The sequence below is a fragment of the Callospermophilus lateralis genome, assembly GCF_048772815.1.
Source record: "Callospermophilus lateralis isolate mCalLat2 chromosome 10 unlocalized genomic scaffold, mCalLat2.hap1 SUPER_10_unloc_1, whole genome shotgun sequence".
Lineage (NCBI taxonomy): Eukaryota > Metazoa > Chordata > Mammalia > Rodentia > Sciuridae > Callospermophilus > Callospermophilus lateralis.
The window spans coordinates 229,738-373,916 of NW_027510151.1; the positions used below are offsets into that span (position 1 = coordinate 229,738).

At 36.6% G+C, this 144,179-nt stretch overlaps 1 protein-coding gene and 2 non-coding genes across 3 annotated transcripts; 2 read left to right on the plus strand and 1 right to left on the minus strand.

Annotated features, from left to right (window-relative positions):
• The first annotated feature begins 30,865 nt into the window (after window positions 1-30,865).
• LOC143387286 (transport and Golgi organization protein 1 homolog) lies at window positions 30,866-69,159 on the plus strand. Its single transcript, XM_077107895.1, has 27 exons — window positions 30,866-30,998; window positions 34,776-34,909; window positions 37,794-37,901; window positions 39,749-42,560; window positions 44,139-44,342; window positions 46,700-46,848; window positions 52,706-52,837; window positions 55,045-55,066; window positions 55,975-56,063; window positions 56,304-56,381; window positions 56,468-56,578; window positions 57,800-57,871; window positions 58,052-58,156; window positions 58,799-58,921; window positions 59,020-59,128; window positions 60,170-60,225; window positions 60,314-60,404; window positions 60,576-60,714; window positions 63,025-63,126; window positions 63,982-64,042; window positions 64,158-64,193; window positions 64,269-64,336; window positions 64,448-64,548; window positions 64,732-64,869; window positions 65,816-65,892; window positions 67,492-67,654; window positions 68,665-69,159. The coding sequence occupies exons 1-27, from the start codon at window positions 30,866-30,868 to the stop codon at window positions 68,976-68,978; spliced, it is 5,727 nt and encodes a 1,908-aa protein (XP_076964010.1). The 3' UTR covers window positions 68,979-69,159.
• On the plus strand, window positions 33,215-33,321 carry LOC143387289 (U6 spliceosomal RNA). The gene has a single exon (XR_013089829.2). It is a non-coding gene; the product is annotated as a U6 spliceosomal RNA (small nuclear RNA).
• LOC143387290 (U6 spliceosomal RNA) lies at window positions 49,841-49,947 on the minus strand. The gene has a single exon (XR_013089830.2). It is a non-coding gene; the product is annotated as a U6 spliceosomal RNA (small nuclear RNA).
• Window positions 69,160-144,179: the final 75,020 nt, after the last annotated feature.

Consider the following 144,179-nt stretch of genomic DNA (forward strand, 5'->3'; position numbering starts at 1 on the left):
CTGTAACATTGATGTGGCTGTGTCCCTTTAGTATACTGTTTTTAAGTCCTTTGGGAATAGACTGAGGAGAGGGATAGCTGGGTCAAATTGTGGTTCCATTCCCAATTTTCCAAGAAGTCTCCATATTACTTTCCATGTTGGCTGCACCAGTTTGCAGTCCCACCAGCAGTGTATGAGTGTATCATTTTTTCCCACATCCTCACCAACACTTATTGTTCTTTGTCTTCACAATAGCTGACATTCTGACTGGAGTGAGATGAAATCTAAGATTCGCTTTATCTTTATGAAAGCATTATTATTATCCTTTTTGTAGCAATGAGGAAACCAAGTCCCAGAGTGTTTGTTTCTCTGTTTCAAGGTTGGTTACCAGACTCTCTTGGTCCAAATTCTGTGCCCTTAAATGATTTACAGCCTCTCTCTGCACAGGAGTTCCAGGATTGAGAGCTGGAAAAGGGAGGGCCAGATGAAGGCTCTGAGAACCCTTAGATGCTCTTCGAAAGACCTCAGTCCTCTCTTCCTTTTATTTCACTCAACACTGCTCTCTGCATTCTGGCTGCCCACAACATTGTGCGCTCGCTCACTCTCGCTCTCTCTCTCTCTCATTAATTACTTAATTAAATCTTAATTAGGTATATATGATAGCAGAACACATTTTGATTCATTGTATATAATTACATTACAACTTTTCATTTCTCTGGTTGTACACAATATAGCGTTGCACCTTATATGCAGTCATACATGCACTTAGGGTAGTGATGTCCATCTCATTCCAACATCTTTCCTTCCCCCATACCCCCACCCTACCCCACCTTCCCCTGTGCCCAAAGTTTCTCCATTTTTCCCATGCTATCCCCTCCATTATGCATCAGCATCCACTCATCAGAGAGAACATTTGGCCTTTAGTTTTTTTGGGATTGGCTTATTTTGCTTAGCATGATATTCTCCAACTTCATCCATTTACCTGCAAATGCCATTATTTTATTTTTTAATGCTGAGTAATATTCAGTTGTGTGTATATACCACACTTTATCCATTCATCTATTGATGGACATCTAGGTTAGTTCCATAGTTCAGCTATTGTGAATTGAGCTGCTGTAAACATTAATGTGGCCACATTACCATAGTATGCCATTTGTAAGTCCTTTGGGTATAAACCAAGAGTGGGATACCTGGTGAAATGGTGGTTCCATTCCAAGTTTTCTAAGGAATCTCCAAACTGCTTTCCAGTTTGGTAGCACCAATGTGCAGTCCCACCAGCAATGTATGAGTGTGTCTTTTCCTCCACATCCTCACCAACACTGTTGTTTGTATTCTTGACAACTGCCATTCTGACTGGCGCGAGATGAAATCTTAGAGTAGTTTTGATTTCCATTTCTCTAGTTGCTAGAGATGTTAAACTTTTTTTATATATTTATTGATCAATTATTTATCATCTTCTGAGAAGTGTCTGTTCAGCTCTTTAGCTCATTTATTGATTGGGTTGTTTGCTTTTTTGAGTTCTGATCCTGGAGATCAATGCTCTATCAGACTTGCATGTGGCAAAAATTCGCTCCCAAAAGGTAGGCTCCCTCTTCACCTTGTTGATTGTTTCTTTTGCTGAGAAGAAGGTTTTTATTTTGAGGCTATTTTCTTGTAATTATGCTATTTTTGCTTCTTTGATCTTCAGCCTGTGGGGCCAGAGAAGAGGCAGGACCAGTCTTTGCTTCTCTGCTGCTTACAGATTTTGATCTATCAATTTACCTGCCGCACCACCACCCCTCAAAAAAATTCTCCCTAGAATTGTGGCTTCCAGAATATCATGTTTTCAGCCTGATCATCATCCACATGTTCTTGAAGCCATGCTTGACCATCCCCTCATCTTTTCCCCTTCCCACTTAGGCACTTTCCCTAAATCCTTATCTTCCTGGTGAAATCAATATAAACATCAGTGATTCTTCCCCAAATCTGATCCCTCCTTTCCATCACCTGCTCTTCATTATTGGTTTTGAATTCCACCTTGTCTGACCCACTCATTCCCTCTATCATATCCTGGACCCTCTCATTATCATTATCTGCCATTGCTATTGTCAATTTTAGGTATCTCACCCTCTCTCAGCCTTTGTCCTTGTTCATTCCTTCTGGAACCCAACTTTTGGGTGTGCCAAGTTTCCATCCTGATAATTTTTGATTGTGTTAAATTTCCATCGCTCCTGACCCACCACCTTGTTCCTTGTTTTTCTCCTTATTCAGCTTTTGCCCATGCCCCACTATTGTAGTCAGTCTCTTGAAGATACCTTCAACTCACTGGACTCTCGTTTCCTTTGTCTTAGTTTCCTTTTAACAATCCAATTCTTCTTTCTGTGGTGAAACCAGCAAAGGCTGGAGAACCTGTGGCTCCACTGGCTGGCGTCACTGAACTCATGACCTCCCCAATGCAGGTGCACGCTGGAGCTGCTCGGCGAAGTTGTTGCCAGTGGCTGAACAATCCACATATCCACTTTCCTCAGAAATGATTTCACGTCTTCACTTCTCTCTTCAAATCCCAAACTCTTCTCCTCCTCTTCTTCTCTAATGATGACGCTGCTTCCTGTTTCATGGAGGAAATAAGTTCAAAGACTCTTCCTCCACAAGCACCCTCCCAGCACCACGGGTGGGCTTATCTCACCTGTGCCCAAATGGGTGCAGCCCACACTCCCACCGAAAACAAGCCCCTCACTTGGTTCTAGATGCGTAGTCTCAGCCACTATGCAAGCTGCTTTTTCCCTGTGTCTGCCTCTACTCTCTCTGCTAGATCATTCCCATCAGCATAAAACTCTGATGGGATGCCTCTCTACAAAAGGAAGCCTCCTCCCTGACCACAGCTGTCAATGCTCTGTTTTTCATTGTTCTTACAGCCAGGCTCCTCACTGCCATTATTTTCTGTTCACTATCCCCCTCTACTTGTAATCTTTTCCCAAAAGAATTTTATTTCCATCACCTGTTGAAACCACCTTTATCAATGCCAACCAGAAGGCTTTTAATGTCTCCCATTGTCATTCCAATGACTTAACTTCTGCCTTCTGAAATTCCAGCATCAAGACTCATCAATGCTAATCAAGGCTCAGCCCCCACCTAACAGCAGCATTTGGGAACCTATCAATTGTGTGTTCCGATGTGTTCCTCACAGTCCTTATCTGTAATTATGAAATTCAAGCTGCTCAGAAAACTGAAATGGTTTTCATAACTCATGACAGCAAAACCAGATCTGAACACCGTAGATTCTTTATTTAACCTACTCAGTGGTGATGCTGATACATAACGACATAGAAAACTACTGTAATTGATAGCAAAGTCAAGCCTCAGACCCTCCTTGGAGGTTTCACATAATATACAGTTTATGCAGCTGAGCACATCCAGCCCCAAGGAATCTAGAAAAACAGTTATGGACCTGGAATAGAAATCTAAGATTACATTCAGGAAGATAAATTTATTTGTAACTAGGCATGTTTTGATCATATATTAGCTTTACAATACAATGTTATTTTATGGGAATGAAAATAAACATTGGCGTTATGTTTATTTATATCAAATAACATCTTTAAGATAGTATATATCTTAATTTTGCATAAAACATGTAATTTCTAGTTATTGTATATAATTTAGGTAGATAATAATAAATAAACTTGTCAGAATCTTCATAAAACACCTGCTTCAAACAGTAATACTTGGAGAATTATTATTTATTAATAAAGGGGAAAATATCTATAGAACTATAATTGAACTTTTGCATAAAAACAAAATAATTTTGTTAAGCATATGATATTATTCAATAAAATATTTTGTTGTCATTTAAGTTTACAGTATAAAATGCAAAATCATAAATGAGAACTTCAGTTGCTCTATTCAACAGGCATATTAATCTAGCTACTTTCCATAGTGCTACAGATATTAGCCCTTTTAAATTGTCAAATTGTCTATATAATAGGAAATACTATAATCTACATTACAGACAATGAAAGCAAGAAAAGAAATCTTGTATATATAGAATATCTTCTTATATGTCTTAGTGAAGCATATGTATGTTTTGCTCCTGTATAAATTTCTCTTATTTATTCATTTATTGTGGCATAAGGGATTGAACCCAGGGTCTTGTGCATGCTAGGCAAATGCTGTACCACTGAAATACACCCCTAACTCCCCAACACATAGGTAGTTTTTAAATTGAGCCTCACTTTGGAAAATCATTTTTTCAAAAGAAGAAAATGAAATTTTATTTTAGAGAGTTAGCCATCTGTAACACAATGTGTTTTTAATTCAGTGATATCAGTTTTTCCATATAAATATTTAAAATAATTTTTGAATTTTTTTGTGACAAGATACTACTATATTTAACTGGAAAGAGAAAAATAAGGTAATACTTTGAAAGCTTCACATAAATTTTACATATAAAATATGGAGTCCCAGGGAGAAAAAGAAATGTTCTAAAAATCATTTTTTCTAAATCACATTTCTTGATTTAAAGTGTCAATGGTAGTAAAGTACTTTCATTATAATAAATGATGCATGTCTCCATATTTATACTTCAGAGGTGTTACATAGTCAATAATGGCAGGTTCAAAATGGTTCCTGGTATAATAACTGCATTAGTTCCACCATTAGGGAAACTGTATAGTGGCATTTTTTACTACATGCAATTAATAATCTTTCTTTTTTTTTTTTGCATTTTAAAGCAATTAACTCTTTCTCCTCACCTCTAAATCATTAGTGTGGTAGATGTGCCAGATGTAGTCACAGTATCTACATTCAACTTCCATTCAACATTCAATAAACATTTACTGAGCACTTATGTGCTAGGCTGGGTTTGGTCCCGGGGATATAAAAATAAAATAATAATTGTTTGCAGGAACTTTGCACTCAAAGCACTCAAAATAAAAATGTAAATACATCACTCTAGTGGTGTTTTCTACCTGCAATAATTGGGCTAAGCACCCACTTGCATATAAAGGTGACATTTAATCCAGAAGTGAGGGACAGTGATCAGAGAATGTGTCTTAGACATGCTGATGCCCCTGGTTAGTCCTGAAGGACAAGTAGGAATAAGATTATTGGGTGTCGTGTTGTCATTACTCTTGTAGGTTTGTTCACAGAGATATGGGCTCTTCTTTACGGTCCTCTGTTTTGGTCAGTAACAGTGAAGGGGGATGAGACCAAGGGATTCTTAAATGAGACACAGGTTACTTCTCAGTGCTGGTATCCCCTGCATCTCAACTGCTCTGTTATGACATTTCTTGTTTTTCAACTAGAGGATTGGGTTTTGGAGAATATGTAATGAAGCAATTCATAATTGTCCTTTGTTAATTCTTTTTTTTTTCATTTAGACATTTTAGTCTGTGTACTGAGCAAGTTTAATATTTCAGTTTGGACTTTCTCTTTGTAATTCCACACATCTCAGCAGAGGTTAGTGGTGGAAGAATAATGTTGGTTTCTAAGTTATAAAGTTTTCCTGTGATGTACATTTTCTTAGTTTTGAAACTGTTTGTAGAGTAACATGCAAAATACAAATGTTAAGTTCTTGAAAATTTATGTGATATCAAATTTTAGGACATAGGACTATTGTAAGATGCAAGAGAGACATTTGGTATTTCAAATATCTTCTTGAATCTATGATATGTTGTAGAATGAGTATGCTAAAACTTATGTGTTTTTAAGGGTTTAACTTGTTATGTATATCAGGATATAACTGGCTAAAATTTAATTTATCATGCATGGGAAGCACTCTGTAAACCTTATGAGGTAATGCATAAGTCAAAGGTATAATTATTACCTAATATTAATATAAACAATGATTATTCCTCAGTAAAATAGGTTGATATAAAGGGAAACATTTTTTACTTGTACTAGTAGATATTAGTAAAAGTGGTGATTCTTATTTCAGCCATGAAAATATCTAGCATTGTTAATATATTATTGATTAATAGTTAATTACTCAGTTGTTTAATTGTATATATGTGGATTTCTTTTTTAACTGTTTTAGGTATATGAAAATATTATATAGGCATCTATAATTTTTAAAATAGAATAAGTGTTCTCTGTAAGATTGTTTTAAATACTGTCAATAAATGCATAGTACAAAAGTAGGTTAATATAATATTAATGCTACCTATCAGGTAATAAAAGAGCCAAACTTGTAGAATTTTAATACACAACAGTTTTAAACACCTTGGAAATTGATTCTGTAATTATGAGACATTGAATAATATATCTGACATGTAACGTCAAACCATGTAGTTCTCAACCACAAATGCAAAACATCTTAAATATTTATGTTGGGAATTAATGGCCACAATGAGTAAAATAATTTACTAAGAATTTTTCTTAAAAATTATTAAAATCTAGACAGGCATGGTGGTGCATGCCCATAATCCCAGTGATTCAAGAGGCTGAGGTAGGACAATCACAAGTTCAAAGACATCCTCAGCAACTTACAAAGACCCTAAGCAACTTAGTGAGACCTTATCTCAAACTATAAAAAAAAAATAGAAAGGGCTAGGGATGTGGCTCAGTGGTTAAGTGCCTCTGGGTTCAATGCCTGGTACCAATTTTTTAAAAAAGATGTATTGAAATCAGTTTTTTTTGAAAATATGGTGAAAAGGTGTCATGATAGAAAACAAAGTAATTTATAAAAATTATATTTATTCCATTCTTCTTAAAGAAAATTTTGAGGGGCTTCATTAGTTTAAAAGATTTTTCAGTTTGTAAATATGAGCCCATTTTTATTACATTGCATGAATTTATCATCTTATTCTAGTTGAAACTCAAATAGCTATTATGTGTTTGATTTTTTTCCATGTGATTTATTCTGATTTTTATTCATTTTTTTAATCCTCAGAATTATATTTGACAGATAACTAGCTTTCTACAGATTTTATTATGAAATATTACTTGTAAAAATTTTTAGGCTTTCTTATAATTGGTGCTGAGGCATATATCTAAAAGTCACATTCCAGAGATGCTTAAAAATTAAAACATTAGTCATGCTTTATGCTTTCCATCCTTAGCTCATAATTTTATAAAACTAAAATTATATTGCCAACCTAAATAAAGTTATTACAAACAGATATCACTTGTTTTAAAATGAGTAATCACGAACAGTTTATAATTATACTGATTATTTTGCTGAATGTCATCATTGAATTTCTGTAACCTCAATATCATGCCAAATTTTGTAAAATAAAAACTTAATTTGTTAGAGGGACTCATTACCTTAAGGCATTCTTTTGGCAAATTGTTTTACATCCTGATCAACCTTCTAGAAAAAGAATATTCACTGTTGTTTTTTTAAATCAAAGACCCCTGAAAACAAAAAGCTCCCCATCTTTGCAAATTAAGAACACACGTTTCACCTAGTGAAAAATGAATGCTTTTTCTCAATGATATCAAAATACAAAAAGGAAGGGGACCCTAAATATTTTCTGAAAAATTATTTATGTATGTATGTATGTATCTATCTATCTATGTATGTATCTATCTACCTACGTATCTATCTATCTATCTATCTGTCTATAATTTAAGGTATATAGAACACTCTGAAATACAGAGTACCATACAAATGCACTTTTGTCAATTTTTTTTTCTTTTGAGTATTGATGAATAGAACTCTTGGGATGCCAAAAAAATTGTCACTTTAAAATGAGGATTAAAAGATTCTTGACAAAAGTCTGAAGATTTTAAAAATTTAAATCTGTGTATCCTTCAATATTGTCCATAAGATTGCTTAAAGTACTATATGTAAAGTTATTCAATACAATACAAAAATGATTTAATATAGAATTAGTACATAGTGGAGAATAACATACCCCAACATGTGTTGTTTTAAGATATAACAATTTTTTAAGAACTACTGAAGTTAGTGCTCTAAATCTCAGATACTGATAAAATAACTTCCCAATTACCTCAATCTGAGTAGGTCTCATCTTGAAATATATGATATTCTAAAAAATTCCAGTAATTATTGTGACTGTTGATGACCACAGTTAACCAGATTATTGAAAATCTACACATGTATTTTTTTTTACTTTTCACTAAATCAATCTGCATAGTTGAAAAAAATAGGACTTTATGATGATGTATGAAAACATCTTTCACATGCTAAATACTGTTTTATCCTGGTAAGCCTGTGTTTTACAGTAACAGTCCTGTGAAATGTTCCTCACTACAGAGTTTTCACTTATGTTTCTGAATCCTAACTTCAGCTGCTTTGGGTGCCATCTCTGCCTGCACAAATTCCAAGTGAGTGCAGGTTGAAGTGTGGCCTTTGAGGAGCTGAACTTGGCCCTGTGTTTGCCTTGCTATAATCCAGTGATGACATTTGAGAAAATCCATTCAAACACATTCATTCAGCAAGTATAATGCACCTGGACTGAATCTTCTAAATCTATGAGGCAAAATACATTCTTTTTTTTTTCTTTAAAAATTTATTACCAGAGCTGGGGTTGTGGCTCAGAGGTAGAGCATTTGCCTAGCATGCGTGAGGCACTAGGTTTGATCCTCAGCTCCACACAAATATAAAATGTGTCCACCTATAACTAAAAAATAAATATTAAAAAATTAATTCTCAGGTATCCCATTATAATGACAGGAAACTAATACATATCCTGCATCTCCAAGAGTCTCTTCTGCAAAACACACATGATTGTTATCCATCCTCTGGTCACTGACTTCAACTCTGAACTCAACTGCTTACTATATGATATTGACCAAGTTAATTACATATATTTGCCTTGGGTTTCCCATCTATAAAATACAAATAATAATATCTATTGCATGGTGTTGCTCTTAGGAATAAATAAGTTCATTAGGATTCAAACTTAAATAACTGCCTGTCACCTAGCACAATACTCTATTATCATTTATAATTATAACCACTTGAGGTCACAATTTTCTATTCACAAGAAAAAAAATCCTTGTTTCTAAGTTGGCAAAGTTCTATACAAGCCAGTCTCTCTACTTCTCATTAAAAGAAAACATATTTGACCTTGAACCATCAAGAACTGAAAAGCAGGAACCAATCCAAGTTAAAGCAAAATGCAGGAATGAACCAGATCCATGACATGAATCATTCATTTATTGAAAATTTAAGATGGCAGCATTTAAAAAGATTTTATGTGACTCCTAAAAGTTCAAAATTCTCTGTAATTTTTTTCCGCCTCTGGTCCAAGACTGGTCAAGCATGAAGTTTCCTGGAAGCTTCTTAGTTTTCTTTTGCCCACACCATTCCACCTCAGTGCCTGGGAATAAGTTAGCATCCAGCCACCATGGTGAGATCCATGTAATACAATAATGCAGCCAGTGGAAAAGTTAAGAACCCATCAAGTCCTGAAGATATTTTCTTATGTTTCAGCATCTATTCGGTAACATTTTGTTATTGAGTGTTATGGGAACCCAAACAATGTTCTAAGTCATGTGCCAAATGCAGTTCAAGTTCCTAAGATGTTATAAGTAATAGTAAATGCATTTACTAAGTTTTTGAAAGTTTTTTATTCTATATAATGTGAAAAAATATTTTTACGATCATTAGATTAGTCAGAGTTTATTTAAGTGCATATTTGTACACAATGTACTGTTTAAGCTAGAAGAATTACTGTAGACTCAGAACATAAATCTCTGAAACTAAACATAGAAGATAATATGGATTTTCCTTTTTAGACTGTCAAAAGGCCTGCACATTTTCTGGTTTTATTTTTCTTCTTCTTCTCCTCCTTCCTTCTTAAAGAAAACCTTCCTTGGTTTTGCTTCAAACTATTATACTTGGTTGTTGACATAGTGTCAACTTGAGTTCGAACTTCATTATTTAGATGGGAATATCCAGAAATCACTTGCAGAGAATTATAATACATGAAAATTAAAACATTCCAGTGATCCTTTGCAAATCTCCTCCAAAGGAACTTTTAGTTATATTTTTAGTAGACATATTGAAGGGGAGTGTCTCTAACATGCTTTTGGTCATCTCTTTATTTGCATTAATATAAGCAAAAATTTCCTATTTTCTAGAATAATAAACAACAACAAAAAAAACCTTCAGGGGTCCAGAGATCTAACAGTCAGATGTATCACTGCCATGCTGGGTACTTTGTGTTGGGGGGCATATATGATACTATTTTTTGACCAAAAATAGTATAATATATGTTATTCTATGTTGCAGATGTTGGGGAACAATCCTGAAGCTATAATACACACCATGAAGGAGTTGGAACATCCTTTGAGGTATTTATAGTCAAGTAAGGAATACAGTATGCAGTGTGTGTGTGTGTGTGTGTGTGTGTGTGTGTGTAGACACATATATACAAATATAATAGAAAGTAACCAATGTGATTCTGCAATCTGTACACATGGTAAAATGGGAGTTCATAACCCACTTTAATCAAATGTATGAGCATTGTAATGTTTTGAACAACCAATAAAAAAAAACAAATATACTAGAAAGTTTTACAGATTACAACTTGAGAGTGTGAATTAGATTAATGGAGACAGGTAGTTAATGTCTGTGCAAGAAGGAAAGAATCGGAGAAAAGGAAAATAAAGTAACATTTATTAGGCAGTGCAGTAACTATGATTTCACATGACTCATCTCATTTATTTTGCATATCGACTCTGCATAGTCAGTATTATTTTTGATATGAGTAGAAAGAGATTTGAACCAAGGTCAGTATATTCCAAAACACCAGATTTTGTGCACTATGATACATTAACTCACCATGCCTCACATTATTAATTTGCTTCCATTTAAATATTTTCCTCTGTATTTTGGAGATTTTCCAGTATGAATGTGCATGCACACATGACATGTATTGTATACTATATTTCCTACTATACTGTGAAGCATGCCAAAGGCAAGGGTAATCTCTCTCATCATAGTATCTATTATAGCTTCAAAAGAGGCAATCTCTTGATGACACAAAATAAAATTGTAATCAAAAAGTTGTAATTGATTTACATTCACAATAAAGTGATTGCAAGTGACTACTACATTTCACTAAATAATTAACAAAAACTATGGAAACCCTCTATCCAACAAAATCTTATGCATAACTCCATACATGAAATTAATAAAGATGGCATTTCTCTGGGGGAAGCAAAATTGCCTCCACCTTGGCAGTGCCTGACTACTCAACAATCTATGATCCACTGCCTGCAGACCCTCTCAACTTCACAACACAGTTTAAGAAAAAAATAGATAAAAATACTTGAGCTTAAAACTTCAATTTCCCAGAGCAATCAACACCCCATTTTTGGCCTCAAATGGAGAGTTTGCAAGAATGATGATGATGATGATGATGATGATGGTGATGATGATAACAACAACAAAATATGACTGGGTTTTTTCTTCAATTGCCTAATAAATACAAGGCACAGTCAGGATTCAATGCCCCAGAGTTGTTCCCAAGGCAATTCCCTAAGCATTTCGATAATGGGGGAAATTTAGTATCTGTATGAATATAAAAATGGGTCAGATGTTTTCCTCATTGAAATATTAGTCTAGAACATGCCATTTCAAGTATAATGAAGCACAGTTGAAATCAGGAAATTAGTTTAATTATAACCCACATTATTATTCTAGTTTGGAGTTTTTCCTGTTCAGAAATCAGAACAGAAAAAAAAATAGGGAAACAGGTTGCTATAGTTTGGATTTAAAATGTCCCTCAAGGGCCCATGTGGTAAATACTGGTCACCAGGGTGGTGGTATTGGGATCCTTTAAGAGGGGGACTCGTGGGAGGTCTTCTGATCACTGGGTGTGTACCCTTAAAGGGCAAAGGTGCTTACCAGTCCCTTTCTCTTTCTCCCTTTCATTTTCTGGCCCTAAGATGATCTGCTTTACTCTGCCATGTGCTTACTGCCATAATGTCCTGCCTCACCACAGCCCCAAAGCAAAAGGGCCAACTGACCATGGACTGAAACCTTCAAAAATGTGAGCCAAAGTATTAACTTTTCTCTTTACAAATTGATTTGTCTCCAGTATTTTTCACAGTGATAGAAAGCTGGCTAACATACAGGAGGAATCAAGGAGAGTTAGTGTACCACCACCAGGCAGTTTAAAAGTAGAGCAGATTGCTCCCATTCTAAGAAATGTTCAAAGAACTGAGTTTCAGAGAAATAAATGATAAATTGGGGCCTCCTTTGGTCTATGTCTCTTTCTGTTTTGGGTAATCTGCAACAGTTTACCCACTGAAGATTTACTCTAAGTAAAGACAATTAGTAGATTTCTGGCCCCCAAATAATTAGCATGTATTTTCACATAGTAGATTTCACAACTCTATCCTTTTGATTCAAATAATTCATCCTGAGCTCAAACACTGAGGTTTCTACATAAAAGAGAATGTTAATGAATCAAAAGAGTAAAAATCCAATTTCAAAAAAAAAAATAATCTAAAGATGGTTATGAACACACAGATGAGTCAACCAAAAAATGCTAACAAATGATCTCAAAATCATTAATAATCAGAAAAATAAAATTAAAACAAAATTATATCACTTTCAGTCAAATACAATGCAATAATTTTCAAAATTTAGGCAGGTTTTATAGTAGGACATCAGAAAGAATTAAATTATCTTCACTTGAGATGAGGAAGGATAGAGCAGATTTTTGAGAAAAATCTAGATTTCTGGTGTTGGCACATTGACTTTGAGGTTCTATTAGATATTCAGGTGGAAAGGTCAAGAAGGTATAACCTTAGTTATACAAGACTGGAGCTTGAGTGACGATTTAGGCAGGGGACATAATTTAACTATTGTCAATGCATAGATGGCATCTAAATCTACGAACCTTGCTTAGATTATCAATGGAATAAGTATGGATAGAAAAGAAAAGAAGATCAAGATTGATCCATGGAGTTCTCCAACAATAATATTAGGAATAAAAAGAGAGCCCAAGCAAAAGAGAAGGAAGATTCAGGGAGTAAAGGATAGATCAGAAAAATGGGGTCTCTGGAAATAAGAAGGGGTGACTGACCATGTCAAATACCACTGATGTCCATGGAATAGAAAGATAAGACTTGGTCCTTGAAAACAGGTTGATGTAAAACAAAATTTTTAAAGTGCAAAGGAAAGGTACTAGAGAATGAGAGTGATCAAATTATGTGTATGAACAAAGATGGCATAATGAATCCATTATGTATAATTATAATGTACCAATAAAAAAGGTTTTTAAACACTCAGTGGAAGAGAATTAGGAGGCTAAAGCATAGGAGCATTATTATCTTTTGCATTTTATTTCTATTATATGTTCACAGACAAGTAGAATGTTTATGAATCAAAAGTTAAACAACAGATTATTAAGTATGTCTGAGGAAGAGTTAGTAAGCCATTGGATACATTTAAAAATCATTACATTGCAACATAGAAATACCGGAAATTAAGAAGAGGGATAAGAATAAACCTAACCAAGTAGGTAAAAGACCTCTTCAATAAAAATCATAAAACACTGAAGGAAGAAGGAAGAAATTAAAGAAGACACTACAAGATGAAAAGACCTCCCATGTTCAGGACTGGGAGAATTAATATTGTTAAAATAGCCATATTACTGAAAGTGATCCACAGATTCAAATTGCAATTATCATCAAAATACCAATATCATTCTTCACAGAACTAGAAAAAAACAATCATAAAATTTCATAGAACCACAAAATACTCCAAATAACCAAAACAATTCTGAGAAAAAAAAAGCAATGCTAGAACTATCACAGTACCTGATTGGAAATATACCACAGAGCCATAGCAACAAAAACAACACAGAATTGGCATATCAGGAACATAATCAACAGAATAAAATAGAGGAACCAAAATAAACTGAAGCAGCAACAGCCATCTGATTCTAGACAAACATGCTCAAAACATATGCTGGAGAAAAAACATTCTTTTCACTAAATGATACTAGAAAAATTGGGTATTTACATGTAGCAGATTGACATGAGGTCTCTCTCTCTCCCATCCTGTACAAAAAATCAGTTCAAAGTGGATCAACTACCTGAAATTCTGAAACTGTTAGAGGAAAATACTTCAAGATATTGGCACAGGCAACAATTTCCTGAATAGGACACCTCACAAAATAAAAGCTAAAATTGACAAATGGTATTACACCAAATTAAAAAGTCTCTGCACAGCCAAGGAAACTATCAACAGACACAACCTACTGAATGGGAAAAAATCTTTTCCAGCTATTCAACTGACATAGGATTAATATCGCTCGAGTAGTGAAGGTCTGGGAATCGTTTCCCTAATGACCCATGCGCGCCTCCATCCCAGCATGAATCAATTTTGGTTTCAAATGTAGGTATACCATTTTCCCTTTACTCTTTTGTGTGTGGTTCTTTTTGCTAAGGCTTATTTCTGAACTCTTAATTAATTACCTGATATATTAGTGAAGCTGCTGCAACCTGACTCTGCTGGAAACCTAATTTCTTCCAACATTGCCATTTAGCATCATCTTCAGTCTTTATAGCAGTCAAACTCTGCTAAGCCTTAAAGAGTCTCATCTGGTACATTCATATAAAAAATGAATTTCCTCCAGGATTTTAGTATTCTCTCTCTAACACACACACATAATCACATTGCACCCACCATACATAACTCAGATATTCTTGTCCACAAAATTTCAACCACTATGATAATCTTGCACTTTGATAATTTTCTCCTTAACTCAGTATGACCACCATCTTACTTGAGCTTCATCTCCCTGTATAAGTGTGTTTTGTGCACCAGGCCTACAGTCATGTCTGAAATTAATACCTGAAAATGTTTAGTTTTTCTAGTTTTATACTCTTTTGTGTCAGGAAAACAAATCCAGTACAGTAGATCTATAACAGTTTCAAGCAAAAGTACTAAATTACTTATATCCTTGCCCATCAATAGTGGTAGAGGCACTTAGGTGAACTTACATAGAAACTGCAACATCTTACATACTCAACAACAATTTCATTGCCCATGGAACCCAAAATTAATTGAAAGACTAAACCCCAAAATGGATATCTGAAAAATAAACTGGTCAAAATTAGTAAGGCAGTAAGACTTAAGTAATCATATATTTTACCAATAGCACTAGCTTAAAAGTATGGGTCTACATTAACTAGAAAAATACAAGTTAATGCCTAGAGTCACAAAAGTTTCTATTACAATCCAATAGGCAGTCTCCAATGATGCTTTAATATTATATGATAGTTGTGAAATGATTACAAACTAATAATGAACATAATCTATTTGCATAATTAAAATGTTCTTCCCTGTATTATCTACAAAGTTTAGATACACTTCAAAATGTCCTGGAAAAGAAATTTCTTAACTCTCATCAAAATGAACTGCCAGGTTTTTTCCTACATTTCACATGACACAGTGTCAAGATTTCTAGTCCTGAATACACACTTTCTATAGGGAAGAGACATTTATCTTGGCAATTAACAGATCATTCATCTCATTTCATACAGCCAATTTTTTTCGTAAGAAAAGAAATGTTTATGTATTTATTCTGCTGACTTTAATCTATAGTCTAATCAGGGATCAACAAACTTTTCCTGAAAAGCGACTGATAATAAATATATTAGACTTTGTAGGCAAGTCTTCATTGCTACTCAAGTGCCAGTGTAGCACAAAAACAGCCTAGACTGTGGGTAAATAATATAAGCTTCTGTGTTCTAATAAAACTTTGTTTACAAAAGCAAGTTTACTACTCAGAAAGCTGAGGCAGGAAGATTACTTGAGCCTAGGAGTTCAGGCCAGCCTGGGAAATATGAAAGAGAGAGAGAGAGAGAGAGAGAGAGAGAGAGAGAGAGAGAGAGAGAGAGAAGAATGAAAAAAAAAAGAAAGAGAAAAAAGGAAAAAAGAGAACAATTTAAAAAAACAGTGTCAGGCTGACAGCTATGATTTGCTCATCACTGTTCCAGAGCATTAATTAATGTTTATGCTCACAACAAATGTTTGGCTACGCTGTGTATATACATACATACATACATGAAAGCAATTTTGTTCTTTATGTTTGCTTTCTTTCATTTTTTCCATTTTTTTTGCTGATACATTATAGTGGTAAATCATGGCAGTATTTGTCATTACATATTTCCACATGCACAATATAACACTACAGTTTGGCCAATATCATTCCCCAGTATTTTCCCTTCACTCCTCCCTCTCCTGGTCCCTTTCCTACACTCTACTGATCTCCTTTTGATTTTCACTTTTCTTTTCCTTTTTCCTCTCTTGCTTTCACATACGAGAGAAAACATATGCTCCCTTGACCTTATGAGTTTAGCTTATTTTGTGTAACAGAATGTTCTCAAGTTTCATCCGTTTTCCAGCAAATGACATAATTCACCTTAATGGCTGAATAAAGCTCCATTGTGTGTATATGCCACATTTTCTTTATTTATTCATCCTTGATAAGCACCTAGTTTGGTTTCATAGTTTGGCAACTGTGAACTGTGCTGCTATAAACATGGGTATGCATGTACTACTCTAGTATTATGACTTTAATACTTTAGGATAAACATTGAGTAGTTGTATAGCTGGGTTATATGGTGGTTTCCTGCCTAGTCTTTTGAGGAACCTCCATACTGATTTCAATAGTGGTTATATTCATTTACAATCCTATCAACAGAGAAAAAAGTGTCCCTTCTTCTCCACATTCTCTCTAGCATTTATTATTGTTCATATTCTTTTTTTAAAGTAGTTGGACACAATACCTTTATTTTTATTTATTTATTTTTAATGTGGTGCTGAGGATCGAACCCAGGGCCTCGCACGTGCTAGACAAGCGATCTGCTGCTCAGCCACAACCCCAGCCCCATATCGTTCGCATTCTTGATGGCTGCTATTCTGATTAGAGTGAGATGAAAGCTCACTGTAGTTTTGATTTGCATTTCCCTAATTGCTAATGATGTTGAACATTTTCATAGATTTGTTGCCCATTTTTTATTTCTTCTTTTGAGAAGTAACTGTTTAATTCATTTGCCCAATTAAGCTAGGTTATGTGACGTTTTGATGTTAAGTTTTTTAAAGTTTCTTATATAGTCTGGATATTAATCCTGTGTCAAAAGAGTAGTTAGCAGGGCTGGGGATGTGGCTCAAGTGGTAGCGCGCTTGCCTGGCATGCATGCAGTCCAGGTTCGATCCTCAGCACCACATACAAACAAAGATGTTGTGTCTGCCAAAAACTAAAAAATAAATATTAAAAAATTCTCTCTCTCATTAAAAAAAAAAAAAGTAGTTAGCAAATATTTTCTCCCATTCCGTAGGTTCTTCCTTCATGTTACTAATTGTTTCCTTTGCTGTGCAGAAGCTTTTTAATTTGATGCCATTCTGTTTATTAACTTTTGTTATTATTTTCTGAGCTTTAGGAGTTCTAATAAGAAAGTCATTGCCTGTACCTATATGCTGGAGTCTCAAACCTATATTCTCTTCCAAGGATTTGCATAGTTTCTGGTCTAATTCCTGGGCTTTTGATCTCTTTCAAGTTTGTACAGGGTCTAGTCTTATTTGTCTACATACGGATAACCAATTTTCCTGGCACCATTTGTTTAAAAGCCTGTCTTTTCTCCCAATATGTTTTGGCACCTTTGTCAAGTATCAGATGACTATGAACTGTGTTGGATCTTTTTCTGTGTCTTCTCTCCTCTCCCATTGGTCTATGTATCTGGTTTTATGTTGGAGCCATGCAATGGTTATTTCAATAGCTTTGTAGTATAATTTGAAGTCAGGTATTGTGATGATGCCTCCAGCTTGCTTTATTGACTTAGAATCGTTTTGGCTATTCTGAATATTTTATTCTTCCAAATGGATTTCAGGACTGTTTTTTCTAGTTCTGGAAAAATGACATTTATTATTATTATTACTATTATTATTATTATTATTATTATTATTATTATTTTAAATATATGTATGACAACAGAATGCATTACAATTCATATTACATATATAGAGCACAGTTTTTCATATCTCTGGTTGTATACAAAGTATGTTCACACCAATTCGTGGGTATTTTGATGGGAATTGCATCAAATCTGTATGTTGCTCATAAAACCAATTTCAAACATATACAATCATATTAGTAGTGATTTTAGTGTCCAAAAAGAGATCTACTAAACAATAATTACTGGGCTGGTTTGGTGACTTGTAGTCCTAACTACTCAGGAGGATTGCTTGAGTCCAGGAGTTGGAGATCAGGTTAGGCAACATAGCAAAACCCCCATCTTAAAAATAATAATAATTACTGATGTCAAAACACATCTCAATCATTATGATGTCACTAACTCTTCAGTGTTTTCCTTGAAATTCTAATATACAATTAGTGAATGTCAATTTAGGGCTAATTGTGCTGTTTTATAGAGGAGAAAGTTGATTATAATGGTAAATGAAATCACCTATCATGAACTGATTTGTGTTTATTTAATTACAATTATCATGCTGATGACTCTACATATTAAGTCTCCACCTATAGTCCCCTAGGTGCTAATTTTAAAAACATGAGTTTTCATTAAAATTAAGAAAATAAACCCCTCCATATGCATTTCAATAATTCAAATTATATCACAGTGCAAAAGAGGGAATAGTCTTGGAAAGGGAAGTAGAAAAATGTAAGATCCCTCTTAGATGTCAGAAAAAATAAATTCAAAAATGTGATTTTTTTTAAAGGTAGTGTTATCTTGAAGTGGAAAACAAAAAGCAAAACACCTTTGAAGCAAAGTCAGTTGTGTTTACAAGGGCCTTTGGGTTTCTTTGATGTTTTAGTGCTTCTGGTTTTTAAAATGTTGATTTGTGGAGGATGGGCACAGGGGAATTGAATCTAGGTGCTTAACCACTGGTCCACATCACCAGCCCTTTTTTACATTTTTTTTATTTTGAGATAGGAAATCCATAATTAATAAAGGCCTTGCTAAATTGCTGAGGGTGACTTTGAACTTAAGATCCTCCTGCCTCAGCCTCCAGAGCCACTGGGATTACAGTGTGCATCATGAAGCCCGGCCTTAAATGTTGATTTTATAATCCTTTCTTTTTAGCTGATAAGAGAAATTACAAAATACAGAATACTTGCAAACTACAAAATATAGGATACTTACAACTAAAGGTGCTTTGTTAAATGATCAGAGTTTAACTTAAGTTTCAAGCAGTGACTCTCAAACTGGGAGAGTGATACTATCTTATCAAGAGAAGTTTAGAAATGCCTGGGGGCATTTTGTTGTTGTTTCACCATGACTGAGGAAACTACTAACATTTTTTGGCCAGGCCCATAGATACTATATAACCTTCAGCTAGAAGGAAGTGTCCAAACCAAAGTACCAATAGAGTTCTATCAAGAAACCCTGATGCAAAAAAGTAATCTACCAAGGTCTCTTCCTTAACTGCAAGGAAAACACAGTTGCAGTTAAGTAAGAGAACAGAGCAGGTGTCGGGTGCAGTGCTGCATGTCTGTAATCCCAGTGGTTCTGGAGGCTGAGGCAGGAGGATCCTGAGTTCAAAGCCAGCCTCAGCAAAAGTAAGGCCCTAAACAATTCAGTGAGACCCTATCTCTAAATAAAATACAAAATAGGGCTGGAGATGTGGCTCAGTGGTCTAGAGCCCTTGAGTTCAATCCTTGTTACCAAAGAAAAATGGGCCACCCAGGTGACTTGTTTGTACCAGTAAGTCTACCTAAAATGAAAAGGGATTTTATGCAGACAAATTGTTTTATTATCCATTTAAATATAATTCTTTATTTCTTTATGTTTGTCAAGAAGTAAATATATTTAAGATAAAAATGAAAAATAATAAAAGAATGACAAGTGTAGGAACATAATGATGACTCACACTTTTTGATTACAGACTTGAGATTCATCTGAAATGACAATGCAATCCCTAGCTATTACAACAGAAATCTTAACCTCTGAGTGAAAAAAAAAGAGGGATGTTGAGATACCTTTAATCATCTTTTTTCACTTCTGCATAAGTACCAAGAAAGGTTGGCCAAAAATATTTTAAAACCTAAAACATACTTTTAAACTTGGCTTTTCTTTAAAATAAGTGCAAATATATGATATGGCCTAGTGTTAATTTACAATCCCTACTTTCTTATGCTGCGACTATCTTTAAATGTGCCCAGTTTGAACTGAGATGTGCCATAAGTCAGATATCAAAGACTTATTATGAAGAGTGTAAAATAACGGTTATATTTTTATTTTGATTACAAGTTAAAAGGATGATATTATGAATATATTGAATTATGTAAAATGTATTATTAAATGAAGCTCATCTGTCTTACTTTTTAAAATATGACTTCTAGAAAATTTAATTTACATGTAGAGTTAATATTATATTTCTATTGGTGGTTCTAAGGGATCAGTGAGAAATAAGAGAAAGATCATGTTCAGATTCTCTATTTCATCATTTGGGTTTGATGTCATTCACTGATCCTCTTATGTATTCCAAACCATTTCAAATTTCATGTGGATTTGGGTAAGACTGAGCTTTCATACTAATCGCAGAGAACTTACTTTCCCATATATGTTTGATCAGTGTCCCCCACTGAGTATAGTCTTCATAATAGTGTTTATGATACTGTTTCTAATTTTATACTGCATGCATCAGTTAAAATCCTGAAGATTCAGGAGGGCTTGCTTTGCTTCAATGTATGCTCTGGTAGACTATATGTTATCCCAAAGAACATATTTTCTCCTCTACTCTCCCTGTCTCCTCCAAGAGGTGCTTGTGATCTTCCAAGCACACTTTGGGAGGATGTTATCAGCCTTACTTTGTTTCAGTGAGAAGAGAACAGTTTCCAGAGTAGGCACTATCTAAAAATGGCTCCTTAGTGATGAAAGCATTTATTGCCAAGACTTTTGTTGCTTCGTCAATTGTCTATATTGGCTATAACAGCCAGGATTTTGCTGTTTAATTATTTAAACCACATAAATGGGCAATCTTTCATATATTATCTCATTTTCTTCTTAAAAAATGAACTATACAATTTTAACTTTGACCCATATTTGTGTAGATGAAATATCTGAGACTCAGAAAAGTTAATGATTTGCCTATAGTCACACAATTAGACTTCTGACTCTTACTACAATCCTATTGGCTATATTCCTTACTTCTGCTGTTGTTCTGGTAAGGAAGTAATTTATATTTCTGAAAACTAAATGGATCAAGCCAAACAGTGCAGGGCTGGGGATGCGGCTCAAGTGGTAGCATGCTCGCCTGGCATGCGTGGGGCCCGGGTTCGATCCTCGGCACCACATACAAACAAAGATGTTGTGTCTGCTGAAAACTAAAAAATAAATATTAAAAAATAGCCAAACAGTGCACTGTGTAAATTGAGATGTATAGGCCACATGTCCCCAATATCTGTTCTGCATTTATTTCAACACACCAAATATTTGACCTCCATGAAAAGAATGCCAAGGTAAATTAGGCAGAACCAGAAACAGGAACTCATATACATGCCATATATTAGTGGCAATTTCAGATGTTTGAGTTTCTTTCTTTGTACAGTTGAAAGTGGAATAATATTTGTCAGGGCTAGACAAACAGTAGATGCTGGCAGAAGACCTTGCCTTGTATATGACTCACTCCCATTAGTACAGTACACTTCGACATGACTTTTTAATTGTGGGGAATGCCTCAGCCCTACTGGTCATGCCCAGCCTAAAACTCCATCTTCCCTGGATTTAAGGACAAGATACTTGTTTAAATTCCACTTAAGTTATATGATCCCTTTACTTAAAGTCTAATATTTTCTGCATTTTTATTCTATTAAGTCTAAATCCTTATGCTTGATTTTCAAGGAATTTCATAATCTGACCTAAGCACACAAATATGTCATCCTTTATAGAATCCTTTCCTCTTAGCAAAATGAGGTGTCTTTACTGTCCTTTAAACATATTTCTTTCTGCTGAGTCTTTCTTATGCTGTTTAATTCACTTGCCTTTTATTCTCTTTTTAGAATCTGAATCCTATGTACTTATCCAGGTCTAACTCAAATCCCAAGACTCATCTCTTACTTTTAACTCTTTAGTGTTTACAATTTGTACCAAAATACATTTTAGAATTTATTTTGTGGCAGGATAGGGCCCTTGCCACCCTCCCACTACACTAACTCTTACCAAAGAGGAAACTGGTGTTACCAAGAAAGACCTGCTTATTTTTTAGGAGTTCCCACTCTTGAGATTATAATGAGGATCTAGAGTCACCTCCACCCTTGGAGATAGGTCCAAGATTGGGGTCCTTAGGCACAGGTGTAAAGGTTGATCCATTGCCTAAACCTCTTACACTGGCACAGTAGATGATGTACACACACACACACACACACACACACACACACGCCAAAACTCAGAAAGGAAGGAAGGGAGGGAGGGAGAGAGGGAGGGAGGGCAAGGAAAGAAGGAAGGAGACCCTTTGAAATCCATTGAGAAATGATATTGTTCTGGTCAACCTGAAAGAAAATGGATATTTGTTGTCATTTTCTGACTTACCATATTGTGACCAAGCATAGTGCTCTTATTTTTATTAATTTTTTACTAAGACCTTTACTAGGATTCACCTGGTTTATAACTTTCTACCTTTAAATATAACTGAATCTGCTGGGAGGTGGTGGCAGAGTCTGTAATCCCAGATATTTAGGAGGCTGAGGCTGGAGGATCGCAAGTTTGAGGTAAACTTGGGGAACTGAGCCAGACTCTGTTTCAAAATAAAAACTAAACTGAGCATGGTGGCACACACCTGTAATCCCAGTGGCTCAGAATGGTGAAACAGGAGAATTGGGAGTTCAAAGCCAACCTTAGCAACTTAATGAGGCCCTGAGTAACTCAGTGGGACCTATCTCTAAATAAAATACAAAAGAGGGCTGGGGATGTGGCTCAGTGGTTGAGTTCCCAAGAGTTCCATCTCTGATAGCAAAAAATAATAATAATAGTAATAATAATAATAATAAATGAATAAATAAAATAAAAAGGGCTGGGGATGTAGCTCAGCAGTAGAGCACCCTTGGATATTTGTACTAGGGAGTACAAAAAAAATTTTTTTCAATGCATATTACTTTTTGTCTAGTTTATTTCATTCAGAATCTCCCTGTTTTTGCGATTATCAATAGTTCTTTATTCTTGCTAAGTATGTTTCCAAAATTTATTATCTATTTTCCTATTGATATACATTGGGGATTTTTTTTTAAGGAAACCAGGTTATATTTATACAGTTGAAAATTATTAAGCAATGAAAATAAGAAGTACATTCACATTCAACAACTTGGATAAATCTTATAAAAATACATATGGAGCTAAAAAAGCCACACACCAAAGAACACATGTGTATGATTACACTGAATAAAGTAACAAAACAGGCAAAACTAATCCTTGTTATTAGAAGTTAAAATAGTGCCTAACTCTGGGGGAGCAGAGGGAATAATTAGGGGAGCAATGAGAGAGGGCTCATGAAGGTGCATTTGATGTCCAATTTCTTGACCTGGGTTAGGGTTTAGTGGATATGTTTACTTTGTGATAATTCATTGTGCTATACGTGATTTTCTTTTGGCTGTTATATTTAATAAAAGAGAAGTTCTATTAACAGTAAAAAAATCAATCTCTACATTCATGGAATAGTTAGTAATCAAATGCCTACTATATGGTTAATATGAGAATAAGGGTTCTGAGGCATGACATGTTCCCACAGTCCAATATTGGGGATTTTTTGACTATTACAAATAAAACCACCATGAATAGTTGTGCACAAGTCTCAGTGTGGATGTATGCTTTTATTTCTCTGGAGTAAATATCTCGACAGATGTGATTTAATTTTTAAAGCAACTGCCAAACAGTTTTCTAACAGTTTGTGCCATTGTTTGTACTACATGTTATTGTCTGCAGTTCTAAGAGAGATACCATAGTCTTCATCTTTGTCAACATTTGTTATGATCAGTCTTAAATTTTGTCCATCCTATTGTGTGTGTAATAACACTGCAGTTTTGATTTACATTTCAAATTATGTTGGATATCCTTTCATGTGCACATTCACCATATTTGTATCTACTTTGGTGAAGAAAAAAATCTTCTGCCCATCCTTTCAAATTGGGTCATTTTTCTTATTAATAAGTTGCAAGAATCATTTGTATATCCTAGATATCATTCTCTTGAGAGATATATGTTTTGCCAATACTTTGTCCTAGTCTGTCAGCTTACCTTTCCATTTCCATAACAATGAATATAGAATAGACAAAGTTTGTTGTTGTTGTTGTTTTTAGTACTGGGGATTGAACTCAGGGGCATACCACCACTGAGCCACATCCCAGTCCTATTTTGTATTTTATTTAGAGACAGGGTCTCACTGAGTTGCTTAGTGCCTCACTTTTGCTGAGGCTGGCTTTGAATTTGCAATCCCCCTGCCTCAGTCTCTTGAGCCACTGGTATTACAGGTATGTACCACCACGCCCAGCATGAGACAAAGTTTTTAAGTCTGATCTATTTCTGAGAGGAGAGAGAGAAAAAAGAGAGCATGAGGCAGAGAGAGTCTCTGCCAAGCAGCTTTTTATATTTTCTTCCAGAAGTTGTAGAGGTTTAGCTGCTACATTTAGGTCTGTAGTCTATCCCTACCAGTAGTGTGTGAGGGCTCCCATTGATCCACATCCTTGCCAACTTATTATTACCTTTTTGATTATAACCATCTTAATAGATGTGAAGTAGTATCTCACTGAGGTTGTACATTTCCCTAATGGTGCTGGGTATCCTTTCATTTGCTTATTGGCTTTTGCTTATTTTCTTTGGAGAAATGTCTATTCTAATTTCTTGCCATTTGTCTTTTCATACTGAACAATAAGAATTGCTTATATATTCTAGGTAGTTATATTCTATCTACATGAATTGTAAATATTTTCTTCTATGATTGTATTTTCACTTTCTTCAATGGTAGCCTTTAAATGTTTTAAATTTGATGAAGTTTATTACTTTATTATTTTTTCTTTTGGTGCTTGGGCCTTTGGTGTCTTAACTACGAAGTCATTGTCTACTCCAAGATTTACTTATGCTTTCTTACATTTGGTTTTGGTTCTTACATATATATGTGTTGTCCATTTTGAGTTCTTACATTTATGTCTGTGGTCCATTTTGAGGTAATTTTTATGTGGGGTAGGGTTTAACTTAATTCTTCTGCATTAAAGACTACATCATTTTGAAATATATTTTCATTTGGAATGCAATTCTAGGATGTCAGTGTTTTTCTCTTTCAGAACTTGAAAATATTGATGTACTGTTTTCTGGTTTGCATGGTTCTTGAATGAATTTTGAGATTTTACTCTCACTCCTTTGCACATAATGGTATCTGTTTTCTGTAGATGCTTTTCAATTTTTTTCTTAGCACTAGTTTTAAGCATTTAGTGTATATTTGTGTCATCTTTATCATTTTTCTTGTTCATTGAGCTTTGTGAATCTGAGTGTTCATCAGATATGGAACATTTTTATTTATTATTTCTTCAAATGTGTTTTTCTCACCTCTTTTAGGAACTACCATAACACATATATTGGACTGGTTGAAGCTGTGCATACTGATGCTCTGTTCAGTTCAGTCTCTTTCTCCGTGTTTCATTTTGGAGAGTCTTTATCACTGCATATTCAGTTTGCTGATATTGACTTCTTCAATGTAGAATTTGCTGTTAATCTCATTCAGTGTAATTTTCACCTTAGCCATTGTTTTATCTGAGTTTGAATTAGATCACTTTTATATCTTCTTTTTTCTCCTTTACATGCTTATGCTTTTCCATAGCATCTTGAACATATGGTATACAACTGTATTAATGTCCTTGTATAATAACTCTATCACAGTGTAATTAATGATCATTTCTATTAATTTTCTTTTCAACATGGGTTATATTTTCCTACCTCTTTGCATGCCTCAGACATTTTTATTGGATTCCAAACATTGTGAATTTACCTTGTTGAGTATTGGATATTTTGTATTCTTTTAAATATTCTTGAGCTGTGTACAGCTTTTTGCTGAACTATCTTGGAAACATATTTTGTATTCTTTTAAATATTCTTGAGCTGTGTACAGCTTTTTTCTGAACTATCTTGGAAACATTTTTATCTTTTTAAGATTCTGCTAGACAGGAGTTACCTTCAATTTTGGGCTAATTTTTGCCTTTTACTGACTATATTACTTGATGCCCTTTTATTATAGATTTTGCATTCCAGCTGGTGATTACAAAAATTGATCTCCATGCCAACAATCACCACCACCTTCCATCCTGTTTCTTTCTGAAGATTCTTTCTCTGGCCTTACATGTGTGCCCATTGTTACTTAACCACAGACTTCAGGGGAACCCTCCATAGATGTCTAGAGAGCTAGTACATGTACACACTCTCTCTCCCTCTGCAGTTCTCTACTCTCTCCTTTACTCTGATCTGTGACTTCTAGCTGCATCGGTCTCTTCAGACTTTAAAATCCATCTCTTCAACTCAGGAGATTTTCTATTTGAGTTTCCCTTCTCTGAATGTGGCCTGAAAAATTCTTTCCAGGGAGTAAATTGGGATAATCCTAGCACTCATCTCTCATGCTTAACTTTGTCTTAGAGGTCACTCTTATGCTGCTTACTATCTAATATCTGAGAACTGTTGTTGTTTGTATTTTGTCCACTTTTTTCCAATGTTTCATATGTGAGGGTAAATCTGTTGCCCCTCTTGGAGAGATTTAGTCCCCCATAATGTTTAACACTATTCTCTGGCACATCATTTACAATAGATGAGGTTCTTCCTGGTAACGGCAGCATTAGGCCTTCTGAATGCTCCTAGGCAAGTGCCTTCACAAGTTTCCAATGGTATATGTTATTATGCTGCCAATTATTTGTTTCAGATATGTTTTTCCTGTCTCATTTAGATTGTACTCTGACATTAGGAACCCTTCATACTTACAATTTTATGTCCCCTCCACCCAAACTGGATACACTTACCTTTAACAATTACTCAACCCTTACCCCGTAAGAATTCCCTTTGAGGTATTAAAGAATAATGCACTTGAGATTATTTATCTCCATGCCAACAATCACCACCACATTCTATCCTGTTACTTTTCTGAAGGTTTTTAACATAACCTTATATTAAACATCAATGCCACATATTTAAATGCTATGAGTAAAAAGTGAATGCTGATTCATCCACTAATTGTATGTATCCTGGTAGAAAGAACTACCACTACCTTATTGTGGCCAGTTGAGAAATTTTCTTCTCATTATCCACCAGACTAGTTAATATGTCTTTAAGGCAATAAGTTTAAAAAATGATACTGATAAATCAAAATATTGAAAACTCTACAAACTAAGCAGCTAGTTCTTCAGTAACTGGAAGCACTAACTATGCATATAAAATTATATCTGATTATGAGTCAAAGTAAATATCAAGAAGATAATATGCAATTAGATCATTTTGCTATTCTGATTTTTCCACCAATGAATTATCATTAATCTCTATTTTATAATAAGAAAAATTCTACAACATACCATATTCTATAATAAGAAAAAATAAGAAAAAATTAAAACTAGTTTTTAAAGATCTGCTTAAATATTCCAGTATCATGTAACAAAACAACTACTCTCCACAACAACTATGGTTTTATTCACCACAAACATTCAGGGGTACATTCCTGGAGTTGAGGATGCATGCTGCTGAGAGGTGGACCTTAAATGCCTTGTTCCCATAGCTTATTTCCTCTCAGTACTATTTATATATGGGGGCTTAATAGTTAATATATGTGTTTAGGTTAATAGTGTAGTATATTTATAATATCATTGGAACCATGAGTTTATCCAACAAATCATTTGTTAACTCTCTCATACATTCTAGGCATTTCCCTAGTCACTGATGTAACAGTATCGAACAAAACAACTAATTTCCTGCTCGTGTTGGAAATTGTGTTTGAGGTTGGGTTGGAGCAGTCAAGTAGATAAACAAATGTAAGGCAAGTAGTAAGAGAAGTCTATAAAGTGGTAAGGCAAGTCTGAAGAGAAAGAAAGGCAGGGTGATGGGCTTGATAGTCATGGCAAGAGGCTCTATTTTGTGTAGGGTGGCCAGGGAAGGCCTTTATCACATGAAATGCAACTGTTACAAAGACATGATAAAGTGAGGGGGTAGTTAGCTAGTCAGATGATTTGGGGAGTTAAGGTTGAGGCAAAGTTGCAAGTGTAAATGCTCCGAAGCAGGGGTGGGCTTGGTGTATTTAAATGGAACTAACAGAGCAAGAGAAGAATGTTAGGAAATGGGGAGAAAAGGATGAGGGGAGTCATATTGATTAAGAGCAGTCCATAATAAGGCAGGGCAGTCCATAATAAAGTCATGGCTTTTTTTCCTTTTTTTATTCCTGATACCAGAGATTGAACCCCCAGAGGCACTTAAACACTGAGCAACACCCACAGTCCTTTTTAAAATATTTTATTTAGAGATAGGGTCTCACTGAGTTGCTTAGGGACTCACTACATTTCTGAGGCTGGCTTTGAACTCAGGATCCTCCTGACAGCCTCCTGAGCTTCTGGGATTACAGATGAGTATGACCAGGCCTGGCTAAAGTCATTGCCTTTTATTTGGAAATGGGAAGCTATAGGAAGATTTTGAACAGAGAGACACAATCAAATTTATATTTAAAAATATCAGTCTAGTTGCCATCAGGACAATAGATATTGGGGAAAATGAGGGCAGAAGCAAGGACAGAAGAAGGCTATGGAAATCATTCAGGTGACTGATGATGTGGGTTTGGCCTGTATATTGGCTTAGCAGATGCAGAGGAGTGGTCAGATTCTGGGCATGTTTCAAATGCTTACTTGGAAAGAAGGAAGTCAGAAAATAAATAAATAAAATACTGTATAATTTATATCAAATTCTAGAAAATGCAAAGAGATGTTTGGAGACAGCTAGAAAAGGTGAGGGGAGGGATTACAAAGAAGGATGAAAGACTCTTTTGATTTTGGTGATAGTCTCATGGGTATATTCATGTCAAAACTTATCAAATTGTACACCTTAAACATTTGCAATTTATTGTAGGTCAACTATATCTCAATAAAATTATAAAAATAAAGACATAATATTGTCTAATGGACTGGAGTTGGAATGTGAGAGAAAAGAGATCAAAGATGGTTTGTAAGTTTTGGGCTTTGAGCACCTGGATAATGGGAATTAAATTGTCATTCTTATTTCTGAGATAGGGAAGACTGAAAGGAGCAGATTTTGAGAGAAAAATGAGTTCAGTTTTCAACATGTTGTTAGAGATGCCTACTAGATACATTTTATAACATAATAAATACATGGTAGAAATGAAATGAAGAATGACTCAGTTTCTCTCTATGATCCACTGGTTCTCCAGAAAGCACAGAAGTACACTGGACCAACGGGGACCTCTCATGGCCCCTGTAGACAAATGTTTGTGCACACCTTTTTTCCATTGTTTTCTTTATTTAACATTATGAACATGGTGGACTACATTCTTTTCTCTAAGTTTTAAAGATTCAGTTAATTTGGGGAAACAACTGATGGGTTCATTGTTGGAGGTTGATGAATAACTTTAGCAGAGACTATAGTAACAAGCCCTTGGTCACAGACAAATGAGAATGGCTCCACCAAGGATGGGAGCATTGCAGACACTCTTCCTTGGGCTGGCTAGCTTGTGCCTTTCCCCCCCTTAACTGTACATATCAGTAATTCAGCTATATTATGATTTAAATCAGATTTTGCTCCTCTTGTCAGAAAGTACAACATTTGCTTGTTAGTTGATGGGTTGTGATGAAAAGGAGTCTACTCCTTGGGTTTGAAACTTAGCTCCATTACTCACTGGATGTGTGACTGCCTCAATTTACTCTAAAATAAGGATTGGAATAGGACCTACTACTACTGTAAGGTACTATTGTTATGAAGATTAAATGAATCGATATGTATAAAACCTTCAGAATAACAACTGGACATAAAGAAAGTGTTCAAGAAATGTTAGCTAATAGCTTTCTTCTCTGACAATCGGTTTTGACAGTTGGTTCCCACTAAGTTGTGGACTTTTTCGGACCAGGACCAGATATCTTGTCTTTTGATTTTCATCCACTCCCACACCATGCTAGGGCTTTGTCCAGCGTCTGGCATGAATGGTAGAACAAAATGAAAGTTAAAAATATGCTGTTGAATTAAATGATTTCTTCCCTTATGGATAAAGATAAGAATCTCAAGATCTTAGCCAGAAGACTACTGTCCATCTCTCTGCCCTCACTTGTCCCCGCCTTAAAAAAAGCAGGCCATAGTCTCCAGTTTACACCCTCACTCACAGTTCCATTCACTTTCACACTTTCCCCTTTCCTAATCAGAGGGATCTTGGGGTAGGGCTTCAAGGAACCTCTAGGAGTTTGAAGGGGAGGGAGCTTGAAACCATAGACTAGCTGTCACAAGTCATGGGTGGGATTTGGTAGTTCAGAAAAGGAGGTACCAGACCAGGAATGGGGGATGGGAGTGATGGTGAAGTGGAGTAGGCTAGTTCAGGATGGACCAGAAATGAGACATTGAGGAAAGCCAGAAAGGACCAGTTGGTGGAGTGGAGGGGGATGGGTGGGTGATGAATGGAATCTCGCGGAGGGTGGCTTGTGAGGGTACAGAAGCAAAGGCAGGTGATTGGACGAGAAAGAGAGTCCTAGTTGCCACGGCAGCAACTAGAGGAGAAGGTCTTCAGTTGAGGAGAAGGTCTCCACTAGAGAAGGACTGGGAGCTCCGGCTCCCTGCGTTCCCCAGTAGAGCCAGTGCATCGACCCCCATATATCCCTGCTGACGTGTCAACCGGGAAAGGCTGAAGCCTTCCCGGGCGCCGCCCCTCCGCGCCTTGCTACCCACCACCCCCTGAGCCCCGACGCCGGCCACAGCCTACTCCACCGTGTCACAGGCTCCCCGAGGTGACCACAACATGACTGTGGCGCCAGGGCTGCTCTTCTGGCTGTTCGTGCTCTGTCCCACCTGGCGAGTGCTGGGCCAACCGGACCCGAGCACAGGCCAGCGCTTCTGGAAGCACAAACTCTGTGCAGACGACGAATGCAGCAGTGAGTGCACACGCGGGCGGGCGGCCCCGGGTCTCCACAGTGGCTCTTTGGGGCTGCATGGGGCTCCAATCCCCCCAGTCCCCAGCCCCGCGGGCTGGGCTAGGGGGTCGCAGGACGACAGGGACGATGGGTGGGGCGTAGGAGTGACAAGAGCCTCGGGACCCTGCGTGTGTCCCCTCCGGCTCTGCTGGCGCTCTGGCCAGCCCGCTCCCGTTGCGGGGGGCTTCGACTCCCACTTGTTGCCAGTGTTTTATTTTTCTCTACTGACTGAGGCAGGGGTTGGGAAACAGGATTCCCCAGGGACAGCTCTCAGTTTATTTCCTTCCAGGATTCGCCTAGGATCTCAGTGGGTGATGGGGTTGCGTGCTGTGCACGCCCGGGGCTCCACACGCTGTAGCAGAGCGCTTTTCTACCCCCGCCACAGGGACCTGGGCCTGTGCGGTATCAGGGCAGATGCTCTCCAGGGCTCGGTGGCCCTAATCCCAGCGGCAGGTTGATGGTAGGGCTACTTGGGAAAGGCTCACTGGCCCCTTTGTCCTTTTGCTGCACTGGGGATTGGGCTGGTTTTGCCTTTTAACAGGGACTAGAGTTTAGGCTTGGGAAGAGCACCAAGTCCAGGCACGCAATGTGTTCTGAGGTCTCGGCCCTGACTCTGCTTCAATCCTGTCATTTCTGTGCATAGAAGCCTCCCTTCATATTTGAGGTAGGGTAGCAGGTGGGCCAGTAATCTTTTGCTTTTGAAAGAGGCCAAGGATCTGCACCAGCCACCTGGGAACTGCAGCCTCTTCTGTGCGCAGGAAGCAGACAGAATTGCTTCCCAGTCCTGGATTGGAGGTGGGTGGTGGGGAGGATGTAGCCATTCAGATTCAGATGAAGAGGTTCCTTGCAATAACAATAATAAAGACTCCAAGATTTTTATAAGCCAATTCAGTTTTAGACTCAGTCGCTAGTGTTGTTGGAACCTCTTTCCTCTATATATTTACTGGCCCAGAAAACTTCTTATGGCCTCCCGCTTGGTTTCTAGTAACCTTGTAACTTGATGACTGTGTTGTCCATAAATTGTAAGCAGTACATATTTTAAAATATTCATGCTAAAAAAGGCCAAGAAGTTTACCATTGAGCTCTTTATGCCTAAATTGGTGTTACCAAAAACAAATTTTATAATTTGAATTGTTTGTTCCACTCCAATAAAGAAAAAAGATGTCTCCAATATATGTTAAGCAGTTCCTAGAGGTAACCCTAAGACTGGAGTAAATAAACACTCAGAAAAGCAAAGCAGCTGCCATGATATTTCCTTTCAGTTTTGGGTGAACAAAATCAGGCTTCCAGCATGGTAGAATGTTTGCTATTCTTTGCTATCAAGCGCTATCCTACGAGGGCTACCTGGACTATCTCATCACTGATGCTTCCTCAGTACTAAGACATGGTGTTGGTAAGGTTCAGTGGGGTAACATAACTTGAGAAATGGCCTGTGTCCAAACAGATGTGACCAAACACAACAGGTGGGTCTGTGTTGTGTTGTAGGAAGTAGTGAGGTGTGTATGTCAGGTGTCCTTGTGTGCCTTCCAAATAAGTGCTCCAAAAAAAAAAAAAAAGAACTAAATAGGTGCTCCATAATATGCATTGTGTTGTCACCTAATATATTACTGATTTGTAAATCCTCTATGACCTAAGGGGGAACAAGAGAAACACTGCCATTTCCACTTGTGATGAGAATTCCCCACCTTAAAGTTGGCCTCTTAATTATATATGAATTAAGATGCTGACAGTTTTGAAAATAGTCCTATTTTAGCTTCAAAGAAACAAGTTACCCTCTCCAAATCTGTGTTTGTTCCTCAGACATATATTTTTATAAAACACACATTCTTGTGTATTTTACTGCTAATTGGCTTTTAGAAAAAGTGTTATTTTCATTTCTTCTTTGTGCTTTTTACATACATCTATTGTCCATTTCATCTTAAATCAGAAACTGTGTATTTGGTCAACCAAAAGAAAAATGTTGCTTCTACCAGTTTCTAGATCAATTGTGATTCTAGTCCTGCATTTTAAGCATGAAGGTATTACCTGACCTTTTCTCATGGTTAAACTTGTTCCTTGTCAGATAGGATACCCACTTTTGATTTTGTTTATTGAAAAAAATACGAATGAGGATTTTTGAAACAATCTTAATGTTGGATATAGTCAACAATATTTGCTCAGAGAAAATACATTTCCTGGTGCTCGCTTCGGCAGCACATATACTAAAATTGGAACGATACAGAGAAGATTAGCATGGCCCCTGCGCAAGGATGACACGCAAATTCGTGAAGCGTTCCATATTTTTAAAGCAGTCTGGAGATTCCTGGGAAAGCTGGGAATGGAACCACCATTTGACCCAGCTATTGCCCTTCTCGGACTATTCCCTGAAGACCTTAAAAGAGCGTATTACAGGGATACTGCCACATCGATGTTCATAGCAGCACAATTTACAATAGCTAGATTGTGGAACCAACCCAGATGCCCTTCAATGGATGAATGGATTAAAAAAATGTGGCATCTATACACCATGGAGTATTACGCAGCACTAAAAAATGACAAAATCTTGGAATTTGCAGGGAAATGGATGGCACTAGAGCAGATTATGCTTAGTGAAGCTAGCCAATCCCTAAAAAACAAATACCAAATGTCATCTTTGATATAATGAGAGCAACTAAGAATAAAGCAGGGAGGAAGACCAGGAAGAAAAGATTAACATTAAACAGAGACATGAGGTGGGAGGGAAAGGGAGAGAAAAGGAGAATTGCATGGAAACGGAGGGAGACCCTCATTGTTATACTAAATTATATATAAGAGGTTGTAAGTGGAATGGGAAAATAAACAAGGTGAGAAATGAATTACAGTAGAAGGGGTAGAGAGAGAAGATGGGAGGGGAGGGGATGGGGGATAGTAGAGGATAGGAAAGGTAGCAGAATACAACAGTTACTATTATGGTATTATGTAAAAATGTGGATGCGTAACCCATGTGATTCTGCAATCTGTACTTGGGGTAAAAAAGGGAGTTCATAACTCACTTGAAGCTAATGAATGCTAATGTATGAAATATGATATGTCAAGAGCTTTGTAGGGTTTTGAACAACCAATAAAAAAATTAAAAAAAAAATAAAAATAAATGAGAAAAAAAAAAAAAAGAAAATACATTTCCTGGTAATTTACCCAGATCCTGAACACAGAGACAGCAACTCTGCTGCAAATGAAATTGACAGTGTTTACGGCTGCATGGTAGCACTTGCAGCCACTTAAAGGTAATGTCTTTTAGCGGTTAGTTCAAGTTAATTAACCCCTTGGGGGTTCCTGGATATTCTTCCCTCTTCCCTCCCTATTACCTCTGCATGAAGCCATACTTAAGCCTGTCCGTGTCTACACTTGGATTTACATATTTGCAAAATGAAGCTTTTTATGATTATGAAACAGAAAAAATTGAGGCCTGAAAGAACCAAGAGTTTCACTGAAACCAGCCATGGTTGGTGGTAGCCACATGGCTTTTTATTTCTCAGCACAGAGAAAAATAGAGAAGCTTCCTTTTTCCCTGTCTAATTGCAGGGAATATTGTATTTTATAGCAATAAAATCTCTAAGAATTTTAGATACTTTGAGCAGGTGAATTAAAAGTGATTCCAGAGAGTACTGGAAAAACTTGATTTTTGTTCATAGTGGGATTCATATTTCCTGATGGGTCAATGTGGATTGTGAATAATCAAGTTCTAATGTTTGGTTTTCTTTTTTCAATGTTCATATACAGTGTTAATGTACCGAGGTGAAGTTCTTGAAGATTTCAGAGGCCCAGATTGTCGTTTTGTGAATTTAAAAAAAGGTGACCCTGTATATGTCTACTATAAACTGGCAGAGGTATCACCAGAACTTTGGGCCGGAAGTGTAAGTAAAAGTTTGACAGGTTTTATATTCTTACTTTTGATGGGTTTTTTCAGCAGTGTAGATTTAAATGACTGATTCCTTGGGGTCTTTGTAGAGTTAACCTGACCTCTCTGCCAGGCCCTGTGCTCCTTAGGCCTGGCACACCATAGAAAGTCAGTAGACTTTCTGAAACAGAACTGAACTGGTTGTGGTTGCTACCCCTCACATCAAGTTCCAGAAGGCTCTACACAGCATAAAGGTTGTCATGGTGAAAACCTGACAATTCTTAGCTTTGCTGCTTCAAAAGGGAAGGATTCATGGACATTAGAGTTAATCCTGTAAATTAAGTCTGAGACAGTAACTCAGGCATGCATATTTAAAGTTGATTTTTTGTGTATTTTACCTAATCATTTGTGCTGTTTTTACTCTAAAAAAGCAGAATATTATGTTAATTATGTGCTTTTTTTTTTCTTTTTTGCGACTTCTGGGTCATCCATTTCCTGCTTTTCCTATAATCTATGCCTGAAGGTTCCCCCAGGGGTTCTACTTCTAGCCAGTTGTATGGATCTTCTGATGAAAGACATGACATTGCTTATATCAAGCTTTGATATTTTAAATGGGGAGATTCACTAGGAGTGACCTCATTGAGAGACTTATGAGTATTGTCCTTTTCATTTAAAAAAATGTGATATGTGGATTGTTTACTTAAAATAGTAGCAAGGGTCTTTGATGACTGTAGGAATGTTCCAGTTTAGAGACATTCCGGGTTGCATCCCTGAAAGTCCTCACCCTAAATAAAATACCACACAGCAGAAAATAAGACAGAAAATAAGAGTAATCCCTATGGGAAAACTAGTTTCATTTTGTTGCCATTTCTGATTCTTAGGGAATGATCTTGAAACTTGGTGCCTTTAGGTACAAACTTTATATTTAGACAGAGTCCCAGTTGCAGTACTCCATATAAAGAACCATCTATTGTTTCTTTCATACCAAATAGGATTCGTAATCTTTAAACTTGGAACTGGTTTTCCATGTATCTAAGTTAAGTGGCATTTTTCATACAGTAGTCATCTTTCTCCCCTTCTTTGAGCTTTTGGATAAATGGGCTTGATTTACATTTTCTCCTGTCACATTGTAGCCTGTTAACTATGTTCATCCCTAGGACTCTTGCCATTCTGGGTGGCAGCACTCATCCTGTCTTCCTGAGGAGCCCTGCTTTCAGCACCTGACCAGAAAGGATCTTTGCCGACTGATGAGTGTTTGGGTGGCACTTTGTTTGCATTGCTCCTGTGGCATTCATTTGTCTTCTTTGCCTTCAGTCAGGTTGTGTTTTATCTTAGCTCCCTATAAAGTGAAAAACTCAGTTAGGAAAGGACCCCTGTCTAATTCATCTTCCTTTTGAATATTTCCTTTCAGGGCAGTGGCACTTAAGTACATTTGTTCTGATAGTAGCTTATGCACAATTTGTTCTCTTGTGGCAGTTCTTTGCTCCCCACCCACAAATCAAATCAGCAGCACCTTGGCAGGGATGATGTATGGAAGCAAAATTAGGTATAAAAATTATTTCCAGTCATGAGCCTCTGTGATTCTGCATCATTTTTTTTTCATATCACAAGAAATGGGATACCACCCAGTGTGTAATTATGGAGCTTTATATAATCTATGGTCTCAATTGACACAGATTAAGAAGAGATAAATGTGTTTCCTTTCTCCATACATCTCTGGTTTTTTTTTCCTTTTCCAAATTTAACCTTAATAGAATTTTCATCAGAAGGGAAAAGTGTATTTCCCCTCAGACTTGCCTCTCATGTCATGAATGTTATACTTAGGAAATTAAAAACTCTTTAGTTTTCAAAATGATTCTCCTTTTGAGTTTTTAGTTTTCATTCTGCAATGTTGTTGGTTTTCTAGAGTCTCAGACTTTATCTGCCAGTGATGAAGCTTTTAATTGCTCCGTCTTATCTAATCTTCATGGCAGTATTCTACCACTAATACTGGCTCTCAGATGGTTTCTAGATATAACAAGAACATTCATGAATGGGGATATTTTAGAGTTAGTGATAAGATGCCTTTTTTAATTTTCTTTTTTGGGCATTTGATTTGCCTATCAGTTTCCTTTAATTATTGGCAAGAATCTTCTGTTCCTTTTAGTCAGTAGTTAGTAATAAGAGTGTCTTTCTCAAGGGGAACTTTATATACCTTTTGTACACTTTATGTAACTTCATATAATTTAGCTGTTGGTGCTGAAAATAAATGGGGTTCTTTTCTGCAGAGGATTTATTTTGGGTGAAACTGAAGCTTGATATGTGGTTTAGTATGCATTATATTGTAATTTTATTTTCTCCCCAAGTACTTGTAAAAGTAGATTTGGAAAAAGCTAGGAAAGCATATACTATCAATACATTTGCTATAGTGGTAATACATTTTAGAGATTTTGTATTGTTTTTACTTATTAATTTTCATGACTGTTGTGTATTGGTTAAGAAAGACATAAATATTGGTTTATGAGCAATGCTACAAAATGTACAGGTAAATTCTTGCTAGAGGCTATTTGGAATTGCATTTATAACCAGCTTTGATTTATATAGTTTTAGCCATATAATATACAATAATCTCCTATGCAGATCTTTTATTTACTTCAGAAGTCTTTACTTTATATGCTCTGTGTTGAGAATTAAGCTAAATGTAAAAAAGAAAACTTCAGTGGTTGGAAATGTTGTTTTAACAGTTCTGTACTTAATTTTTATTTGGAATAATAATCTCAGTGTAATTGTTATAGCAACTTTCTTTCTTGGTTATAGCATATACCTATCTATTATGTGTATATTTCCTGCCACTTCTGAGAATCTCTTATTTATATTCCTTGTACAGAATTTATTTTATATTTGTCTCTTTTGCACTATAGGTTGGCCATATTTTGGCCATATTTGGCATTATTTTTGGACATTTTCCAAAAGATTTCATCAAAGTAGTTCGTGAATATACTAAAAAAGAGCTACAAATTCTAACAAATGTAAGTTATGGATTTCTTCATCTAAATGTAAGTTAAGCAGTTAACTGCTTCTGAAAGTTTTATAATGTGTTCATAACATTTGTGTATCAGATTTTCATTTGAAATCAGACTACCTATAAAAAAAAGTTTGAAAGGCATTCAAGGGTGATTATATTATAATCTGAGAGTTTTCTAATATATTGAAACAGATATTCTTATAGAAGGCTGTTTACTCAACTATAGGGCTTTTCTCTTCTGTTTTATATGTGAAAAATAAATAATTTAATATATTTGTACTTGGCTATTAAATTTAAGAGGTAAATACTTTCATTTTACAGGCAAAAGGAGGTATTCCAACTTGAAAACTACTCATTGGATAGTTATTAGACATTTTAAGTATATTTAGGTTAAATTAATAAACTCTAACTTTTATACTAGGCTAGAAATACGTACTTACAAAGGTTTTCTTATTCTTAGTCATATATGGGATCATAGTCATGTTATAGATTTGGAAAAGGGGACCTGAGCGTTTCAGATGATGTTCAGTCTCAGATCTTTTAAGGCCCCAACTGCTTCCTTTATACAGCATTCCTGTATTGTGCTCTGACTTAAATTGATTTTGTGACTGAAAGGATTTCGTGTTCTAGAATTCTCACTTCAGCTGATAATTTTCTAGAGTTTTAAATTGTGTAGTAATTATGCCCACCAACATTGAAACATCTTTGGGCAGCTCTTTGTAGTGGCTGTAGAATATGCAAGCTGCTAGGCTAGGATAGTTCTTAGATTAGATGGGGTGAATGGATAAAGTTATCCTGTTTGTTGTTGCTGTTCCTAAAATTTCTTCATAATCTCAGGGGCCATAAAATCACTTCTGTTGCTTGTTGGACTTCATTGTTGGTAAAGAGAGTTAGTTCTTGGGATTTAAGCTGTGACAGCAGTTCACTGATTACAGAGAACTCATTTGTTTTGAACTCTGCCTTCTCATTATGTTTCCCATTACATGCATCCCTCATGGCTTAGAAATGCATGTGATGGGGAGAGGAAATCACTCATCCCTACTACATTGAACTGCCTCCCCCACCCCCAGAACCCCCACAGAATATTATGAAGATTTAATTAGGAGATGGAAATTTTTAAAAAAATTTTCATTCATACTATGGCTCCTTTTATATGTCAATTTGCTTACTAGTGGCAAGAAGGAAGACTAGATAAATATATAGATAGTCCTGAGAGAGGTCTTAGTGACTGTAAAATCCTGATGAAGAGGAAGGTGTATAACTTGTTGAATCTTGTTTTCAGTTTGTTCTTGTGGTAATAATAATGTGAGGAGCCTCCTTCATATCATTCTTTATTCCATCAAATGTACTTGTATCTCAGTAAGATACTTTAAAACTGATTCATCTTTCTCAATGCTGCAGGATCTTCCAGCTTCTCCTGAGCAAATGATTAAGAATTAAATTCCTGAAACATAGGTGTAGATATTAAGTGCTGGAGGATCCTATAAGTGATACCTTGCCTTTCCCTACTTATGCTCAGAGCAAATTGAGAGAGACCCAAGAGTCAGGCTGTTGGAGACCAAATTGTCACCATTTTAACTCATTATGCTTTTTAAAGAATATGACCCATGTTAAAAAAAGAAAGAAAGAAAGAAAGAAAGAAAGAAAGAAAGAATAGACTTTCTAACACTGTAGTCTAGAAAAAGACAGATTTACTCAGCCATAGAAGGAGTTAGCCAATGGGGGTTGGAGGAGGGTAATCTGGTTGACCCCAAAGATTCTTTAGAACCAATCCTGAATTTGGGAGCGTGGATGAGTTTGCTTTTGTGACACTTTGTTATTGACACACTAATGTTTTCCTTTTCCTTACAGGAGACAGATTTTGTCTGTTTTGATGGTGGAAGAGATGATTTTGATAATTATAATGTAGAAGAACTTCCAGGATTTTTGGAATTGTATGATTCTGCAAATGAAAATTCTGAGAAAGCTATAGAAAAAGTGGAACAATTTCCTGAAGTCTCCCAGGACATTGAACCTGAACCTAAACCAGTAGTAGCAAACTCAGAGCAAATTGAAAGTGCATTCTCAGAAAATACTATGGATCTTGAGGAACAATTTTTGGCTCAGAAGAACCATCCTCATGCAGATAGTCAAACAGATAATGCTCAGGGTGAACAAACTTCATTTGAACCCTTTGAAGAAATACTACAAGATGAATTGATAGTGCCAGAAAGTGAAAACAACAAAACCAGCAACAGTTCTCAGGTCTCAAACGAACAGAAGACTGATGCTTATACACTTTTGAAAAAAGAAATGACATTAGACTTGAAAACCAAATTTGGCTCTACTGCTGATGTACTTGTGTCTGATGATGAGACGACCAGACTGGTGACTTCATTAGAAGATGATTTTGATGATGAGGAATTGGATGCTGATTATTATGCATTTGATAAGGAAGAAGAGGAGAATGAGGAAAGCTTTGGGGAGCTCCCATTACTAACCTTTATAAGTGAAGAAGGCATGAAATTCCCAGTGGAGTTTGGAGTGGAGAAATATTCAATAAGTGAAGAGCAGAATTCAAATGAAGAAGATAAGGTTGAGGTAACTCTGCCCCCAGGCATCAAGGATGATGATAAAAATATACTGACAACCTTGGAGGATACTTTATTTATTGGCACAGGTGGTGACGAGAAAACAGATATGATGGATTTGGGGAATTCTTATTCAGAAGAAGAAAAAGAAGATGAGGAAGCTTTAGTTCCAGATAGAAAACAGAAGAAACCAAAAGCAGCAACAGATTATATTTATCCTGAAAGTGCAAAATATGGTCTTTTTGTGGAAACCTCTAAGACAGATAATGATGAAGAGCCAAAAGTGGACATCGAACTTCATATTAAAGGAAAAGAGACAGATGTTCAGGAGCCTAAGAAGCACCTGATGCAAGATGTTTCAGAATTAGAGGATGAGAAGATAGAAGGGATGATTGCATATACTTCTCCCCAAAGCAATAAGCTCAGCTCATTGCCAGCTGTTGAAAAGGGCAAGGACACATTAAAATCAGCCTTTGAAAACAAAGAGAATGACCTAAAAGAAGCAGTTATCCATATCTCAAAAGACTCAAAAGAAGTGAATGAAGAACTCTCTTCACCTGGAGAGAAGATTTTGGAAGATAGCTTAGAGAATAAATCTCTACATAAAGCTGTAGGGAGTCTGATGACCCAAGAACAGAGTAAACCACCAGAATCCTTGGGTATTGCAACATTCCTGGGAGATAATCAAAATGATGCATCCAAAGATGGAATGGAGGAGCCAGGTTCAGTAAATACACCAACCCTGCACATAGACTCAGTGGAGCTTCAACCTCAGGAAATTAAAGAGGGACTAGTTCTGAAAACTGAAAATCAATCTGGATTCTCCTCTCCAGATGGAATTGGTTTGTTAAGAGAACGGGAAGAAGAGGTCCCCAGTCCCAGAAAAAATCTTTCTTGGCAACAAGAAAGAGATGTGATTGTTACAGTTAGTCATGTAAATGAGAAGATAGGGCTTTCCAAGGATGAGGGTAAAGAGCAGTCTTCGGCTGAAGAATTGATTCAGCATAAGGCAACACAGGGGACACAGGAAATTAAAAAAACAGAGCAAACTGATGAGGTAGAAGTTCCGGGTCTCCATACCAAAAGGCCAGCAGCAGTAGAGGAGGATTATTATCCCCCTGAAGAGCTACTGAAAGATGAAAATGCTGTAAGTGCAAAACAGTCAAAAGAAAGACATTCTGGGATTCAGAATGTTAACCAGCACGTTCTTGAGAAAGCAGTTTTAGAGACTATCAATCCTGATCCAGAAACCAAAGAAAACAAACAAGAAATGAGTATAATTTGGGAGATTTTTAAGAAAAGTGAAACCACAGCCAAAAGGGTAGACATGATGGACAAGGAACGAGGTGATATGGAAATGGGAAAGGAGGAAAGTCCTCTGGCAGATGAGGAAGCCCAGGGACTCTTTGATGGAAGTGATGAGGAAAACACTCAGACTTCAGGGATAAGTGAAGTATTTCAGGATAAAGATTCTGACGATCTTGAAAAAGACAACCCTAAGGAACATCTGAACACTTCAGGGTCTACAGAAAAGGCTACTGGAAAAGAAATCTCAAAAGAGGACCTTGAGGACATAGGGCATATCACGGATGCAGAAAGCCAGGGTCCTGCTTCTGCAGACCTTGAAGATGATATACTCCCACAGAGTCCACATATAGCCCTAAAGCCAGAGCTTAGCGATCAGGAGGAAGACTTGCCCATAATCCGCAGCTTCTTTACAGAACAAAAGTCCTTGCAACGCTTCCTGAAGTACTTTGATGTCCAAGAACTGGAAGCCATGTTGCAGGAAATGTCATTAAAGCTGAAGTTGGCACAGCAGGAGAGCCTGCCTTATAACGTGGAAAAAGTTCTAGATAAGGTCTTCCGTGCCTCTGAGTCACACATTTTGAGCGTAGCAGAGCAAATGCTTGATAATCGTGTGAATGATATTAGAAACATAGGAATAAAGGAAAGTAACATATTTGAAGAGGCTGCCGTGCTTGATGATATCCAATACTTGATCTATTTTGTGAGGTACAAGCACTCCACAGTGGAGGAGACTGCTCCATTGATAACAGCGCCTCCTCTAGAGGAAATCTGGGCTAAAGCTGAAGGTAAATTCCTGCCTGCGGCTTGAGCTGGAGAAAAGGAGTTGTTCCATCCAGGTGTTTTTGTGTATTATTGTAAAGTTCTATTCAGTTTCCATGTGCCTAAAGGAGAAAGAAGGCTGACTCAGGAGCCCCATATGTTCCTTTATTCATTCTTTTGGACTAGAGCATGAAAGTACATTCCTTATTCTTTTTTTCCTTTAGGACAGTTGGGATTGGTTAGCATGTTCAAAGAGAAATTTTATAAAAAGCTAAAGAGAAAGATATAAATGAGAAACTAATGCACAAAAGTAGACCTGTTAACAGTACATATTTTCTGTTAAAATTATAAAAGGGCTTTATTAAACATAATTTCTTAATCATAAAATATCTGTACTAGATCATGTGGGTGTGGAGTGACTAGCATAACTTTTTTTGTTTTTTTAGAATTTAATCTCTTTTTATGTGGTGCTGAGGATCGAACCCAGTGCCTCACCTGCACTAGGCAAGTGCTCTGTCACTCAATCCTAGCCCTAGAATAACTTTTAATGGATAGCTTGCCTGAATTCCCCTCCCCATCATTTATCTTTTGTGGATACCATGCTATTTCCAGTCTCTTGGGGGAGAGGTCACTTATTCTGGTTTTACTCCACTGGGTTCTAAGGTCCTTGCATTCATATTAATCAAGGATGGAACCAGGATGACAAGCCTTATAATGTAGTGCTTGACACATAGAAGCCTTTCAATTAAATATTCCTCAAACTGACAATGAGCCAATATCCTGATAAAAGCTTTCTGTTTCCTGGTTTCATATTTGATCATCTCTATCCATTGTTTTTCAAAATGAAATATTTCAACTGAGAGTATATGATAAGAATTCCAGAAGGACATAAAGCCATTGGAAAATTTACATCCCAAGAATGCTAATTTTACCTGATAATTTGGGGAAGAAAACAGTTGTACATTTAATCAAAGCAGATATATTTTGGATAAGAATGCAAAGTACAAGTGAATGTTCAGGGTAGAATATGTAAAGAGATAATCTTTGCTCTGGATCTTATTGGTCTATGTCCTGAGCTCAGGAAGGAGATAGGTTCACCTTTTGGTTCCTAGGTTACTTTGAACATATTTGAAAGGCACATTAGCAAGCTAGACTTATGGAATTCCCTTCTCTATACTGGCTTGGTGAGACCAGCACACTTGTAGATGAAAGAGTTACTGTTATTTCTGAGCAGAATAGACATTTCACATTTTTGTTCTGGACCAGAATTCTCTTCTGCACATTTATTCATGTGGGTGTATGTTGGTTTGCCAAGGGAAGGTAAGTTATTGAAGCCTCTATCATAAATGTATTTGTTTATGAAATACTTTGAATTAAAGGCTTCTTTATAAATTTGACTGTATAGTTCAGTCATCCTTTAAATGGGATGAAAACAATTAACCCTCCCGTATCCTTGCCCAGTGTTCTCATGGGCGCATGCCAGGACATGGAGGGCAGTGTTGAGGTATCTGGAGCTGTGTGCTGAGGGGGAGTGCTGATCATTGGGCTTAAGTGGGGGTAGATAGTGTCATCCAGCTGGCTCAATGCATTCTTCTCCCCTGTAGAGATGCAGCCACCCCACGAAGATGATTTTCCTAAAGAGAACACAAATCATCTTAATAGAAATCTTTATGAAGAGCCTCGCCTCCTGAGTCATCATTTAAATATGAACCATCCTAAAGAGCCCAGCCTCTTGAGTCAACCTGTGACTGAGGACATGGGTGTCTTAGAAGTGTCTCAGATCCCAAATACTGAGAAAGCAGACCCAGGTAAAGCTTGCCAATTTTTCTCTACAAAGTAGAGGCATTATCATAATGAAGGCTTTCAAGGATATTTGTTGCCAAAGGTACAAAATAGAGCAGAGAGTGATATAGGTACATGTGAGTTCAAAAAAAAAAATCTCTTAAGTGAGAGAAAATCAAGAATAAAGATGACTAGATATCAAAAATAGGCCAGAGACTATAACTCACCTAAAAGCAAATGTTTAGCTATGACTAGCTTGTGTAAACCATTTACAACTAAAATATTATTCTTCAAAGGCCTTATGCTCTAAAACTGTAATTTTCAACCAGACGAACAGCACCAGAAACTCTGGGGGTGGGACCCACAATCTGTCTTTACCAGGCCTTCCAGGAAAGTCTGGCCTGGTACAAGTTAGCTTGAGAATCACTGTTCATAGTCTCATAAATGCTGTGTTTTTTCCCTTTTCTTCTAAATGGAATGTAATATAGCTCAAGTCCTGTTTTGACTTGCTTCCTGGACATGGTAATTAAACTTTTTCAAATGCAGTCAATCATCCAGATCTTTATACTATATACTTACAGGAAACAGTACAGAACTGCAATCCATTTTAGTCTGACACTTATGAATACTTCATCATAGTACACAGTATCCAGTGGGAGATGAGAAACAATTTTTCAAAAAAATCCCCAATAATGGCATCAACAGCATTCTACTTTTGTGTTGTTCACTCTCATTTTATCAGTAAATTAGATGATGACTAATTGTTTTATTTTATCCATCCAGTATGGTGCTATGAAGCCATAATTACTGTATTTTGTGTTTTTAAAGGTTCTGGTCTGTAAGCATAGCTATAGCATTATCCTGCACCAGTGCAGGGCTTAGCATCACTGATCCTGACCCCACCGCCATCTGCACACACAGAGTGTAGGAGAACTCATAGCAGGGGGGGATTCAGTTAATTTGAGAAGGAATAACATATCAGTTCTCCCATTTTCCAGAAGACATTGCATCCATATATGAACACTACTGACTTATGAACTGTGTTTAACTCCATAAGGTTCTGAAAATGAATTACACACCATTAAGATTTGTTATTTTCATGCTCCAAAACTTTCAAGATTAGGGAAAACTTGGATTACAAAATTAAGCATGAATTATTTCCCTGGCCTTTTAGGTTCCACCACAAAATGATGTCAATCACCTTTATAGGTAAAATCTTCCCAAATGTCATTTAATGTGTCTCAGATGCTGAGATGCTGAGCCAAAGGGCAGACTTCACCAGCAGTCAAATTCATAGACCAATAGTGAATGGAGGGCCTGGGGTTGTAGCTCAGTGGTAGAGTGTTTGTCTAACATGTGAGGCACTGGGATTGATTCTCAGCACTGCATACAAATAAATAAAATAAAGGTCCATCAAAAACTAAAAAAAAAAAAATTTAAAAATTAGGCAAAAGCTTAAAAAAATAGTAGTGAATGGAATCTCAGGGTTGAGAAAGACCTTAGAGGCAACTGGTCCAACTTCCTTTTTTTTTAGAGAGAGAGAGAGGGAGAGAGAGAGAGAGAGAGAGTTTTAATATTTATTTTTTAGTTATCAGCGGACACAACATCTTTTTTTTTTTTTTTTTTAATGTGGTGCTGAAGATCGAACCCTGGCCGCACGGCCAGACGAGTGCTTGAGCCACATCCCCAGCCCAACTGGTCCAACTTATTAATAACTGCATGTTGGACTCCTAGCTGTTTAATCAAACGTACCCCAGGCTCATGTAACTCATACTGAAATTCCACCCCTACAAGCTCTCAGGTCTAACTGGAATTCTACCTCATTCACAGAGCCTCAATGCAGGTCTGTACCCAATTCCCTTTAGTCTCTCTTGGTATTACTGTGTTCTTTTTAAATAGCTGTCATCTGTCCACTCAATAAATAGTTGTTGAGTATCTCTGCCAGGTGCCAGATGCTGTGTTAAGCCTTGGCTCATTCCACCTGTAAATCTGCAAACCAAGACTCCCTCTCTTTCAGCTTTCCTAAAATTTTTAACAAAGTTTCACCAGCACTAAATCCATGTTTGTTGAATGTGACCCTGTCTATATATCTCTGGTTTTAAAAATTTTCCTTTAGTAAATATTGTTCTGATAGCAGTTGTATGGCCATGGAAGTAGTGGAAAGTAGACTGGAGATTGTTCATTTTATAATTGAAGGGTCTGACAGCTCTAATTAGGATTTTGAAGTTTTCTTCTCTGTGTTAATTGTCTTTAGGAGAACCACATATTCCAGGCACTGTGACTCATATATTTAGTGAAACACTCGATGAATATTGAAACTGAAGAGAGACAATTCTTATTCTATAGCATAAAATAAAATAGCCATTTCCCCTTTCAATTTTAGAGCTACTTATAACAGAAGGTACTCCTGTTGATGATGCTGATACAGAAAAACCACTAAAGGAGATAAAGGTGGAAGAGCCAGCAGATGCCACCCTTTTGGACAACGTGCTTTCCTTGTTATATTCATTCTTGCTTTATTTTACTAAGATGGTAAGTTTGACATAGTTTCTTCAATTAGAATGTTGATTATTTATTAGTTTTTAAGTGGCTTCTGGTCATGAAGTGAAGAACTTAAAATGTCTTTATGAAAATGACTCCTGACCCTTTGAGTAGATAGCTCCTAAAACAAAAGCCATAGGGGTGTGGCTTAATGGTACTTAGTTTAGCATATGAGTAAGATTTGCTGTCTACCAAGGCTGGACATTTGTACGCCTGTAAAAACTTGGTTCTTCCCCTCAGAACCTTTCATTCTGGCAGGGAGATAATAGCATTCACTTGAAACACAGTAAGATTATGGCAGAAAGAGAGGTATTTATTTGATGGTAGAACATTATTGTCCATAAATGCATTTATTATGGTTGGAAGGGCGATCAATAAGGTCAGAAAGTAGTAGAGATGTGTTTGAAGCACAGGCAAAGGGTAAACAGGAGTGTGACATGTGGTTTGTTGTTGATTAGACAGGCTGGGGTGGAGGATGGTGGGGGAAGCTGGCAGTCAGAACAAATGTGTTCAGAGAAATGGAAACATGAAGAAAAGGATATTTGGGGAGGCCAGGAGAATGTGAATAGTTGGTGTTGTATAACGTGTGAAGTTGGAGGGGGATGGTCTGTTGGAGAGGCCAGCAAATCTTAAAGGAAGTCATGAGCCAAAGTAGCATTAGACCATTAATAGTGGGGATCCTTAGAAAGTTTTAAGAATGAAAGGAATTAGGTTAGATCTGTTTCTTAGAAAGAGTCACTTAAGGCTGACCTTTCTAAAGAAAATCATGATCCAAACAAGACATTTAATCTGTCTAGAAGCTTATCTAAGCATTTTAGGACTTACCTCCCCCTCATGGTATTTGTTGATGTTGGACTTTTAGAGTTTAATTATAGGAATGAGAAAGCTTTTAGAGCTTGGAGGATAAGATGGTCCTAGGGCTATTGTGACAGTAATCCTTCTCAACTGAAGTTGTTTCCTGTAGGTTGTGTTATTTCAAGACTTGTGTAAGAAAAGTGATGTCGTTGTTTTCCTTGTAAAATGTATAGATTTTGAAGCCAGGAAGATCTGGTTTCAAATCCCAAGGTTATCATTTAGAAGTTTGGGCAAATAACTAAACTTTTCAATATCAGATTTCCCATCTGAAAAATGTAGATAATGCTTACTCCAATCATAAGAATTAAATGATTTGACAAGGTAAAGTGTCTGGTGAGGTGTCTGGCATTTTGTAGGGTTTTACCCCCACGCACCCCCTAATTCTCATGTAGGCAGTCAGAGGTGGTATAAAGACAATGAATACCTGGGGAGGAAAGACCACCAGGGTGGAAAAGATGTGATGGGGAGAAATGAATCATTTTTCAGTTGGCTCCATGTTTGTTCATGGTGGTGGCAGCCACCTGGGTAAGGAGTATGTACAAGCCAGGCAGTTAGAATAATGATATTTCCAGTGATTAAAACCCAGTCTTCCACAGTCATAATTTGATTATCAGAATGAATCAACATCACTTGGAAAGTTTACAGCCTCACAATATGGGAAGGATTTCTTTATTCATATTTTTAGGTATGCACAGAGCCCTCCTCTAGGTCTAGGTCGGGGTACACGAATGTGGTGCAGGTATGGTCAGTGATTTTGTGGTGATAGGTAAGACATTGATGTGAGTGGCAAAGAAGAGGCACAATGTTACGAGACTGATTTGAAAGGAGCCTTCAAAAAGGCATTTTGATGGCCCAGTATGTACAGGACATTGTGCGAGGACTAAAAGAGTCTAACAGGTGTAAGGCATGATTGTGATTTTTGAAAGCCTTAAGAAAAGGACTTAACAAATATATGCAAAAATTATGAACAAGTCAATGTAAAATCTTAAACAAGTAGTATGATATCTGATAGGACTGGAGAGTAATAGGCTCTGATGTGTTTGGGAGATGTGCACCAATCAGATTCATTGATCAATGGAATCTTAGTAGAATCTTAGTGTTAGAAGAAATCTTGGAAGGCTGTTAGTCTAGTTTCTCACTCATTGCTGTAATTTTCTTTACTGTGGCCCTGATGAGTAGTTATGAGGCCTGTACACCAGTATTTCCTAGCATGAGTCACTCTCTTACAAGGCTATATGTTCTTCTGTTGTCTAGTTCATCCTTCTATTGACTCCAAATTTTCCTCCACATGATTTCCTCTATAAAATTGAATTCTTTTCTACATAGAAATCCTTTAAATATTTGAAGTTATATCTTAATTTAAAAGTTATTTTTAGTATTTTTATCATGGAAACTTTTAAATAAGAGCAGAGAGAATAGTAGGGGACTATAGGTAACCATAACACACTGTACATTTCAGAATACTAGAAGAAAAGATTGTGAAAGTTTTACCATAAATGATGTTTGAGGAGGTAGATATATTTAACCTGATTTAAACGTTACATAGTGTATACATGCATCAAAATGTCATGTTACCTACTTCAATAATTATAATGTTTATTTCTATGTACTAATTAAAAAATAAATTTAATTAGAAAAGCTTTAAAGAAAAGCATAGAGAATAGTATAATGAACCCACAGGCCATCACCCAACTTAACAGTAATTCCTTGATAGCCAATATCAGTGAGTTTTTTTTTTAATTTGTTCTAATTGGTTATACATGATAGCAGAATGCATTTTGATTCATTGTACATAAATGGAACAAAACTTTTCCTAGTTGTACTCAACACATGTAGTAGTCCTACATGTACCTCGGGTAATGAGGTTCATCTCATTCCACCATCTTTCCTATCGTTATGCCCTCTCGCCTGTCCTACCTCCCCTTTGCCCAATCAAAGTTCCTCCATTCTTTCCATGCCCCTTGCCACCCACCTCACCCCCATTATGGGTCAGCACCACTTTCAGAGAGAACATACAGCTTTTTGTTTTGCCATAATTTTTTTCTCTTTTAATGCTATAAGTAACATTTCATTTTGTATATGTACCACAGTTTCTTTATCCATTCATCTGTTGAAGGGTTGTTTCCACAAAACTATGGAATGCTTCACAAATGTGGGTGTCATCCTTGCTCAGGGACCATGCTAATTTTTTCTGTATTGTCCTAATTTTAGTATATGTGCTGCCAAAGCAATCACACTCTGAGTTTTAACAAATGTAGATACCCATGTAAAAACTACCATAATCAAGATATAGAACAGTTTTTTCATTAGAAAAGGGGTTTCCTTGGGATCCTTCCCAGTGAGTTCCTTCACCACCTGTTCCAGGCAACCACTGATAACTTTTTTTTTTTAAACTATAGATTCATTTTTCCTACAGTACTATTTCATATATATGCCCCTATAAGTGGACTCATATCTAGGAGTGCAATTGCCTCCTACATTTAATGTATGTTTTTATCTTATGTGATACTGTCAAGCCATGCTAAAAAATGACCACAATCATTTTATACTTCCACCAGCAATTTAGGAGACTTCCACTTGACTTCATCTTCACTAGCATTTGGGCCATTCTAGTGGGTATGTCTTTGTGAGTTTATTTCCTGACAATTAATGATATTGAGTGAACTTTTTTTTTTTTTTTTTGAGATAGGGTCTCACTAACTTGCTTAGGCTCTTGATAAGTTGCCAGATTCAAACTTGGGATCCTCCTACCTCAACCTTCTGAGTTTCTGGGATTACAGACATGTGCCATCATGCCTGGATCAAATACTTCTTCATGAGCTTGTTGACCATACTGTTTTTGTATGTCAACTCTCTCTGGCTAGCTGGAATCCAGACTTCTTCCAGCTCAGTGCCAACTGTGGGATTGGTTAACTAATAGTTTGTTCTTGGTCCTCACAGGTACTGCTTAGAATGTAGCCCCAAACTGAAGACCACCTCCATGCAGATTTCTGGAACTCTTTTTCTTTGTGGCTCCCATCTTTCTGGTAGTTTTCTCTACATGTTTTTGACTGCTTAATCTCCTGGAACTCTGGTCTCTTTCTCCTCAGTGAGACTGTTAGGCCCTATTTGGGTTCCCCTTCCCAAACTGAGGTCTAGAGGGTGCCTCAAGGTAGAATGCTCACCTATTTGTTCTCCTGCTCTTAGGGGTGACAGTTGCATGTCCCTTGTGGCTTTCTATATGAAAAATAGCTCTGGGCATGGTGGCACATGCCTTAATATTCTAGTGGCTCGGGAGGCTGAGAGAGGATCACGAGTTCAAAGCCAGCCTTAGCAAAAGTGAGGTTCTAAGTAACTCAGTGAGACCCTGTCTCTAAATAAAATACAAAATGGGGCTGAGACTGGGGATGTGGCTCAGTGATCAAGTGCTCTTGAGTTCAATCCCTGGTACCAAAAAAAAAAAAAAAAAAAATATATATATATATATATATTCCAACTTTCTGGTTGCTTTCAGTGGGAGAACAAGTCTCATATAAGTTACTATCTATTGATTTCTCCTTTTGTTGGAACTTTTTGCAATAATTGAAAAAAATATGTTTGTGGGACTTCTAGGATATATTGTAGTTTTGGTGAATAAATGACAATCCCCCTGGCACAACAATTTAATCTGTTTTCTCTATTGCCTTTTTTTTTTTTTTTTTTTTTTTGGTGGTGCTGGGGATTGAACCTCGGGCTTTATGCATTCTAGGCAAGTGCTGAGCTAACAACCTCAGCCTCTCTCTGTTGCTTTATATTTCTTGGAAATTGGTAGTCAGGTTTAGGTTCAATTCTGTTTCTTATGAAAACTTAATAGGAAATATTGCATTGACATATGCATGTCCTCTCCTTTGATGTTGACTACTAGTCAACAGTGACATTGGTGAGATTTGCTAATATATTATAGGTTGCAAAATAGCAATGGTCTGAGTTGCTGGGATTTTTCTTTCTTCATTTAAAGGCTGGGATGCCTACACAAATAAAAATTTGATTATTCTTTTTTTTGGGGGGGTACTGGTGATTAAACTCAGGGGCACTTGGCTAGTGAGCCATATCCCCAGCCCTATTTTGTATTTTATTTATATACAGTGTTTCACTGAGTTGCTTAGCAATTCCCTTTTGCTGAGGCTGACTTTGGACTTGCTATCCTCCCTCCTCAGCCTCCCTAGCTACTGGGATTACAAGTGTGTGCCACGGCGCCTGGCTATGATTGATTATTCTTTACACAGATATTTGGTTTGTATAGTTAAGGCAGGAGATAAATATTTGTTTCCTTTTCTTCATTTAAACACTTTTCAGAATAGTAAGGTATTCTTCTAGCTTATCAAATGATACCCAAAGGGTTTTGAAATCTTTTTATTGTTTCATTGTTTTTATTTGTTGCCATAAAATTAATTAGTTCTTTCATATATTTAAGTTTTTGTCTTAAATGAATTTTTTAAATTATAAAAACCAGGTTATCTAAGAGAAAAGAATGATCCAGAGGGATTCTAGCCAGGTGTTAGACAATGTGATGATATAGGGCCTGTTACAAACTGGAAATGTATGCTCAATTTAAAGTATTTAGATTCAGGCTGGGGTTGTGGTTCAGTGGTAGAGCGCTTGCCTAGCATGCATGAGGCACAGGGTTAGGGTTAGGGTTAGGGTTAGGGTTAGATTTAGGGTTATGGTCAGGGTTAGGGTTAAGGTTAGGGGTTCGATCCTTAGCACCATATAAAAACAAAATAATGTGTCCACCTGAAACTAAAGATACATAAATAATTTTTTTAAAAAAGTATTTAGATTCATTATACTTGAAAACACTGCAAGTGAACAAAAAATATGAGACTGCCAGTATCCTTTCTCTTGAAGAAACTATTGGAAAATATTGAGGAGGTGGATTTCTGACGAGGAGGTTGGTTTAGAATTGCCATGATTCTTTGTGACTGTTTTGTTATAAATTTAAGGTTTCCCATTTCTTCTAATTTGTCTGTTTCAGCTGTTTACTATATTGCCTGATGAGTATCAACCTGGGCCTGATTTTTATGGACTACCATGGGAGCCTATAGTTTTCACTGTTTTCTTTGGATTGGTATCCTTTGTCATTTTCTTTTGGAGAACTGTTCTTGTTGTGAGTAAATTAACTTACTTATACCTTAGCACATAAGCACAAGGATTATTTTATATAGTCACTGCCCCCCCACTTTTTTTCCTTTTCAGTTGCTAAAACACAAATTAGTGGTTTAAGTCAAACTAACCTTATAAAATAATTTAGTGTGGGTGCAGTTGGTAGAACTGGTAATTCTTACAGCCATCCTGATCAGTAGTTTCATACATATCAGAAGTCTTAAAAGTCGGATAAAAGATGGGATAGGTTAGATAAATATCCTTTTATGTAGCATATATGTCTAGTAATCTATATTAAAGAAATAACTATTCTTTGAAGATTTTGGTAATGTTTTTCAGTGGAACAGTGTATTAGATTGAAGACTTAGCACAACATAATTCATTTAGGGGTTATTGTATGTTTGCTTAATGGAATAGTAGGCAGATTTATCTATTTCAAAGCTTTGAGGTACAGAAAATGCTCACAATTAAATGTGAAGTGGAAAAAAAAGCAGAAACTAAGATTTAAATGTTGATGAACTGTATGTTAATATAAACACATATAAACAGGGGGAAATGCTACAAAGAAATACAGTAAAATGAGAAAAAGGAGATGAGATAATTTTTCCAGTCTTTTATATATATTTTTCCCAGATTTTATGATTTGATCATATGTTCAGAAAATACCTTTTTATTTGGAAGTATAGATTATGTGTTGTCCAAAAATCCATTAAATGTTTTGTTCATTAAGTCTTTTTTTTTCTGAGCAGAATTAGTCTATCTCTGTGTATGTGTGTACACATATATATAAGCGTATATATATACCCTTATACATACTTATGTTTGTACTGTAGGTCATTCTGTTTCATAGTTATTTAACATAATTGGAAGAAAATTATTTTAGGTAAATTGACTTTGCATATGAAAAGCCTAACAGTTAAAGAGGCCAAGCATTGAATACAAATCTTTTCAAATCTGAGTATTCTTTTTCTAATTTCTTAATTATATCAGACATATCATTGTTAAGATAAGTTTCCTCTCCTTGTACAATTGAGTGTAAAATCTCTTAAAAAGTATTCCCTTCTTAAATAGAAGAATCATTTGCCTGGATTCCTGTGAGGAACAGTTCAATCTCATTGAACTTTTTCTCAGCTAAAAGGAAAAAGGAAATAGAAGGATAAAGAGAAGGAAAAAACATGAAAACACTTTATATTTCTCTCTTGTTTCTCATTTCAAGAACCCCGGGACCTGTTTCTCTTTTCACTAGGTTATGTGGGATCTGGTTTCTAGTTGTTGCTCCTCAGTTTTGGCATTTGACTTTGGAGCTTTAGTCTCTTCCTTAGATGACTGCTTTTATGACACTTCCCATTTTCCTCTGTTGTCATTTTGAGTAAAAGGTTAGCAAGGCTATGACATTAAAGAAATGCCATTTCTTTATGTGTTGGTGTTTTCTGAATGCAATTTCCTATTATGAAGATCCCATGGATGATCCATGGACACATCTGAGTATCCCATCACCATTTATAACATTTGAAAGGACAAGTATATGCTAAGTTACAAAGAAATTTAGTGATGTTTTTTAAAAATTTCTGCTTAGGTTTTATTATCAGGCATTTTATTGCTGTCTTTAGGAAATGATTGTTTTTGTCCTTTCCAGAATATGTTAATTGTCATTTCTCTAGTTGCTTGTGCATTTTCTTCTAGCAGTCTTCCCTTTCAGATTTCTTGCTATATATTTAGTGGTTTGTAGAAATAAGATGATGTAGCCTCTTAGTTTCTAAATTCAGCCAATAGCCAAATTTAAATTGGAGTTCTAAGATGTTTTCTGGTGAGTGAAAGTGGCATATCTTAGTACAAATATTATGCCTTTAATATTGTTTCCTCAGATTCCTTTTGAATAGTCATTGTTTCTGGACTTTATCCTGGTTATTTAGAATTCTCAAGTAAATGATTTTGAGTACACATACACACACACATTCACACACATCTTTACTGTGAAATAAGGTACATATCTTAGTGTTTTTATGTCAGAGCCTATTTATGAAATATCACTACCAATTAAATTTAAAATGCTTGTTAACCTTTACTTATTTTTAATCCTATAAATTTATTATCCTGAACCAGAATGTTATTAAATTCTCACTTGGTTATGATTCTGACTGTTGTTTTAGGAATGCTGTTTCTATTGAGCAGATGTTTGACATCAAATTTAATCTTTTTTCTCTCTTCTAGGTAAAAGATAGAGTATATCAAGGTAAATTTTTAGGTTTCTTAAACTTATATTGTATTGGTGTTTGATGTGTGTTTTATGTATGTTAGAAGTAGATACAGTGACTTTTAATGTCTATTACTTTTTTACCTCCTGAAAATTTTACTATTCCTAGGTTGCTAGCATGGATAATAGAGTAGATGATGATGGTTCCAACTCTGAGATAGGAGATAAAGAGGAGGAACAAATTGTGGATAGGGAGATGATGTTTTAATTTGGGGCAGATTAACTTTGAATATTGATGTAATGCAGATGTATTACATTTGAAGAGTATTTCTATGCTAATGATTTAATCATGCATTAAGTAATTGAGTAGATAATTTAAAGAATGGTAATGTGAATCAGTATGCTTTCATTTCTGTTTTTCTTTGCAAAGAATTAAATGATTCCATTTTCTGAAAAGAAAGTGTTTTGAGAAGGGAGGAATATCAAGCTACAACACTTTAATGTATTTCCCATCTGTGAAATAAGCTTAAATTGAAATATCATTTTGGATGGGAGGGGTACCTGGAATTGAACTCTGGGGCACTCTACTTAGCCACATCCCCAACCCCCTATATTTAGTGATCAAGTCTCACTTGGTAGCTTAGTGTCTCGCTATTGCTGAGGCTGGCTTTGAACTTGGGATCCTTCTAGCTCAGCCTCCTGAGCCACTGGGATTACAGGTGTGCACCACTGCCCCCAGCAAAATATCATTGTTCTTATATTTTTCTTAAATTTTAATTATTTTATACTCTTATTGCTAATAAGCATAGATTGCTTTTTAAAAGCATAATACTTATGCTAAGAAGTATTTCCTCATAGTACCATATAACATGTCTTTGCTTTTAGTAGATTGAGTAATTGAATTTCATTTAGTGATTGTAATAATCTTGTGTATTTCCCCCTTTTAGTCACTGAACAGCAAATTTCCCAAAAGATAAGCAATTTCATGAAAGAAAATGAAGAACTGATACACAAATTTTCAAAGTATGAAGAGAAGGTATAATTATTTTTTTGTTTCTTTCTCCCTTGGTTCTAGCTTGAATCATTTCTACCTGTTTTAATTTAAAAATTGTATTTTAAAATTTTTGTTTCATTATTTCCTACAAATCATCCAAATTCTAAGCAGTCATATGTATTAAGTACTGCTTTCTTCTGGAATGGGTCACTTGTCTGGAAGTAACTTGTATAATAGCACTATAATTTGTGTATCTTAATTCTGAATGCTTTATTTACATAGATGAAGGAATTAAAGAAACAGGTCCAAGAAACCATGAAACAAAATATGATTCTTTCTGATGAAGCAACTAAATATAAGGTAAAAATCCCTTCTTTGGGGGGAATTACATTCTAAACTCAAAAGTAAATGTAATGAGTGAGTAATCTTGACACCTTTTTCCCCAGGATAAAATAAAGCTTCTTGAAAAAGCTAAAGAATTTCTGGATGAGAGAACTAAAACTCTTCATGTTATGTTAGAATCTGAAAGAGAACAGAAAGCTAAGAATCACGACTGGGTGAGAGTTTTGCTGCTAAGTGTTCCTGTAATTTGGCTTTTGAAATATTTTGTAAAATTGGTTAAGTTGAACTTAGTCTAGCTGTTAACTAAAGTAAGATTAGGAGTCAAGGAAGTTGAACCCACTTCTGTGCCCATTTTGTGGAACTTTTAAGTACTGATACAACAAATTATTTTTATGGGCCTAGGAAATATTTTTATTCTCAACCTTGGATAATTTTCATATTGCTTTGCTCTGCCCTTGGAAACATGCATATCAACTAAAAAACTATTGTCCAATTGAACAGTATTTGTTTACTTTTTACTTGAAAGAGTAATGAATTAATCAATTTTCTGTACTTAAAAAAATTTTACTTACATATTTCATTTTCAATTTCTATAAGTTTCTGTAATTACATAAAAGTTGCAAAAGATAGTAGAGAGTGTGTTCTGAAATATCCTACCCTCAAGTAAGCTTGATCACCTAGCTGAGGTAGTATTTATCAGATTTCTCCACTGTAAAAATTCTTTCCAATCCTTTTCATATTATATTCTTTGGAAGTTACCATGCACAGCCCACAGTAAAAGTATGAAGAGTTACGAGCTCAGGATGCAGCTCATGGTAGAGCACTTGCCTAGCATGCATGAGGCCCAGGATTCAATCCCAGGCATTGCAAACAAAGATTGCAGAGTTATGTCCACTTCCTTAAGGAGCGAATATCTTTATAAATTTTGGGGAATTCTTCTGTATGTGAGATTAGTCTATTCTCCCTTAAATTTTAACATTTTTTACTTCAAATAAGAAAATTTTAAAAATGATCTTAGGAAATTTTTTTCTCTATCACTAGAAAAAAAAAATTACTAATTTGAACTGGTTTATTTGAAACAGTAATTAATTAATTTTCTATGCTTTAAAACATTTTATTATTGCATTATGATTTTCTATACTTTGACCTTTTTTTCTGGTTATCTCATAAACAGTAAGGTTGTGGATGCCATGAAATATTTATGACTTCATTTTCCCTCATCTCTTTCAGTTCTTGATTTTTTGCTTAGTCCAAAGCTGGATCCCCTGCATTTACCTGAAATGTAATGGGATGGCTTGACAAATATTTTATTGTGTTTATCTTTTTAGTATATATATGTGTGTACACACACACACACACACACACACAGACACACACACATCAGTATTTCTACTGAAATTCTAATGCATATTTTGTGTTCTGTTTTCACCTGGCAGATAATGGAAAATAAGAAATCTATAGAGAAGCTTGAAGATGTCATTTCAGTGAATACTTCTGAACTTTCAGAGGTAAAGCTGCCAACTCTTGCTAACGGGATATTAATACTACATCTTAGTTTTGTTGCGGACCAAAAATTTGAAGTGTGCTAAAATGTGCAAAAAATGAGAACTATATGATGTCTGGTTTGGGAAAGTATAACTCTGTTTTTTCTTTGGAATTAATTCACTAACTGTAGTGTTTTGCATTAGCTTCAAATTGTCCTCAATGAAGCTAAGCTTCGTGAAGAGAAGGTGAAGTTGGAATGCTGTCAGCTTCAGAAAGAAAATACCATGCTTACGAAGACGAAAGAGCAGGTAAAGAAAATTTGATGTCATACATAATATAAACTAGAGAAGTGAATATCATTATCTTGTATCTTTCTTGGATCTGTTTCTGAGGTAAGAAATATTCATTTAGGACCTTTTCTAGATATGCAAAGTTTAAACATGCTCCCTAAATTGAGTGCATATATATGTTCTCCATCTGTTTTGTATTTTTGGATTATTGCTTTTCTTATCAAATGTCAATCAGTTATTAACTTGCATAGCCCCAAAGAAACTTTTTAAACCAGAAAATTAAGTATTTTATGATCCTCTTTTGAGTAGTTACTGATTCACCGGCCAAGGGAAGATTACATGATAAGGAGTCTAAATTTAGGAGACAGTCATATGTGTCCAGCCATTCCTGCTGGAGGTAAATAATTTGAATTGGCAGCAATTTTCTGGGGAATGCAATAAACAGGGTCAACTTCCTGAGAGCTCTGATGTTCTTACTGCAGCTGTGAGAGTTGGGGCCACTCGGCCCTCTTTCTTAACCAAGGTCTCAACCCCCTCGATTGAGGCAGGCCACCGAGGAGTATGGTTCTCTATTTCTTTGTCTAAGTCTTGTAGTCCTGATGTATCCAGTGCAGAGACCCCTCCCTAACCCACAGGAATTCATGTGTTTTGACTTTTCAGTTGCAGCAGGAACTCAAAGACTGGTGTACATCACACACTGAGCTCAGTGAACACATCAAATCATTTGAGAAGACCCAGAAAGATTTACTTGTAGATCTTAATCACAAAGATGATACTATTAATGTAAGTTTATACTCCAAATACATGTTTCATCTCATGAATTCTCCTGAAATCTTCTGAATTAAAATTGAGAGTCTTCCAAACTTTTGCTTCTTTTCTAGGCTTTGACTAATTATATCACACAGTTGAATCGGTTACAATGTGAATCTGAATCTGAGGATCAAAATAGAGAAGATGAGTCAGATGAATTAACCAACGGAGAGGTAGCAGGTAAGATCAGTCTCAGGGAGGTTGAATCCTTTTTTTGCTTTCCTGTCTTTAATTAAGTATTTATACAGATGCCACTTTTTAGCTGGCTGATTTTCTTCTTAAGCTTCAGGGTTGTAGACACATATCACTGGATCTATAGATATGTCTGTTGCATTGGCAGAGGTGGGTTGTTGGGGTATAATGTAGCAATAAGCATGTGAAGAACACTGACTTTTTCTATCCCATTGAAAACTAGTAAGTACACTGCAGCTACAATAGTCACATCCTATACAATACTTAGAGTATTGAACATTGTACAGTAAGAGAAATTTATTTCTTAACTTATGCAGATGATAGTTGATTTTGATAACTCATCTTCTCTATGGCTCTGTGGTTTTAAGGTCCACAGTCAGTCTTAAGAGTTCGGAGATAGTTGGAACCATAAACTAAGGCTGTGAAAACAGAAGCTAGAGACTATCAGAAAGCTAGAGAGAGGGAGTTTAACAGTGTTTACTGATGAGGAAAATATTTCCAGTTGTTTTCTCCCAAGTTGGATATTGCTTACATAGCAAGTATTTCAAACCACACCTGGTAGTAGATTCACGGAGAAAATAGAGGATTGAATCTTTCTAAATAAGACACTTACTTGCCCAGGTGAAGATAGATCTGAGAGAGAAGAAAAGCTTTTATTTTACAAGAATAGCATAGATAGCATTTTAGTTGTGCAAACTAGAAATTCACCTTTTTTTTTGTTTTGTTTTTAAGACAGACACAGTACTTTTATTTATTTTTATGCTGAGGATCAAACTCAGTGCCTCACACATGCTAGGTGAGCACTCTACCACTGAGCCACAACCCCAGCCTGAAATTCACCTCTCTCTCTTTTTTTTTTTAAATCTAAGCTTGCAATTCTCTTAAAAGTCATTAGTCTAATCAGTTTAGTTATTTAATTGATTTTTTTTCTTCTGGTGTTTGAACACAATCATTATTTAGTTTGGGGAAGTTAGGAGAATATAGAGTTAAAAGTAAGGAAAGAAAAAGCTAAAGTCTTTTGTTTTTTAGGTGATCGGAATGAGAAGATCAAAGATCAAATTAAGCAGATGATGGATGTCTCTCGGGTATAGTTCTTTGTAAGAGTCTCATAGTGCCTGTGAATTCTTCCTGTGCCTCACTTTTAAGAATACCTCTCTTTTCTGCAATTTTTAGACACAAACTACAATATCAGTAGTTGAAGAGGATCTAAAACTTTTACAACTTAAGCTAAGAGCCTCGATGTCCACAAAATATAATCTAGAAGGTGGGTTCTTCTTGAGAAGAAATTCCCATGTTGGAAAGACTTAAAATTTTATTGGAAAGATAAAGAATGGCTTCTTGCTTTCATGCTTCTTACTTTTCTTGGCACTACTCCCTCAAACAAGTTCTTAAGTCCTTGTACACATATAGAGATAAGCTGTTTTATCCTTTACAGACCAAATAAAGAAATTAGAAGGTGACTGCAATTCACTACAGTCTTCTAAAGTTGGACTGGAAGAGGAATGCAAAACTCTAAGGCAGAAAGTGGAGATTTTAAATGAACTCTACCAGAAAAATGAGATGGCACTACAAAAGTAAGATTTTCATTGTTTGTTATTGTTATCACTGTGTGAACTAATAGATAATTTTATCTTTTCTTAAGATTATTTACAATTTCTTCTAGTTGTAATAAGTAGAGATTTGTCTTTTTTCCTTTGTGTTTTGTTTCCTATAAGTTGCATTTTTCTTTCCATTGTCAGTCTTAAGGGTCCTGAGGTAGTTGGAACCGTAAACTAAGGCTGTGAGGACATCATAATCAATTGTCAAATTCATATGAAGGCAGGAAGTGGTAAAATGGTATTAACAGTCACTGATGTGGAAATACCTCTCAAAGTTCTAGACCCTTTCTATGATCCCCCTATTTATTTTAATTACCTTTCATTTTGATCAGTTATGTAATTCTAATGTTTGAACTTATATCTCTAACTCTGGACCTTTAAAAATACTGAGTGATTTGGAATGACATGTTTTAGTAGAATAAAAACTTCAAAAAGGAATAATATTTACTTATTGATGGTACAAGTTTTGGACTTGAATATCTCAGATGTTCACACAAAATGGAACTGTGGCAAGGACCTTAGGAGTTATGATTACAGAAGTACTTGTTTGTAGTATATATTTATATATTAATCTTATTAGTGTGGAGCTAGTTATTTTTTGAAAGTTCATTTGAAGTTTTTAATCCACAAAAATACTTGAATGCGGATAACCCCATTAGCTGGTTTCCTTTTCTGTGGGATTTTTTCTCACAGAATTTTGTTTTATGGAATGCCTGGTCAGTTTTGATTGGCCAACATTGCTGTGATAATTATAGATGAAATTTGAGGACTAAGACGAAGTTATCTTCTTATTGAAAAGTGTTGAGGTTACTTGAGTAGGATTGTCACTTTAAACTTAGTCAGCAATTAAGATAATTCAAAAATGACTTGTCTTTTCAATGTTTCAGTATTGTTCCTTTTGGATTTTTTGCCTGTTCATCACTTAAGTGTGCAGTACTTTCTAATCTACACTCAAAGACTAGGGCTTTTATTAAGGGTTCCTTTATTGGTAGCCTCTTTTTTCCTCTAAGCCCAGGAATTTAATGAAGGCTTCGTTCAGACTCATATCTTTGTGTTATCTTTAATAGGAGAAAAGTACCTTAAAGTGCCAGCCTTACTTGTAATTCTCAGATTCCTTTTTCTAATGGATCTTGGCCACATACATATATCTTCACTGACTTTTTAGCTTGGATCCCTTCAAACACAATTTTATATTCTTATAAAGATGTTTTGATTGTTCTTAGTGCTCTCGGACTAACTCTTTGATAATTGGAAACAAAATTCTCTCTGTCCTTCAAGATTCAGTTTTCTCCATATTCCTTCTTAAGCCAGTGGGTAAAATTATTATATTCATTTAGGCATCATTTATACCTGAAACAGTGAGCTCTTTTATTCTTTAGCATCTTACAAGGTAACTAGTATACTATAGCCACTCATAAAATACTTGCTGAAGAATTAAATGAGAAGCTATATAAGAATATATAATCCCCTTTTTCTATTTGGTATCAGTAATGCTTTTTTACTGTAGTTCTTCTGATATATGGAAAATTAAGTTTCAAGTTAATTATCTTTTGAATTGGAACTATGGCTAAAGTAGTACAAGGATAGCAGAAAATAGTATTTTTTAAATCATTAAATGTGGCTACCTTTATGTCAGTAGATGAACATCTTGAGTTTCATGATCAGAGTTAAAACTTGTCAGTAGATAATACTCTGATAGTGGATCAGTTTGGCTTCTTTTTCTGGTTGATAGACATTATCAAAACTCAGATTTGTCTTTTTGCTTAATTTACAATTATTTTGAAATAGATATCTAAAGTGTGAAAAATGTTCTGTGGTTAATTGCATAGCTAAAAGACATATTCTAGAAGATTTTTTCTTTGACTGACTATATCCTTATTATGGTACCAGTCTTGGATTGAGAAAAGAGTTCCTCCATGACAAAGATATACTTAGTGTCCTACCCATGGCAGAAACGAGAAAAGAATTATCCCCTGCTTTATCCTAATATGTTTAATTATGTTAGGTTGATCAGTCCTGATCTTCCACATTGAAGTAAAGTGAGTTTTTATTATCTTACACACAGGAGACTTGCCCTTGGGGCACATGTTGTTTTCACATTTATTTTATTTACTGGTAAGTAGAGAATTAAGAGGAGAAGTTAGAAAATGTAAGTGATTTGCCAGAGTTTGATTTATGAAATTGCAGGTTTGAATTCCTATTTTATGTGCCTAAGCATTTTATAGAATTGTGGGAAGTGATATTCACAAAGAGAAACTTTTGATTTGATAACTGGCTTTATTTTAGGAAACTGAGTCAAGAAGAATGTGAGAGACTAGAAAAAGAGGAGCAGCTGTCAGCTGCAGATGAAAAGGTGGTTTCCACTGTACAGGAAGTTAAAAATTACAAGTGAGTTCAGTTTCTAAAGGAGGGTGTCAATGTCTAATGAATTAGTGTTAGCTTTCTTTTTAATCTTTTTTTTTACATTATGTAGATAGAAGAAAATAGCATGGAAGTATAAATAACGAGAGGATATGAACACATTCAATTCACACAGGAGAAAAAATAAATTTCAACTTAACAAATGAAAAATGTTAACAAAAATTTACTTGTACCCAATGGGCAAGACCATAGGGAACTTGGTCAATGCAAACAGTTCTGGGGGTTTTGTATGTTGTAGTAATTCTTTAAGAAATCAGTTTGCTGTGTGTTATATCAAGACCCACAAAAGTGTGGCATTTGATAGACCTTGGAAATCTTCTATGGATATAATTTGAAAAAAAAGAAAAAAAGTTTTAAGGAGGAAGATATTTCTAGCAGAATTACTTGAGAACACACTGATGAACAGTTAAGGAAATTATAATTTATCAATTCAGAATTTCTAGCAATTAAATGATAAAGAAGTTATTAGTATTAGGTTTTTATTTTATTTATTCATTTATTTATTTTTGGTGCTTTACTACTAAGCTACATCCTTAGACCTTTTTTTTTACTTTGAGACAGGGTCTCAGTTGCATAGGTTCCCACTTAATTGCTGAGACTGACCTCGAATTTGTGATCCTCCTGCCTCAGCTTCCCAATCATTGGGATTACTGGCATGTGGCATTGCACCTGGTCTGTAGTATTAGTTTTGATCACACTGGATTCATTTAACTATAGAAATGTTTTTTTATGTATGATAAAAGTCTTTAAAAGTATAGCTGATGGAATAAAGTGAAAATGGTCAGAATGTTTCAAATTTTATTCAATTGTTGTAATTCTTAGGCGGAGAATTGAAGAGATGGAAGAAGAATTACAGAAAACCGAGCGCTCATTTAAAAACCAGGTAGTAATTAATACTGTCCTGTAGTTGCAGAATTCTTTGATATCTAATACAGACAATTATAGGCTATTATAATGAGTCCCTAAAAACATTTTTTTTAATGTGTTGTCTTTTTCAGATTGCTATGCATGAGAAGAAAGCTCATGATAGTTGGGTAAGATTTTTCCCCCTTTTCTTTATTTTTTGCATAGCCTACCGCAACTGAATTTGAATATTTTCTCTTTAATAGCTCAAAGCTCGTTCTGCAGAAAGAGCTATAGCTGAAGAGAAAAGGGAAGCTGCTAATTTGAGACAGAAGTATGTGATTTTTGGTATCTTACTGTATGTTTTATAGTGTTTTAAGGTTATGCTAGATATTATCTATGATTGCTGTTTCATAATTCAGCCCATTCTTTCTCAATATTCAAGACTACTGGAAATGACCCAAAAGATGGCAATGCAGCAATATGAACCTGTGATTGTAAAACCAATGCCGGGGAGACCAAATTTACAAAATCCTCCTCAGAGAGGTAGGGGGCACTTTGTAAAAGGAGCTATTTTATTTCTTGGTGCAGAATGTATGTAAATTACTTTTTATTTCTGTGTGTAATGGTTATGAAATAATCTGAATGATTTGCTAAAGCGGGAGGTGTGGGGGTTGGTGTCAGGGAGAAGGCTGCCTTAAAGTAGTAACACGGCATTGTTGTCTTTAGGTCCACTGAGCCATAACGGCTCTTTTGGTCCATCCCCCGTGAGTGGTGGAGAATGTTCCCCTCCACTGACAGCAGAGCCAGCTGGGAGACCTCCTTTTGCTACTCTTAATCAAAGAGATATGCCTAGAAATGGATTTGGTGAGCATTCACATGTTGCTTTATAGTAAACTGCTTCAAGGTTTTGGTTTTTTTTCCCTTTTGAATATTCTAATGAAAACATAGAATTTGGGCCTGTACAATATATAGAAGATAATTTCTTACTTTATCTTAGTGAATGTTTTCTGTAAAATCTGTTCTAGAATAGAAAACATTTTTTTTTTCCTGGAGGTCCCTGTATTGTTCTTTTCTTTTAAATTTTACACTGTGAAGTGTAAACCTTTATCTTTAAATTAAATCTCTATGGTGTTCCTTTCCCAAATATTTTAAAAGTAGCCTTAAACTTTATGTAGCATACATATTTCCAATATGAAATACTGAGTCTTATTTCCAATTCTAAATAGGACTGTAGTCTTGTTAAGATTGGAAGTCAGGTTATACAGACTAAAGAAAAGCCAACCTACACATACCTCAAGTCTATAGCTTAAAGTTTAGGACCAGTACGTTTTAATTTGCTGTTCTATCAACCCAAGGCAGTTCTTTATTTTACTTAAGTCTCTTCATAAATTGTGATTTACGTTTTGGGCAACCCATTTTTTTTTTACATATTTTTAATTGTAGATGGTGTGGTGTTGAGAATCAAACCCAGTGCCTCACACATGCTAGGCAAACACTCTACAACTGAGCTACGACCCCAACCCCTGGGCAACCCATTTTTAATGTTGCTTTCTATTTATTGTTGAACCCTGACCTGTCCACCAGTGGTTTATTTCTTCTGAAAAATACATACAAGGGCTCTGATCTTTCTTTCCCAAAGGTCAATGGATGGACCTTTACCTCGTACTCAATGGTCTTCTGGGGCATCTGGGAAATCTGTTGCCTCTGGTAAAGAGACCAAGTAATTTCAAAGAATCTGTAATTGTGGATGCAGGATTTTTATTCTCTTCATGTTAGAATAAGTCTGAATCCATTCTTTGATCTCTAACAGACCCAGGATGTGGTCCAGCTCACATGAACAGCAGCTCCAGAAGTTCTTCTCCAGCTAAGGTGACGGATGAGGGCAAGGTAAGTTCTGTAGTTACTGTGAATCACGTGGTCGTGCAGGAACATGTTGCTTTCCTACAGTACTTGCTCTTTGCTTTATCCTTCTTTGTGTTCTAGTTGTACTATCCCATTTGTTTTTAAAAAAGCAAACTGTTCCCCAAGAACCTGAGACCCCCTCAGTTTCTACCATTACTTCTTTGACTGAGCATCCAGTTGGAGTAAGTACTTAGAGGTTGAGAACTGAATTGTGTTTTATTCTGTGCATTTCTGGGAAGGATATTCAGAGCATGACACTGATCTTGTTTGCTTTGAACTGCATGCAATATTGAGCTGACTTTTCTCCTTAACTTGGAAATGTGGCTTAAGTGTGTACAACTATAATGAACTACAGAATGTGAAAAGTTATCACTCTAACTTTATATGGTGTTTTGTGTTGAATGTTCTAAGGCAAAGTAAATTCATTAAAAATTATATAATTCATCATTTTTATTTTTGTTTGGAAGAATGCTATTTAAGAATTCCTCCATTTGTGCAAACCCTATTTTGAGTGATTTGAATTAGATTGGTATCAGATTTTCTGAAAATGAAATACTGTTTCAGTGCAAAAATGATAATCTGAAATGACCTCTTGAGCCAGTCCCAAGCAATGGTCTCATTTGTTCACATAAGTGCATTCTCTTGTAACTGTGTTGCTATTATATCTGGTAGGTCTTCTGCAGCTCTATAATAAAATAAATTTTTAATTGTTTAGTTTCAAACCCACTACTCATAGGAAATGATAAATCAATATCTCAAATGGTGTACAGTAAATGAAATTAAATATTAAAGCCTTGTCTTCCTAATTTGTGTATATAACATTGTGTTGGAAAATACTTCTCAAGTTCCAGTGTATACATATTCCAGGAATATACATCTCTGGAGCAATCTAAGGGCAGCTTAGATAAGACCCCCAAACCCCTTTGTAGTAGAAGATTTAAAAGAGAGCAAAGACCCGTTGTTAGAGAGGAGTAGAGGTGGGAAAAGCATGGCTTGGAGGCAAACCTGGGATTGAGATCCTTTAATATGCAGTGTGGCCTTCAACAAATTATGATAATCCATTTGCTTTTGTTCCCTCTTATTTAAAACAAGACAGTCTACTTAAAGATCTCAGAGGTTGAATAATATATGAAAGACTTACTGAAGATACTCTGAATAGTAGCTATTATTACATCGGTAGAGAATGGATTTTTCATTTTATTCTGTTCATTCTTAATATGGAAGTAATGAGCTATTGTGATGAAAGGGAAGTGATGGGGGGGACTCCCTTTGAAATAGGTTGTAGTGAATACAGCATGACATACTGGTCAGAAATCACCTCTGTTAAAAACCTCTGCCAGTCCTTTTGCCTTTCCCTTTCCTGTGCAGATATAATCAGTAACAAACTGCTCCCTCTTGTGGAATCCTAACTTCTGTAAGCTGTCAGTGGGAATACACAGGAGGGGTGGGTAGAGTTTTTATTGCACTGATGGTGTTCTCTGGACAGGTGCCTGTTTTGGGTTTTAGCTTTTATCGGTGTTGGTACTTTGTCTTAATACATAGGAATTTTAAAACTTTTAACTGCTTTCAAATCTTAAATTGCAGGTTAATATGGCTATGAAAGGGCCCCCTCCTTTCTCAGGGGTACCCTTCATGGGCCCCCCTATGGAACCCCCGATGGGACGGCCTCCACCACCTCCCTTTTGGTATGGACCGCCATTTCAGCTCGGTGGGCCTTTTGGGCCTCGACCAATTCCTCCACCATTTGGTATGATTATCTGAACAGTAGTGATTGACTTATAAATCACATTCATCTTTCATTTCTATTGCTTGCTAAAACAGTTGGTTGCTATCTCAGGACTTAACAATGAAAGGATACAGCTGAGTACATTTTAACTTTTCCTCCAGTTTTCTGGGATATATGGGACACTACATAATCTTATACTGAGATAGGCAATAGCTATCTCATAGACAAGGATAAGGGGCTATATAGAGAAAAGCCAGAAATATTACTTCTGCAGATGTTTGTTGAAAATATGTTGATATGCACTGCAATAGATGGAAAGGTGGATGAGACACATGCCATAACTTAACATTTTGTCACAGATATGAAAATCCTATAACATAAAGTTTGTAATCACCCATAATGGAAGCATAAGCAGTAGGTTATAGAATATAGAAAAGGAAAAGTCAAACCCTCCTTACCTTGAGAAAAGTCAGAGGGAAGTGTTAAAGAGGAGGATTTAACAGTGACCTAATAAATGTTGCTGATTTAATTAGGTGGCTGTGGAAGGCCTTTTCCAGGGGGGCATGCACCTTGATTCTGATGGCATGTGTAATGTCCATGCTGAAATACTTCATGAATTTTTAATGGATACAGTAATAAATAGTGGGATTTCCTTTTATCAATTTTTCTTTGATGTAGTAAAGTTCTTATTTCATAATCTATCATCTTGTCATGGTAATATAGTACTTCCAAATATAAATGGAGCTCTTGTGAGATAGAAATAATTCTGCAATTATATAGTAGGGAAAGAAAAAAGATAAGCCTGGAGCTAGGTAGAGCCATGTTTAAATCCTTAATATGTTGCTTCATGGCTGGTTGGCCAGGCTATAACCTAAACTTTTTCCATTTCAGTTTGCCTCATCTGGCAAGTTAGGATGTTCACCAGTTGATGTTCTAGGCTTGGGAGAAATTAAAGACTATATTAACATACTTGAAATTACCCAAGTTTAGAAATTTCTGGGTATTTACATAACTTCCTTTTTATTTTCCAGGTCCTGGTATGCGCCCACCAATAGGCTTCAGAGAATACGCACCAGGTGTTCCACCTGGACAATGGGATTTGCCTTTTGACCCTCGTGATTTTTTTCCAGGACCTGCACCATTTAGACCTTTAGGCTCATTTGGCCCAAGAGAGTACTTCATTCCTGGTGCCCCATTACCACCTCCAACTCATGATCCCCAAGACTATGGGCCACCACCTGCTGCAAAAGACTTAATGTCTTCAGGCTTTAAAGATGAACCTCCACCTACACCCAATTCTCAGAGTAGTGAGGGCTGTTCACAGGCCTTAAAACAGGGCCCATAAAATTAACCTCTGACACTTAGTCAGAAAGTGGACTATGAACTATTCATTGTGTTGAAGGATTATTGGCTTCAAAATATAAAAGTTTATTTTAAATGGTTTATGTTTTTAGAATGAAGCTGCCTTGGCGCAGTATACATTTGGAGCCAAAATATTTTCCCCCTAAATATCCCCCACTTAAACTAGAGTATCCTTTCAACTTTAAAATGTGCAATAAGGAATACCTTTGTTTTAGTTAATGTAGCATATACAATTGCTAAATGATTTAGAATGTCATAATTATGGACATTTCCTGTGGAAATGCTTTAAGAACATGTATTTCCATTATCCTATTTTTAGTGTATTCCAGTTGACAACAGAGAAATGGTGTTTTATAAGCTTGATTTTTCTCTTTAAATATCTGGTCGCAGAGACTGTTATGCTAAAAATGTTTACTCAAAGATCATAAACTTCATTTTCCTTCTTGCTGAAGTTCTTTGTTGTAATATTTCATAAAAAATTGTTTATTAATATCTCCCAAGTGTCTGTTGATTCATTGGATCGTCATGTGACTTTGTGCCATTGGGGAAGCATGTAAACTCACTCTCAGAACTGAAGATGGTGACTTGGCAGCATATTTCCTGTTGCTCACTGTTAAGGAGGCTGGACCTTGGTCAACTGTGGACTTATACAGAGGAATTTCTTTTACTTGTGAGAAGTCTTGTGGCTCTATTTTTGTAGCACATTCATGTACTTTTTTCTAACCACTGTCCATGTGAGAATGGTTTTCTGAGAATGAGTTTACATTAGTAGCAAGAGTTGTTTGACCTGAAGTTCTACTGCTTTTGCCATTATTGCATTATAACAGTAAAATATAGGGTGGTATGTTGTGTCTATAAAAAATAAGGAACTTTCTTTTAAAAAAATGTACACACACACTCTTCTCTTTCCCATACCTTGCCACTGATTTTCAAGGAATATGATAAAAAAATTAGAAAAGTATAATCCTCTGAGAAAGAAAGAATGAAACTCTAAGGCTTATAATGTCTTTAATCAGCAACTATGGGCTGAATTAAATTCTTTTTTTTTACAGATACTCAAATATATTTTATTTAAAAATCAATTAAAGCAAGTCCTGAATCTGTAACTACTGTCTTTAAAACAATGTTTCTAAGAACTAGCTCTCCAGAGCTGTAATTTTAATTACAGCAATTTTAACAGTACATTTTAAGAGGTTTAAGATTTAAATAAAATTATAAAAGCCTGGTACTTTTGTTTACTGCTAGACCATATTCTTCCATTCTTTAAAGTTCTAGAAAGTAATAGGATTGTTGAAACCTAGAACATATCATTGTTCTTTTTATGTCCCCTAAGTATTCTCAAAATAGGGGCAAAAGCTTCAGTGTGAAACAAAATCTCTGTGAAACAAAATCTAAACTACTGAAGATGACTCAGAATCAAAAAGAATTTGAGTCCGTTAGGAAGAATTCAATCTACATAGCCTCCATTTAATATCAGAAGCAGCAGCTATGTGTAAGAGGAAAACCATATAATAGCTTATGCCATTTTTAACCATGTAAAATAAAATTAAAGTCACAAACACCAATTTTGAATGTGTCTTTCAACCTCTACAGTATACAAGGCAATGCTGAAGTTACTATAACTTCTAATTTTAAAATAGCATTTAAATAAAGGTGATGTCAGCTAGAAGATAGATTTTCAAGGAAAGGCAGATTTATTTTTTTATTCAAAGCAACAGTAGTTTTCCCTCTAAAGCCTTTTTTGTATTTATTCTATTAGTAAGCTATAACGTGTTCTACGTAGTTTATCTGAGCAGTTGTGAACCCACCCATAGTTGCCTCTCCTTACATCCATCTGATTGTACCACTTCTGTAGCAAAGCCCAAGGTAGCTGCCCATATACCGGTTGTGAGAGAATACTGTCCCTTGATTCAATTATACTTTTGTATCTCAAAAGTTTTAGAAGTCCTCTCCAGCAAATTGTGTTTGAGTTTAGTTACTAAAATCATTTCATTTGTGAAGCAGTAGTGTTTCAACCTGAAAGTATTACTGCTATAGTTGTAATTATTGTCCAGTGACTCATCCCCTCCCACACTAGAAAGTAAATTTAAACAACTAATTTGTGAGATACAGATTGTTTTGTGTTAATTGCTTCAAGATAAAACCACCTTTTTTGGCGGGGAAGGTTTGGTCATTCAGGTCTGAATTAAAGCTAAGCTAATGACAATGTTCAATTTAAGTTTGTTTAATGCTGATGAAAGACATTCATACAAAGCATCCTCTTTTTTTTTTCCATATAACCCCATTCTTTGGTGGCAGCTGGGGTTGTGGCTCAGTGGTAGAGTACTTGCCTAGCACAGGCAAGGCCCTGGGTTTAATCCTCAGCATCACATAAATAAATAGAGGTTAAAAAAAAGCATTCTTATGTGAAGGATGCTAAATGTTTCTTCATATTAATGATCACTTTGAGGGGCTGGGGTTGCATGTGAGGCACTGGGTTTGATCCTCAGCACCACATATAAATATAAAGGTACTGTGTCCATCTACAACCAAAAAAAAAGGTTTTTTTTTTTTTTTAATTATCACTTTGATATACATGTTTTATAGTCTATGAAAAAAACAGAAAGAACAATGTATCAGTTTTGCTACATTTTAATAGTAGATTTTAAGGGAGCAACTTCAACATCAGTAATATCAAACAAAAAGGTACTGAGTACTCCACAGAGTACAGAGTGCTTCCAAGCACCTTGGAAAGTTTACATGACATGGAGAAGATGAGGCCCTTCTCTTGAGAAGTTTACAGTCTGGAAATTTTGACTACTCAAGAGTTTCAGTTGAGTGAACATTTTATTAAGGCAAATTCTTCATTTCCTAGAACTACTGTAGACTGAACTATTTTTGCACTTGTGAAATTAACCCAATCCAGATGAAAGAAAAGACTAAATTTGGTTGAGAATTCTTTCAGGCTCATATAGTTTTATTAACATTCATCTAGTAAACAATATTGACCTAACAGACAACTGAAAAATTAAAGACTAGATCTCTTGAAGTGCAAGGGCTAAAATAACTGTTATTCGTTTTAAAAAGCAAACAGATGGTATGATTAGGGTTTACACTAGTTTAAAAATAGGCCAAGTATTGCATTCCCTTCATGCATTGTTCATTTAAAATAGTGAATATTAAAATACATGTGTTCTACATGTAACCCACAAAAAAGCTCCTCACAAATCTTTATGTTCTGTGTATCAAATATCCACCTTGTGTACTATGAAAGTTTTATTTATATCTCATCATTAAGTTAAAAGTAATGTAAATGGTGAAATTATAATAGGCTAATGACCTGCATATTTTCATATGAATGTCAATATATCTAAATAGGAAATAAATGGCAGTTGTATCTACCTATATTAAAAAAAATAGAATATCTTTCCATATTTTGCATACTCATCACTTTATAAAGACAAGGTATGCAGGTTTTAAGGTTTCACAATCAGTTGTCAGAAAAACAGCAGTTGTTCCTGCAGTATCTCATTAGCATCTGACTCAATTATTTTTAGATTACATGATTTAAACCCACCCAAAAATTTGTAATTATTCTGAGAGAGATGCTTTTAATGTTAACCCTAGAATCATTAATGTTAACCCTAGAAACAATAGCAATGTGATGTAGAACAACTAATCAACATGACTAAAAATATGCTTACTTTCAGAAAAACAATCTGGTCATCTGGAAAAAAATCACAGCTACAATCTGGGGGGCACGCCCATATAAGATATTGCTCTGGTCAAGGCACACTATTTCTAAGTAGAACTATCAGATGAGGGTGAATTTAGGTCAGCTCTAAGGAACAGCCTATAAGACAGACCATAACTGATCCAATTTCCTTTCAAAGCAATCTGGTACTATCCTACCCAATTCAATTCAAAAGTTTGAAGTTGATTCAAATCAAAAGACCATATTGGAGCAAAAGTGAGCAAATGTGTAAACTCTAGCACATTCTTATTGCTGTATTTTAAATTTTGAAGATGAGCATACCTACCACAGCAGTATTGTTCCAGGAAGCAGGGTAGGAACAGTGGTAAATTAGGAAAAAGACTATTAATTGCACAATTAATAGAAAAGTAAAAACATGTTTCAAAATCTACAATAGACCTTGTATCCAAAGGAGTCATAACAATGAGGTGCTGGACTTTAGTTCTGTGGTACAGCTTTGCCATGGACTCACTGGCCTATAGGTACGGCTCACTTCCTGCCTCCTGAAGGATGAATATGCTACCCAGAGCTATGATGGTTTCTACTGAGTGGTAAAATTCACAGAAATTTCACATTATTCATGTCAGAATCATTCCTTGTGCAAAGTTTGATGTAGATGAAGATAAAGTGGTTTCTTGGTCAATAACTGCAATTTCTTTCTTTTAAAGTCAGTGGGTTTCTTGTATCTGTAACCACAATAGAAAGATGATTGTTTAAAATACTTTAATGATTGATTTACTCCAATGTTACATTCTAGATAAGAGGGACTAAGAAGAAACATGAACTAGTAACCATTAGAACAGTATGAATCCTATATGTATATCACTTACAGTTCTATTACAATTGGCCCAGGTTTAATCTCATCCATCTCCATGAAAGCAAAACACTTGGTGCTGGTAAACCTTTTTTTAGGCTTGTAGTGTTTGAATTCAAAGAAGATAGCTGCACCTAAGGAATTAAAACAAACCACATTAGCCAGAGACCACACATTTCTTATGTGTCACCAGAAGCCTATGATTTTACAAAGTAACGTGTCAAACAGTCTGATGACACAACTGTTGATAACTCACTGTGGCTGTCACTCCAAGCTCTTCTACCATGTCTGAGTGACATTTCTCCATATCATTTAATTCTAAAAAGTACAACAAAATTGTATAGCAAGAATGTAAGTTATGTACACAGGTAGAATCATAAACTATCAAAGAATATAAAATATTAAATACCACAAGAAAAACAGAAGTTACTTAAGTATCAGCAGTACCTATAGAAATGGTTTCAATAAGCACCTATATTAGAATAGAAATTTAAAAGAGTTCCTTTGATATTTTATTTCTCTCCCTCCTGAAACCACCATGCCCAGATTGTCCTTTCCATATTCTTACAAACTAACTGCCAGTTATAGTATCTTTTTACCCAATGCATCTTATTGAAAGAAAAAAAATAATTCCTTAACTGTTAGAAAGTAATCATTAGGTTCCTAAAAGGACTTAAGGTAATTATTAGAGAACCTGCTTCCTTAACTCTGTATTATGAGAAATACTTCCCTGTCAAATAATATTTAACCACATTATTACACAACTAGATAATGCAACTGCTAATTCTCATATTTTAAAAAAAATGTTGATTTGACTTTCTTTAAGTCAATATTCATAACTATGTGACATAAGATCTTGTTTTAAGTACACTATCAAGACAAAACCAGATAAATAGTGTCCTTAAGAAGTCCTTAAGAAGTCAGTAACTGATAATTACAAACCTTTGGTTAATTTTTCAATATGCTTCTGGAGCTCAATGTCCACATTAAAATGAACATATGTATCTTCTTTTCTTGAAGCCACAGTAGTATCTTGCACAGGAGTTAAATCTATGCCATTCAGATCTGGAGAAACAAATAAGTTTCTGCTTATGAGCATTCACATATACAGATGGAAAATCTAGAAACTGCAAAGGTTACAGTTCCCAAAGAGGCATGGAAAGAGCTGAGAGGAGATTCTCAGGCTAAGAGATTCCTATTTGGTGTGAGCAAGTATGTGAGAGTTGTTGAAGTTCATTGGGTATGTGGACAGAAATGAATATAGACTGGATAGGAGACCTCATGAAGGGGACAAGGAAGCCTTTACATGGCCAAGTGGACAAAACTTGATATTCATAGTGAAGTGGTAAAAAGAACAAACGTTTTCCTTAGGGAATAGTCCACAATATTTTTCTATGCAAAAAAAAAAAAAAAAAATCTGGAGTATATAATTTGCCACAATGGACCTCTGCCACCAATTTCTAACTTTGATCAAGTATATGGCTTATTTAGAAAAGCCTTTAAACCTAACCTTATAATTTCCCTGTTAAGAACCAAAAATGGATGAGAACAGCCAACAAAAACCCTTTTGTTAATGAATAATTTTTCATATATATTATCTAAATTTTGGTTATACTGTTTACAACATATGCTGAATCTACAACAACCAGATGGTACGTTATATATAGTTTTAATTTTCTGGGTTTTAAAATCTCAGTTTAATCAAATTCAACATGGACTCATTTAATAACTCCTCAGTGTTTATGTGTTATTCATTTATGTGTCTCAAAAAGCTCAAAAACAATTTAGTACATTTAATAATTAAAAAATATTTACATAAAATATTTCAGTGTAACATATGCAAAGGTAACTTAACATTTACAACATCATTAAATATTTTTGTGTTTTAAGTATACTTTCTGAATGAGTTTGCAGTTTTACAAATGGTCTATCAAACAATGTAAATATTTTCCAGTATACTATATATTTGATAACTGGTAACATCGGAATTTAAAAGTGTACCAGTATTAGTGCTGTGGATTATGTTCTTTAAATAAATCTTTTTCTTTGTGGTCATATTTTTCTTTTAATTAGCACTAATGAACCCATGGATCTGACTTTATTTCTGCAATTGATAAAAGTTCCTCCATTTAATTTCAGCACCGATCTGTTTTTTTGGTGCAAAACTACAGATTAAAATAAGCCATTTGTACTAACTATAGTTATTTCTGCAAAGTGGTATAATTTATTCCTTAATCACATCATCATCCCACGGGATTGCTTTCAGGGCATGGATGTTATGGACGCACCCTACTTCCCTGTCCCCTGATTTTCATCTGCCTCTGTAGGACTCACCTATGTAGATGCCTCAGTAGCACAGGAAGAAGAGGGGCTAAAGCAGGAGAGATGGGAAAATAGGACATGGGGCTTTGTGTAGAAAACTACACACCCATGGAAGGTGAGGAGTGCTATTGTTAATCTACATCCTGAAGGCTGTAGCTGCTGTTAAGGACAATGTGTATGTTTAGTCCGCACATTAGCTGGAATCTGAAGAGCAAAAATCTATACAAACTCAAAAGCAAGTAGGAAATATATTTTGTAAGTCTTTCAGAACTATGTTCTGTTATGATCTCTTCTAGGATTTTGCCTCATTATAGAATGCATTAAAGTAAGTTGTCACATATACAAGACCATCCCCTGTCAAAAACTTTGTCCCATATGAGATAAAACATAATGCAATTTGCCAGTTATTTACCCTTTACACTAACTGTAATATAGGGATCGATGCACTGTCCAGCATCTTTCAGACCAATTTTCTCAATCCTGATAGTAAGTAATGTCATTCCCGGTTCTGATGGCAACCTTGGTAATAAAGTACCTGGCAACAGAGAAACCTCAATAAAAGTTAGCTCCACCAATAATTCAGAGTAAATACTTTGACAAACAGAAGATATAGCCTACCTCTTAAGAACTAGCTAGGCATTATGTATTTTTATTTCCAAAATTCATGAACATCTGATTTATACTTTTTTAGAAAAATATTTAATTTTACACATAATATATCTGCATTTCCCAATCATACAATCACCTTTAAGCAGAAATAATAATTTCTATAATAATAGTGTATACTATGTATAATAAAAGTTTGTTAAAAACATCACTTGAGGAAGCCCAATTATACATAATAGTATAATATGCTCACATAATATTTATATTCCATATGTACTTCTATATTATACTCAGCATCTTAATATGAAGTGGTAGAACAAAGACAAGAAAAGCTTTTAAAATACTTGTTATTCTGTTCTAAAGTCTGAGACATTTAATATCAGAGTTGATCAATACATTCTTTCCTTTAGTTACTCCTAATAAAGAATAATTTACAATTTGATATTTATGTTTTAATTTAACTATATAGTCTAACTTCTATTCTTCATTCTATTTTGTATGATTTATTCTCAGAAATTAGTACTATATAGACTGCCATATAAAAGGGCCATTTGTATAACTGAACATTTTCCCCAAAACCAACTAAAATTTTTAAAACTAAAAACCCACCCAGAACAGCATGACAACATTCACCCACCAAGAACATATGAAGGAAGAAATCAACTGTTCAGTATGTTCCCTTTTTTGAAACTACCAATAGAGAACAGATGCAAATAAGCTGATTTTAATCAAGTATGTATACAGAACCTCAAAATACATTTAACAAAAGGTTTTGTTTGATGTTTTTCAAGTTTCTATTCATCAATGTGTTATGCTACTTTTAATGATGAGTTATTTGAAATACATGAAGCAATCAACACACTATATTTGAAAATACACATTTGATTGATGGCAAATGTGGCTTGAGGAAATTTTGGGAGGTAATGGGAATGTTCTGAACTTGTATAGTGATGACAGATGCAAAACTCTATAGAGGTGTCAAAAATCAATAAATTTTATTCTTACAGAAGGGAAATCTTATGATATACAAATTATACCTCAACAATGCTGTTAAAAATGTATTACTTTCTAATTTAAACAAATATGAAGACAATACAGACAAATGCAAGAATGGGAAGGCCTGGAGGCTGCATTCCACTGTTGCATTAACAAACCTAAATGGGCTCAGGCTGATATCATTAAATATATACATAATACCTTTTATGCATCTTCTTTGATTGACAAATGAGGGTACTTTTCGAAGAGGGGCTTGTACCTGGACATCTGAGATGAACTTCAGAGAGCTAAGAAACACCTCTGAAATTTTATGAAAAATGTGAATATGTATACATTTATATTTATATACATACATATTCACGTGTATGTATATCATATACGAATTTTTCTGCAGAAAAGTTTATTCTATTATGTAGTACATGGCTGTATAAATATGCTACAGTTTATGTACAAATTCTTGTGTTGATAGATATTTGAATTACTTCAAGTGTTTGGATATAGTTAACAAGACTATTATAAATACTCTTCTGAACATCTTCTGGTGCCCATAAGCACCCATTTCTGAAACAGAGGAATCACTAAGTCACCTGGCATGTTACCTCCATATCTACTATGTAACGACAATCCATTTCCCAAGGTGGTTGTGCCAATTTTTATTCCTAGCCCAAGTGCAGTAGTGTTCCCATTGCTCCACATCCTCACTAGGTACTGTTTTCTCAGATTCATGTTAGCCAATTTTGGTATAAAGAGTTCAATCATTTTAATTTGCATTCCTCTGAAGATTAATAAGGTGAGCACCTTTTTGAATAAATCAAATAAATGATTTTCTCTTTTCTGAAGTGTGTTCAAATATTTTGCTCGATTTTTTATTGAGATGTCTATCTTATTGAGCTGTAGGAGGTCTCTATTATTTTGCTGGACAAATGTTTTACAAATAGCTTCTTAGTAGTTTTCTTTTATAAAGACTTTTTGTTGAAGTAGAGCATATACAATTTAAAATGTACAAATTGTTAGCACAGTTTGCTGAACTTTCACAAAGTGAATACACCTGTATAACTAGCATCAGATCTAGGAAAGATATGATCAGCCTCCTGGGAGTGTCCTTCCCCACACCCTATCCAATTCACTCTTCTAAAAGATAGCAACCGTTGCTAACTTCTAACACCAAGTATTAGTTTTGAATGTTAAGAATGACTTTTGTCTATCATGGTGTCTTCTGATTATAATAAATACTTACTGCTAGTAATATCAAATTTCTTAATATCTTCCTTTACAATCAGTGCTTTTTATGTTATATTTAAGAAAACTTACCCCACTCCAAAATCATAAAGGTATTATCTTGAAAGCATTTTATTGTTTTGCCATTCACACTTAATTCTATATGTCACACAGAATTATTGTCTATGGTGTATAGTAGGAGCTTTAATTTCATTCAATTTCACATAAATACTCAATTGTCTCAGCACTACTTATTAAAAAGACTGACATTTTCCACCACTGATCTGCAGTTCCACCTCAATCATAAATCATGTGGCAATCACTTTCTGAGTTTTCTGTCTTACTGAACTGTTTATCCTCTTATCACTAATACAGTGTCTAAATTCTATAGCTGTATAAAAGGTCCAGGAACTGCAATAAAAATTCAGATGAGTTTCAGAAAGAGTCTATCTTTATAAATTACTTCTTCTAATTTATGAACTAGTATATATCTTTACATTTTAAAAATCATAACATTTATTTAATAGAAGTTTATTTGACCTAAAAGCCTTCAGAAATAAAGACCTACAGATCCAGGGAAAACTCCTGTTTTTATGTTTATGTTCCATGAAGAATGAATGGCCATGTAGAAATGACTGGAAAGGGGGTGTGAGCTAATGGTAAAAGGCTGCCAGGGTCCTAGCAAGCCCTGTCTGGTCAGATTCTTCTTGGCCTCTCTGTATAGCCTTCGTTCCTTCTGGACCTAAGGCAGGTCCTGTCTGGAATGAGGGTTTTTAAGGGAGGGGGGAAGGGAGGTTAAGGGGACAGGAAGGGAATAGCAGGGAGGGTAGAGGAGAGAGAGAGAGAGAGAGAGAGAGAGAGAGAGAGAGAGAGAGAGAGAGAGAGAGACAGAGAGAGAGACAGAGAGAGAGAGAGGTTTTATGAGAGAAGGCTTTGGGAGAGAAGGGTGAAGGACAGGAGGGCAGGAGGAGGGCAGAGGCTTTGCTGCTGAGGTTGCTTTCGGGATTCCAATCTCCTTCAGTTAGAAGTTCTCAGCAGGCCAAAACCCCACCCTTTGGGCTATCATATTCTGATCTGACCCTGCCCACCTTCCCCCTCTCCCTCCCTCCTCCTCCCTTTCTCCTTTTAAGAAGGGAATGTGTAGATCTTTTCATCTTCTAAGATCTTCTTTGATTTCTCTGTTTAGGGTTCTGTAGTTTTCATTGTATAGATCTTTGACTTTTTTTGTTGATTCTCAAGTATCTTATTTTTTTTTTGAGGTTACTGTAAATGGGGCAGTTTTCCTCATTTCCTTCTCAGAGGCTTTGTCACTGATATACAGAAATGCCTTTGATTTATGGGTGTTGATTTATATCCTGCTCCTTTGCCGAATTCATTTACTATTTCTGGAAAGATCCACCTTGCTCTTGAGATAGGCAGAATTAATATTATCAAAATGACCATACTACCAAAAGCACTATATAGATTTAATGCAATTCCAATCAAAATCTCAATGGCATTCCTCATAAAAATAGAAAAAGCAATCATGAAATTCATCTGGAAAAATAAGAGACCAAGAATAGCTAAAGAAATCCTTAGCAAGAAGAGTGAAGCAGGGAGTATCGCTATATGAGACCTTAAACTATACTACAGAGCAATAGTAACAAAAACAGCATGGCATTGGCACTAAAACAGACTGGTAGACCAATGGTACAGAATAGAGGACACAGAGACTAACCCACAAAATTACAATCATCTTATTTTAGACAAAGGTGCCAAAAACATGCACTGGAGAAAAGATAGCATTTTCAACAAATGGTGCTGGAAAAACTGGAAATCCATATGCAACAAAATGAAATTAAACTCATAACTCTCACCATGCACAAAACTTAACTTAAAATGGATCAAGGACCTAGGAATTAAGCCAGAGACTCTGTGTCTAACAGAAGAAAAAGGTAGGCCCTAATCTTCATCATATGGGTTAGGCCCCAACTTCCTTAATAAGACTCCTATGGCACAAGAATTAAAACCAGGAATCAATAAATGGGATGGATTCAAACTAAAAAGTTTTTTCTCAGCAAAAGAAACAATCCATGAGGTGAACAGAGAGCCTACATCCTGCGAGAAAATCTTTACCCCTCACACATCAGATAGAACACTAATCTCTAGGGTATATAAAGAACTCAAAAAGCTAAGCACTGAAAAAACAAGTAACCCAATCAAAAAATGGGCCAAGGACTTGAACAAACACTTCTCAGAAGAGGATATACAATCAATCAACAAATATATGAAAAAATTTTCAACATCTCTAGCAATCAGAGAAATGCAAATCAAAACTAAGATAAAACTCTTATCAGAATGGCAGCTATTATGAAGACAAACAACAATAAGTGTTGGCAAGGATGTGGGGAAAAAGGCATACTCATACATTGCTGGTGGGACTGCAAATTGGTGTAGCCAATCTGGAAAGCAGTATGGAGATTGTTTGGAAATCTGGGAATGGAACCACCATTTGACTGAGCTATTGCTCTCCTTGGACTATACTCAAAGGACTTAAAAACAACATACTACAGGGACACAGCCACATCAATATTTTTAGCAGCACAATTCACAATAGCTGAACTGTGGAGCCAACCTACATGCCCTTCAGTGGATGAATAGATTTTTAAAAATGTGGCATATATACACAATGAACTTTTTAAAAAGAGAATAAAATTATGGCATTTGCAGGTAAATGGATGGCATTGGAGAAGATAATGCTAAGTGAAGTTAGCCAATCCCAAAAAAACAAATGCCAAATGTTTTCTCTGATATAAGGAGGCTGACTCATAATAGGGTAGGGAAGAGGAACATAGGATGAATAGATGTATTCTAGATAGGGAAGAGGGGAGTGAGGGAAAGGGAGGAGGCAGGGGATTAGCCTCCTAATGAATGTGGAATGAATGTGATGGACATCATTATCCAAAGTACATGTCTGAAGACACAAATTGGCTGTCAACCTACTATATATACAAACAGAGATATGAAAAATTGTGGTATATATGTGTAATAAGAATTGTAATGCAAAAAAAAACAAGTACATGTATAACGTGAATTGGCATGAATATGCTTTATACAAAGATATAAAAAATTGTGCTCTATATTTGTAATAAGAATTGTAATACACTCCATTGTCGTGTATTTAAAAAAAATAAAATCAATAAAAGAAAAAGAAGGGAATGGGGAGTGGGTAGATAGAAACTGTGGAATGAACCCAAACTAACTTTCCAATGCACATATGTGAATATACTATAATGAAACTCATCATTTTGAATATCTATAAGATACTAATTCTTAAAAATGTAAATAAATAGATCAGTAAAGTGGATCAAAGGGAACAGTGGGAGGGAGGATGGGGAGGGTGAAGGGACTGAATTGGAGCAAATTATATTCCATGCATTTATAATTAGTCCAAATGAATCTAATGTCAAGAATAACTATTATGAACAAATGAAAAAAAGAATAATGACTTCACTGTTTTTATAAAATGCATTCTTATAAACAATTCAATCAAGAGAAATGAAAAAGTAAAAGAGAACGTACAATTAAACATCTCACCAACCATAACAATTATTAAGTCACTCTTCCATCTTTTTCCCTAATTTCAAGATTACTCCAGTTTCCTTTTCCTTTTGATATTCTTTTCTTTCTTTCAACAAAGGTTTATTTTCTACATAAAATTCTTATATTTATTTTGTTGAATTTATAATAAGGTCCATGATATTATTTAATACTACTATAAATATTATAATAGTTCATTTTCTAAGCAACTATTACTTATTTGCGATAGAATTGATTTGTCTGTACAGATTTTATATCCAGAAACCGCATTATCTTATTAATGAGTTATGAATAGGTTTTTTGCATATTCTCTATATATTCATAAATATGCAAATAAAGAACATGCCCCCTTTTATATTTCATTTTTCTTATCCTAGTGCAGTAGCTAGGGCTTCCAAAACAATTCTGATGAAAAGAAGTAATAGACACTCTTGTTTTGTTCAAATTCATCATTAAATGATTTGGGGCTGTAAATGTCATGTAGCCATGTTTTATCAAGTTAAGGATGTTTTTCTGTTCTTTGCCAAGAATTGTTTAAAATCAAGGCTGTATTCTTCACTAATATACAACCAGTGCAGGTCCTAGTGCAAAAATTGCATAATGAAAGATTCTATGTATACTTTCAGAATAGAAAAGTGAATGACATAGTAAGAGAACCAGTTTGCTTGATTTGCATGAAATATAAGTCCCACCCTGCCTAACAAGTATTTACTATGCTCACAAATTTTCTTCCTGAAAAATTCTTTTAAATCAACATTTGTTGAATTAACGTCACTTTTCATTAATTTATATAATATATTAAAAATGCTTTTTATTTCTTTATGTATAATTAATCTCCTATGGAAGATAACTTTTAATAAACTATAACTCTTTATTTGCATACCTCTATCTGGAAGCCCCATCATTAAGTTTTAACAACTGGTAAGAGCTAAACATCAGGAAGAGAGTACAGAAAGCTGGAACCTAAATGTCCAAATAATTCCTCACTAAGAAGAATTGTGGTAATGGAGTAGAAGAAATACAGCTTTGCCTTTGGGTCCTGGCTCATCTAGCTAGCTTTTTTAAACCTCAATGTCATAGTCCAGAAAACAAGAAAGTACACATTACAGAAAATTTAATCAGTAGCAGAACTAAAACTATACCAAATGTTCTGCTACAGAGTAGATATCTACAAGTGAAATCCCACTCCATCCCAAGCCTCTGGATTGTGGAATCCATGGTATGTTTTATAACTCTAGTGTGGGGATGGTGGAGGAAGACCAGAAGTTACTTCAGACCTGCCACCACCAGTTCTTAACTACCACTGTTATAGACTGAAGTGTCTTCCCCCCAAAACCCATATGTTAAAACCCTAACCTCAAATGAGACTGTATTAGGGGATCAAGTCTATTAGAAAGTAATAAAGATTTAGTGAGATCATAGGGATGGGGTCCTAATCCAATAAGCCTGATGTCCCTATAAGAAGGGGAAGAGACACCAGATCCTACAAGTTCACTCTCTGCAAGCGTAGGAGAAGGGCCATGGGGCAAGAAGGGGACTATCTGCAAGCCAGAAAGAGCACCCTCAATGGAAACCAACTCTGATCACCCCATGGATATTACACTGTTAGTCTCCAGAATCAATAAAATAAAAAATAAATGTCTATGGTATGAGTCACAGACCCTGAAGTATTTTGTTAAGGTGGTCTGAGCAGATGAACAAACCCACTCACAAGATTCAAGATTATAATTAGAGTCACGGTGAAGTTAGTAAACATACATGGCATTACTGGAAAATAAACTGACCTTCCAAACCTTTATGTTTTTATACTAATACAGAGTGAGACACCATTTACTTTGCATGACATCTAGGATTTTAGGACCATTTTCTTCATGGTATGAAATTCACCTAATCAAGTGGAAATGGATGTCCTGGCCCTGATTCATCAGACCTTTTCACTGTTTTTTTCTATACAACATACACCTTACCACCTCCTTCATGGCTCTGCTGATGCTAACCCTGCTACAACTGTAATTACTACAAGAAGAGGGCATGGTACTGTGCATGCGTGTTTTCACTTCAATTGCATCATGCTTTAAACAGTAAGCAGGTCTTCAAACCTTGACACAACCACACAGAATCACTTACAGCTTATAATTGAGGTTAGCTTCAAAGCAGTACTTGAACATCCACAGTGCCCTCTCTATACTATGACTGAGGGTTTCAGGGCTGCTTGTGAATTTACAGAGTCCCATTCTTCACTACGATGTTAGGACACATACTTCCAGAAGCACTTGCCAAGACTGAAAGTAGATGTGCCTCTTGTAAGAGTCCTTCCCCACTTTTAAGAGGGGTGATTTTCCAAAAGTCGTCTAGAGAGTTGTGTAAAGAAGAATGTTGGTTTTTGGAGATACCCTCCTTCTTGATACTCTCTGCCTTCCGAAGTGTCCAATTTTTAATGATACATTCTCTTATTTCTTGATAATCAATTCCCATCAAATTTTTAAGGAGTGATTCTCTAGCGAAGAGCATGTAAATCCTAAAGAAGTTTCCAGAGAAAGCACTGCTTAGACCCCAGGTCTGTCTCAGTTGAAGATTCCCACAGTAGAGGATCCTAGGGGGACAAATCAAATTCAAGAATTATTGGGAAAGTGATCCCAGAAGATGCTAGTAGAGTGAAGAAACGAGATAAAAAAGAAAAGGAACGATAAAGGCTGTGTCCTCAAGCTAAGTTGTCACTGTGGAGAACTCGAGCTTAATTCATGTAGGAAAACCACAAAATAGAACATAATCTCAAAGTTATCCCACTCAGTGGGGGAAAGAACTGAGGTATTTACCACCCACCTGAAGGGGAGAGGGGATATATGAGCAATTTGCTCAGTGGATGATTAAAACAGGTTTCAGCATCTAAAAAGGCACCCAGGTAGAGCTGCAGGTGTGGAAGGCAGAATTCTGGAAGTCACGTATGTAGCTTATTGCCATCGGAATGTGGGTAGGGAATTGACAATGTCATCTACAGGGTTCTATTGCTTATTGATTTATTCATGAATTACCTGCCTCCTTTAAAAAGTGATTTAAATCTCATGAATTTACATTTTAGGAAGAGATGAAATTGAATTGTGTGATTTGTTATAAGCCTAAACACCTTCTACAACTGACAAATTTTAAAGCCCATACGATTCTTGAAGAGGTTAATATCCTTGAATATTTTAAGAATCACTATTATAATCATAGCATAATCTGGCTAAAAATTTTTGGAAAAGACTTTTTAAAACAAATGCATATTTCAATCCAAGCACTATGTGAGCCACACAAATCCAAAATAATCAAGACTAAATTTGTAAAGTTTTTGTTTTCCTTTGTTGTCTTGTAGCTTTTTGAGATGACAGTAGCATTTTAAGTGGTCACTAAACAATAGCTTCGAGATATTTAGCTGTTTTACATTTTTGCAGCTGATAGTGCAGCTTTTTAAAGCAGTAGTTTCTGTCCAGACTGCAGCTTTGTAGAACTCCTTGCTGGTTCCCTAATCGTGTATAAAGAACTTTCTGTCTGATCTGATCAATCCCGGGAAGCATGCTGCCTTTAAGTGTGGACCAAGGCTTCAAAATGCTGGAGGCTAACAGGGAACTCTTCCATGACCTTACTAAAGCTATTTAAAAATAGAATACTTGTACTTCTCTCTCAGTGGCTTCCAGGGCTTTCATATTAGACCAAGGAGGCAAGAAGGAATTGCTTAAACGAAATGCCATCAATGGCATACTCCATACGGAGAGTTTCCCGAAGCCTGAAGAAGGCATTTGTTGTTTGAGTTCCTGAATGTGGGCTTTCTTAAATGATTGAAACCTTTTGTAATTTCTGAAATAAAGAAATAGACATTACATAAATTTGGAGAAATAGATAACTGGACTTTCAAAATAATTATATAATTTTTTCTAATCAAAATGTTCATGATCAAGAGTCTCATATTTTATAAATAACATCAAATCTGGACTGTCAATTTGTAAGCATGGGGGTGCTGACTAATTTCTACAAGCAACTACTTTAGTGAATATACAATTGTGTCAGGTGGCAAAGGTTCTGCTTTTGTTTCTTCTTTTTCTTTCTTTCTTTCTTTTTTTTTTCTTTTTGCAGGGGAAGAGGTTGCTGGGAACTGAACCAAGAGCATCGCACATGCTAAGCATGTGCTCTATCAGGGGACTGCTACTATCTCAAACCTTCCTCTTCTGTTTTATGGCAAGAATTAAACAGCAAGGTTCAAATTCTATTTCTTTCTTTTTATTTATTTATTTTTTTAATTTTGAGACAGGGTCTTGCTAAATTACCAAGGTTGACCTCAAACTTGTGATCCTCCTGCTTCAGCCTCCCAAGTAGCTAGGATTAGAGGCATGCATCACCATATCTGACAAAATTAGACATTATTTAAACTATTTTAGAGATTTTTACTAACTGAATTGAAAGAAGTAAGTGGTGAATAATTCAAACAAATATGGATTGAGCACTTGTTACAGGCAACAAACATGTGCCTGGCATTGTAGAAAAGAAAGAAAAGGAAGGAAAAGAGAAGGCAAAGGATAGTCCACAGAATCACTCTGCTGGCTGCTTTGCTACATGTGTAATCTGCCTATCCATCCTATGTTGTAGCCTGTATTCTAGAAGAGAGAGGACTAAAACTCAAAAAGAATTTACTTGAGTGTAATCATCTGGGAAACGGCACACAAATGCTACAAATTCATATCTACATAACTCAGGAGCCTGTTGTCTTCATGGTTCATCTGCTTTCCAAAGAGAAAACAGATCACTTTGATCCTACAATATAGATTGCAAAAAATATCAGTCTGGGATCATTTTTTTTTAATGATCAGCTTTACAAGGAATGTTGACCTACAATAAAATACATTTGCCTAAAGTACACAATTTTAACATATGTGGAACTATCCTTACAATTGAGAAATAAGCATCCAAAAATCATGATCCCCAAAGTTTCCCTGTAATTATTTGAAATTATCTGTGTAGTCCTTCCCCCCATTACAAGAATCATTAATATAGTTTTTAATTTATAGATTAGTTCTCATTTTCTAGAATGTCATATATACATTCATACAGCATATACTCCTCTTGTCTGGCTTATTTCATGTAATATAGTTATTTTGAGATTTATCCATATTGCTGCATATATCAATAGTTTACTCACTTTTATTGCTAAACAATATTCTATTGTGTGAATATTCTACAATCTGTTTATGCATTCACCTCTGATGAATATTTTGGTTGTTTTCTGATTTAGCCTACAGCAATAAAAATTTAGCTATTGTGTATGTCTTAGTATGAATCTATGCTTTCTTTACACCTCCGCCAGTGGTTGGGTAAATACTTAAAAGTAGATCAGTTGATTTTAATGGGAGGTATATTTTTGACTTTTTAATGGATTGAAACTGCTTTTTCAAGTAGTAATACAATTTTACATCCCTATCAGCAATACATGGGAATGAGTTGTTTCAAATCTTTGCCAAAGCTTGGTATTTAAGTCTTTTTCATTTTAGCCAATACATTGGGAATGAATTGATATCTCACTGGGTTTTTTTAATATTTTAATTGGTGCATAATAGTCGAACATAATGAACGGTGGGATTCCTTGTCATATATACATACATGCACACAATGTAACAATACAATTTGGCCAATATCATTCCACAATATTTCCCCTTTTCCTCCCCTCCTCCCTGCCTGGTCCCTTTCCTCTACTCTGCTGTTATCACTTTAATTTTCATGAGATATCACCACTTTTATTTTCTTACTGTGTTTTTAGTTTGTATTTTCCTAATGATTAATAATATTAAACAATCTTAAATATACTTATTTGCCATTTGTACATGTTTTCTGGTGAAGTACCTTTAAAATCCTTTGTCCATTTTTTAAATAGGATATTTTGTCCTCCTCTTATTGAGTTGTAAGAGCACTTTTTACATTTTGAATACAAGTTCTTTAGAAGATGTATGTTTTGTTATTTTTCTTTCACAAAAAAGGCTTTTCTTAAGTGTCTTTTGAAGAGAAAAAGATTTTCATTTTAATGAATAACAATTTATTGATACTCTGCTTTAACACACTGTGCTTCTTATATAGTGTTTTAGAATTATTTGCTAAACTTGACATTGCTAATATTTTGCCTCCATTATCTTTTGACTGCTTTATAACTTTAGTTGTTACACTTAGAAATATAATCCTTTCAAGTTGATTTTTCTATATGGTTAAGATAAAGATTGAGTGTGTTTACGTGTGTGTGTGTGTGTGTGTGTTTATACACACACATATGTCTCACATGTCATATATATATACACATGTCACTCATTACAAGTTTATGGCACCATTTGTACCCAACAGATGCTTTAAACACACAGTTCACAATACTTAGCCATAGGTATTGCACTATTTGTCAATATATATATATATATATATATATATATATATATATATATATTTTCCCCATTGAATTTCCTTGACACCATTATCAAAAATAAATTGATCATATATGTGCAGATTTGCCTTTTTGGAGAAACCCTAAGTGATAATTTTAAATTCATTTTTTCTAGAATAATTTACTAAAAAGGTATGTGTGACATAATTACCATTCTTCTGAAGCAGAATCTCTAATGCACATTATGAGTTCAAAAGTACAGTGTAAGAAACAAGAGGAAGTGGACTTATCATACCAAGTAGTAAGTGGTAAAGGCCATAAGAAAACAGCTGAAAGTACCCAAGGAGATTAAGGAAGGTAAGAGCAGTCCCAGCAGGGGTATCGGGGAGCCTTCCCACTGAAGGAGGACTCATGGGAGACCTTAGTAGGCAGGTAGAATTTTCACAAACACAAGTAAGGAGAAGTGAAATTCAGAACAAGTGGAAAGCATGAACACAGACATGAAGATGAGAAAAGATGGGGCACACAACGAGAACAGAATTTAAGCTGAGGAAAATGTGAAGAGAGGCATTTTCCATTCCAGAATGTTCTGCTCAGATAAAAATGCTTAAAGTGTCTCTGATCAAAATGATCCAGTGAAAGCAAAATTCCAAATCCCAATATCTTGCCCAATTGACCACCCCTATTCATTTAATCAATTGAAAGCTAAAAACTCAAAGAAATACTATTTTTCTTTAAAACAGTTTGACACTTCATGTAGAAAATATACAAAACCAGAGACTCAGGTCAAACCAAATTTCTCAGATGTCTCCAGATCTTGACCTTGGCTGAACACTAATTGCATTGTAGTGTCATCTCAAGGCACTACCTTGGGCTAGAAGTCAAATTCCTCTATAGTTATAGTCATGCGCCCAGCTAGATATCTCTCTTCTTTGTTCAAATACACATTTTTTACTTTCGATTGATAACACTCCTCCTAGTGCATCCTAAAAATTTACATACATGCAGGAGATATTTTTATCCAGAAATATTTTGTTTTGTGACCCATCCAGCAAATGTTATCGATGTTAGAATTATGGTTATTTTTGCAGACTAATCTGTGTGAGGTTTGTTTTGAACCAGCAAGCTATCATCCTTTTTATAGCTCCATATCAGGTTTATGTATAATTCAATCAATATCTTAGGGCACACTATTTGATGATTACATAATAAAAAAAGATCTATTTTGTTGTTCTTTGTGAAGGTGCTTTCATTATCACATGTCACTCAGTTACAAGTTAATGGGACCATTTACACCCAATGGATGCTTTAAACACACAGTTTTTATGACAACTAAACTCTAAGATAAATGAAAATATTTAAAAAAGATATTAGGATCCTTTCCTTGGCCTTTGATTGATATGAATTGGGGTTTTCTTCTGTGTAGTCCTGCCTGTTACAAGTCACTGGAGAAATGGAGCAGAGATGGAGTATTCCAAATAGTTAATGGCCAACACTTGCCCATTTACTACTCTTAAAGCCCCAAAGCTGAGAATAAAAAATGAAAACTAAGCAAATGAGTTTTTAATCAGCTTACAAATAATTTAGGTCAATTAAATAAATGCTTATTGGACACTTTCTACAAGCCTAAGTTCAAGTGTGGTTAGTGGATATGGGTTGCTTAAATAACAACCCCAGGACCTATTGTTCCCCCTAAATATCATCTTTTTGAATCACAAGACTACTCTGGTTTTTGAAAAAGTCATGTAAAATGTAAGCCCCAGGTTGGCAGAAAATTGAATATGAACCTCCTATTAGATAGTACTATCATATCAATATTAAATTTCATGTTTTTGTGAATTGCACTGGGGTAATGTAAAGAAAAAAATCCAGGCTCTTACAAAATTTATGCTGAAGGGATGAAGGACATGAACTCTGTAAACTACTTTCAAATGATTCAGCAAGATGATAATAATTATCCTGATAAATATCAAAATAGTGCTGTGAACGGTTTTGTATAATTGAGAGAGATAGCAAATGTGGCAAAAATTAGCCATGGGTTGCAGTGTATTGAAAGACAAGAGACAACAACATAGTCTTTTGGAGACTTTTCTGTAGCTGTGAGATTTTTTTTGAAAAATGTATTTGAGCTGTTGGTTCAAGATCTTCCTGATCAAAGAAGCACCCATAGAAAACAGCATCCTGGTGGTACATTTACTAAAGGAACAAGTGGCTCCTGAGAGTCCCTTAGCAATTTATTGCTTGATGACAAGCCATTGCTGTGTTTCATTCTTCCACCCCCATCCTGAGCTATGAACCTCGGGTACAGTCCTCAGAATTCCTACAGGCATCCACTGCAGTCATTATCATCATATAACTGCTGGCATTTCCTTTACTTGTAGGTTAACCTGTTGAGTCTATCTATTTACATTAACTTGTTATCCCAGAAAAAAAGAGGAGTCTCCACTGGATGTCCCTCCCCTGGGGGAACGAAAGCCAACCTTGAGCTCTATCTTCCCTACTCTAAGCCCTCTGCTACCAGGGAAGCTCACCTCTGCTGTGACATCAGGCCTCCTCCTCCTTCCCTCTCTTTCTGCTGATCACCGCCTCTTGACCCCATTTTGTCTCCCAGCACATGAAGATCTCCTTTCACTTTTTATTTTTTATTTATTTACTTTTGGATACCAGGAATTAAATCCAGGGATGCTTTATCATTGATCCACAGTCTCACCAAGTTGCTTATGGCCTCACTTACTTACTTAGGCTGGCCTAGAACTTGTAATCCTCCTGCCTCAGCCTTCCAAGTCACTGGGATTACAGGCATGCATCACTGTTCCTGGCTCATAACTTTTCAAGTACAAATAAGGTGACAGAGAGAACTTGAGCAAAATAAAAAAAAAAAAAAAAAGAAAAGAAAAGAAAGAAGAGTTGAACTCTGACCACACATGGCTCCCATTCACTAAATTGGAAATCTATAAGGTAATCTTAAAGAGACAGTTTGACTCTGAGGTCATGAAGACTTGGCTAAAAGATTAATCATTTTAGTACAGTTATGGAAACAGTGTGGTAATTATTTAGAAGTTCAGAAAACAGCAAATATGTTCAGAAAAACAGCAAAGAAAAAAGAAAGACAGAACTATATTGATGGAAAGTACATCAGTGCCTGTCATGGAGTGGAAGGGATGATAAGACCCACTGGAAAAGGACAAGGGGAACATTGCGGGGTGAGGGAAATGTTCTAACCTGACAGCGATAAAGATCACATGAAAATACTCGTTTGTCAAGACTCAACGAATTGCACTTATGCCAAGCCATTGCTGTATTTATTTTACTATGGGTAAATTAAACTCAACAAAGTTAATTTAAAAAATTATGCCAGTGTTTTTTGAAGTAACAAGATGGGGGCGGACATACCTTACACCTGATCACTGCACATCCAGGGGCAGGGGACACAGGGGATGTTGTTTAGAATGTGTGCTCCCTCCTGCTCCACCTCACAGACCCCAAGTGCCCTTCTCGTTCTGTTGGAGCTGTGCTGAAACTGCTTTCCTCTGGGAGTTTCATCCTTCACAGAAGCCTGATAGCATCATGGTCATGAGAAAATTATACTTTACTTTATTTGAATATACTTAGAATCTCCCTTGTGCTCAGAGTATACTCAGCCCACTAAAAATCTTTTCAAAGAGCTAAACACACACACACACACACACACACACACACACACACACACACACACACCTCTTATTTGTTAATGATATTATCTCACCCACACTGAGCTTAAAATTACCAATAACAGCAGTAAAATTCTATTCTTCACAGTTTGCATTTCTTTTTCTTTTTCTCTAGGGGTGGGGAGAAAAAAACAAAACACAAAGGAAAAAAATAGCCTAATTGCATCCAGGATGGATTTTTCTCTTTTGTTAGACTCAAATAACAAAGCCAGGAAGTTCTAAATCCTGGAAGCCCATCTGTCAGCATCTGGTTCCCCAGAGACCACAAGAATACTTTCATTTAGCTGAAGGCAGCTAGAGGCAGCCACATACCCGCCTGGGAAAATACATCATTTTTTGCAAGGGAGAAAATGACTGCTGAGGGGAGTCAGAGCCCTAGTTACATGCCCCATTTCAGAGCCTTCACCCCAGCTGCAGGGACCAAATAGGACAGTGATGGCCTTGGGGTTTCAGGAATTCAGTGTCTGTCTGACATCCTCTGAAAGCCCAGGTCACAATGGGAAATGAGAGCTGCCTCTGTCACCAGCTCAGAAAACTCATCAATGGCAGGAAGCAACCTGAGCTTCAATGGAGTCACCGCTGGCCCCTCACTTACCTTCCCCAAGCTGGAGCCTTCACAAAACAGTGAGTGACTGCTGTGATCAAAGTTGGCTCTAGACAAATATTGCAGGCAGAGCAGCGTTCTCCCTCTTGTCTCAGCGTTCACCCTCTTGCTCAGTCCAGCCTCCAATTCTGGATCCTGCAGCCCCAACCCCTTCTGCCCCTTGTCCATCCTGCCACCTAGTCCATTCAGCTAAAATGGACACATCCTAACTGGAGGCTCCATCCTCCCACATCTTGGCAACACCAAGAAAAGGCTCAGGCCCCAAGGTGATTTTACTGCACTTTTGACATTTGCAGATATGTTCAGAGACTCTTCCTGTTGCAAATAGTTCTTTTGCATATAAAATGCAGTACATTCTTTTTTATTCTTGCAATACTGGCTATTATACCCAGGACCCCACCTACTAAGCAAGCACTTAGTAGGTGGAGTCCTGGGTATAATCCCAGCCTCTTTTGTTTGTTTGTTTGTTTGTTTTAGGCAGAGTCTCACTAAATCGTCTAAGCTAGCTTTGAACTTGTGATCCTCTTGCTTCAGACTCCTGAGTTGCTGGGATTACAGCCATACTCCACTACCAAATGACTGAAAATACAATAAATTCTAATGGAAAAATAAAATTCAGTGTCCCCTTCCAGACCTTCAATAAGAGTTACAAGGTACAGGTGTGTGATAGGAAAGGCAATACAGCTATTTTGAGATGCAAATGCATGGTGATCAGTCCCATCACTTCCATACATTTTATACCTGTTGCCCAGCATATGCAATCCAAATCTGTGCTGAACACCAGGTGAAAGCAGCCAGGAAGCTCTCGAGTCCTCCACAATCAGAACAGTCTGAGGATGTTCAATGCATAGGACTCAAGCTCTTCTACCTCACACTTGTCTTCCTGGCAGGCCCACCCAGCTCCATTGAGAGAGGACCAGCTATATCCAGACTTGGAATACATCAAGATCTCAAGGAGAGCAGCTGGTTTCTGAGCCCACCTACAAGAAAAGGGACCACAGACCCCTTGCTGTTGAAAGTAACAGGTTTCCCATAAGTGCAGGGCAATTAAGCTAAAATGGACACATCCTAACTGGAGGCCCCTGGCAATGAGAAAGCCCTTTCTCCCCAGCATAAATAGGGGAGATCTAAGTTATCTGAAGTTCCCTTTTATCTTGTGATGGTCTCATTGCTTTTCATTTATATTTTTCACTGTCAAATTGTATCCTGTGTCCATTTCACCATAGCAGGCCAGGTCCATCCAGTCATGCCCAGATAACCTCACTAACCATTCTTGGACTTTCTTCCAAGTCTCAACCAAGTGGCCAGGTATGTACTAATGCATGATCTCTATTTTTCTTTTATATTATTTTTGGAAAACATCAGTAGGTCCCTTTGGTCTGAGATATCAACTGCAAATGTCTTGGCTAATCATTCAGGCCCTCCTTCTGTATTCTCCCCCACCAGCCCCAGCACTTACCTTCAGCTTCAGCTAGAGACTTACTTTTTTTGGTCCACTCTAATCATTCCTTATGCCTTTCCTCCCCTTCCAATTTCCTCTCTTCTTACCCTTACTATAGAACACACACACACACACACACACACACACACACACACACACAATGAACCAGCATAAGACTGCTTCTTCATGAAGCATCCCTGAAATTTCAAATTATCACTGTCTTTTCCTTTTCTGGTGCCTGGAATTCATACCACACAAGTTAGCACTTTCTTGTCAATTATTTCACACATGTTTCTATGCACTTTGCGACTCACCTTGTATAACCCTAATTAATACCTAGACACCTTTCGGAGATGTCCCAAATGATTTCTGAGCTAAAATGTTTTGAAAATAGTTGTTTCCAGGTACTCCTTTGTATCTGGGGGAAAAAAATCCTACACCTAATTCATCAGAGCTGTGCTCAAATTCAATAATCACCCTGTGAAATATTCCCATTCCCCATGTGACTTGACATTTTTCCCCAGGAAAACATCTCTCATCTTCCACTTTGCTATTGAACAACTTTGACAAATAGAGTTCACCTAGAATCTCCCTTCAAACCATATTTAAACTTATACCCTTCCAGCAAAGACTCCAGGATGGATCTCATCTCGTTGAGCCAGTCAGGTTTTGTAACCAACTTTTTATTTACTAAATGCCAGCATTCATTTGGAGGATAGATGGAAAAGCCACAGGTAACTGTTGACCTTCTGCTTAGAGGAATAAGATAACCATACCCAATTTCACATTTGGATATCTACAGAGACTGAAAGTGAAAGATCTTTCCCAGGGTTAGAAGGACAAAGGAAAGCATATGGCTCCCAAATGGCTGTGGCTAAAGGATTTATGAATTAATAGAAGGAGGGATTTATTATAACCTTCAAAGCTGATAAGGAATGTGTTGGTGCTGGGCTTTTCTGAAAAACTGAACACCATTCTGAGAAGGCTGGTTTATGCACAAGACCTTCATCCTCTAAATAAATAAATGAAATGTGCTGTTCGAATTGAACAACTTTTCCTCTAATGAGAGATGCTGGTGGCCTTTCATTAAAACCTAATAAAAACCTGCAGATGCCCTGCAGAGAGGCCAGCTCTAGGCAAAATTTTGCCATAAAGATGTTTGATTTGATTCCTTCTTACACCCCCTCCCCCTTTCTCTTTCTCCTCCAGTGTGCATATCTCTGTCAGGTGCCCTCCCTCCCTTTCACAGACACCTCCCGTGTTAGCCATCTCACTCCCTTCTGTCTTTTGTTCATTTTTATTCCTGTGAAAAACACTGAGACCAGGGCAAGATTCCCTCTGTTAAGATGAAGAGGTGATTTGACTTGCCCCCTTCAGGAACAAGGAAAAGTCTGACGGGCCCCATGGGAGTGAGATTCACAGTTGGATTTCTGAAAGATGTTGTGGCCTAAGGGTTCTCTGAGCATAAATTACATTATAGGCCATCTGGGTGTTAAGGCAGCTATGGAAATAGTCTAGAGTGAGTAGCCACAGACAAGGCAGCAGGAGACTTTCTGAAGTGACCCTTAGGAACAGCATGAGACATGTGGGGGGGGGCAGGGGGTGGGCTCCAGAAAGAAAGAGTAGGAACTAGGAATGAGTCAGGGCAGACTGCCAGGCAAAAAGACCATCTGGGTTGGGGGGAAGCCAACAAGGTGAATTTGTGCAAAGAACCATTTGGTAATGAGGCACATAGATGTCATCTGACTCGGCATGGTAGGGGGGAAGACTTGAGCCTTTCCTAGAGGGACCACTGAGAAAACCACAGTAATGATCAGCAATGACGTATCAAGAAGGATCTTCAGCCTTACAGGGAAAATGAGTCTCTCTATATGGTCAAGGCAACCAGAGTAGTGGCAGAGACACCTGAATTTTCTTCTGCAGATTATTTCTTCTTCTCCCCATCCCCTACCCTTCCCCCTCACTTTCTGCTCCCTCTCCTCTTTTTCTTCTCCTCCTCCTCCTCTTCTTCTTCTTAGTGAAAAATGAGTACTTGCTATTTAGTCATGGATGTCCCAAAGGAATGCACAATTTCATCTTCAATCACACTTTTTTCCCTCCTGTGGATCATCTTTAGTGTGGACTAGTAATATTTCTTCTTCAGAGATTTTCTACAAAGGTGGCACAGTCATTAGAAGCCCCATGTATGGGAAAATAATGTGAGACAGATACAGGTATGGGGCAATGTTCAGGGTGTATGTGGACTGGACAATTCAACAGTTAGCAGATACCTCCGATGTGTTAGAAGCCCAGGATGAGACTGGAAGTGCCTGTCTGAGTGCATGCTAAGAGGGGTCATCGTTAGATAACAATGAGTTATAGCACCAGCCAAGCACCTTCTTGGTTACCTCAATCCACAAAGCATTACCTCAAGGCCGGTCATCAACTTGAGACATCAACTACCCTTTATTTACAGATGTAGAAACTGAGACTCAGATATACAAAAGACTTTGCTCAAGATGAAAGACTATGCCAGAGAGAGCTGAGATTTGAAATCATTCCTGTAAAGGGTTTCTCAAAAATGCATCCTACTCTTATTTCTACCACACAATATTCTATCCTGTTAGTTTAGGAACGTTGGAGAAATTGAACAAAGTGATTGGAAACATACAGGGAGATGTTAGTTGAATAATAGAAGACTTTAACCCTGAAAGGTCCATTAAGAGTCATGATTTAGGAGGAAATTTAGTTTGATATTACCAAGAAAGAAAGCATTAAATCTCACAAGTGATTTTAGACTCTTGAATAGAAATGCTTTATTATTTTTTTGTTGTTCTTGTTGCTAGATTTGTCTGATCATTAGTCTTTCCAAAGACTCTCTAGGTGTGAAAGAATCCCTCCTACCTAACTCAATGATAAAACAAATGCTTCCTCTGCTGTTTTTATTTATGGCATAATTTGCTCAGCTCCCAGGAACATCCTAAAGACTCACCACTTTTTGAAAATATGGACCATCTGAGCTTGTATATGCTCAATAACACTCTAAATGTGTTTATTCAAGCACTCTTCTCCTAATTATTAAGCTTGGGTGTATTTCAAGGGACATTTAATCTATCTCTGAGTCATTTATTTTGAACTCATTCAAATACAGAAGTAGATTAAGGGAAACATTTGCTTTTTGAGGTGGTATCAGAGCCATAGCATACCTTAAAACATGTTTCACTGGGCCAATAGAAAATGAATCCATTAGTTTTCCAGCAAATATTTGAATTTTAAAAATGAAAGAACAGGTTGCCGGTGAACACCAACTGCTTCCTCACTTTAACTTCTGAGCTAAAATTTGCACCACTCCACAACATTTAGGAACATAAAAAAGACAATTGAATGAGCCAATTTTGCTGGCTGCTAAGTCCTCCTGGTGCTACCTCTCCCTGTACCCATATTCTGAGGTCAGTATTCATCTTTTGGCCCTGAGGCCAAACTATGCTGTTTTTTTTCCATGCTGAACACTTCCACATGAACCTTTTAGAAAAAGTCAGCATTCAATAAAGAAAAGCCAAGGCAGAAATAAATCATAATATTAAGTTACAGAGAAACAAGGCTGAATACTGAACAACTGTTATACCATGATAACAAAATTTAGGACAGCAGTAAGTAAGATCCAAGTCAGCATCAGGAAGGTACCTCGAGTATTCATTGCAGAGAGCTACTATGTAAATCAGAGTCAAATAAAGAATATTTCCAGGATATTTTAACCCATCTGAAGATCAGTAAACCTTCCTAGAGTCTTACAAGTGATATTTTTCTCTGTGATTTTTATACTGAGAAACACAAATCAGCACACTCCCCACTGAGATGTGACCTCTAAGTTTTTATTACAATAATTGAGAAGAATATGAAAAGTTAGTCCTCACTGAAATATTGCAATGGCCAAGGAGGATAGGATCTTAGGTTATTTTTAATATGGTGCATATTGTGATCTGAATTCTTGCTTTTTTTTTCTTTGAATTTATGGAGAGACACAGTTTTTTAAAGGGCCAAGGTGATCTTGTCATCCAGGGTTTAAATTTTAGCTCTGGCTATTATAACTTTATTTTAGTTAGTTGGACAGTCTGCTCAGGGATGAGTGTGGTACTGAAGGATCTAACTCAAGATTCCTCTAGACACTCACTTTTCATCAGACAACTTTTCCTGAACAGACTATGACCATTTAGGGTGTTGCCTTGATGCGCCCAACTGTCTGAAGAACATCCAACCCATGACTGCCCATATAATGAGAAAAACCTCCCCTCCTCTGGGAAATCCTTTTGGGACCCCATGCCTCATAACATTTTATGAATTCAGCCACTTGACTTGACCAGATAGAGACCATTGCTTGGTCATCTTTGTATCTCTTCCCCCTGGCAAAGGGCTTGGAATCCTATAGAAATTTCCAAAAATATGTTTCAGTGTGTTGAATTAAAAGCTCCCCAATATGGCCTAGTAATTGGGACTTTCCCTGACATTATATGTCAAAAGGAGTCTGATATTGTCGAGGCTTTGAAGACGAAATTTTTCATTTTATTTATATGCATGTGTTTTAACTTAGCTAGAGTAAAAACAGTGTCTAAGAAATGCTCTTGTAGATCTGAAAAAGGAAAAAAAATTGGTATGGCTCCAAAGGTGGAGGTTGAAGAATGACTTCAGAGTTGACACCTACATTTTATGCAAACCAGAGATTGGAGAATCTCCAGTGCTTGGATTTCACAGTTGTACAGTTGCACTTATTTAATAAATATGCTAAAGATCAAGCTCTAATTACTTGCTATGAATGGAAATCTATCTTGAAATGAACTCATGGGGAATTTTAACTTTTTATCTTGGCAACACGTACAAAACTCAGCACATATTCCCTGGATAATTTCTAATTATACAATGCACTACACAGCCACTTATTTCTTTATGTTTTCTTATACCATTTGCCCCAAATTCCAGAACTATGTATTTTTTTACTTAAAAATAGGAAAGAAACTTTTGATTTCAGAAGGCACAAATTAAGTAGAACAAGTGGGGAGTCAACACGTTTTGAGGATATTCTGAAGAAAATTCTGTGTAATTTTCAAATAATTTACAGATTTCATGATATAAGACACACCAATGTCCCCATCATTGTCCTCTACTAGAAGAGGGACAATCAGTTCTCTTTCCCTGCATCTTGTCTTCTTAAATCCTGCTGAATGTACACAATAGCAATCCTCTTTGGGGAGATTTTATCAAGGCAGGAGAAGATTGTTGCCCATGCAGTGGCATTAATAATGATTAAAGAAATGTAGGCTGAGATCTCAGAGGAAAATCTATTCTGACAAGCATCTCCCAAGAGGAATTATCATTCACTTAGAGAGTTAAAACTCTCCCTCACCACCCCAACCCATACACAGCCTGGGTGTGAGGAATCCTTCACAGAGAAAGCCAGATAGATTGATTAGGGCTTTCTCCAAATTAATGGTGGATTCTCTGGGCTTTGCCTTTCTGAAAAGGAAGGCAGGTTATAACCCGGTTCTGTCTTGTGGTAGGAAAATAAAATTGGCTTTCTCAATGATGTGCATCCCCAGGGCTTTTGTGATGAATCAGCTTTCATAGATTCTTTCTTTGACCTTATTAAGGACAGACACAGCAGATAATTTTAATAATGCAGCCTTCAATATATCAAGAGTGTTGCTTCCAAAGTCTGTGTAGCCAAAAAGACTAATTAATGCTGTTTCTTTAAGGATGGAGCAATTTAACCAGAGCTTTGACAATAAAATGCTAGCCTTAATTTTTCTTTTCTTTATCTGGGTGCCTCAAGCTATGAATCGAAAACAGCACATTTCTCCTGGCATTTGGAAACTTAACCAATCCCCGATCAATGGAGACCTAATGAGAACAGCTGGCTGAGCAGCCACAATAATCACCCTTTGGACAATCGATGCAGAAGGAAATCTGAAACCAGTTTGATACCAGGTATTTCTCTAATCATCCCTAATCACCCCTAATCAGAGAGGTGTGGTGTGTATTCCAGAGACCTTTGATAAGTAGAAGACATCGGAATCTTTTCAAATAATTGCATAATTAAGATGGATGAAGTACATGCCCCAGTATGTGTTAAGCAGCTTTAGCTGGGAGCCACATTTGGGTTTGAAGAGAGAAGCCTCTGTCTTTCGAGATGCTGAGAATCACATATTAAGTGCCCAATTTATTTATTTAATTATTTAACCAGAACCAGAGCTTTGAAAGGGGAAAATGTGTGTTTACTCAAAATATCAAACCACAACAGCAACTAATCAACAACAATAACAACAACAAAAACCCACTACCTAAAAAAAAAAAAAAAAAAAAAAAAAAAAACTACCTCCTTCCCAACAGTCAGAGTAAGAACTTGTGACTGACTAGCCACATACTCAAATATCACATTTTCAATCATCTTGCTGTGTAGCACACTCATTATGAAGCAATAACTCTGGCTTTCCCCCAGCCTTGAGAGAAACAGAAATCAAAGTTTGACATACGTTTTTCTATAGCCTACTCAGGCAGTAGCATGAAATAGAGGTGACAGTGTTCTGCTATCAGCTGTGTGACCTTCATTCAACAAGTCACCTAACCTCTCTAAGCCTCAATTTCCCCTTGGCAAAATAAGAATGTGGTAAGTTCCTCACAGGTTTGAAATTCAGGATCAACAATGATCTGAGCAGATTGCTTGTAGTTTTCAATTGAGTGTTCATTCTCTCCACAATGAGCTGTAATTAAGCACTTGGCAGGTCTGGCCCTGTTGTGTTTCCCAAAGAAGATTGAAACCAGATGAGTACCAGCTATATATGGTGAAGAAATAATCATATGAATAGAGAAAGATCAGAACATTCTGGCTATTTCCAAATCCCTATCTACATGAGGATTTCAAATCCACGAAATAGATAATTTTGTGTTCCAATGTGTTAACATTGTGCAGACTGCATCAACCCAGATTATGCTGCTAGCTCGGGGTTTACACTTGCTCTTACAAATCATAAAATAAGCATTCCATTGCTGCAGAAAGTCAGTACCATGTGAGAACCAAGTCCAGCAGTAAGGAACTTGTAAAACACCCCCTTCCCTAGCTCTTTCACTTCTGTTTGGCTTCCAAAGAGCTGGAACCAGACACTGTACCTGGGAAGAATAAAAAAAAAATTGGCCAAATATCTAAATATTTTAATCCAGAAATCCTAATGTACTACTGAACATGGGACCAATTTAAGGAGATGTCTGGGGAATGTAGCTTCAATGACAAGTGGCCAGGGGATCACTACAGAGGAACAGACCTGTTTCCACATCCTCCTGCTAAGGGTTCCCATAAAATTTGTCTGCCAAGTAAGGACAACTTCTTCCCTCTTTCCCTCCCTCCCTTTCTCTTATCCTTCCTTCCTCTTTCCCTTCCTTTTTCCTTCTTTCCTTCCAGCAATATGGATTTAGCATTACATTTTTGCCAGTCTCTCTGCAGAAACAGGGTATAGAACAGAAATACTCTCTGCATTCATAGAGCAGGTAGACAGAGGAGACATAGACACAAATAAAATAATCACACAAATATAAACTGCAAATTTCAAAGGGCTGTAAGGGAAAAATGCAGGTGCAGAGTGCTCAGGATACGCACATGCATTGCATGGTACCCAATTAAGAGCCAGTAAGTATGCTGCTGCAAATAGCAAGTCATGATCATCTTAACAAAGGCACTGCTTCTCTGCTGTTCAATGCTATGTGGACAATGGAATGCTCGCTGAGAAACTTCAAATTTCCAAACTCGAATTCATTAGTCCCAATAGTTGCTTTAAAGCTTGTGTTCTTTCATCTCCAGTCAAAAATAATGCAATAATTTCCATCATTTTTATCCTCACCAAGGTTGGTTGGTTGGCTTGGAGACAACTGGGGTTTTGTACCCCAGATGCAAGGAAAGCAATTGCTATGTTTATAAAGTAGTTGGGGAAATAAAAATACTTGGCTTAATCCTACTTTCTGCCTTTTTTGGAAAGGCGACACGTTATAAATATGTGTATGTACATGCTATTTTGTTAATATTGTAAATGGGGATGAGCTGGGGATGGGGGCGGGAAGACAGAACAAGGCCCCTGCTTAACCATCCAACAGAGGTCTCCGCTGGTCCACAGTCCCTCTTACCATCAGCCTTGGCTGCTTCTCTCTTTCTCTCTCTCTCTCTCTCTCTCTCTCTCTCTCTCTCTCTCTCTTAGCTTATGTCTACATAAGGCCTCAAAGTTTATTAAGGCTTCAGTAGTTGGGATTGTACCATTTGAAATCTGAATATTTCTGACTTGCATTCTGCTTCCAAGATTTCCACGAAGTCAATTTTTCCAAGTAAACTAATATTGTGAAATAAATTGCTGGAGATACTGTGAGAGATATTTAAGCAATATTCATAAATGATTTCCAAGCATGTTATCAGAACCATGTTACCAGTTTATAAGCAGCTTTAGAAATTAGAAATCATCCTTTCATATCTCCTGAAAATAGGTCTCCTAAGGAACACCTGAAAAATACTTTGCTTAAATTTGCCTTTTAACTTTGGTGATAAATATGAAGTTTAAAATTTTAATATTTAACACTAACATTATTATCTTATTGTAACTTGCAATATATTGGACATGAATGGTTAATGTAGGGTTCTAATCTTCTGTTGCCATGGAGATGTTGAATAATGCCTAGAGGAAATGTCATGGTGCTCATGTTGTGGCACAGTGAGGGGACGCATTTTTTAAACCAGAAATTCAAAGGGAAAGTCTGAAAAATGGGGTTTCTTCTATCACCCGAAACCTCAAACAACACAATTCAGAGACCTTATTCACCAAGAAGACCCAGAATACCAAAAATAAATAAACAAAAAGTTGCATATTCCACAGCTGGAGAGCAATTCTCCAAGACCATAGGAAGGCAGAAATCCTTTCCCAATATCAACCAATAGAAGCTCAATATTTACAGGTTTTATTTTGAGAAAGTTTTTAAACATAGACTATGCCTTAATAATAAAGCCTTTGAATTAGGAGAAAGATACATTAGCATTAACTCTCAGAGAAAAGAATACTACAGAGCACCCAGAAGAGAGTAGAGCCTGGATCCAGACTGGCCCCATAATCATACCACTTAGGACATCAATGACTGGTTCCTTATGTGAATGAACTGGGGCTCAATTTCAGGACTTTTGCTATTAATGTGATGATATACATTACATTAGTCATACCTTGCTCCAAAAAGAATCTTTTTAGTGTCTCCATACATCTCGTTTCAAAAAAGAAAAATTCCTTTGGTCTTGGTTTAATTGAACTAGACAACGATATATTGACATTACAGGAAGAATTTTTCTGGTCTTTAGATGGAAAAAAATAGGTTAGAAGATGCTGGACATAATCTATTTTTGCTGACCTACATTCTACTTGGTTGAGCAATGGGTTTTTCTTTGCTTTTTGGCTTTTGTTTTGGTGCAGAGACTCTTCCCATTTAATAAATTAATCCTTTGGCACTGAACTACACCTCGAGCCCTGTGAAAAATGTTTTAATAGATGTTTTAATAGCAACTATCAAGTTTGTATTACATTTGATAATTTTCACAAAGCCATTGGAAGATCCAATAATATTAGAACTTTGATTTATATTTTTGTAAACCCTTTGCAAAGTGTGCTTTTACATAAGTTTTATAATGCTTCTATTTGAATAGCAAAATATGTTATGTTATGAATAACTTAGGATAGTTGGGATGCAAGTTGAAAAGTGCTGAATGCTGAGGCAGGTGATTAAAAAAACTAAGAGATTATGCTCTATACTAGAAGATCTTAGAAGACAAGTTTACATCTTATTTTACCTTGCATATTCAGGGTGTAGTTAAGCTTCTAGAACATAGTAGACAGTGAATAACTATATGTTGAGTTAACAAATGAGTGAACAAATTAACAAATGAATAAGGTTATGTACTTTATATTCCTTTACTATTTACCAATTTGAATTGGCCACCAGGTAACATACCCTGCCCCCTACCATAAATAAGCTTCTCTCCTAGTCAACAAGATCTTTACAAAGGGTATCAACAAAATTTCACAGGAGTTCTGCAGAGAGATCAATATGGTTCAAAGCATCCTCTTTGTTGTAAAGGCCAGGTTTCTCTTTCTTGTAAAAGCTAGATCTACAATCATGCTTATAGCTGTGCAAAAGATGCTATCTCTGTTTTCCTTGGTAAAAACTTGTGAAACCTCTGTCTAGCCTAAGAATGGGACAAAGAGTAACAGTTACATGACCACTCACAGTCATATAACCACCCACTGAGTATAAATGTAAAAGAATTTCCAGACTCAGGTGCCAGAGGTTTTGGGGGGCATTAGACCCTCTGGACCACTGCAACTTAAATAAACCTGCTTTCTAAAAATTCCTCCAGTGTCCAAATTATCTGTCCTACATCAAATTTTCACCAATTAAGTACAAAATTTCAAGACCCGATCATGAGCAATAACTCCAATAAGATCAATCATCAGTCCCCTTTCATACAAAAGACAGTCTGAACACATCAGCCCCTCATCTGTGAATGGATCTCTTTGGAGGAGATCCAGTTATTAGTTAGAGAACATTGGCTTTCTGAGCACTGTACCACATACCTGTAATCCCAGCTACTCAGGCAGCTGATGCAGGAGCATCATGCATTTGAGGACAGTCTGTGTAATATAGTGAGAGCCTGACTCAAAAACAAACAGATAAACAAAGAACCATGAAAACAACTGGGGATTTAACTCAGCAATCAAGAGCATTCTTGGCATGAGTGAGGCACTGGGTCCAATTCCTAGCTTCAGTGGTGGGGGAAGGCCATGGAGAATGCTGACTCTTCTTTGTCATTTGCAGGTTCATCATGGCACAGAGACATATTTTGTCAAACCAAGTGAGGACAAGGTTGTTGAAGAAGTTTTAGCTCCTAAGAAGGAAAACAGCTGTCTATTATAAACCGAGAAAATATCATCCAGCCCATGGTCTTCATAACCACCAAGCAAAAATCTGAGCTTTCCCACTCCGACTTTGTTGTAATTTCTCCCAAGTAATGGAGGGGGCATTTACTTTCTCAACTCCCCTTCTTCTGCTTTCACTCTCCCTTTTCCACCTGTGGTAGACCCAGAGTTGAAACCACAGCCAATAAAGGGCTGTTTTCCTCTTACATTGCTCTCCAAGGAACTAGGCAACTATGGGCTCCACCTCCCATCTCCCTCACAGACAGAAACACTAACTACAATTGACTATTTATTTGGAGTCACTTATTTTGAGAAAATAAATCCTAGAGTCCCCCATTCAGCAGGAAACCCCCAAGTCCTGTTCTTCTCTGTCTCAGAACAGTTCTTGGTCCCATGGTTTGTTGAATACTAATGGCCTCCATGCAGAGGTTAAAACCATTGCCACACGAGTGGAGTCATTACCATGACTGCAATTTTCACATGCTATATTTATGTCCTTTTCTGTTCAATTTAATTAACTACCCTGAAGCTTTATTTAAAGAGATTTTTCTCTAGACAACCTCATAGTGACAGCTAATTTCTCAGCAGACTAAAAAATCACTAGAAATGTTTTTTGTTTGTTTAGTTCTGTTCTACGTAAAGATGCTTCAAATGACAAGAGATCTGGGATAGGACACATGGTCAGTTGAGTTTTTTAGGAAATGAGGGGGCACATAGAAAAATAAAATATGATGCTTCACTTCAAGAGATTTGCCAATGGTTAGATGTCTCATATAGCCACCAAAACAAAATAAGAAAGCAATAAATCTTATATCAAGACAGAAACACCAGCAGAAAATATTATAGAAATTTCAGAGGAAACAGAGGCAAACACGAACTGTGCTCATCACCAATATTATCAGTGAAGATAGGACACTCAAAGGCCTTAAAGGATAAGTAAAATTTTCAAAGCTCCTCAAACCATGTGAGTTGAGGAGCTAAAATAGAAGAGAATGAAGTATAATTTGGGATACAGTAGATATCAGTGAAAAGAAAATCAATGGGTTTGTATTCTGTTTGGGTGATTGTAAATTAGTACAACCATTATGGAAATTAGTATGAAGGCTTCTTAGAAGTCTAGAAATGGAACCACCACATGACCCAGCTATCCTACTCCTAGGTATTTATCCTAAAGAAATAAAGTCAGCATATTACAGTGATACATGCATACCCATGTTTATGGCAGCACAATTCACAGTAGCTAAACTATGAAACCAGCGTAGGTATCCACCAATGGATAGTTGGATAAAAAGAGTATAGTACACAAGCGTGAACACACACACACACACACACACACACACACACACACAATGGAATTTAATTCAACAAATGATGAAATAATATCAATCACAGGAAAATGGATGAAAATCAAGATGATTATGCTAAGTAAAATAAGATAACTCAGATGTATATGTATAAGCTAGAGAGAATAAAGGGAAAAAAAAGAGTGGGAGGAAATCTCATGAAAATAGAAAGGAGACCAGTAAGTTAGAGGAAAGAAATTAGGGAGAGGGACATAACAGAAAAGAAAGCAATAACAGATGTAAATTCATGAAACAAAAACTTATGTATGGTAAAAAGCATTATTGCCAAAGTCAAAAAAATGGCAACCCCCCCAAAATGAAACTGACTTTGTAGACAAAGAACTGAGATAATTAGTCAAAGTTCCTAGAAACCAAGAAGAGAAAGACTAGCAACTCTAGAGAAAGGGCTAGGGGAAAAAAAAACAAACAGACAAAAATACAGGTTTTCCTCCAACATACGAAAAGACTTTCAACATCCCACACATACTAAAAGAAATTCAAATGAAAAATGTTATTTCTCACCCAAAGCTTTACAACACATTCTGTGGTTGAGGTATCAGAATCCACACTGTTGTGCATGATGCAAGGCCACAGGTAGATAGTGCAATACCATTTCTGAAGCAGAGAATATGGCAATACATAATAAAATGACAAGTGGATTTACTCTTTTGCCCTGAAATTTCACTTTTAAAACCCTATCCCACACACATATATCTGCACAATTGTTAGATGGTATTTATACATGGCTGTTCCTTGTCAAAAGGACATATTGAAAAGAATCACTGCAATGTACTCATTAGTCCTCTGCAGAGAAAAATTAAAAATGGGGAGAATAATATTCATGTGGTGATATGGAAGGATCACAATAAATATTGTAAAATAACAAAAAGCAAAATATGAAATGGTATATGTATTATAGGTAGAAAATAAAGACAAGACTGATAAAACTAATTATTAAATGGTTACATGAAATAGAGGAAGAAGTGATTAGAAGGAAGGATTTTATGTTCACACATTTTGTATATTTTGACCTTTGAATAATGTAAATATATTAATTTCCAAAAAAATTAAATTTGAAAAAAATTTTCAAATTTGGAAAACACAAATTAAAACAAATGAACCTAATGTTTTTTCAGATTAATAACAGAGAAAGCATTCCATTCAAAGGACTCAAAAGTCCAGGACTTCTATTGTGAATTTGAAGTGTGAAAGATTCTAAGATCCCCACACACACATACATGCACACTAAAACTCCCACGGTAATTTTATTATTTGTTGTTAATTTGATGTTGGGGTTTTCAAACTATTTTTAAAATATACATTAAAACTGTCATTTTAATGATGTCAAGTTAGGAATTAAAATTTTCAGTATAAAGTGGAATACAAATATAAAATTTAAAAAGTAAAAAAATATTAATGTTAATATTTCAATTTAAGTTATAAATATAAATTCATGACTTGTTGAAGGCCACAGCCAAGTTGGGATGACACGTGGCATTTTGCCAGAAGGGAGTTGTTGAGAGGTGACTCCAGCAAGCTATTGAGATGATGACAGTTAAGTTAAGCTGTGTATTCAACTGTATATAGACCCCTGCTGTCTGCCTCCACCTGCAACTTTGGAGTTCTCTAGGGGATTCCTGGGGAGTTCCAGTTGGTTGGTGAAGTTCCAGTGGAGGGAGTTCAAGTTGATGTGGTATGCCTGAGAGGGCCGAGTGGGTGGCATTCAGGGGAGTTTGGAAATAAAATTTGTTCCTGCTTGAGTGGCTCATGATTTGTGCCCAGCCAGACTCCGGCAATGAGTTTTTAAATATATGTTTAAAAGCCTTGAAAGATCCTGAAAGCAATGTAATGTCAGGAGAAATGAGCACTTCTTGTCACCAGGTATAGAGCTATTACAGTTCCTCATAAAAGAAAAGCAAGGTTTCATGAAGAAATGGTTGACTCCAAGTATGGGACAAAGAAAGAACAAGTTGAGCCTGTGCCAGAAAGCAGAGGAGCCCACAAAGACCAACAGACACAAGGGTCAATATGAGGAAGTTATCACTGGGCAAAGTTGTAAGAATCATATTCTCAAAAAGTATAGTGAGTTCAGTGGGTTGAAACAGATTAGATCATTGAAAAATCAATGAATTCATCATGAGATTTTTAAAAGAAAGTCATAGAAATCTCATTTGTAGCAGGTATTAAAACAATTTTTCTTTTCAAAAATCGGAAAATAACGTGAAAGAATTCATCATTTATCTTCTCCTTCTTGCAGGAACTGACTTTTAGGGTAACAAAATAGCGCATTTAGTGAGGAAAACTCCTTTACATAACAATATGAGATATCACATGAAGAAAAAGTGGTAGGATTTTTAAAACGTATTAGAAACCCTTAACTCAGTGTGGTGGCTCACACCTGTATCCCAGTGCCTGAGAGGCTGAGGCAGAAGGATCCGAGTTCAAAGCCAGCATCAGGAACATAGTGAGGCCCTAAGCAATTTAGCAAGACCCTGCCTAAAAATAAAATATAGAAAAGGGCTGGGGGTGTGGCTCAGTGTTTAAATGCCCCTGAGTTCAATCCCTGTACAAAAAAAAAGAAAAAAAGAAAAGAAAAAACCCATATTAAATTAACTGTTATCTGTAAGGATTATTGATTAATATCAAAACTACAAGTGAACAATTTGTATGGCAATTCATTCATAAAGTGCAAAGTAGTACTGCACAGATTATGTGCTGGTCCCAAGAGAAAATACCATTCTTCAATGGAGGAATTGAATTGTGATTACTTTAATCCAGGAGCCAGTGCTAGTATCGTTAATGATGGATCAACTAAATATTATGTCTTCTTGTACTACAGTACTATTTATGTAAAGTTACCCACTATCAACCAGAAATGTTTAATTTTAATTCATCAAGCCTGTGATATAATTTCCAGGAGAGGGTACATTCATGAAATAAAAGAAACATATGGACTAAATGACAAATAACTAAATCACACAAGCCAGACAAATGCAGAATATATTCTATATGACAACCAACATGTTCTTGTAAACAAGTCACTATCATTAAAAAAAAAAGTGTGTGTTTGTAAGGTTCTAACTTAGAATAAAAGAGACTAGGGACAAAGGCATGCTGGTAGTGTTTCCCAACCTGTTTGGAGTGGTGGGGAGGACCCGATTTGCAGTCCTTGCTCATTCTCGTGTTGTAAATACTCCCAGGGAATGAGGGGGGCAGTTTCAAGCTACCTATGTGACATCAACTATCTTGTATAATCCCTAAAAACTTAACAGTCAGGCCTTGTCCATGGTACAAGGCAGCTGTATCACATCAGTGCTTAGGTGACAGAACAACCTGGCTCAGAATGGTCTTGGACTAATACTGGAGACAGTCACTGTCCATCATTTGAATGTCATTGAAAGAATATTTGATGAGCATACTGTTTAATAAAATGGAAAGGTAGACATCATCACTGGAAAAAGCGTTACAAAACCTTATACTCAGTATGGACTCATTTTCGTGTAAAATGTAGTAGATATACCCAGGTGGATACACAGCAAGGCACTAACAGAGGTGACTTCTAGGTGATTACAATGTGCTGGTTTGGGTTTGTTATTTTTCTAAGATTCCACAGTTCTCCTCCCACTGGTCTTGTAACGTTTGGTTTTAACTTTATAGGAATGTTTTTTAAAAGAAATGACAATGAAGTAAATCAGTCATTTTCGAGCAGTGAGTTACAATGATAGATGGTATTTGAGGGATGAATCAAAGTGTCTGCCTCATCCTTAGAGGAAATGATTTTGACATTGGAGACCTTTTGGGATCCATAAAATAATTTTCTGAACTTGTAAAAGTTTTCAAATAAAAGATAAACATACAGGTTGTGAGTTTTTCCTACTTCCCCAGAGTTTTCTGTGGGCATAAGCAACCCTGTTCATTGTGAGCTTTCTCTTGCCCATGTCTGACAGCACCTTTTTATCTGTTTATTCACTCAGCCACTCATTTCTTTATTTCATAAACTATTCTTGTTCTTCTGTTCCTTGTCAGACTGGGTATGGGAATATAGATGCACACTCCTAGCTCTCTGCAGCTCATGTAGGATTCCACACTTTCCTGTGACTCTTCCCCATGAGGGTCACTACTCACACTCTTTTGAGTTTTTGTTGCAAAGTTCACCACAAAAAATACTTGCATACTAGGAATTCATAAAATAATTACTGACGACAAGATAACAAGACTCTAGTTTTGAAACAACTTTCTGAGACATATAATACATACCAACCAGTACAAAATACTGGCTGGTTATCTTTAAATGTTTTTAATCATGTACTTTCCTAAGTAAAAAGAAAAAAAAACATCATCATCTCCCATTTCTTTATATGAATTATTTATATGTACCACCACATTAATATGTAACAATGAATTCCACTGCTATGTATAATTATATTGTACCAATAACCATTTTTAAGAATAAAATAAAAAGTTGAGTCTTTGACCTTCAATAAATTAAAAAAATGTGTAAAAACTAAAAAATAAATAAAATTGAAAAAATAATACATCTAAATTTTTCTCATGCTTAAGTAATAAATTATTTTATTTCCTAGAAAATACTAAACTACCTTTCTTTAGGTCCCTTTTTTTTTCTCCTTGCCCTCCTTCTAAAATCCACATGAACAAGGATAAAATTCTTCCAAGTTGAAAAGAAGGAATCACAACCATACTGGGTTAAAAGCCTCCTGTCTTCTAGTCCTCCTGCCCCTCCCCCTACATCTGGGGAAAGTGTCATTTGATGGAAGTCATGCTCATGTATTTCCCACTCATGCAGACACAAAAATGTCCCATATCTCTTCAATCTGGAATGTAATCCATGTAAATATGGCTTTCTTAACCACTGCATAAAACAATACTAGCTATGATACAGCTTCCAAATAACTCCAGATGTGCTCTCTTCATATTGCCAGAGAAAAAACAATAACTTTGAGCTAGTGTCATTTCAGCAGAGAGCTAACTCAGTGATTTTCATCTGGATGAAATAAGGAAGAACTATCAGGACGTGTCTATTACCCATGCAGGTGAGATAGGAATAGAAATATCCGCTCTGTCAAATTGAACAGCCTCATGGTTTAGCACTCTTAGACTTGGTTTAACATCAAGATGTCTCAGGCTTTAAATGAAATGTCAAATATAATTCGGCTGTGGATTCCCAAGACATATGATTGCTCTTGGAGAAAACTTGATAACTCAGCTTTCTTGTGTCAAATGTGTATCTACCTGATAGGGCACTTTATAAAGTTGATCCCCCCTTGCTCTTCCTCTACCACATAAAAACTCTCAGCTAGCCTGATGAGCAGGTCCCCAACTCTGCCCTAATGAGCATGAGACTCCATAAAGAAAACTTTTATGTCCAGGAAGCTCAGGCTACCATTCAGAGATTGCTTTGGGAACCTAATCTGCACAGAATCTGACAAGCCAGTATTAGAAAGCAGATATTTAGAAGTCTTTGGACACAGCCACGTGCATGACAACAACACACATTATTTCCTTCTTGTCAATGTTCTTTTTCTTACATGTTCTTCATTATCACTGCCTCTAGCTTGGCATTAATTTTCTTCATTTGTGGGAGAGTCAGGCTCAGTCCCAAAAATCCAACTGAATTTTAAAAAGCAAAGACAAAGAAAAAAAAATACATAGAAGCCTGCTTCTTTTAAGCAAAAAACAAACAAACAAACAAACAAAAAAACCTCACAGCCTAAATTTGGAAGGACTGAGGGGTTGGTGTTTGCAAATCCGTGGTAGGATGGTGGAGACAGAGCAGTGAGCGTGACCAAAAGATACACAATCTGGTCCAAAGTGATTTCTGAAAACTAACATAGTATGTAAAGAAATCTGACAGCCTTAGCCTTGAGTGTACTTTAACATTTTGGTAAAGTCTGATCTGTAGCAAAGGGCCTTTCTCCCATTGACACATTTTAGTACCAGAAATCCCAAACTACAGCTGGTATGCTGAATACAAATAAGGCCATGAAATGTATCTCTGGAGGTCCATAAGCCATCCTGTTGTTGAAACACCAATGTTTCCTTACTGAGCACTTAATATGAGCCTAGCAGTTTAGATTCATCATCTCCAATGCTCAGAACACCAAAGGAAGTTGTTAGGGGTTGAATTGTGCCCTTTCTCCCTAAAGATATTTTGATGTCTTAACCCCTAGTATCTCAGAATGTAACCTTATCAAAAAATACAGAGGTTCCAAGTTATAGAGGTCATCAAATCAAAATGAAGTCATTAGGGTGGGTTCTAATTCAATGACTGACTTTCTTATAAAAAGGGAAAATTTGGACCTAGACAGACACCACAGGGAGAATCCCTGGTGGACAGAGGATTAGAACAATGCATCTACAAGCCAAGGAATGCCTGAGGCTATGAGGAACTTAGAGACAGGCTTGTTTCAGATTCCTCCCTAGTGCCTTGAAAGAGAATACCACCCTTCCAGCACTTAATTTTAGATGTTTATCTTCTAGCACTGTGAGATGCTGAAATTCTTTTGTTCTAAGCCACTGACTTTATACTACTTTGTTATTGAAGCACTAGGAATCTAACAGAGAAGAAGGTATTACCATTCCTATGTTACAGATATGGAAACTGAGGTAGAGCTCAAATTCAGCTATGACTTCAGGGCTCATAGGCATGCAACTGTAGCAATGTTTCCAAACTAGCTTCCATGGGCTCTGGAGTTCCACGAACCTGTGCCTGAAGGTTCCAAGCATTCAATCTAATAATCTACCACTAGACCACAATTTCTGCATCCAAGCTAGTGTTTGTGTTGGCAATAGAACTGGCACCAATTAGTACTACTTTAATTGTCCCTAAATAATGAAAAAAAGAGTATAGTATGTTTGTTATGTAAATAATGACTTTGGCACGATATGAAATCCAAATAGCATCACAGGTGGTTGTATAAAAAGAGGTCACAGTAACTAAAAGAGAAAAGACCAGGGGAGGATTGAATCACCATCACACAGCTTATAACTATAGACTTATGCTGACCTCAAAAGAGCCATGCATGAAAATCAAAACCACAGTGATGTCAGTAATGATAATTTTCCTTCAAAAACCATTATCAACATGAGTAATATTACTAAAATAGTTTTTAGGTTACATATTTATATGAGTTAGCTACTGAGTTAAAATCCAGAAGGATTAAAAAGTTATATCTCCTCTTAGCTCTATATATGGGGTAAGAGAATTGATTGAGATGTTTGTCGCATTTTTTTGTGGGCTATATTATCCACCACTTCCATTGCAATAGGTAGTTGGTTACCTGGCTTTCTTCCATTGCAGCAGGTAGTCAGTTACATGGATTTTCTCCCAACACAAGCATTTGCAGGGTCACAACCAAAACTACTTGCGGAACATGTCACACAGGACCTTTTGTGAATGCTTTACTATTGAGATATGCAGAAGGGCTAGGGAGGAGGCAAAGACCCTGCCTAGGGATAAAGAAAGAAGTAGAGAAAGTGATGGATTCACCAAATCTTGAAGGAGATGAAGCTCTGTGAGTCTGTCATGTGATACAAATTCAAGTCCTGCTACCTCTTCAGACAAGGTTTGAAAATATGGGGTAAATGCCTGTTTAGTACACCTTGGGGAGTTGGTTCCCAGAGATCTAGAGGGAGAACAGAGTGAACTTTCATTTGCTAGGAGACTTGGACAAGGCCACTGATAAATGGTGAAGCCAGTGGCTTACGTGCTTTATTAAGACCTAATACCCGCTCCCAAGACCTTTGCACAACCTTGAGTAGATGTGTTAGCTGAGATACAGTGAAACCTAATGAGTATGAGATTAAATATCCTTTCAGCATGACAGTAAGACAAAGGCTCAAAGTCTTGTTTAGTTTCAAAAGATTATACTCAAATGATCTGTAGATTATATAACTAATATTATCATTTAAAAAAATCTAGGTCAATACTTTGTATCTGAAATGATTTTTTCTTTGAAAAGAAGCTTGAACTTTACTTGGTTTCAAATGCTTGTCATTACAAGGAGTTGCTTCCTTTAGGTAGCAACTAACAGCTTAGCACGGGGTTAATCTACCTGCCAGCAAGATGTCACCGTGAAATTGGAGAAGCAGAGCCCTGAGGGATGGTGCAAGAGGATGTATAGACTCAAATAACTTCATATAATGAGAAGAAAAGTCCCGGGTAGTTTGTGATTAATTGTCAAATGAGTTGCACAAACAGTAATTGCTTGACAATTAGAACATTCTGCATTTTTCTAAGGTTGGAATTTTAAAGAATATTTTCATATATCTTTATTCAGGCTTACAAAAAATGGACTATGGTCATATGACCCTGTCCCACCACCAAATAAATACATTGCCACTAGGTTTTGTCACCCTTCTAGAAACAAACATTGGAGGGGATGAGGTTAGGGTATGCAATATAACTGAGTACACTAAAGAAGTTTTAAAGGGTAAAATTTTGAAAGAAAATGGGATGACTCAGGAACCTAGACAAATTTCACCCCACTATAGCCTGAGTTTCACACAGCCAGTTCATCACCAGGCTTCCAGAAGTGATGGGACTCTATTACAGATCTCCCTACTTCCCTTCCTAGGCCCTTCTTCTAACTAGAGATTGACATCATCTTATTCTCGTGGCTGCCCTTCCCTGCTCAGGCTGCAGCGGCCTCTGCTGACTTGAGCTCCTTCTCCTTTACCCCAGGCCTCACTGGCTCCTGTGCTGTATCTTGAGTTCACAAAGCCTTTGTTTTCAAGCCTCATGCTCTCTTCATCCCTCCACCTGCGTGAGGCCTTCCTTTTTTTCCTCCCATTAAACTTGCTCAATGCATGCCTCCACTTAGTAATGATCAGCATGGTCCATGATTGTACTTAAATTCTTATTCTAGAATATGGGCTAAAACTGAGGACAATAAAGTACTCATAGGTTCTGAAGAGACACTGAAAGCCACTATGCCCTTCAGGTGCTGTGAAAACATACTAGAAATGAAAAAGGAGGCTCAGAGAGGAAACAGGAATCATTCAACTTTTCTCAGGGGCCTGTGAGAAGGCCTTGAAGAAAATCCTTTAGAGATTCTGGGGATGGCTGCAAGAAGGGGAGGCTGGAAGTCCACTCCCTGGTGGGATATTTTCTGTACCCCTGAATTACAGCCTCACAGAGCAGGGGATATAAATGAAGCACAGAACCATAAGGGCCATCTTCCCAGAAATGGAGTTTGTGAGCATACATGGAAAGCAAGGATGGGATGCGCTTCCCACCTCGAGGATTCTAGGGGACAGGGCTGTCCAGAGCACCCCAAGAGGTCAGGGAGGGGATAGCGGCATCAGGAAGGCAGTGTTGGGCTTGAGAAGTGCATGGGAAATCTCTGTGCCGCAGGTAGAGGATGGCTGAGCTCAGGTAACTTCATGTGATTCTGCCCAAGACAGCTGGAAGACTTGCATGAACTCAGAGGAGCAGGGACTAAAAAGAGGTTGAAGGAGGCATTCAGAAAATGTGGCATCTGCCTCCAGAAACTTCATTTCAGAAATCCCCACGTTGGTGAGCAGGAAGACCTGTGAAAACTTACTAATGTGCCTCCTCTGACACCCGGACTTGATAAGGCCAAGAACCTGGATGCCTGCCTCAAACCATTAGCCATACAAGCCCTTGCCTTCCTTACCTTTCCAGTGTCTAATCCCAGACCACAGTCCTCAGTTCTTCCCCTCCTTCCACACCCAGATCTTGGAGAAACATGGAGCAAGGGAGGGCAATATAAAGAATGAAAAGAAACCACACTGGTCCCCACCCTAATCTCCCCAGGATGAGGTAAGCCTTCCCTGAAGGAAGAAAGAAAGCTACAATTAATTGTGAGTTTAAATTTGAAAAAAAAAAAAAAGACACAGTTGCACTTTTTAATACATGGAAAGGATTCTGTATTGTCACAAAAGGGTAAAAAAGGATTAGACAGCTTTGGAATCTTCCCAAGATATCATCAAGAGGCCAGGTAGAGAAATGAGATAAGATAAAGTATGCTGAAGGAAATGTAAAAAAATAAATAAATAAATAAAGCTATTTTCTGTTTATATTCTACAAATTCTCAGCCCAAGTAATCTATACGTTTTTCTATATCTGTATGTATGTGTATGTGTAAATATACAAACATATCATTTAATCTGTAGCTTTTTAAGGAAAGAGTCATATTGGCTCATTTTAATATCCCCAGCCCTAGCCTTTGCTTGCAGTGAGAAGAAGATGAAGGGATGCCTAGGGACACAGAAATGCCTGCTGCCTGGAGCATCCACAAGTGTCAGACTGTCAGGCACAGCAATCCTAGGCCCACACTACTCTTTCTCTCCACCATCATTGCTTCTGATCAACACTGAACCCAGGTAGAATTCTAAGTAGGCCCAGAGTCATCACACAGATTTCTGTTACTCAGCGTTGTGTCTTTGTGACAAAATGCCCAAGATAATCAATTTTAAAGGAAGAAAGATTTATTTTGGTTCATGGTTTCAGAGGTTTCTGTTGTTTCAGCCCATGGTCATGTGACCCCATCGTATTGGGCCAGTGATGAGGCAGAACATCATGGCAGGGAGCATGAGGTGAAGCAAAGTTGACTTCCTGGCAATCAGAAAACAGAGACAGAGAGACAAAGAAAGATTGAGGTCCCAACATTCCCAATAAAGGCACAACCTAATGACCTCACTGGGCCCTACTGGGAGCAAAGCATCCCTAACTAGCACCACAGGCTTACTTCCTTGCCTTTAGCATACATTCTTTGGAATATATTTAAAATTCAAATTGTTAAACCTTTCCTCCTCCTACTTCTATTTGTCTTCCAAAGGCTTACAGAGAGGGGTGAAAAGTTTACGGCCCGGAATATGCCCTCATGTTTTACTCACCCCATTATCTGAGGGTTTCTACTTATCAACTATGCCCAAATGACAACTGCATTCAATATGAAAATGAAGTCTCCAATGTCATCTTTTATAAAAATGTGTTCTTCATACACCCAGGCCTGTGTGAGATTCCATCAGTTAAAGAAATTCCTGAAGAAAAACTTGACCTTGAAAGAGAAGAAGAGGATGCAGCTTTGGAGAATTTTCAAGGGCTCATTCTTATTATCTATTACTATGTAACAAAGTACCCCAGATGCAGTAGCTTAAAATTACTATTTTATTTTACTCTACTCACACATTTGTGAATCAGGAATTTAGGGAAGACTGAAATGGGCAGTTGAACTCTTGACCATGAAACAGCAGGGCTGACTGAGGGACCTAGAGCAGCTGACGTAGGATTCACATTCCATATAGGTAGATTTAATTATTTTTCTGAAATCTGGGCTAAAATACCTGGCAATTGATTCTAGTGGATGGCTGGGAGCCCAGCTGTGACTGTCAACTGGAGAGCTGATACTCCATCTCTCCATGTGGACTTCTTACAGCAGGTGGCCAAGTGCCAGAGGAAGCATCCCAAGAGCAAGTGTACCAAAAGGACCAGACAGATGCCGTAAGGCTTCTAATGCTAATCTCAGAGAAGCCAGAACATCATTTCTGCCAAATTCTATTGGTCAAGCAAGTCACTTAGGGAGATGGACTATTCTTCCCTCTCTCAATAATAAGAACAGCAAAGACTCTCTTGCCTTTAATGCTACCACTGAGATTCCATGTGCATGAGCATTCACTGCTTGCTGCTCCTGACTTTACTCCATCTTTATGTAAGTATGGTGTAGAATGGGCATGACACTGAGATAATGTTAGGAATTCCTTATGCCCAGTCAACCAATCATTATCACTCAAACATTTCATTTAACCTCTTCCTCTGTGCTGAACAAGGTAGAGTATTTCTAGGCTTCAACTAAGTTAGAGATCACAAAACACCAAATCATGCATGCCAAAGCGAGTCTACATGTTCAGTGTGAAGATGGCTTTTATATACATGTGTGTGTGTACACATGTGTGTGGGTGTGTATGTATGTGTGTATATCATATACACATATGTATGTATATGTGTATGTGTGTATAAATATACATATGCACACACATATAAATATGTTAAATATAGATTTGTTTAATTGACACATTAAAATGGGGCGATGCCATATATAATTCAGAAGATGTGACAAAAAATCAGAGGATCCAACATGTATCCTCAGCACAGCAAGAATTGCCTGGTATTGATAGTCTCAGGCCTTATTTGAATGGGGCAGTCATCACTTATACATTATACACTTATAAACTTATTCAGTTATATCACTTATACAGTTAGCCCACATCACTGATACATGTCTCGGGCCAGGGCCAGATAGGCATCAGTTTGCTTCTCTACCACACAGTGCAGTGTTTTAGAGTGCACAGATGTGGCTTTAATGGTATGCGTTCAAATCCTGGTTCTACCATTTACAAGCAATGTGACCTTAGGAAAGTGATGGAAGTTCCTGACATCTAAGTTGCACTGTCTGTTGAAACAGAACAAGAAATAATGTACTATCTCACAAGGTTTTGTGAGTATTAAATGAATTTATATGTATTATAAATATTAATATATCAAAAAAATAAGTATATTAGAAGAGTGCTTAGCAAATGGTATAATTTTCACAGTATTATAACCATAGTAGGAAAGGATAAATATAAAATTACTTTGAAAATGTGTAGGCACTCTACACAAAACTAGATTTTTATTATATGTGGTACAGATTTCTGATGGTGATTTTTTTTCTTTTTTAAAAAGTTCATATTTTTATTGGAACTATGCTGAGCCTACAAGTAAACTCACAAAGTATTAGAATTTTTTATAATACAAAGCACATGAGCCTGGTATATTTCCCCATTTATTAAAAAAAACATTGAAAATGTTATCATGGTAGAAGTCTACCTCTATTTGACTCAATATTTTTTCTCTGCCTTTAGTACTTTTTATTAGCTAGTCTATTTCTGCTACTATAGAAATCACAGTATATGATTTCATGCTCTGATATCTTTCACACCAAAACAAAACCAAAAACCCTCCTCAGCTCACACTACCTTTGCTCCCTTCCATGGCAAAACTTCACGAGTCTTAATTATACCTAATTTCTGCTTCTTCATTTCCTATTCTTCCATTCTTCAACCTACTCTAATCTGTTTCTTTGTTCCTAACACTTTGCTGAAAGCTATTCAGAACATAAGTCCGGCTTTTGTTCACTAACTAATCTCTGATATAATCAAATCCAGGATACTTCCCTGACATACCCTCCTCAGTCTTTCAACAGAATTTCCTACGGAGATCTGATGGGTGATTTCTCCAGTCTTCCTTTGAATACTTCAGGGTGAGAAAATTTACTTCTATTTGTGAAAATCATATAATTCATTCCATGGTTATTAGCTCTAATTTCAGAATTTTTTCCCTTAAATTAAGGCTACACCAAAGTCCAAATATTCTACCTCAGTATAACTGAAGTTCTTCATTTCTGAGAACTTCCATAGGATATATTTTCTGTACTTATTCTTCAGTTTCTATATAGGCCCTTGTCTTCTCAGCTACCTTTTCTTTAAACACCAAGGGTCAAACCCTTTCCAGGAGGCCAAGGGTCCCAGAATGAGGAACACCAGCTCCCACTTGACAGGCTGATAGATGGCTTATGTGTGCCACCGGGTGCTACAGGCAGTAACCACCTTCCGCATCTCCCTGCATCTCCCTGTACAAAACACATAACACCATCTGTTATTTCTCTCAAGAGTTATCATTTACTAGGTACTGCTACTGATTTAATTATGGATTGGTCCTCAGAAAGACTCTGTGAATTAAAATTTACCCTTTAGAGATCAGTTATTATAATCTTAGAGATGAGGAAAATGATGCTCGCACACTGTTTTCTCCATGCTGCTCCTCTGACCCATCTCCAGGTCCTGGCATGGATGGGGCTGGGCTCCAGGACACACACAAAGGCATCAATCAATAAAATACATCTGGGGGCTGGGGATATGGCTCAAGCGGTGGCGCGCTCACCTGGCATGCTTGCCACCTGGGTTCGATCCTCAGCACCACATACAAAGATGTTGTGTCCGCCAAAAGCTAAAAAATAAATATTAAAAATTCTCTCTCTCTCTCTCTCTCTCTCTCTCTCTCTCTCTCTCTCAATAAATAAATAAATAAAATAAAATAAAATACATCTGAACCAAAGAGGCAGAAGCAGTTCCAGTCAACACTGTTCCCAATGCTGAGCACCTAGTTCATCAAAGACAAAGTTGCCTGAAGTGGAACAGTGTCATAATCAGGTGAGAAGTCCAAATAATTGCCGACCAGTATGGCATGGACACAAGACAATGAGAAGGACATGACAGGTAAAAAATGAAAAATTCAGTACTTTCTACTTTACATGGTTACTTTATAATATTCAAATCCAAGCCTGGTCCTTTTGCATCTATTTGTCTGTTTCACAGTGGGATAACATACTATGACTCTGAAGGAATGGAGCCTGTCTAAGAAGTCAGAAGACACACAAAAGATGTCTCATAAAGTTCATCTGCAGGGCTGGGAGGTGAAGTTCAGTTGTAGAGTACTTGTTTAACATGCACAGGGAGTTAGATACCCAGCTCCACACACACACACACAAAAAAAAAAAAAAAATTAATATATCATTTGTCTGTACAAAGCCCTGGGTTTGATCCCCAACTCTGAAAAAGAAAAGATATATCATAGATCATTTTGTTGCTACAACAGAATAGCTGATGCTGGATAATATATATAGAAAATTGATTATTTGGCTCAAAATGCTGGTGGCTGAAGAGTCCAGAAAGCATGGTGCTGGCATCTTGAGATGGTCCCTGGGCTGTGTAATAATATAGCAAACAGCCTCACCTGAGGGAACATGTGGAAGAGAATTCACATGGTAAGAGAGGAAGCAAGAGACTGGAAGGGACAAAGTTTGCTCTTGCATAAAAATTCACTTCTGCAAGAACTAATCCTCTCCCGTGATATCCAAACCCCTTCTCAAGCCCAGCATCAATCCTTTCATGAGGGTGGTGACCCCATGACCTACTTTCCCTCTGTAAAGTCCCCACTACTTCCTCACCATCACTTTGGGGAAGTAGTCTCAATGTGAGTTCTGATTAAAACAAATCACTTTCAAACCATATCATCACCCTTAGATAGAAATTTAAATTTCAGAAGGTCTGTCTCTGGTATGTCCACCTTACAATTTTGAAGTGCTTTCTTTGAAAACGTCCTCATCCTCACTGTAAGTCTTAGCTATAAATATAAGCTTAATTACCTTAGTTTTTTGTTGTATTGGTTTGGGGATTGGTTGGTTGGTTGGTTGGTTGGTTGGTTTTGTACTGGGGATTGAATGAAAGGGTGCTTTACCAATAAGCTAAGGTCCCAGCCATTTTTATTTTTTATTTGGATGCAGGGTCTCACTAAGTTGCTTAGGACCTTGCTAAGTTGTTAAGGCTGGCCTTGAACTTGCAATCCTCTTGCCTTAGCCTCCTGAGTGGCCAGGATAACAGGCATGTACCACGACACCCATCTCTGCTTATCTTAGTAATAGCCCTCACCTGATAAGTATAATCTCTACTTAGGGTGCCAGATACATACAAACAAAAGAACAAAAGAAAATTTTATTGAATATGTTTATGAAAGAAAGAATGCTACAGAGATATTATAAATATAAAAGCATTTTATAATTTATATTCTCTTCTATACACATAAGAACTATATCAAAGTCACACTTATCCATCACAAAGGCCAACTATCTGGTTATGATTTGGAGTCTTCCCTTGGGCTTCTTAAAATTCCCCATTTCCAAAGTAACAATCTATTATCTCTGAATTTATTATGTTCTTGGTGCCACATACATACTTTAGTATAAGCCAGGAGTTATGTGGTAAAAGGAAAAATCAAAATTATCTAATGAATTATCAAAGCTGTTGTCCAAGTCACCCTTAGCACAAAGATGAAAGGGCTGCCCTTGAACCCTTGACCATGCCTGGTTACTTCAGAGGGGTTGGTCTGTTTGGCATCTGTACTTTTACAAATTTTCTGAAAGTTCAATTGATATTGGAGACCAAAACTTCCTAAAAAACAATTTGCTATCTTTCTTGTGCAAGTTTATACCCTGAAAGCCTCAAATCCTTGGAACATACAATATGGTCACTGAAATTTGTCCCAGTTTGCCCCAGGTTGTCCAAACATTACTCATCGTAACTGGAATTATTAATGTAGGAATTTCCTCAGTAAAATTGCTAGCTAAGTCATCAATAATATTTACCCTCTTATGAAACTGAACATTAAAAAATAGTCAAACAATATGAAGGTAGTCATGAAATCTCAAGTCCTCTACAGTGTAAATCAGGAAAATAATGAAGTATAGAATAGTTTAGCTTCAGGAGGATGTAGCACTAGAGAGCACTGTGGCTAGGATGAGGAACTTTTCAGAGAGGGCTTCAAATTGGGAGGTGTGGATACCATAGACAGTCCTTTTGAAATTTTCACTTCCATCTAAAAATAGCCCCAAGTTCAGAAAATCCTGAGGGTTCCTTCAGCTTTCCTTTTGTGCAGACTTGTTTCAGAATTATAAATCAGAAAGAAATCCAAAGCCTTGAATCTTAGTGGTTCTTGAACTTTTTAGGTGTGTAAGCACCATGCAGTCTCTCCATTCCTCTGAAACACAGCAGCTGCAACTATAGAATAAGAAAGGTGATTAAGATGGCCACCCAGGACCCTCTTAGCTCTAAGGTTCTTTGAATAATTGGGTTCCCTGGTTGTGTCCATGAGTTTTATTATTGACAAACTTGGTGACAACAAATTTCCTTGTTGGTGGTGGAAAGAAGAGCAGGGCAGGTAGAAATCATTTGGTTCAGGAAGACCTCCCAGTGTTTGGGGCTTGGGCAGGGGCTGTCATTGCTGATTTTAGGGTTAATGAGTAGTTCTTGGTGACTATATACATACCTTTGCGGTCAAGGTTGTACCTAGCAGATTGATACCACTTAAGGGAACAGGGAAAAAGACAATTTTCCCTTAATCAAGAAGGAATGATATAAGAAGAGAGCATCAGAGAAATTTAAAGATTCCAAGAGCTCTTGAAGATGCAGACTGTTCTAAAGTGCCAAATAATCCATTTATTTCTTCACTTACTCTTCTAATAGATATTTGATCTGTGTACAAATAATTAAAATGCAAAAACACACCTTTCTATTCAAATTATGTTTTATGACTTTAACAGCAGTTTTATTTCACAGTTTCACTGAATTGTCTTAACAGCCCTACAGAATACACATGGCAGTGTTAATTTCTGGCTAAAAGAAGAGGAGAGCAAACCTCCAAGAGAATAAGTGAATTTTAAAATATTACAGAGCCGATTCATTGGAAAGTCAGGATAAAAATCCAGGTTTTCTTATGGATGTTTCTTGTGTTCCTATTTCTCGTGTTCCTTCTATTAAATCATAGGCACAACCATCTGCTCCTACAAGTTACTGCTTTCTCCCCATCAAGTGGGTGGCCTTGGTCCCTATCATATTCATGTCAGCTTTCCTTTATTTGTAAAATGGAGAACTGAAGATGAAAATTCCGTAGGAGTTTAGGCTTTGTCCAATAGGAAGCAGGACTGGGTTTTCTTTCCAAGAGGTGGCCCACTGGGATCCCTGGACCACAGATGAAGAGGCTGAAGTCAGACTCCTGGCATTGACACTAGCTTTCTGTCAATTTCTTCAGATCTCCTGATTGATATCAGTCAAACAGGTGGTAACACCTGCCTAATTCAATGTAGAGATTTGTTACTTATATCAAATCAGGAGCCCTTGAAAACAAGAAGTAGACCCATAAATGTGTGGTGTGGTTATTACTAAATGTGGGGCTGAGAGAATAGTTAATAGTCAATTCTGGCTTGACTTCAGTCTTGGGAATCAAGCAAGTCCAGAGGAAAGGAATTTGGATCCATTTCCTAAATAAAGAAGGAAAGTCCAGAAGCAGCTCAATGCTTAGAAAATAAGGAACAGTTGGTCTCACAGCTTGGCTAGGCAGGAGGATTGGCACGGATCCTCTGATCATCCCGCTCTGCCTGATGAATCGAGTGAGACTCACCAGGGGTTGGATGTTAACCTCCTTCTGGCTAGAGAGATGCAGGGGAGGTTGTGACCACCTGTTCTCTCAGGATGTCACTGTGCCTCTCACACATTTTCCTGCACCGGGAGACAGTCCAAGCCAGACCCTTGGCAGAATCAGAAAGTAAAAAACCCTCTGTCTTCATCTTTCCTCATTTCTTCTTCAGTCTCCCCATTTTCTAACCCGGTTTCTCCAGTGATGCCCAGTAGCCCAACAGCTCACCCCACTGACTCTGGTGGCCTTCCAAGCCAGCCCATAAGACATCACCTCACACCCCAGCCATCTCTCTTCCTTACCCCTAAATTCACAGACATGGTGCTCCCTCTTTCTCACCCCACTGTCAGCAAGCTCCCAGCTGGTGAGTACTTCACACTGAAGGGTTTACAAAGGATTATCTCGTGTAAGAGTAACCCTCTAAGGAATACTAGCATGTTGACAATAGGCCCTTAAAGAACTTTCCTCAAGGAAAGAATGAATGTAAGCAAGGGCGTTCCAGAGTCGATATCTTGAGAGTAATGCTTAAGGAGTAACGGAATTCTGTTTTCCCTCCACAAAAGCTTCTCATGCCTTGATCCTGATGAAGTTCCCCTTAAAAAAGTAGCATTGTTAAAGTCACATGCAGTAGTTCCTGCCTATAATCTCAGTGACTTGGGAGGCTGAGGCAGGAGAATCACAAGTTTGAGGCTCCCCTGTGCAACTTAATCAGACTCAAAATTTTAAAATAAAAAGGTCTGAAGATGTACCTCAATGGTAAAGTGTCCCATGTTCAATCTCCATCATCAAAAAAAGAAAAGAAATGAAAAAGAAAAAAGAATTTTTTAAAACAACCAAAAATCAAATATGAATTGTGTGTGTGTGTCTGTGTGTGGTGTGTGTGTTTGTGAGAGAGAGAGAGAGAGAGAGAGAGAGAGAGAGAGAGAGAGAAGTGTAGTAGTAGTAGTAGTAGCAGTAGCTTTTATCAGTTCCCAATGGTGATTAAACAGAGGCTATACTTCTTATGTTTTTTTAATTTTAAAAATATTAGCAAAATGGGCCCTGGAGACATGAAATGAGAAGTGGAATATTAACAAAACAAATGATTCTATTCTAATGTCTACAGGGAGCTCAAAATGAAACATGTAACAACTCTGTGCATTTAGATTAATTACTCTTAATAAGCTCCTCAATAGTCAGACACCATGCCTTCGTCTTGACCCTTAGTGATTTCAGTTACACTTGCAAATATCCGTCCCCTAGAGGACATCTAAAAGTTTGGAACCTGCCTCACCACTCCATACCTTGGCCCTTGCCCTGCAGAGTGACCCATATTAGACAGGGTCCCAAAGCTGCATAGTGTAGTTTGTATGTATTTTATTGGAACACCCAACATTCCTTTCTCAGGAGAAGGGTCTCATCCCCACTCCCTGTGGTTTTAGTCTGCATCAGCTCAAGTTCTCCAGAAGAAGACACCAAGTCAGGAATAGAAAGCAATAGATTTACTGGAGCAAATACCTGTAGAAGATGAAGAGGGAGAAAGAAGAAATAAGAGGGAGAAGCTTCACTGAGACCATAATGTGAGTTTGATACCTATGCAAGGAGAAATGGAAAGGAAGGATCTCGGACTCTAATGCCGTTATAAAAGGGTCTCAACCAGGCCAGTGGGGAGTCTCTAAACTCCTTATAGCTCCTCGGGGGAGTCCCTCCTCAGGCAGCAATGGCTAGGTTTGGGAACACCCACTGTGCTGGTCATATGCTGGAAACAGCCTAGTGCGAATGATACAATTCATCAGTAAGTGAGGCAGTTGAACACTGTCAATCAACTGTACCCTTACAGCAGGTTCTCTGAAAAGGAGGTCTGAGTGGAACACTGTGCTGACCACCATATAGTGGGACTGTCAGTCAAATAACCCAACTCACAGACGGGGGAAAGCAAGGCTGAACAGCATTTATCTGGAAATGATGTACAGATATTAATAGAAAGCAGCTCTTTTTTTCCATTGAGTAATCTGAAATGGGCTAACTCAGGGCTGCTAATTTGCCTTAGCTCATATAGAAATCCAAATTGCATCACAGAACACATAATATCAAACCAAAGAATGAAATAAAGTTCAAAGTTGGTGAGAAAGGGAGACCTGCAGTGAGAAACCATTGTCTTTTTTTCCCTTATTGAGTTGAGTTGTATTTCTGCCACAACTGAACTAGTATTCTGCTTAATACCTAGTAATGCTATGACTATTGTCATTGAAATACTGAGTTCATCTAGCCCTTACTGCACATTACAACAATGAGGAACGTTGTTTTCATGTCTAATTCTGGACCTCACTGTCTTTCAATTAAAATTCCTACTAGTGGAACTAACACAGCAATTTGTTTATTAAAAATCTATAGATTATTCTGAAGTTGGCCCAAGGTTTAGAACCAACTTCATTTTGCAGATGTGGAAACTTAGGTTCAAACATAAAAAATGGCTGGTTCCAAATAAACTGGCTCCTAGAGATAGAGTCAGGAACTAAACTCAAGTCTTCTAATCCGATACCTTTAAAAAAAATTATAATGTGTCTTCTTATCTGAGTGTAAACCATTTTTTTCATTCTAGAATAAAAAACCCTTTGTTCTTTAAGCCACCTAAGTGGCTCAGTCACTCCCAGTTCTTCTGTTACTTATATAATTATCAGGGCAAGAAGAAGTTACCACGCTCTCAAACAGGATCAAGGTATGAAACAGGGCATCACTGCCCCAGCATGCATCACCACTCCAACTTGTCATAGACGAGAAACCATCCCCTACTTCACCCTTTCAGTAAGACTCTAGAGAGAGTGTGGAGGATCCAGTCTGATCCGCACCATCACATTGAATATCATCAACCAGGAATAAAGGTTGCTGGGTTTTACACACAATGGTCAATGAGAGTCTACAGCCCAATATGAAGATGCATCTCCTTTGCCAGAGGAAACAGTGGTTTTTAGAACTCAGTTGCTTTTGTACAATTAGCATGTAGAGGCTGCTCAAATTTGAGTCTTCTGAAAAGTCACCGTCTTTCTGGGTCTCTCTTTCTAAAGGCATTCCAGCATCATTAAACATGTTATCATTCAAAATATCAGTAGAAATAAAAAAGAAGAATGCAGAATTATCAGTGTGATGTGATCACAGCTAAGTAAAATATTTAGGAAAATATATAAGTTAATGATTCCCATGTCATGGAGTTTGAAAGCTATGACAATAGTACAGAAGCCAAATGGAAGAAGCTATGACCAGAAATCTAGGCACACAGATGAATGAGATGATGACCAATGGTTCAAAGACAGTGTCAGTTATTCCTTGATGAAGAAGAGCAGGGATAGTGAGTAGACACAAGAAAGACTATGGATATAGGAAAGGATCAAACACCTACAAGGAGATTCATGTTTTAAGGGAAAATGTCATGTAAAAATTAAGGGAAAATAGATTGTCACCAATGAAATAATAATTGTACCAACAATTTAAAAAAATATATTTTTGAAGGATGAAGACAAAGAATAAGAACTCCTAATTATGTCCCTCATCAGTTTAATGACTTTAGAAAAGAAGTTTCATTTCGCTGGGCCACTGTATTATGACTAAGATAACAGGGTTAAAAATATGGTTATTCAACAAATACTTATAAAATATTTGTTTGGGCCAGCACTGTGCTAGACCGAGGACATGTTGTGATAAGGAAAACAGGCATTTTCCTGTCCTTAAGAAGCCTTAGGTTTAGTGTAATGATTTTTTAAACATCTTGACATCACCCATTGTACAAAACACATATAAAACCAGTGTGTGTGTTTGTGTGTGTGTGTGTGTGTGTGTGTGAGAGAGAGAGAGAGAGAGAGAGAGAGAGAGAGAAACAGAATTTTCATGAAACAATATCTAATCTTATTGTTGCATTGGACTTGATTATTGTGGTTCTATTTTGTTCTCTTTTTTATGCTGATGTTGAATCAATTTCATGCCTGACTAAAAAGTTATAAACAGTATTTTGGAATACATAATTCTAGGAGATTCTCTAACAGTTTTTGACCCTTTTAAATCTATGACTCCATTATGCTAGGATTTTTCTCCTCTCTCAAGCTTCTCTAAACAAGTGACCATCTATTTATTCTTTCCCCCAACACTTCAATTTCACAAAATAAATCACTGCTCACAGCAGAAGTTTCATCCAAGAAAACATGTCGAGTGTGTATTTCCCATAGAACCCCTTTCTTCCCTTGTCATTTCTCCCCTGGTAGAGTTTGGGATTACTAAAAGCACATTGTATCAAAAGCACTCTTCCTGAAATTCAAGTTACTTTTGAGACAGAGCTGTGAACAGAAATGAAAAATAATTACACTTTCTGATAGAGAAGTCATGCTTTTCTGGTTTTATGAAGAACAAATTGGGCCAAAGATGTTGTTTGGTTGCTTGTTAGTTTCCTGGGAGAAGAAGGGAATTTCTAAAGGGTGAGGGGGGAGGAATTTTTCAAATATGTGTTATGAATGTGAAAACTCTTGTCCAAGAGACTGTATCCCTCCCCTTTCCTACATTAGCTAGTGTGGTGAATGGAAATGCCATAGAATCAGAGTCAGAAAATAAGAATTTGAGCCTGGCTTCTCTTACTTACAGGTTGATACAAATAATGATCAAAGATATATACTCTCCACCAAAGAATTTACAAAGCATGCAACAAAAATTCAAAAAAGGTAATAAAGAAGCTGGGTATGGTGCACACGCCAGCAATCCTAGCTACTCAGAGACTAAGGCAGGAGAACTGAGAGTTCCAGGCCAGCTTAAGCAACTTAGTAGTATCCTATCAGAAAATAAAAATTAAAAAAAGACTGGAGATGTAGCTCCATGGTAGAGGACCCCTGAGTTCAATCCCCAGTGCCACAAGAAAAAAAAAGTAATAAATAAGCAGAGCAAAGGGATTTGTGAAAAATTATGTGAAAAAATGAATCCTTAGCACCTGGAACTCAATAAGCATCAGGCTTCTCCTCACAAACAGGAAGCAGCTGGCTTTGCCAACTCACAGAGAAGAGAGCAGTAGAGACTTAGGGAGAACTGGAGGCACCACATTAAAGGCTTTGATCCCAATTGGGTGATAGAGTTCTAGGTCCATCAGCAGGGGGCTCTGGCAATTATTTCACTCTGTAACAGTGAAAACATCATTCAGTTTAAATCAAAAATATTAGTTTGAGACCCACGTCCTTGGCCTTCAATCTCTGATCTCGACCAAGTTCTCCATGTATGACTCCACAGTCCTTTAATAAATCTTTTAAAAGGTTCATATTAGTTGCCCTCCTTTTGTAATATTCTAGTTTTATCAGAAGAAATTATTCTTGGAAATACAAATGAACAATACTCACTCCACAACCGTGTACAAAGAGGCTGGGCTAGGATCTCAGGGTCCAACTGTGAATTTCCGGTCACTTCCCTTCAACTCTTAGCAATGAAGCTAAATGGAAGAAGAGAACCAAGTGAAGTTTCTCAACAGAGCAGATGCACATGCAGGTTCATGAAAGATTAGAAAGTATCTCACCATTGCCCAAATGCAGCAGAGAAGGGGAGGCATGGAGGGAAGAGAGATTTAATTAAAAAAGAAAATTCCCAAAGAAGAAATAGCCTGAACAGAGATCTATAGTCAGCTCATTCCCACATAGTTGCCCAGAATGGGGAGGCTAAATGTGCTAAACTATTAATTGCCCCCCTAGATAGATGAAGGCAGTGTAAAGTGGCACATTCCATATCATATCAACAGAAGTATTCTAGGCTGCTGTTGGTGTGTCAAAGAGCAAAAAGTTAGCAATGTAATACAGGAGATGTAAATCACACCTCAGAGCGAGGTACCAGTCTTGGACACAAGGGCACAGAAAAGTATGAACATGCAGGGAGAAAACATGGCCAGACAGGGGGAGTACAAGCAGCCTAGACAATCTGTTTTATGTCAGTGGCCAGGGAAAATAAAGATGGCTCATGCATGGCTTTCAATAGAGAGCTAATGAGCGTATTCTTTATCCTGCAGGAGGCGGGGCACAGTAGAAAGTCTTCCAAAAAGACAAATTATACTGTTAGGAAGAATAATTCCGACAGCAGTAAGCTGGATAGAGAAGAAGTAAAAAAAAAAAAAAAAAAAAAAAAAAAAAAAAAAAAAAAAAAAAAAAAAAAAAACTGGTTAGTTGGCTGCAGAAAGCAACCAGGACTGAATGAAATCATGATGGCCCAGGCTCAACTAGCAGCAGGAGATACATGTTTCTCCACCATCAGATGTAGGTGGGCTCTTTTGTACTATCAGTTGATACTATTTAAAAAAGATGGATTTCTTGTATTTCAAAATTATGATATCAAGGGCTGGAGATGTGGCTCAGTGATAGAGGGTCTGACATGCAAGGTGTCCTGGGTTGCATTCCAAGCACAGAAAAAAATAAAATTCAACACCAAGCAATTGCTCTAGTTTCAATGTGTGAAGCCATCAAAATTCATGTTAAAACTTAATCATCATTGTGGTAGTAGTAAGAAAAGAGGGTTTGGGGAAGAGATGAAGTTGCTAAATGGATTAGTGTCTCATATACTCATATATATATATTATAAATATATATATATATAATATATATGATATCTGTATTAAGTTAATTGATTTGCATCTCATGAAAGGAATCAGGGGTTGGGGGACTAGTTCAACTCTTACTCTTCCATTCCTTCCACCATGCAAGGAATCAGTGTTCATTCCCTTCTGAGGATACAGACACAAAGTGCCATCTTAGAAGGGGAGATCAGGCCCTTCACCAGACACTGAACCTCATGAGGCCTTGATCTTGGGCTTCCTAGCCTCAAAAACTGAAAAAAATTTTTTTCAATTTTTTTAAAATTATCTAGTCTCCAATATGATGTGATAGCAACACAAATGTATAAACACAGCAGTATTCTACTGTTGATGCTTTAGTGTACATTAAAAAGATCATCATTAGCATCATTATGCACTAGAAGATCATTAAGCTCAGCCCTAAATTGGACCAAAAAGGAAAAGGAAGTCCAGAAAAGAGAGAAGACAGTCCTGAGGCATTAAAAATTAGTTGTAGATAGAGAATAGCCCCATTCTTGGGACTCTAATACTCCTCTTAGCTCACCAAAATTTTATCTTGAAAAGTGTCAATCGTCGTCCAGAGAGACCAAGACACAGACTGGGGATGTGCTCTTGACAGTGATGGTAGAAGTTCTCGGCTCCTGGCTCTGCTAGTCTCTCACAGCGCCAGGCAAAAACTTAGGTTCCTCAGGCACAGCCCTCTGGAGTCAAGCATTACTGAACCCTGCTGTGAAAGAGCTCTGTCCCGCATGCTGGAAATGCAGGCACAAATAAATCCCAGGTTTTTGACAGAACTTACATGAGTCCTTACTGAGATGGACAGCACTTTGCTGAAGTGGACAGCAAACCCAGGAGCCTGGAGCCACTGGAATCGGGAATTACCTTTGCTGTCATTTAGTCTGGATGAGATCCATGTGTCCATTTCATGTTCTCATTGTGGTTAAAGTATTGATTTGAAATCCAGTCTTCCTTATATGAGGTCCTTTAAAGTCTGCCTTGTATATTTCTCTTCCTGGTCCCTGGGCCTTTGCCCCAAATCTTGAGCTACTAACTGGAGTCCCACTCAAACCAAACAGACAACCTGACATGTTCTGACTTTTAACATCCATACAATACTCATTAACATACCCCCACATTTTAGCCTGATCAGAATCTCTTGAATTATGCTTGAATTAAATCTCAGTTTAACATACATTCACATCATTTTCTTCACAGATCACTTTCCTAGGGGTCATCTTGGTCAATTCCCCTAGTCCTAATGATGCCTGGTCCAAAGGGTTCCTCTTCACAACATCTCTGCTGCAGACCCAGATTGCATTAGAGCAGAATCACTATAGAGCTGACAAAAATAACAGGTATGGGAGTTCCAGGAACCCCTAAATGAAATGGGTCTCCCCAACATCCCCTAGATACTGGAAGCCTGTTCCAAGAAATAGGTGAAGAGACAGGGCGGGTCCTATACAAACTCGTGAGGTCAGGAGACAAGCAGAGTCCAGGTGTTTACTTGTTGAAACCTGTTTCATTTTACTCAGAACTTATTTCACCTGGGTTCAATTGTCTCAATGTGATTGGTGTTAAGTGTTTGGTGGGTTATTTATATGCAAGTGTGAATCTGTTATGGGTATTCTTCACCTCTAGCCACCAGTTTTATTTGTGTTTCAACCTATCACTGTGTTTCTCACAGCAAGATGAAAAGTCAAACAGAAATAAACCACCCAGAACCATCAAGGCGGGGCTTCTCCTTCCTCTAATGAGCCACCAGAAGCCAAACAAATGATGCTTTCTGATAATGCACACATATCGCTGTAGCCATGGAAACACACTTAGCAACAAAGAAATCTTGACCTTTCCCCATCTGTTTAGAATCTTCCCAATGACACATTAATTTCAACATATGAAAACAACAGAAAAAGAAGGGCAAAAAAGTTACATTATATCTAATTCCTAGGCAGAGCCTAGCCCATGGTAGGTACAATTTCTAGATAGGGAAGGAATGGTGCAATGGCTTAAGGTGGAACCAGGGTGACGTTTCACCGGCATTAGGAAGATGACTCAAACTTTCTCTGCTGCTAACGGAGAGACTCCGTGAAAGGTTTCAAAATTGGGCCCAGAGATGGACACTAGCCAGCGTAAATGCTCCCAAGAGACCATAATGGAGATCTACAATAACTGATATTCTGTGTGAGCAAAAGCTTTCTTTCCACACAGGCTATTGTTAGCAGCCTAAGGCTGAAGACAATGGAGACAGATGCAGTCCAATCCTATTCAACCCAATAAAGGTTTAAGGAGGCTGTCTCTCTTTTCACAGATAAGAATTGGGTATAAAAGAAATGTGGCACAGAGGTTCTGCCTCCAAAATTGTACACTCTTTATTTTTCAGTATAGGGATATTAGCTCACTTAAATCAATTACCAACACTCTGAAAGACATGATGAATGTTGCCAAAGTAATAAGGGACAGTCCTCACTTGTCACTTGACCTCAGTGCGAAGGAAACAGAGAGTTTTTCAAAAAGTTCATTTTATATGAGTAGAAATATGGATCAAAGGGAAGGAAGTGGCCTGGCGAATGCTGATTTGAAAAAGAAATTTGAGAAACTGATATATGTCAGTGGGATAAAAGGACAAGATTGAAAACTGATTAATGTCTGACATAGCAATAAAACCATAGTCTTTGAGGTACCTGTTTTACCCAATAAAATCATTTCCAACATATCAACCACCCATAATTCCGCATCCAACTTTACAGAGTCTGAGTCCAAATTTAATAATAAATAATAAACTAAACAAAATTACCTTCTCTTTGAGAGGATTTGTTATAAAACACTCTTGTATGACATCAAATGACACACAGGATCATTCTGCCTTGTTACTAAGGTTTGGATAATTTTCCTTAACAATGACAGAATATAGGTAGAGAACAACAGAGGAAACAAACATCATTAAAACTTAAGGAACAGTTGGTATGACAAGGTCATCCTTCAATTCTCCACTTAAGTGCATTATTAGGAAAACACAACACTCAGCTATGGGTTGCTTAAGAGAAAAAAACGATTCAGTTTCAATCTGAACAATATAGGATTAAACATTCAATATTTTACAGGATTAGAAATATGCTGAGAATAATTTTTTTTCCATTTACTAAAAATCCTTGTAGGTTACAGACTAATAATGGAGTAGGAAATCAAAAGGAAATTACTTTTGAGATTTACTGACTCCATAGACAAAAATAAATCATGGGCTACATACAAAAAGGAATTTGATTTTTTTGGTTCTGTTTCCCTGAGAGAAATATAAAGTGGTCAACACTGGCTATTTTTCATTAAGAGCTAACTAATATATTCAATACAACGAATACATACTCAAAATATATATTACTCTTCAATTTCATGTTTGTGTACTTGAAATGGAAGAAAGGGGAAAAAGGTAGGACAAAGACAAGGAATGAGAAAAGAGTGGAAAGAAGGAATATGAATAAAATATACAGGAATGAAAGAGGTCAAAATGAAGGGGTGGAGGAACAAGGAAAGAGGGGCATTGAGACAGGAGGAATCAGAAATCTGTTTGTAACTATCTACAAAGAGGAACAAGGAGAGCAACATTTAGAAACAGAGATGCTAAAAGAGATGAGGTGACAATGAGATTCCACTACATGGGAAAACTTAGACCATTCACAAGACCAAATGCAGGTGAGGATATGTAGCATCAGATACTCTCATTCACCCCTGGTGGCATGGCACTTTGACAGAGTTTGGTTATTTCTCACAAAATCCCTCTTACCCTATGGCTTCATCAGTTTGGGTGTTAAAAAAAAGAATGCCATAGACTAGTGTCTTTAATAGCAAACATTATTTTCACACTTATAGGAGCTGGAAGTCCAAAAACCATGATTTTGCACTTCCAGCTCCTATAAGTGTGAGAATAATTGGGTTCTTGGTGAGAGCCCTCCTTCTAGTTCACAGACCATTGCCATCTTGCTATGTCCTTAACAGAGAGAAAGAAAGATCATTTCTCATGCATCATTTCTTATAATGATCTCATTTGTGAGGGCACCACCTCATGACCTAATTATTTCACAGAGATCTCACCTGTGAACACTAATGTACTGAAGACTAGTTCTTCAACCTAAGAGTTTGAGGGGGACACAAATTTTGAGTTCATAGTTTTATATGATCAAATAAATGTGCCCGTTAGGGTTGACCCAAAGGGGCCAAAAACAGGTTCACCCAAAATCCTGCAAGAATTTTTTATAGCAACTTTATTCATAGATATCAAAACTTGCAAGTAACATAGTAGGTGAATGGAAAAATAAACAGGTACACCCAGATAATAAGATGTTATTCAGCGCTAAAAAGAAATGAGCTATCAAGTCATGAAAAGACATGGAGGAATTTGAAATGCGTATTGCTAAGCAAAAGAAGTCAAGCTGCAAAGAATACAGACTGTATGATTCCAACCATGAGACCTTCTGGAAAAATTAAAGCTATGAAGATTGTCAAAGATCAGCAAGTGCAAGGAGTTAGCAAGGAAGGTGGAACATGGAAGATTTTTAAGGTAGTGAAACTATCTTGTGTAATTATGTGATAGTGCATGTATGCACTGATTTGTCTTGAAGGATGCCAGATTCTTTCACCCCAAAATATTCCATTTTTGCATGAGAATTATTTTTAGCAACAGTCACTTGAAAAACTAAAGATAAAAAAGGTCACTGTGCTCATCCCATCCCAGTAAAAAGAGAACATTCTTAAACCCAGAGACAGGTGGAAACTTAGATGTGAATGGAGCCCTCCCTGATGAGAAAAAAAGAGAGAGAGAGAAGAATTCTGTCACTAGAGATGGAAATAAAAGCTGAGAAAAAAATCTGTGCAGACATGGTTAAAATAACTTCTCTCCTCCTTTGGCCTCCCCTACCTTTTTTGTTATTTTTCCACAATAGCTACTTTTTGACCAACCTACTATATGAACCCTATGGGTGCTAATTTTCCCTAAACATAAGTAATTATGATAAAGTTTTATTGATAAATTAGGCATAGTAAGATATTAACAGGAATAACTAATAATCACAGAGAGCAAGTATAACAATACATTGTAACAAAAGTTATTTGAATGCGGTCTCTCTATTAAAAATGTCAAAACAATCTTTTCTGACCATGGCAGGCTGGGTAATGGAAAACTCAGAAAGCAAAACTATGAATAACAGGGGGTTAGTGTACATGCAAAGAGAACACGTCAATAGAAGTAGAAGGAAAAACAAGTTAAATAGAAGTAGAAGGAAAAGCAAGTTAAATGGTCTTTGTTTTTTATTTGCTTGCCCTGAATTTCTTTCACACTGTCACAAGCAGTGATCATATAATGGGCCAATATTCAAAGTTCTTTGATTTCCTTATTCCTTAACCCTAGAGGGAAGAAATCTTGCTCTGGTCCAAAAGATAACACTACACTGACAATGAATTTAAGCCCAAGTCTGAGATTATTCCATGAGGTCACAGTTTCTGCTCGCAATAAAACACAACAACTGGGGTCAGGGTGGCCAGGAACCAAAGCAAGACTCAGAAGCCCTGGCCCTAATTTCATGTGGACATAACAATGTGCCCCATATCAAGAATGGAATAAAGTTCTGGTAAGATAACAGACGAAAATACATTGCCAGGTATTTGGTAGCCTTCCCGTCTCCAAGCAAGGCAGCTGCTTTCTGGATTGAATGGGTTGGGACTGTGTCCTTAAAACAGCAGGGCATAAGGGACAATGCCAAAGCCAGCCCTTCTCCTCTCCTCCTCTGTGTCAAAGCCTTCTCCAGCCAGCTGTCCTTTCCCTTCAGTTACAGACACATCTGACTCTTCCTTTAAGAGATAATACAAGTTAGAGAGAAGACACTTGGAAGTTTTCTGCTTTTAATTTCTGCCTAATGACTTATTGGCCATGGCACTATCATATTGTCTTACTTAACAGCCTTTACTGCACAATAAACTGTGCTTGGTACCCACCTTGGCCCACAAACTCTACAATTAAGTGATCGTTTGTCCTCAGGAGCTTGACAGAAACAGGAGTCTGAGGTGGGCTGGGAGGAGCTCAGATTTATTAAAGTAATAAATAACCCAGAAGCCCCTACCAAGCTGCTGCCTCCCCTTCTTATTTACTTCCTTTTTGTGGCTTCTGAGATGGAGATATGGAGGACTTAATTGCTTGGAAAGAAAGTTGCCCAAGAACTGCACAACACTCACATCCCAGAAACAATAAAATAAAACTGGGAGACTCCAGGGCTACGGCTTAATAGGGGCCGAGCTGCTGGATCCTTGGAAAGCTCTATTCCTGCTGCTTCTAGAAGAGCCATGCTCATTTGTGCACATAAATGTACTTGGTGAGTGGAGAGCCATTGCTGGCTAAAGGGAGACCCACTAAACTGAAGCTCTTACCTCCTCCTGGGTTCCATCTCCTATTTTGATTTTAATTATAAGGATTAAAAAAAATCATTTGGCATATATTACTTCAAATGTACAATCCCTAAATATTTCTTGTGATTAATTTTTAATGTTATTTTTTCCCTCAGATATTCTCTCATTTGATCACAATTTTTTTCAATTATTATTACAATGTGTTTTTGTGGCTTAGGATCTACTAAGCTGGACAGAATGAACCTGTCTAGAACACCTTCCTATTCAAAGTATTATATGATAGAAAAACATTAAACAAGGAAAACTGTGTTTTAGAAAGTCAAAAGAGACTCATATGTACCCACAGAGGTGCCCACTTCTTAAAAAGTTTTACTTTATATGCAATCCTTACAAGTGTACTTATTTTATTTTCCCATCACACAGCCTAGAATATAGTAGTTCTTTCTACAGGATCATTATTAGAGGGCAGATGCTCCCCTTTCTTCTTTCCTTAACTAAGTTAAGCTTGTGAAATTCACATCTCATGAAAGAGCCATTTTGAAGTGAATGATTGAATGGCATTTAGAATACTCACAATATTGTCCAAACATTACCTCTATCTAGTTCCAAAATATTTTTTAGAGTCCAAAATAAAAACCCCATACCCAATAAGCATTCACTTTTGATTTTCCCCTCAACCTAACACCAGGCAATCACCAATCTGTTCTTTATTCCTTTGGATTTATCTATTCTATTTCATCTAAATGGAATTAAACCTTTGTTTCTGGCTTCTTTTTGTTGAGTGGAAGATTCAAGGTCCATCCACACTGTAGCATATATGAGTACTTCACTCCCTTTGAGAGTTGAATAAGATTCCATTATAAAGATATTGCACATCTTGTTTTTCCATTCATCTGCTGATGGACATAGATTGCTTTGACTACTGTGGTGGCTACTGCTATGAACATTTGTGTATAGAATTTATATCTTCAACCATTTTCAATTCTCTGGGTTATACACATGGAAGTGCATTGTTGGATCATATTATAATCCCTGTATTTTATTTTATTTTATTTTTTTAATCCCTGTATTTTAATTTTTAAAGAACTGCCAAACTATTTTCCATAATGACTGAACCATTTTGCATTCCTATCAGCAATGTGCAAGGGTTCTAATGTCCCTAATTGTATTTCACACATGATTGTCATAAATATGTTCATCTACTTTCTTCATCCTTTCAGCTTCCTATTAGGGCCCAGTCACCATTCTTTATACTTCTCCCATCCAAGTTAAGCTTCTTTCCAGAAACACATGTCTCCTAAAGCAGTTCAATGTTTTCCCCAAAGCTCGGAATTCCCATTCAAATGTACATAAAGTTGTTGCAGAGGAACTTTAATATTTTTAAGCACCAAATTCTAAAAAGATATTTTCAGATATGAGAGGTTCCCCAAATTTTCACAATCTTATTGCACCCTGGATTGCAGAGACAGGATTATTCAAGGCTGTCCTTATCATGTCCTCTGCTATGGGACCATCTTTTCAACATGAAGACTGTGTTCCACCAAAATAAGGAATTAAACCAAAGAAGAAGAAAACAGAAACTCTAGAATACAGGAAATCCAAATGGATGAAAATCAAAGAATTTTTCTAAAATTTAAGGAAATCCTAGGATGACCTATGAGCAAAATGTTTAGAAAATATTAAGCCCAGATAGAAGAAAAATGAAAGTTTGCAGGTAAGATGACTCCAACAAAAAAATTGAAATTATTAAATTACCTCCTATAATTGGCTTTTTCCAAAACTGTTCTGAGGGTTATTACAAGGAGAGGAAAACAATTTAATCCAAGAAAATTAGGCAGATTAAAAATCCAGGCAATTACTCAATCACTTAGAAAGATATGTAAGGAGTAAGAAAGGGAATGATAAAAGCATACTACAGGCATAAGAATATAAGCTCAGGGATTAATTTAACCAAGATTTATAAAACAATATCAGAAGGAAAAGAAGAAACAGAGATCTTTATTTTTAATTTACCATAAAAGACAACAGATTTTGTTTAAAATTAACAGATTAAAAGATAGCAATATATATGAATAGTTCAATCATACAAAACTCAGCTTAAGACAACAATTATCCTTTATTATTATCTTTCACATGAATGGAGTTGATTCTGCCAGTAGTCTGGGACCTCAGTTGGGGATGTTGGCTAGAATACTAAAATGTTGTTTTTTCCATACTTTATGGATTTCCGTAGTGTATGGTGGCCTCAAACTTCTTACATAGGAGCTTATATCTCTAAAGTCAATTGTCCTAGAAGGATGAATCATTGCTTATGACTTGGTCACTGAAATCACAAATTCACAAAGTTTACCATGTCATAAGCCCACATTAATTCAAAGTGAAGAAATGTGGACACCAACTCTCAATGGGAGGCATTCAATGTTACACTGCAAGAAAAGCACAGGAGATGGAGACCTTATTGCAGATATTGTGAAAAACATAATTTGCCACACATATTATTTAGAAAGAAAATATTAAATCCAGAAGGAAAAGCTAAGAGTCTTAAATGTTTGCTTTAGTGGGAAGAAATTGGGGGTAGATTTTGGAAACTATTTTACTTCTCAAAATAATTGCATATATTACTTTGGTGAAATTTTTAAATAATGTTAGAACAAAAAAGTCAATATTCCTCTCTAAATGGAATACCCTCCTCTAAATGGTACACAAAGCCACAGGCATTCCAAGGACATACTGTTGGGTTATGTCACGGCTACCACAGCTCTGCATCTTGTTGTCCTCTCTGAATTGGTAGTGTAGTCTAAAGGCTGTATGACAACACCAATTCTTTCAAATGTCTTTGTATGTGAAAGTGAGAGCCCTCCAATTGCTGACACTTATATCAACATGAACATGAACTGACCTCGGTTTCCTTTCTCCATATATACAATAAGAGTTTTGATCTCTAACAATTCTTCCAATTATAACATTATAACATTTCTCCTAGAAAGAAATTTATAGCACCAGGAAGTCAATGATTGAATACTGTGGCCAATAAAATCTACCAACAATGGGCTGGAGTTGTGGCTCAAAGGTAGAGTGCTCACCTAGAATGTTGGAGGCCCTGGGTTCGATCCTCAGCACCACATAAAATAAGTAAATAAAATAAAGGTATAGTGTCCAATTACAATTAAAAAACTACTGACAAGAATTCTATGAAGCAATCTTACAAATTTTGTTCCTTTCAACAATATCAAAACTTTGAATCCTTGAACAAAAGGAACCAACAGTTGATATTTACAAATCACTTCATTGTTCAAAAAATTTTCTTTGCTATATCCTGTTTTTTCAAACCATTTGCCTACTGACATCAACCGTGAATAGGGTAAAATGATGAATGTAGTGGCTACAGTGAAAATTAGGAGAATTCTAGGGTCTCTGCTCAAACATCAGGGTTCTGGAATCAAACCAATGTAATTAAGTAGTTTTTGTCATGTTCTGCCAATAAAATTTTCAACTTATTAAGCAGAGAAAACTAATTACAACCTGTAATTCTTTTCTTTTGGAATTTGTGCTTTCATCTCTGCCCACCTCCAACATAGTTGATATATCATAAATTGCTGTTACATTTCAATATTTTCCAAGTCGATAGATGTTGGACATGAGGGGGAAGCCCCTGCTGATACTTCGGTCAAACACTCTGGAAAAGCCTCAGCTTGCAGCTATGAACCTTTCAAGATAATTTTCTCTCCTTAATTCACTTGGTACAGATGGCTGCATTGTACTGGGGAGGTGAAACTGATGGGTGATATGAAATGTTGAGGTAGGAAAAGATTTTCTCTTTTTTGATGCAGATAGTTTTCAAAGATACTATTCTAGAACTAGGGAGGAGATGTCCTCATCCTAGCTATATATAGTAGTTTTGTGGCATACACGTTCTCAGAATCCTATAAATCAGATATTTCTTAGACTTTATAAGTTACTCCAGGGCTACCTCAGAAGGGGTCTGAGGTCTAGGACCAGTGAATAGGAACTAGATCTTCAAAGAAGAACTAGAAGCATGCAAATGCGCACACACAAACACACAGAGACACAAACTCTCTCTCTCTCTCTCTCTCTCTCTCTCTCTCTCTTCATAAACAAATGATCCCATCACTATCACTTCATGTAACACTGAATAAATCATTTACCTCCTATAAGCCTGAGTTTTTCAATCTGTGACACACAAAAAATAATACCTTCTTGGCAATTTCACTGTTTTTTATTTTATTACCATGTCCTACATTGGCCAATTCTCTCTGTACCTTGGTTTCCTTTCTCCATATATACAATAAGAGTTTTGATCTCTAACAATTCTTCCAATTATAACATTTCTCCTAGAAAGAAATTTATAGCACCAATCATCTATATTAGAGAAAAAATCCTCATTAGTGACATTCACTTCCCACCTTAAGACACTAGAATCAGAACAATAAATAAAGCACAGTGAGAGTAGAAGAAGGGAAATAATAGATGGGGGTGAAAATCAATGAAAGATCTGAATTCCAAGATTTAAGAAGCACAATGATTTCTAAGTAAGACCAATGAAATGAATTTATATCACACACTTATGAGTAAAACTAAAGAATATAAGAGAAAAAAAAAGAGAAATTCCCATTGCTACCAGAAAAAAAAATCCTAAAAAGAGATGATAATTAGATTGATAATTATGTCAGTCAACTTTCTGTCCTGTGACTGTAATACCTGACAACAACAAACTTAAGGGCGGGGGTTGTGGCTCAGAGGTAGAGCACTTGCCTACCATGTGGAAGCACTGGGTTTGATTCTCAGCACCACATAAAAATAAAAATGAAGATATTGTGTCTATCTACCACTAAAAAATAAATATTAAAAAAATGAACAAACTTAAAGTTTGTTTGGGTCTCATGGTTTCAGAGGTTCAGCCCACAGTTGACTAACTCCATCCTTTTTGGCCTAAGATGAGGCAGAACATCATGATGGAGGGTATGGTAGGAGAAAACAGCCCAGCTAATGACAGTAGGGAACAAGAGAGAGAAAAAACAGGAACCAGGGTCAACAAATAATCTCCAAGGGCACACTCCTAGTGACTGACTTCCTCCAGCTTCGCCCCACCTCCTACAGTTACCACCCAGTAATCCATCCAATTTATTACTCCATCAAATGGATTAATCTAGGGATGAGGTTACAGTTCTAATCATTGCTTGAAAGCCCCACCTCTGAAACTTGCTGCATTTGGGGACCACACTTGCAAAACAAAACCTTTTCAGGGAGCATTTCTAGAATCCTAGAATCAAACCATTACAGTGATATGTATTCTTATAAGCAATAATAGATAGAAGAAGACAAAAGACTGAAATCTTCAAAGTAGTGTGAAAATAACTGTCAGAATAGATTGCAACAGAAAGCTAAATGATTATTCAAGACAAAAGTGCAGAATAAAAACATTTCCAGAAATACAAAAAAGGAAGTGTTAACTACTTACAAATCCTTAAGGAAATAACTATATTAAGAGACATACTTTTCGAAGATGGAAATAAAACCCAGAAGAAGTTTAATACAGAAAGCAATGAGCAAAAAATCATAAATATGTATTGAGAATTAAAAAGAAAAAAGAAAAGGTAATGGTGATTAAACTTAGTGAATGTTTTAGAGGAGAAAAGATATTATTTGGGCTGGGGATGTAACTCTGTGGAAGAACACTTGCCTAGCATGTAGGAGGCCCAGGATTCCAAAAGAAAGACTCTGGTTTATTTGTATAATTCTTAGGTTAAAATGTAATGGCAACCACCAGTAGACAAAAGTCATATGTAAAACTTACCTGTAGAAGTTACAGTTGATTTTTAAAATTGTAATGGAAGGGGCTGGGTATATAGCTCAGGTGGTAGAGTGCTTGCCTTGCATGCACAAGGCCCTGGTTCAATCCCCAGCAACACAAAAAATAAATAAATAAAATTGTAGTGGAAGGCAGAAATGGAGGTTAGTTGGAGTATGACAAAAAGGGTAACAAAGTTCACTTTTGTTTAAGGGGTCAGGAAAGTTTCACTCAGGGGAGAGATATTTGGATTTTAATGACAGTTACGAGGCCTGCAAAAATCTGGGAGAGGAAGAATTTTGGAAACAGTTCTTCTCTAGCTCTTACAAATGAGTGAGGTTGTTTGTGGAACAAGAGCCTCATAAAGGGGAGAAATGTATCAGAAAAAATACCCAAGAAGCAGACAAGGACAGAAAGACAACCTGAGAATCTGAGAGAAATGAAAACTGGTCTGCTGAGATGGAATCAGGAAGGGAGGGTGGAAATGACACAAGGATCAGACGATGAAGGTTGGTTAGTGATGGATGCCTCCCATATAGAGGGAAAAACAGGACACACGCTCTAAGGTAAGCTAATTCCAAATCCTGGAGGACACTCAATGTCAATTGAGATCAAAATATACTGAGTATACTAGTGAACTAGTGAACCATCCCCATGAT

Bases quoted from the DNA above. Each gene is read 5' to 3' on its own strand.
- LOC143387286 (XM_077107895.1), top strand. From the start codon at position 30,866: ATGACTGTGGCGCCAGGGCTGCTCTTCTGGCTGTTCGTGCTCTGTCCC. The intron at 64,194-64,268 runs GTAAGATTTTTC...TCTCTTTAATAG, and splicing joins AGAAAGCTCATGATAGTTGG to CTCAAAGCTCGTTCTGCAGA. The intron at 64,549-64,731 runs GTAGGGGGCACT...TGTTGTCTTTAG, and splicing joins ACAAAATCCTCCTCAGAGAG to GTCCACTGAGCCATAACGGC.